General features: G+C 39.6%; 3 protein-coding genes across 19 annotated transcripts; 2 read left to right on the top strand and 1 right to left on the bottom strand.

Annotated features, from left to right (window-relative positions):
* The first annotated feature begins 65,442 nt into the window (after positions 1-65,442).
* On the top strand, positions 65,443-96,839 carry SUPT20H (SPT20 homolog, SAGA complex component). Of its 16 annotated transcripts, none has more exons than XM_033052223.1 (25): positions 65,443-65,504; positions 66,259-66,356; positions 66,852-66,872; positions 68,282-68,317; positions 69,422-69,480; positions 69,564-69,630; positions 70,946-71,072; positions 71,676-71,779; positions 72,315-72,431; positions 72,560-72,613; positions 72,815-72,954; positions 74,190-74,346; positions 74,433-74,489; positions 76,735-76,806; positions 77,770-77,927; positions 80,071-80,103; positions 83,038-83,149; positions 85,277-85,385; positions 85,641-85,799; positions 87,534-87,846; positions 88,841-88,992; positions 91,280-91,335; positions 94,786-94,891; positions 95,422-95,549; positions 96,306-96,839. In XM_033052223.1, the coding sequence occupies exons 2-25, from the start codon at positions 66,339-66,341 to the stop codon at positions 96,441-96,443; spliced, it is 2,493 nt and encodes an 830-aa protein (XP_032908114.1). In that variant the 5' UTR covers positions 65,443-65,504; positions 66,259-66,338; the 3' UTR covers positions 96,444-96,839. The 16 variants fall into 16 exon arrangements, with proteins under 16 accessions (XP_032908114.1, XP_032908127.1, XP_032908123.1 ...); XM_033052236.1 differs by lacking the exon at positions 95,422-95,549 and adding an exon at positions 92,621-92,734; XM_033052232.1 differs by having other exon boundaries at positions 70,943-71,072; positions 85,280-85,385; positions 87,777-87,846.
* On the bottom strand, positions 96,766-108,313 carry EXOSC8 (exosome component 8). Its single transcript, XM_033052239.2, has 11 exons — positions 108,252-108,313; positions 106,527-106,563; positions 105,435-105,498; positions 104,835-104,908; positions 104,228-104,273; positions 103,123-103,228; positions 102,993-103,038; positions 100,593-100,689; positions 99,414-99,534; positions 97,377-97,483; positions 96,766-96,980 (listed from the first exon to the last, which is right to left on the bottom strand). The coding sequence occupies exons 1-11, from the start codon at positions 108,266-108,268 to the stop codon at positions 96,865-96,867; spliced, it is 831 nt and encodes a 276-aa protein (XP_032908130.1). The 5' UTR covers positions 108,269-108,313; the 3' UTR covers positions 96,766-96,864.
* On the top strand, positions 107,804-129,337 carry ALG5 (ALG5 dolichyl-phosphate beta-glucosyltransferase). Of its 2 annotated transcripts, none has more exons than XM_033052238.2 (10): positions 107,804-108,138; positions 109,583-109,724; positions 111,081-111,127; positions 111,792-111,860; positions 113,080-113,172; positions 114,705-114,818; positions 116,136-116,195; positions 118,869-119,020; positions 126,796-126,881; positions 128,081-129,337. In XM_033052238.2, the coding sequence occupies exons 2-10, from the start codon at positions 109,616-109,618 to the stop codon at positions 128,191-128,193; spliced, it is 843 nt and encodes a 280-aa protein (XP_032908129.1). In that variant the 5' UTR covers positions 107,804-108,138; positions 109,583-109,615; the 3' UTR covers positions 128,194-129,337. The 2 variants fall into 2 exon arrangements, with proteins under 2 accessions (XP_032908129.1, XP_032908128.1); XM_033052237.2 differs by lacking the exon at positions 107,804-108,138 and adding an exon at positions 108,487-108,588.
* Positions 129,338-144,179: the final 14,842 nt, after the last annotated feature.

The following is a 144,179-nucleotide window of genomic DNA, read 5'->3' as shown; positions in this document are numbered from 1 at the left end:
GCTTTTCATTTGGGCCAGTTCCACGTCCTTACAAGGGCACTCACCAGACAAGCTTTGCTCATTTTCTAAAAAACAACCTTTCTAAATGATTGTGGAACGAGATGACTTATTACCATATGACTTGTCGAATAAATATTTCCAAAATAAAACTAAAGTTTCATAAATAAGTGGAGGAGAAAAAAAAGCGTTGAAATTGTGGTTGTTTATTGCTAGAAGGAAAAACACCAAATAGTAATTTCTGCAAATTTTATGCTGACTTCTGGAATAAACAAAAAATGCTTATCCACAGGGGACTATGTAAAGCAATAGAGGAGGGTGCTTATAAACAAATTGTGGTAATGAGGGAAAGCTGTGTATATTTTTCTTCTCCACATGGGATATGCCAAAAGGAGAGTGTGCCAAAAAGACTTATGTCAAGATTTTTTTAAAACCACAAACAATTTTGTCTTCTATGTCTACTGATGTTCTATGAGAGCTGGATTTACAGGTAAACAATGTGTGAATCTGGAAGATACTTAATGGTTTACAAAAACTAGTCAACGTTGATTTCTGGACAAGCAGACACTGGACATGGCCTGCAATGTCCATACAGGCCAATGAAGGTAAAAACCAACACCATGGAAGAAAATCAGCATTTTGTCTTTAATCAGAGGGGTATCAATACATCACCCCTTTGAATGAGCCTCTTATTATAACCCAGGAAAGAAAGGGAGGGCTGGAATTGGGGTGTGAGAAGGACATGCAAGATTTCACATGTTCTGCAGTATGCATTGTGTGACAGCACCAGTCCTTTGAACATACAAAGAAGTATTAAAGTCAATATATCTCCCTAGGCCTCTGATGCTAATCTTGTATTTCTCATTTTAATAATGTGATGCTTTATACAAAGTACATCTACTATAGGCAATCTTCCAGGACTTGTTCAAAAGTATATTAAAATATTCAGCTGATATATTTTGACAAATAATCTTGGTAACAGGACTTCAAATGTTTCTGTTTTGTGGAGGGTTTAAGACATCCAATATGCCATCAAAAAGGAGTGGAAGGCAGTCTATAAGCCTTGCACTGCAGAGAAGTGTTTAATCTTCCAGATGTGTTATAATGGGACGTAGGCAAACTGAAAAAGGGAAAAAATATGAGTTGTCTACCCAAGGAGAAGGATCAAAAATTAATTCCTCTCTGGAGTAGAACTAAAATGTGCACTCTAGGAGAGGAAAGAAGTTTCTCTGGTGTCAGCAGGCAGATTATCTGGTTTGCAGTCAAGGCATATCACAGAGGCAGAGACCTTGGTGATAGCTCAGCACATAATATTTTGGGATGACATAACTTAATAGGTCCAGCCTTTTTAGGTTCCATGCTGTGCAAATAGCTGCAGTCCCCTCAAGGTGAGCACATCTCTCTTTTTGCCACCATTTGTGGACTACAAAGTGCCCAATGGCTACATCTGTTCCTCTGTGGGAGGCTGCGATCTCTTAGAAATGCCATGATCTAGTCTAAAATGTAAAGTGAAGTCAAGGACAAAATGTTTATGTGGGGAAGAATGCATTTACCTTGACTTATTAGGAGAATTTTCCCCAATTTCATTTAAGGAATAAATTTTTTGTTCTTCCATGGGTGACGGCAGTAGAAGAGAGCCAGGGAGGAATCTGGTTGAGGGCTGAGGACACAAGTTACAGGTTGAGAGTGCAGCCAAGCCGAGGGGACTGAGGAGCAGGGAAACACCAGGGCAATTCCTGACTGAGTCAAGCCTTAGAAATAGTGCCATAATGCTCGAGAAGGTTGCACTAGGAACACAGGGAGGGAAGGTGAACATTGGCAGCAGCTGGGATGCAGGCCTTGCACCTCAAGCTTTGTGAAGCTCCCAAGATGAAAGCTCTTTCATGAGGCAAGGGCACTTCTCCAGCATTCTGAGTGACATGTTCCTCCAGGCTGCCACTGCTGGCAGCTCTGTGCAGATGTGGTCTGAGAGACATCCCTCAACTTCCTTCCCCACCCCACAGATGGGCAGGGCTCACAGCCAGAAGGAGCTCCTGGGCTGGGGAGGAGGCTCAAGTTTGATGGTGTTGGCAAGCTGCCCCTCTTGCACTGGCAAGAACTGCTCAGAACACCTGCAGTAGCCTTCTCCATTCCAGACGTCCTCACGAGGCTGGAGGCTCTTCCAGTTGGTGACTGTCAGTAAAACACAAAGAGAAATATATTAGATTTATATAGAGATTTTTATATTAGAATTATATTTCAAGCTGTGAAGCTCTTGAGTAACAACACAGAAATATCCATTCTGCAACATGCACAAGTCTTATTCCGAAGCTGTGGTGGCACTGATCTGGGGTGAGACACACTCTTACAGAGGGCACAGCAAGCAGGGAACAGCATGGCTGTCCAAGTAAACTCACACACCTTCTGTCCACCGTGGTTCATTGCTTTGTATTTCCCTCGATAATCTTTTCTCATGTCTTGTGCAAAGATTGTGAACTCTTCAGGAAAGTATATCTTCAATCTCTGCTTATTGCTTGCAGGTTTATCCACTGATTTCCTCCAGCGCACTTCTGTCTGCACCAGGATCTACACAGGGCAATCAGTTTCTCCTCAACATTGCTAAATCTATACTAAATTCCAGAATTAGGGATGTAAATTCACAAGCGTAGGGCAAGAGGCCCACAGCACCACAGAAAGACAGACAGCAATCCTGCTCTGGTCTTTCCATCTTCCTCTACAGGACTAGAGTGCTCACACTGAACCAGGACAGCCCTCCTTAATCACAGATATGACTTCTTTTTTTTTTTTTTTTTTTTTTTTTTTTGTTTTGTTTTTTGGTTTTTTTGGTTTTGTTTTTTTTTTTTTTTTTTGTTTAATTACAGATGATTTCTTTATTCCAAGGAGTAAAGCCTATGAGTCACAGAGGATCTGGTAAAGCCACTCTTGTCCTGCTGGCTGATTGCCCAGTGGCTTGGTCAGGCAACCCATCCTAACCAGATTTGTCTAAGAAGAGCAAAGGTAAGTGACCAAACCCAAACTCTGTTTCATGACAGATGAACATGGGAATGACAGCACTCAGAGCACTCTAGTCTGGCATCACTTCCACAGGGCTGCTCCACCACTTCACCCTGTCCCCTCGGGCTACCTCTAAATCACACAGATCCAATTACCTAGCAACCAAACTCAGGGCTCAAACACTTGTAACACATTCAGGCAGGAACTGCAAAAGGAGGGGGGCTATTGACTTGGGTCCAAATAATTATTTTGCTTAACGAAGCAAATATAATCCCGAGTACTGGGATTACGGAGATTTTAAAAATAGCTGTGGATAATTGCAATTAAATAATAAGAATAATTACAATAACTATCATAAATATAATCACCATGAATCACAATAATGTACTTTGCATATACTTTTGATTCAGTATTTTGAACATATCAAAACCCAACCGATTTTCTTTGTCATTTCAAGACTGTAAGTTGAGAAATTCTCTTGGAGAGGAAAAAGACAATGAAAAACTTTGGGTTTGTTGGCTCAAAGTTCCAAGCAATCAAGTTTTTAAGTGTTATGTTCCTATTTCTCTTTGCATATTACTTGGGGGTTAACCTACAGACAGAGAAGAAAAAATAGGGCACAATTATTAAAAACAGAGGTGATGTTCTTTATCACTTCAGCTTTGAGAAAAACAGCACTACCTCTATCACTCCAGTCAAGAGATCTTAAAAAAAAAAAAAGATAAGTTATAAAATTGGTGCAGATGATCAATATCTATAGTATGCTGAGAAGCAACCAAGGTACTCAGCTTTTTCATGTGTTCTGAAAGTAGACCTACAAAATGCAGAGGAAGAAGTGAGGGAGGAATTAAAGGTTAGATACATGCTGCTTTTGCATTTAAGGAAAAAATAAAGTCGTCTGCAATTTTGTTTCTTCCTTAAAGATATATTTTAAATTTTCCTTGGTTCAAAAAAAAATCTGTTACAATTATAGTCATTCCAAAACTGCAGAACCAGGCAGTTCCTTCTTCCATGTCCTTTGGAAGTTCAGCGTTTGGACACAATAACTTATTTTGCCTAAATTGATTGAATCTGCCAGTTTCTGGAATGGGAGCAAACACCTGCATGTGTATAAAATACAGGGCAGGACAAAAAGCTTCTGTTTGACTCAGCATGTCTAGAATCGGTGAAAAGATTCCAGAGCTTAAAAGTGTTCCTACCCTGAGACCCTTTGAGCTATCCTCAGCTAAATCATGTTATGCAAAGCATAACACAAATCACAGATAATTAAGTGAGAATCTTCATTTTTCTTCCATATTTCTGGAATATCAGTTTTATCACAGTTGCATGCTTCCTACCCATTGCAATCAATTTTTCTACATTTTTTAAATGCTATTGTAAAAAGAATTTTTTTTTTTCCCTATTTACAAAACACCTGCCAGATTTTTCTGGGACACCTTTTCCTGCAAGCTATCTGACTCATCTAATACAGGACCTTGCAAAGAGCTCAGGGAATGTCCCTCTACTAAGAACACTGCTATAGAGTACAGATGACAATGACTTGCTATAACTTGCTGTGGGATGGCAGCTTGCCTAGGGATCATGTTGAGTTGTCTTCTTGAGTTGTCTGCCATTCAATACTGCCTCCTCTGTCAGAGGTCATCAGGTCCAAAATCCTCCTATGCCCAACTGCACTGTTGTGAAACTCTCCCTAATGTGGAAATAAATCACAAGAGAAGACTTTTGGGTCAAGATTGTGCTGAGTAGATCAAAGCAGATGCAGCTGGGACAAGTCAGTTAATTTATTTTCCCAAGGGACACATTTATATATCTCATATGAGATATACAGTGTATATATACAGTATCAAAAATTATTTAGATACATCTCCATGAACTGGGGACATTAGCATGGAAGGATGATTGATTCCCTTTCCTCAGAACTGTGATTTACTCCACACAAAATAAATGCCCAGTTGTGCAATATGTGTAGACAACATGGTGGACTGGAGTGACCTGGCGCTCACTAATGCAAACCAGACTCCACAAGCTGATGAACTACTCCTCACAACTGCTTCTCCTTAGCCCTCTACTATGGAAGTGGCAAATATTTAACATTAGAATTTCTTTTCTGGTTTTTTTTTTTCTCCTGGCACTCAACCATGGCATTTATATTGCTACTCTTAACATTTGTGAACAACCACTATTTTCATCTCTTCACTAACATTTAATCTATCCAAAAACCCCCGCACTTCTAAGTTCATATTTTCCATATTCTCAGAAACCAGCGCTTTGGATCATAGTAATTTTATACTCTTTTTTATTATTAAGCTAAAGAAAAGAAAGAAGCAAGAGGTACAAGGAGTTATGTGCCTCCAAAACTATATTCTCTTGCATATAGAATGGAAAGAAGACACAGAATGGCTGGAGAGGTTGCCTAGGATATATGATGTCGCCATTATTGAACATGTCCTGTTTCCATTAAGGTAGGGTCAAAGTTTAAACTCACTCTCATGATTTATCACGGACTTCTATTTCTACCATTGTGACACACCAGGCTCTCAGTAAATCAGACATGAAGGCTCCATCCTGGGACTTTGAGGCCACAGTTTCAAGATGTAAAAATGAAGCCAACCAGCAGGTTTACCTCATCTTTAGTCCCCAAGCTGAGCCGTGTCTACTGTGACACCTCAGGGTTTGACCCCGAGTCCTTATTTTCTGTGAGCAGCCACAGGGAAATCAATGATCACAACAGCTCTCTCCAGTTACCACGAGTGAGCAGCAGGACATTGTGTTACCACACTCCTGCATGCAGTTTCATGTCCTAATGACAACTTTGCTTAGAAACCAATTACGCTTTTTAGTAAAATTTTAAGGGGTTCCAGACGTAGAAGGCACAGAGTGCCAGAAGGCCCCATGCATTTCTGATGGCTTCTAACACAGGCCATTAACTCCAAGCCCCTGAACCCTGATGGCCCAGGGAAACACAGTGCATGCCTGGAAGGAGCTCAAACAGCAACATGAACATTAAATGAAATGCAGACAGGCAAACTACAGATCCAAGACCCCCAGTCAGCAGTGGCAGGCAGAGAAACTCTCGGTGTTCAGTGCACTGCAAGAGGAGAGAGGTGCAATAAAAGAGGGAAACTTTGAGGAATTGAGGAAAAATTGTAAAGATAATATCTAGGCAGTTTACTGTCTTGTTAATAGCTGCTTAGGGGAAAAGTAAAGGAGAAGGGACGAGTAAGATAGAAGTTTTTCAGAGGTCTGCATTCACAAAGTAAATTCTGTGAATATGAGAGATAAAAAGGCTATTTACATGACAGATTGTGTGACTCAACATGCACAGGTAGCCAGGTCAACCACCAATCCCCACCTGAAATGCAAAGAGTTTATTTATTTCATTACCTTGCTAACAACACTGGGTAGCAGAGACACACTGGGGGACAGAATCCCTTAGGCTTAGCTCATCCTAGCAAAAAGGGAGAGCCTGTTGCCTGCCCCAGTATATCAAAAGGCTTCATGCACCCACAGATTATCACAAGGCTGCACTTTTATTACCTCCCTCTCCTCCAGCAGAAGGCTCAAGCATGTCTGTGGGGCTGTATTATCCCTGCACAGGAATACTATCCAAAACAGGCAGAGGATGAACAACAGCAGGCATAATAAAAGGAGTGTCCCAAACTGATATTCTTTGCATTTCCAGCTGAAAGCTCAATTTGAGTGAAACTATTACCTCCTCACCAAATCTCCTGGTTTTAACCCTCTCCTCCCAACTCAGATTAACTTGGCTTTTAATAAAATTATCCTTGTACAATTACCAAGGAAGGTCATTCAATACTAAAACATGCCCAATTACAAGAACATGCACAGTAGACTCGAAGCCACGAGATAAAACATCTAGTCTGTCTATGTTGTCTTTTGGTTGAAGGTGTTGTGCACGTAGTGAAAATTTTTTTCAGACCAAGACATGCAGTGAGAGAATTCTAAAAAACCCAACTGATTACTTTTTATACTAGATCATTTAGTGAAGATATTTGTAATGCAAAGATGGACAAATGCTCGATTAGAAGAACAGAACACACAATAAAGGATGTCTGTAAAGGTGGTATTGCAAGAAAATGACCAGAAATCCAAACTTTTACAGGAAAGAAATAAGATGCCTTTCATCACTATATGCCAAGAACTAATGGGAAATTTGGGTGATTGGCATTAACCAGTCAGAACTGTCTTGATTTAAAAATTATCCAGTTTCTTATGCCTGAGGATCCCAGAATAAAGTAGAATCCTAGGAAGAAACATTGAACACCAGCTCATGACACCTGGAAATTTAGCAGGCAGAAGCTAAATCACTTGTGAAAGTGATTCACAAGCTCTTCCTGAGCAAAGCCAAGCTGGTTTTGAGCAGTAACAATTTTCCTAATGATGTTTCTTACTATAGGACAATTGCAGAAGCAGCAAAGGTACAGGTGAAGACAGAGGCAGAGACAAAATGTGTTTGAAAGGGTTGTTCTATTACATTTGTTATTTCTCAGCTTAATCTAGTCACACATCAGTTCTTTCAAAAGCAAGGTCATGCAGCTTTCTCTCTTTCCAGTGACACACTGGTGTTAAACAAAAACACGTGGAGCAATGTTAACTATGTGCAGGTTAAAGCCTCTGGACAGTAAGAAGTTCTTGCTACCTTATTTCAGCATATAGCTTCATTTCTTCTGGACTGAGACCAGCGTTAGCTAACAGCATTGTTCCCCTTCATTTCCTAAAGCTTTGTAAAAACTGGGCTGCTTGTGCAACTGTGCTGAAGCTGTGGGAGCCCACCTCCCCCACAGCAAGCAGAGACAGAGAGTGCACCTCTATCAGACAGAGCATGTGTGTGTGCATGCATCCCAGTGTGAAGCATCCCCTAAATGTGATATTAGCAATCACATTTGGCACTGTCAAGCTTTCCTGATGATGCCAGGATAACAATGGGGAAAAGAGGTGATGGATGCAATAGTTGGTTTCTGGTGGGAGCTGAAGGAGGTACAGACATGGGAAAAGAAGACGGAAAATCCTCAAGACAGCATGAAGGACTGGGATACACTTATTCTTGGGATGGGGTGGAGATGAAGAAGAAAACCAAAGATAATGCAGAGCTGCTCACTAAGTGCTAAGAGAGGGGAAAGACTATTTTATCTCCTAAGTAATACATAATTAAGAAGAGATATTGTAAATCTCTTGCAAGGTTGTCACAATATAGAGTCATCTTCATATCATGTATGAAGCCAAATGACCCCACTTTTAGTGATTTTACTATGGCTAATATTTTTTTTCTTAAAAACGTGAAGAAAATGAGCTCTGGCCACTCCCCAAGCAAAAAAAAAAATTAAAAATAGGGTATCACACAGAAAATTGAAAAACTATTAGTAATAAATACCACAGTATCCCATAGTCTTTGCATTATATCTTGTTTGATAGGCCAGTCCTCTAGGAAAAAAAAAAGAGAATGCAATAGATGTTTCTTCCCTTATAAAAATCACAATAATGTAACTATGCACACTTTAGCCAATGGAGCTCTTTAGGATCTGAATTTTGCACCCGTGAAGTTCACCAGGGTGCCATGAAAAAGCAAACAAAGCATTTTTCAGGGACAGATCCAGGCACACACTACCAGTGCTTTGGTACACCAGTGAGGGCTCACCCCAGGCAGGATAAAGGTGGTTCCTGCTCCCTCTGCACCACCTGCACCACCTGCTCACATGCAGAACTCAGTGTTCATCTCCTTCCCTCCCTCCAGGACCTGCTTTCCCACCGCATGCCAGGTCAGCCATGTTTGTGCAGCTCCCAGCAGGATGACTCATGGCTTCGAGACAGCTCCAAATCGCTCATGACAGACAGATCAGGACTCATGCTGGCACCCTCTTACAGCTTCACTGCCAGCAGTGGTTGTGTTCTCAGATTATGATACTATTATGGTACTAACAGACTTTAACTGTTCTTAGCATTGTACGTTTCCCCTTTGCTTTGCAAGACTCAGTGTAAGCTTCTAAAGCTTTCCTTTCCATTTTCAGTAATGACTGCGATAATTAGAAAATTCTGCAGTACACCTGTATACCCTTTAGTCTTGCTTTTTCAATGTTGTAGTTGCTACAAGATTTGAGGTCTTTGGACCCATTTACGATTGGGTTACGATTATGGGAATTTTCTGATTTTTTTATAGATTTACAGATTTCTTCACTAAGGTGTTTCTTTCAGGTTGTAAGTCTCCACAACCATTGAATTATTCAGAAACAAAGACAGGACAGACACTGTGGGAGATGTTTAACTAGTTTGGGTGACTTTAAATACTTAACTCGTGCAAGTGGAGGATAAAAGTTAGGAGTTGATGTTCTCAGGAGAATCCAGAAGAGAAGATTCTGGTAGGGAAGGGAATAAGGAGCTCATTGAAAGAGTTTTAAACTAGTTTTGACAGGACAAAAGGACAAAACGAACCTTGCTAGAAATAAGCCTGTGGACAGCACACCAATATTTAAGGGATGGTGTGTAGCCAGGTCCTTCAGTCTGTGGAGGTAGGGGATGGACATCCTTCTGGCAGCAAAGACACAAGGCTTTCAATATGATAGAAATCACAGAAGCACCTGAGAATGGTCACACAGGAGTTTGGGCTTCCCTGTCCAAAAATGCGGTAGGGTCAATAACCAAACTGAAGTACATCTACACCAATTTCCCTGTCCAAAAGTGTGGTAGCATCAATAACTAAACGGAAGTACATCTACACCAATGCATGCAGCAAAGGCAACAAACAGGAGAAGCTGGGAGCTGTTGGTGGTGTCTCAAGAGCTCAAGACAACCACCAGTGTATGTTAAGAGTCTCTGTGTCCCAGCCTGAGCACCAGAGAAAGAGTCTGGTTCTGGTTTCCAGAAGTTGTTTATTTTATCTAATCTAAAAGTTCTTTCCCTGACTAGCTGAGGTCCTCTCAGCAGGTCAGTCCCAGGCACACTGCCCGCCCTTGGGGTTGCACTATCTTTTTATACTATAGACTACATAAACATTATTTACAACTATCTTCCAATACCTATTACTTATATTGTACTGTCTAGTTCTACTCTAAACCAATCTAAAAGTGCCAACATCATCCAGAAGATGGATACTAAGAAGAAGGAGAAAGAAGGACAGAACTCACCCAGATTCCTCCATCTTGACCCTAGATGCCTATTCTAAAAAATCTTAAAAATCTACTTTTTCACCTTTTGATGAACTAACTTATACTCTACTTATTTTTTGTGGCTTGTAACTCTTCATGCAAGGGTGGTAATTTTTCCCAGGGGCTAAAATCAAAGGCACAGGGGTCTTGAGCTCTGTGCCAAGGCTTCTTGAGCCCCCTGCCAGGGTCTCAAGCCATCCAGGGCATCCAGAGGGATGTCCTGGGTTCCCACAGGGAGCCATTGTGCAGCAGGGAAACCATGACAGAGTTGCCATTGTGGAATGACTTGAACAAGTGGAGTACTGCAATGGATGGCAATAAACTCTTCAGAAGGGATAGGCAAGGAAGGATGGGTGGTGTGGTAGTCTTGCAGCTTAGGGAATGTCTTGATTGTCTGGAGCCTAATGACTGGGACAATAGGGTGAAATGTTCATGGGTAAGATTCCAGGGAAGGCCAACGAGGCAAATACCCAGGTGGGTGTCTGTTATAGACACCCCAAGCAGGTTGAAGAGGTAGAAGGAATATTCTGCAAGTAAAAGTCTCAAAATCACTAGCACTTCTTCTGGGGAGACTTCTGCTCACCAGTCTGCTGGAAATACAATGGAGCAGAGAGGAAACAGGTTCCTGGAGAGAGTGTTAAGACAACTTCTTGACACAGCTGGTCAATGAGCCAACCAGGGGAGGTGCCCCATAGGACATGTTTTTAGTGAACAGAGAAGAACTAGAGGAAGATGTGATGGTTAGAGGCTGTCTTGGAAACAGTAATCATTAAATGGTTGAATTTTCTCTTCTTGGAGAAGTCAGGACAACTAGGACTTCCACAGGTCAGATTTTGGCCTGTTTAGGAACCTGATTAACAGCGTCCTGAAGGTCAAAAATGTCCAGGAAGTCTGGATACTCTTCAAGAAGTAAATCTTAAAGATTCAACAGCAGATTTGACAGACCTCTCAGAAAGACTACAAAAATTTTGTGATATTTATGCAGGGAGAAAATTAGAAGGGCCAAAGCCCAACTAGAACTTAATCCGGCTACTGCAGTAAAATACAACAAAAAATGTTTATATAAATACAACAAAATTAGCAACAAAAGTAGAACTTAGGAGAATCTACATCCTTTATTGGATACAAGAGGAAACATGATGACAAAAGATGTTGAAAAACTAAGGCTATTTGCATGTCCTTAAGAGTAAGACCAGTTGTTCATGGGGTACCCAGCCCCCCTGAGCTAAAAGACAGGGACACAGAGAAAAATCCCCAGAATCCCAAGGGAAATGAATATTGATCTGCTACACCACCTGCACACACACAAATCTATGGGGATGGATGGGGTCCACAAAAGAGTACTGAGGGAGCTGATGAGTGCTCACAGAGCTACTTGGAATTGTTTACCAGCAGTCCTGGCTAACTGGGCAAGTCCCCATTGCCTGGAATTCAGCAAATTTCCTCCTCAGCAAGTTCACTGAGGATACAAAACTGGGAGGAGGGGCTGATACCTCAGAGGGCTGTGGGACTCTTCAGAGGGATCTTGACAGGTTGGAGAGACAGGCAGAGAACCTTCTGAAATTCAGCAAGGTTAAATGCAGGGTCCTGAACCTGGGGAGGATTAACCTCAAGCACTGGTACAGGTTGGGGGCTGACCTGCTGGAAAGTAGGATTCTGGAAAGTAGGGGTCCAGAAGGACCTGGGTACTGGAGCACAAGTCCTGAGGGAATTGGGGCTGTTTAGCACAGGAAAAAGGAGGGTCAGGGGAAACTTTATCACCCTCTGCAACTGCCTGAAAAGAGGGTGTAGGGAGGTGGGTTCAGTCTCTTCTCCCAAGTAACAAGTGATAGAATGAGAAGTGCCCTTAAGTTGTGCTGGAGAGATTTCAATTGGATACAAGGAAGAATTTCTTTGCTGAAAAGATGGTCAGACATTGGACTGGGCTACCCAGAGAAGCGGTTGAGTTTAAAAAATGTGTGGATGTGGAACCTGGGGATATGGTTTAGTGGTAAGTGTGTAACAGTGCTGGGTTAATGATTGAAACTGATTATGATCTTAGAGATCTTTTCCAACCTAAATTATACTAAGATTTGCTGATCTATCTGAGATACCTACACCAACCAAAAGATCTCCCTCTACCACGTATTTCTTTAACCATCTTTCAGTCCTAGTTTTGATGGTGCCTGTCTTGCAGTTCCTTTTGTTTATATATATATATAAAAAAGAAATAGATAGATAGATAGATAGATAGATAGATAGATAGATAGATAGATAGATAGATAGATAGATAGATTTTTCATACATATTCATTGATATCTGTCACATATAGTCACCTCTTTTTTATCCTGTCACCAGTAGTGCAATGAGAAGCATTTTTCTCACAAAGAAGCACTGGCATTTTCCTAGCTTGTTCAGTATCCAAAAGACAGCATAGCATAACTGCACTTTATCAGAGATTGATCATGACTAATGCTCATGGAATCTTGACCCCACAACCTGTACCAGTGAGCTCCCACAAAAGCCCTAACTGATTTAATTAGCAGTAAGCAGCTATACACTTGAGGTAAATGAGAGGATTACATGAATACATGCATCCATCGACACATTTTGGCAAAAGGAAACACCTTGTGAGAACACCTTATACAATCACAGACTTGCTTTGCAAAGCATTTTCCACAGACTGCATCTCATAAATATCCTTTAACAACTTCATGTTCTCTATGTTTTAGCAAGCTGAACTTATTGTTGATGATTGAGTGGGGACTGGATGTTTTGATGTGGTGTCACTAATGGGTGTTTCCCCCTGGGAGGGTTCCAAGACATTTTTTTAGTGGAATTTGCTTGTTTATCACGATCTGATAGAAACAGTCCCATTTCAACAAGACCTGTCTTGATATGTCTTGCTTTTCCCTGGCAGATTCCTGCACTCCTGTACAGGCAGTCCCTCAGCAGGCAGCAGCCAAATGTACAGGAAAAATCAATAATTTTTCCTGAAGGATTTTAAAAATGAGAAACCCCATTATGAGATTTCTGGAATTCAAGGAAAAAAAAAAAAAAGAAAATTTGAAGGTACACTTCACCACTCTCTGCTGTACCTTTTCCACATGCCATCTCTGGGAGTTAGAGGCTGCTCAGAGGGGGAAGCTAACAGGAGGCAGAGATACCTGCCCTGTTAAATGAGAAGAGGCTGGGAGGCCAGCTCAGCCACTCCACACAGTCTGTCCACTCTGCTGCCATTTCAGCTTGCTCCATGTCTCAATCTTGTTGTGTTCTACCCAGCTGTCTCCCAGACAACGTCCTAGTATGGCTCTGGGGATTCCTTACTACAGTGACCCCTCTGAAAGTCAATACAGACTGCATTACATCAGATTTTGTACCTGTCCTTCAATGTTCTCAGATTTTGCATTCTGAAACACCCCCCACGATTCCCAGCTGCCCCCCCCACCAAGAACTTCCAACACATAATCTAATTTTCAGTTTATAAAAACACAGTTTTGCAGGTTGCAATGCAGCCCCTGCACTGTTTTAGATACTGTGAATGGAAGCCCAGCACATGGTCTTTAACTCTCGGGCTCAGGGTCTAGGGAAACCCAGGACAAAGCACTACATATATAGTGTATATACATATATATACATATATATCTTGTTGTCACTATCTTTCCAGGAGCTACAGTTATGATGTGAGCAGATTGGAGATGTCAGGGACAATTTCCACTCATATTTTTTCTAATCTTTACCTGATATACTTTGATGTTGCTGTCCTCAGAGACAGGACACTTGTTCACAGTCCATCCTTTTGCGTTGCTTGTGTCTGAATTTACCCTCCCCAATGAACCAAGCTATGAACTGTTACAACTGCAGTTCCAGCAGCTTGGTCACCCCTCCTAACAGCTCATGTGCAAACCTTCTCTCCAGCAGCGTTACAGCATGCCAGACATGAGGTGTCTCATTATTTCTTGTTCCCAGCTTCCAGCAGCAGCTGGCACACCCTGCTCCAGTTTAAGTCTCAGATGTCAGATGTCATTGTGCAAAGCTTCCAGACACAACCCTTGGTCTTCTCCAGTGCCTCTGCTCTTTGTCAGACCTATTCTTCACAATTTCCATTCTTCACTTGGCAAAGATTCTGAGGCACAGATTCCATTTCATTTTCCAGTGAAATCTCAGTTCAGTAATACTTCATTGGCCTGGCTTCTTAAGTAGATATTTCCAAAGAATTTTTAAAAATAAATACTAAAAAAACCCAACCTCTGGATATCTCTCTGAGATACCTCTTCTCCACTTGATTGATGGAAGGGTATTTCTTTTCTTCTTTTTTTCTTTCCACCAGTCATTTCAGATGTCTGCTCACTGATACATTCTCTGACTGAACTGTCTGCTTGAACTCACTGAGTTTCTCCACATGTAGCTAAGTTTCACCTGGTAGGTAAAACTTATATGTATGGTGTAATAATCATTAGCATTTGCTGTGATGATGGCTATACATTTTACCTTGAGCAGTGGTTCTTTGGCCAACTTTTATCCTTGTAGCAATTGACTCTGAGTGGTGTTGTCCCTCAGCTAGTAGATAGGTATCAACACCTACTGTGCTATTCTTTCCCATCAGAGATAGCTTGAAAAAATAACTTTGCATCTGGTCATCCAAAATACTATGGCATGCTCATATTTTAAAAGTAAATAAATCAGATTTGTATCTTTATAAGACCTTTGTGTCTTTGCAACAGATTTTTATCTTTATATACCTTCAGATATATCTGTACATCTACTTTTTTCAATATGATGAGAAAAAACTTACTGTGTGGTATCAGCATATCTTGCAAGTTTTTAGATTGAAGAATTATTTATTAGTCAATGCACTTCAGACACAAGCTAACCCAAAGAAATTAGTTTTTGGTTACAACCATCAGCTGCCCTTATACTTCATTCATTCTGGGCTAAGTGCAGTAGCAAAGCCACCTGGGTTTAGTGTTGGACCTGAAAAAGTGGCATTGTCTCTTTAACTAAAAGCTCAGTTGTGGCAGGCACAGGAAGTGTTCAAGGCCAGGTTGGATGGAAGTCTGAGCAACCTGATCTAGTTGAAGATGTCCTTGCTCATTACAGGAGGGTTGCACTAGGTGGCTTTTAAAGGTCCCTTCAAACTACTCTATGATTCTATAATCCAAAAGCAAAGCAAAGTTCCCATTCAGCTATTAAACTTTCAGCACACACAGGATGGACTTTGCATAGAAAGATAAGAAAGAAAATAATTACTGGCACACTGCCTCTTTGAGACAATTTGTTATCCTTTCCTTGTCCTCTCAGATTGAAGCTGAACAGAATAATTTGAAAAAGGCTAAGTAAATCCCTGATGTTTATTTAAATGGTCAGTTGAGACTGAGTAGTCAGCAATCAGGATTAATCAATCTAAAGAATTTTAAAATTATTTCTCCATTCTTATCATCAGTTTTCCCTTTTAATCCTCTGATCCTCATTTCTTAGCTTGGCTTCTATGCACTGCTACTCACAGCGAAAAAAATTAATGTGGTGATGATGAGATGGAAATATCAGTCCTTGCAACTGAACTCTGCCAATTGAACGCCTGACTTCAGCAGGATGTAGCTGCAGAGCAGAGTACTGCTGGACTGCTCAGAAACACTGAAATTTTATTTCTTTCTTTTAAATTCATGTAGGTCAATTACGAGTGAGTTTACTCCAGCCATTATGAGTATGACCCCAGAGAACAATTTCAGGCAGTGTATAAATGACACAAAAATCAGTCTTTCACATGAAGCTTTTAAAAACAAATTGGTGGGTTTGGACTGTGAAAAACAAGCATGTTTTTCATAAAAGCAAAAGATTTTGTCTTGCATTGAGCCTTTCCTCCCTTTGCTCCTGAAAAGACCACTTCACAATTTTTTTTACTTCTTTCATCAGATTTTTTTCTAACTGAGGTGATTCCTAAATTCCTTTTGCCAAAACAATAAAATTTCAAGAAGTAAATAATAAAAGCCTGGAAGAAGTCACTGCTGCACTAAAGCAGATGAAAACTCAGTTAGCACATACCTCCCCATGAAGATGACAAGTTGATACCCATTTCAACAGCAATTGAATAGCAAATGTACTGCAAAATTCTCTTTCCTTCCTTGATTTTATCTTTATTTCATTTAGGCAGGTAGCAACTGCCTTTCCACTGTTACAAACTTTTTTAGTGCTTCACAGAGACCCCTGTTGAATGCATGACTGTAAAATCTACCTTTATATTGAGCCAATGAAAGTTATAATAAAGAGAAAATACCTCTCCAAGGGAAAAAAAAGCAGCTGTAGTCTGATTTCTATCTACTAAGCCCCAATGAAAAAATACTGAATAAAATGGATTCTTATATCAAGGAGAACAAGAAACATCAGTTAAATCAATAGTTTCTATGGTATATGATAATCCACACTGCTTAAAATCTTTGTGTTTGTTACAAGACTTGAGTTGTTGAGAAGAAAGTCTCTGAATATCTCAACAGCTAGTGAGACCTGGGGTTTTCTTCTTCTGGTATCACACACACACACACGAAAAGCTGCATTTGAAAACTTTTAAGCATTGTTACTATGAATGGGGACAATATTAATAACTGGGATGCTGGGAGAAAAGTAATGATCAGTGATCACTGAGCTATGCCTCCTTACTGGATTGAATGAGATGTATCCACATCAAGTAACAAAGGGTTGGATGAAAGTCTCTTCCCAGGCAACAACTGACAGAACGAGGGGACACATTCTTAAACTGTGCCAGGCGTTAGAAAAAAATTTCTTCTAAGAGTGATTGGGCACCAGAATCCTCTTCCCAGGGAGGTGGTGGAGTCACCATCCCTGGATATGTTTTAAAAAAGACTGGATATGGCACTCAGGGCCATAGTTCAGTTGATGAGAAGTTGTTAAGGTAGGTCATAGGTTGGACTAGATGATCTTAAAGGTCTTTTCCAACCTAGCTCATCCTGTGATTCTGTCAACCCCTTTACTATAACCCTTTGAGCCCAACACATCAGAGAATTCCACACCCAATAAAGCCATTTTTTCATGTAGATTTGTCTTGTATGAGTGAAGTGAATGCCACTAAATTAACCAGTCATGATGCCTGCAATGTCCAAAGTAAGCTGTCATCATGAAGGCTGGTAGCTATAGGATTGCCATAGAATTTCTGTGTGCCTCAGTGGACTAGTGGTCCTGGAGACTAAAAAAACCTTGATGTATGGTCTAAATCATCAATTACTGCACTTCTAATGATTTGAAATAAATTTCCACATCTTCACACTTAGGACACCATATCTCATACTGACATTTGCTTCTCAAATGTACAGCAAAGTCCTTAGAGATCCAAGACAGAGACAAAATTTATAAATGTTCTGAAATTATCTGCAATTATGAAAATAATCTCAAAAATAGAATAATTTACTAATCTGCTGTTCCCAGAGTTGGTACTTCTCTGTTAATCCTATTGCACATCCTTTGGCAGCAAGTGTTATCTGATGCAAATGATTCACTCCTTCATGACCACTGTTAGCCAGGAAAGCTCTCCTTTCACATCAGCATGGTGGAGAATACTTGATGGATAGCAAGTATCACTGTACTACTTGCACCTATTGATCTTAACCACAAGAAGTATAAAATCTCTGTTTGAAAATCAAGCTCTGATTCACTTGCCTAATATCAGAGACAGAAGAAAAAGCTCTCCAAGCACACAGCTCTCTTTCCTCGGGCTAAAATGTCTTACACATAGAGAAGGATGTAAAACATGTTCCCTTTTGTATGTGGTAAAGGTAACAGATATACCTTCAGCAATGGAAAGTACAGACTGGGACATTTTTCTCATTATGCAAAAATGTGCATGTACACTAGGAAACCACTGCTTGTTCATAAGAACAGTGGGTGCCAGGGGCAAAGAAATAAAAATTCCACACTCAGTGCAGTCTGGGACAGCAGCACAAGGCCTGTAGCTCAGGAATATCTGACATTACTTGAAGAAGTACAGACCACAGAGCAGGTTCCTTTCCTCTTTCCTCAAGTGGATCTTTCATCCCATCTGGAGCTTTGTGCTTTCTTGGCTAGTCAGCCAGCCACATTACAGACAGTGAATTAAAAGCTGCTCAGTGGTTGTAACCACAGTGGAAATCTACTCCACAGCTGTGACTTTCAAATCAAATTTTAAAAACCCAAACACACCATTTCATGGTTTTAAGACATACTAATGTAAAAGCAGCTTATTCAGTAAATTTGTAACTTCATTTACATCAAACTCTGTAGCTCCTCATGTCCAAGAAAGGCACACCCATTTGTCCCAGCCAGAAATCCAGCCCAAGAAATTTTCTGTCACTGAAAGTACAAGTCTGGATCTATCACTGAAACCCAGGGAGTTATTCCAAGTTCACATCAGCAGAACAAAGATCAGCATCTGACCCAAATATTAACTGATTTTTGGAGTCTCTGTGTCTGGCCATCAAGAAATGCCTGCTGGATGCAAACTCTGCAGTCTTCAGGCAGAACACAAGGAGACTAGTGAGGAAACAGACATGGATGGTATTTTATAACACAGAACTCTTGAGCAGAGTGCCAAGTGTTCTACATGTTAGGCACAGAAAAGTGGAACATTGCAAAATTAAATCACTCACTACACCAGATTCTACATCTCAACATAGACAGTGTTAAAGGAATAAAGTAGGTATTCAGTAAACGGTCTTCAAAGGATGAACCTTGGGCAGTACAAGAGCCTGGCCATGGCTCTACCCAAGATGGATCCTCAAGTCATGAGTTTTCACACTTCTATAAATGTTGGTCAATGTACATATTGTGTTAATTGTCCAATTACCGCTTCAGGTTATGAAGTCCCACCCTCCCAGACTGTTCTCCTCAATTCACTGTTTATACTTTTTGGACCTGAAGCTGCAACTGTGTCCTTGGTTTTCAGGTTGGAAAAGGATTGTTTTGTCTAACTAAACTGTGAAGAGAACTTGCTAACACTTCATATGAAGTTCAGAGTTATGTATTAAGGCAGCATAGAATCTAAAAAATATGAAAGCTAAAACTTAAGGCATCACTTTCCAGGTTTCATCTTTGCTCACAGTGACAATTTGCATGTTTTCAGTCGAGTTACCTCTGTGTTATCACATCTGCCAGCAAAGTTGGTGACAGTTCCTGCTGGCCACATACACAGCTACATGAGATTTTTGACCATGCAGGTCTCTTCATATATATACTTTAATATACATTAATATACTTTATTTCCAAGCTGCTCTATCTGATGTAGCCTAAGTATTCAACCAGGAGACTCAGTCAATTTATTTCAGAGGGAAAATACTCAATAATATTAAGAAATTCCAGACTTCCAGAGCCAAAAGATCAGTAGTGAAAGAGTTGGTAGAAGGTTGAAAAGTGAGGGTTTTTTTCTCAAGCAATGAAGATGCAAATTTTTCTAAAGTTGTTGTAAAGGAAAACACCCAACAAATAGTGGCAATAAGGATGCACATTAAGATGTAACACAGATACTGATTTCTTCCCTCCAGTCATGTGGCTAGTGGTAGTGTTGGGCCAGAGGACCCCAGGACTTTCTTACACCATGAAAATTAATGTGACAAGAAAGTTGATGTGATTCAGCCTTTGGCCCCAGGGTCTAGTAGTTCTTGGAAAAAGCACCATGTACTACTTTTTTTGATCTCTCTGAAACAGCCATGATCCATCCTTCAGAGATGTGTAAAACAAAGTCATGTTGAGAACATCCCATTCCCTTCTGTATACCTTATAGAATGTAGTTAGAGATGCTTCTTCTAGCACTCATGGATTATCACTTATCCCTCAAGTTCTCTCCAAACTGTACTGGACAGCTTAAAAACATCTGGGTCCGGATTCCTCCTTGGTCTTTACTCCTTCATCATGAAACTATGCCTTCAGCATCACCTAAGTACAGTGAGAGAGATGCAGAGGTGTCTGGGATCCAAACTGAGGAAGGTCAGCAGGTGTGGAAGGAAAGCACTCACACCAATAAAACACACAGCCAGCCTCCCCAGCTTCAGCAACAAAAAGAACTGATACATCAGGGAAAATGAAGCCCACACAGGAATGACAGCAATCTCACCATCAGAACAAGTAATTAGCCATTCTTATTATTGTATGAGTGCTATACATACCAGATTTTAAGATCCCATTCCCATGAGAAACAGCTTTTTAAAGGGTGGTATTTGTTGCATACGGGTCATTAGACAGCTACAGTATAGGGTCACACCTGAGGTATCCAAGATCTTTTTTTAATTTAAGGTTTACAGTAATGGGCAGTTTATGTTTTGTTGGGAAAGATCTGACCTACTCCATACCACAACCATGAATCAGCCTGTCTGTGAGGCAAAAAATACTACTTATGCTTTCTCATTATTTATCACTTTCAACCCCTGTAGGCACAAAACCCCTGAAAACAACAAAATTAATACAGTCCAAGCCAACAGGAGAAACAAAACCATGAAAATACCAAGCAACACACTTGAGATTTTTTTTCCCGAATGTTCTTATTTTGTTTCTTGGTGGTGATGTGGAGGAATAAATTTACATTCCACTCACAAACTCTACAATATAACCATTAAGAAGATTAATCCTGCAAAGAAATAGAAATAGAAATCCTTCCCAAAGGAAAAAAATCACTAGTTTGTCTTATATTGGCCCTGAGAACACTTAACAATAGAGAGCTATCAAAACACACAATAAGAAAGAATCCTTTTCATCCTCAGAAAAATCACCAAGAGGCAATATTTGTCAAATAATTTCAAGTCAACAACTGTCATGAGAAATTGCCTACCTCCATGAAGCAATGATTTTATATTACTATTATAATACATAACTGTATATTATAAATATTTAAAAATTATTGGTATTATTAATAATAATGATAATAATGGTAATAATATCCCTTTTCCCAGGGATCTCAGGACAGTAAGAGGAATGCAAGTACCCTGACCATACTCATGCTGTGTCTCCAGGGCATCCAGCAGCAGGGGATTTACAGGATAAGTGGGTTACACCCGGCATGTGCAGGTGAGCTGCAGCATACACACAGTGTAGTGGCAGACATCGGAGTGCTAGTGGCATTTTCTTCCCTTCTACACGAGTCAGTTCTGCAGCCTGAAATTTGGGCACTTTCTTAAAGGGTGGAAACTATAGTCACATTATCCTTTATTTCCTCCATGCACACAACCTCAGCGAAATTTTGTATGGATTTTTCTGTAGCTATGAGCCATACACTGATGATGTAGCTCCTCACCAGTGTTCCCAAACACTGTTTCCCACTGGGACTCAGAAGCTAGCCTTGTCACTGCCCTGACCTGGCTGGCAGCTAGTGAGATCATGGCATCTTATCGTCCCTCCTCACCCCAGAACAGAATCTGGGAACAGAAAGCATTCTGCTCCAACAGCTCTCTCCTGGCTGGCCCCTTGCACTGTGAACTTTCTGTTCAGCATCCTGTGGTTGCACAACTTGACCTTGAAATATTTGCTGGGCTTAGTGAGGAGGATAACCCTGCCCCACGCACCTTCAGCCTGTTCTCCCACAGTGTGCTGAGACATCACCTGCTTTCTACATTTCATAGTTGAAAACAAGAAGGCATAAACACCACTCTGAGAAATCCCTACCTATAATAGCCAGCCCTCTTGTAAGATGTCATGGGGTAAAATGCAGAGCAGACTATGAAAAAGTGGGTTCACATGCCTCAAGATAGCTAAGAGATATCTCACAACTGATCCTTTCCACAAATGTTGACATTCCTAAATATTAAAATACATTCTGTCACAACTGCTGCCTTCACTCATCGTGCACGGCAAATCCATTCTCTTTACTTGTAGGTTTGTGCACACGACCAGTAAACAAGGAGCAGTAAGCAGTTATCTGCTGCTTAGTGCTCTCTGTCATGAAACTTTCCCAGTTAACAGACACAAAATGCTGTTCCTACAGAACTAATTGTAATAAGTCAAAAGAAAACATCCTCTGAGCAATTGTAATTTCTAAGGAATTCTTCCTCTGTGAAAGTGGAAATTACTCATAGCCTGACAAATCTAGAACTGTCAAAGGTTTCACTCCCACTTGTCACCGATACTTAAAACTGACTTCCAGTTTCCAAAACTATTAATAATTTACCTAACATCTCCTTGGAAGTAGGTTTTCAAAAATGAGAGACTTCTTCCCAGTCATTAGAGGATGAGAAATATTAAGAATTCAGTGCAATCTTTCTTAGTACTTATTTGCCCAAATCCCAAAGAAATTGTACTATAGCTACAAGGACCTAATAAAGCACTTACACACACAAGCAGCTTTGATGGGAACAGCCATGTGCTTAAGACAAATGTATCTCTAAGTGCTGTTTACAGATAAGAGCACATCTTTTTGGGCCCATTTCTCGAGCTAGTTTAAATACAACATAACACAAGCTTTTATACCAGTTGCAGATACTTTAGAAGAGAAAAAGCACCCCACCAATTACGTAGGATCAGATTTATAAAGAAAATTATCCAGTAGCTGCCCAGAGAGGAATAGTCCTGACAAAGAGGTAATATGAGGAATAAAATAAGCAGAGTAAAACTGAGACTTTCATAAGAGTTATACAACTTACAAAAAAAAGACGGAATCTTTGGGAAAATTCACCAAGTGTTTCCCTCCATAGGTGTACAACTGGAAGAGGGACACAGCTGACCTCTGACTAAAAAAACAGTAGAAGTAATGAGGTGATAAAAAGCAGACAGGATACGAAGAGAGTGGTGGTCTGTGGCAGCCTCATTCATTGGGTATGAATGTCTTTGAGGTTTTGAATCACAGCTGTGGAAACAAGCTGCTGAATTTCCTCCCCTAACTCCTCTCCCAGTATTTTTGTTATATAAGTGTAAATGCTCTGGAAGTCAGCATTAACAGCAAACTGCTGAGTGCCCTTCACGAGCAGAAGATGCCAGTGGGAGAGAAACTGTGACTTATTGCTGTGTTTTCATGGAAATAAGGAGGCACAGAAATGAGCCAAGCAAAAAATGCTCAGACTGGCTTTTTCCATATCAGGAGCTGATCTACCTTATCTAAACTTTATAGCAAAAGTGAGTCCATTGATCAAATATTTTTAACTTTGCTGATTATAACAGATTAAGGACTCTGAGTTGCAGTGCTCTGTCTGAATCAGAACAAAATGTTTTCTGTGAAAGGGAAGACAACATTTGGATTAATCTTGATTCCTCAGACACAGTCCATTGTTTTAAGCACCTGTCATTTTTTTGGTCCTAAGGGGCACTGTTCTTACAACAGGAAGTGCTGGTCCACATTATCCTAGTAAGAAAGTCACTCAGACTCTGTAAAGTATCATTTTAAATAGGTTTTTAAATTAAAGTTAATATAGAAATGAAGAATACTATGGAGGTTTCAACATTATCTACCACTCTACATCAATAAATACTCAGTGTAGGCACTTATTACTGCTTTGCTATGTGCTAAAACATGAACATAAGCTTGTAACTCAAGTTACAAGTACAGTAAGGCAGAATGGATCATACAATTTTTCTTACCACCCACAAATTCACATTCTCTTGGACTGCCTTGACTTTTCCCATGGCTACATCTTGAAAGACTCTTATCTTCAATACTTAAGGTTAGACTTACTTCCTAGTCCATTTCTCCTCATCCGCAGACAAAAAGCTTTCACATCATTTCAGCATCACTTCTGGCTCTCTCCCACTGTCCCACGGGAGAGGAGGAACAGGGAGAAGTAGGGATGAAGTTCAGATGTAACTACCTCATGAACAATGAATGCAGAGAACAGAGAGGAGCCTAAAGTTTCAAGAAGCCCAGCTGAGCAGGTTTCAGTTGTGGAAGCTCAAGAAAATGCTTCCTCTTTCTGCCCACCTCAGCACCCTGCCAAAAGCTTTAGCAGATGCAGATGGAAATAATCCCTGAATTCGCAGTTTTTCACTGAAAAATCTGGGGTTGAGCTGAAATCATAAAGCTTTATTGGTTTTGACATACTTTCAAGTGCTACTGGAGGTTGTACAGAGCACTCCACAACATCAGAAAGTTCTTCTGGGAATAAAATATGACAATTTTAAAAAAAAACATTTGCACTAATTTCTTCCTGGTTTTATAGCCATCTATCCCAGTAGATGTTAAGTGCCTCTAGTTGAAGGGTCAGGAAGATGATTACAAAACCTGCAAGGCTTACTTTGGAGTCTCTGTCTCCTTCCCCTTTTGATATTGAGCACATGAGCCAAAGAAACACTTTTTCTCTCTCTGTTTTTGGTAACCCTATATTTCCATCAGCTGAGGGAAACCTCTGAGGACTTTTTAGTCCCACTTTGTAACCAACAGGATATAATCACAATTTTATTTCTGAGTAGAGGTATTTTAGATCATTAATCTTCTGAACCCTTTAAGAGGTGTGTAACAGACAGTTTACTCACATCAGGACACAATAGCACAGGGCAGATCTATTCTAGCTTTCTAAGAAAGAGGCTTATTTCTCTATAATTTATCATAATTTGTTGCCTGAATGCTGGCAAGCAACAAGGCAAGCTCTGACATATGGCATTATGTTGTAATATTTGAACACTGTTAAAGAAATGAAAAGGAGGGGAAGAAGGAAACTCCTAAAGGATGGTGTGTTTGTTTCTCCTTTTGAAAACATCCTCTGGCAGCAACACAAGAAAAGGCTGCGCCTGGATCACCACCTTCAGACCCTGACTCATTCGTCATAGCTGAAAAAGTCAAAAGGAGGTCAGGAGGAAGGAAGAGTCAAGTTTCATCAGTCAGTTCCAGAAAGGCTTCACATACCCTATTGCTCACAAATACCTAAAACAGTCAAAAAAAGCCTAAGTGGGACTATGGAAAAAAAATATGTAAACAGTCATACAACCAGAAATACGTTGTGTTTGCTGTTTTCCTGGTGTGTCTAGGGAAACTGTACCTGTAAGGTGGTCTGGATAAAGCCAGTTGACCTACACTGCTGTGACACTTGGGTGTTGCTGTGTCATGGGGTCAGAGGGACAGTCAGAAGTCAGACCTGACTTCATCCAGCCTCTGTCAGGCTCCCTGGGATTTGGAAATGGCTCTATAGCTCTAGAGGTAAAACTAAAAAAATAAATTCTGTCACTAAAAGTGAATACTGAACACATTTTACTGTCCAGTCTGGACACTTTCCATCTGTGCAAATAATAACTGGGAAAGTCTCTGACAACTGGCAGCAAATTAGAGATGCTAACCTAAGGGAGACACAGAACCACAGACTGGGTCAGGTTGGAAGAGACCACAGTGGAGCATCTGGTCCAACCTCCCTGCTCAAGAAGAGCCATCCCACAGCACATGGCACAGTATTGTATCCAGACAGCTCTTGAGTATCTCCAGTGAGGGAGACTCCACTCCCTCTCTCGACAATCTATTTCAGTGCATGGTCACCCGCACAGTAAAACTCTACCTCATGTTCAGGTGGAATTTCCTGTGCATCAGTTTCTGCCTGTTGCCTCTTGTCCTGTGGCTTGGCACCATCAAGAAGAGCCTGGCTCCATCCTCTTGACATCCTCCCTTCAGATACTTATGGACATTGATGAGGTCCCCCTCAATATCCTCCATTGCTACTGAAAGGTGTTTTATGGTGGACTACTTTATAGTACATGACAAATAACCCAGCATCCTAAAAGGAAAGAGACTTGGGACAGAAAAATACATGGAGCTCAGAAATAGAGTTCAGAAAAAAACAACAACGTAAAAAAAAAAAAACCAACAAAAAACCACCTCTGCATGCTTTGACAGATAGCAGAAACCAGACTCTGTGAAAACACAAGGAATAATAACAACTGATTACACTGCTTGCAAGAACATGAGAATGCCCTCATGATGAGAGTAACACGGACAAGGAGAACAGCAGAAACACAAGAAAAAAAGTGGAAAATCTCTCCATTAATTCTAAAACAAAAGTCACAGCTGATAGATATAGGGATAGATATAGATAAATATAGGTGTAGATATAGATGATATAGATAGATATAGACATAGATATAGATACAGTATAGAATAGTGCCAGAGGAAAAGCAAGCACTAAAAGAAGAGATAGATAAGATAATTTTTCCAGAAATCTCAGTCAAGCAAATGACACCATAGGGTTTGTATTCACCCATGATCACTGTAGGAAATAAATTTATAAAATCTATAAGATAGTATAGACCATAAACCTTTATACACATATACTTATATATATATACACACATATATATAAAAACATATAAAAGCATATATATACTTCTTTTTCAAAGTGTTCTCAACTGAAGCAATAAATGTTTTAATATTTGAATTTTATTTCTTTAGGAAATTTTTTCATGCCTGAGGAAGCAAAGAGGTGGTAAGAGGTACCCATAAAAATATAGTGATCTTTTTGTGCAGAATACCCTTTAAAATATACTCTTTCTTTAGACTGTATCTAAGCAGTTAAAAAGTTTCCCTGGAAAATATAATCAGTATTCCAGAGTAGATAGGAAAGTATATGTAAACTATAAGAGGTATATAAAAGTATGACTAAGAGTGTCCGCGCTGCTTTCAGAGGACACGTGCCACTCTGATCTCATGTCATGTTAAAGAAATAAAAATCTATAGAAACAAATGTTCCATGAGTAATGTTGGGCTCATGGCCCACATTCTGTGGATTGGAAACCATTGCTTGAGAGCAGCATTGCTCAGATGAGCATCTGGAGTGGTGTGTAAGATATGAGAGTGATGTGAATGCCCCGTGAAATAAATGCATCAAAAGCATACATATTCTCACTGTACAAAAGTATAAAGTGGAAACTCATTCATCTAAAAAATTATTATTAAAAATACATTTTATTTTTCTTTTGATTGGGATATGAAGCTAGTATATTGTACAAGACAGTTGGCAGAATTCTTTTAAGAAAAGTTATGCTGTTCCTCATTAGAAAAAATGTCAATTAACACTTCTCTGTAGTGCTTGAACACAGTGAAGTAGGGCTATGTGAGGAACACTTAAGATTTAAAATAAAATTTGTGTTCTCTTGAGATTCTTATGAAGAAATAGGAAGTGTCATTCTGCCTGAGTGCTTGACAGAAAAGGGAATAACTTGAGAGGACCCTAAAACTTGTGAAGAAAATAAATTTGAATACAAAAGCTGTTGAAAGCTCACATTAAGGAGCCAACACAGGACATGCAGTGTGCCAGAGAGTTGCACACTTAATGATTCAGGAGGGGCTAAAATAGCTCTCCTCAGTGTTCTGTAATTATAAAATTGTTATAAAATTGGAGGCTAAATTAACCACTACACATGGTGATATTTGCACTTTCCATCTTCTGAAATTCAAGGAAACAGCAAAGACAGAGCTATTACTTTCCCAGGTGAGGAGGCCTATGCTGACTGGGTCTTGGATGTGGTCAGTAAATGATGGTATGATCAGTAAACGATAGGAAGGAATAAATTTTCCTCCCAAACATTATTAGGGCAATATTAAAACCAGTAGTCAGTCTAATGACACATTAATTGGGATAACAAGTTTTGTCTTTCCCCTCTTCCCATTCCCAGATTATTACAGAGCATTTATTCAAGTCTTTTTCCATAAGCAGCAAAGGATGGGACATGCATGGGCCATTAGTTGTAAGACTTAGAAATTAAACATTTGGAAATGTTAATAAGCTCTGAATCTCTCTAGCTGTGCCCCTAACCCTAGAGCCAGTGTTCCAACAGGAGAGAAACAGATGCTTCTCTTCCTGTTCTCCCTCCAGCTCTCCATGTGGTGATAAGAAACTTGGATACATTCCCCCACCAAGAGCTGCAAGGTCATCCAAGAGATGAGTGTGGGCGTGAACGATGCTCTGCTCGCCTCTGCTCAGTGTCCAGCGATGACGTGTGCTGTTTGTGCTCTAACTGGAAGGATGCTATAAAGGAGTTTGGTCTAGCTCTAGCTCTGATTTCAGCCAAAGGAAGCTGCAGAGAGCATATTTTAATTACAGGTCTTAAGTGGTTCAGTAGACAGCAGGAATATTCTTCAACATAACAGATGTGAGCATACATGACATGAGAAAAAAAACAAACCAAACCAAACCAAAACCCCTTGAAGTGAAGACTGGATAGACCTTCTACTACCAAATGTTTTATAATCTGTGCATTCATCATGCCTTCATTTAATAAAATCTGCAATGCAAAAAGGAAAAGTCAATTAAAAGCAACGTCAAGTCTCCTCAAAAATGACCAAAATTCACCTATTGCTATATCTTCATCTAGTCTCACCAAATTTGAGAGCAACTAATGAAAAATGACTACGCATGATAGAAAGTCTGAGCAGTGAGTGTATCTCACAGTCTGGCAGGTCCTCAGCTATCTGGAGACAGGATGTACCTAGTTAATGCAATGTACTGCTCACTGGAAAGTGAACACACTTCAAAAATTGGAACCAGCTGTCATAACCAAGAAGCAGGATAGACCCTGTACTGCTCTGAAAGTACGTAAACACCTACAAGCCCGCATTGTGCTCACATCAGAACTTTCAGTGACAGCAGCGTTTGCAGTATGAACGTCCATAATGCATCCATAATCATAGACAGAGTCAACAACAAGGGAGGATTATCTTTTAGCCAGTCTGCAGTAGAGCATGAAAATAAACTTTGATCTCTTTGAAACCTCTTTTTAAAATAGGAGTAGGATTAAACACTGACACCTTTCTTTTTGGCCTTTTTGGCCTTCATCCAGAGTGAAATAGAACTGAGCATCAAATCTCAAAGGACATTGAAATTATTTTCTCTAGAATATAATATATCCCAGAGATAGTTTCAAAACATTGCTCTTTGAACTTTTAAAAAAGGTTTCTTAAGCCAGTTCTTGGAAACTGATAAACCAGAGAACCCCAGAGCCTACATCTGCTGTCTGTACAAATTAGGAATTACTCAATTACTGAATCTGAGATCATCAGAGCAGCAGAGGTGAAAGAGGGCCTGTGTTGTCCATTCTCCCTCTCTTCTTCCCCTGAATCAAGCTTATATGGGGCACAAGGGCATGCATATAAAGCCAAACATACTTCAACATAATGACTTTTCAAAGAAAAAGTATGAGTTTCCAATGAAGTACGTTTTCACTTGTTTCTTTTTTCACTCTGTGTGCGTGGTTATTTTGCTCATTTTTTGTTTATGAGTATGGCTTAGTCATAATTCTGTATTTGCCTGATAGTGTGCAAGTTTGATAAAGAGGATGCGAAAACACAGCCAGATGTTGTCAGAGGCAGCCTGTTTTTAAATAAATTCCAGAGGATAAAGGTGGTGGAACTGCACTTCTTCCTTTGAGAAAAAAGGTGGTAGTAGTTTTGAAAAGAGCTAAAATCTAAAAGAGGGAGGGACATTACAGGAAATAATGGGGAAAGATGATAATTATGAGCCCTCTATCAATTGATTTTGAAATACCAAAAAAAAGATGTCAGACTAGGGAAAATAGAGGAGGTCTTTCCCTGGCATTTTCATGGCTGATCAGGTGACCTGTGCCAGGAGGACTTGTACAATCAGTTTCAACTTACCAACCCTTCCTGAAATCCCTTCATGTACACATAATCATGTAGCACAAATCACAGTTGTGTGTGGCCAGATTTACAGAGCTCCCCTTCCTGCTGTTGGTCAGGCCAATCCACACATTATTTTGTATTAGGCTTATCAAGTTATTATAGTGGCTATTTCAGCTTTTCTCTTCAGTTACTTTCCTTTTTCTCCAAGATTTTCAGGACTTGTAATAACTCTGCATTTCTGTTTTGTTACATTAACTAATGTTCCATGGCTTCATGCCATTATACACTGCGTTCAGCTCTACAGAATTTAGGCAAAGCTGACTATAGAAGGCCGCCAGAAGAATAAATCATAAACCACATGACATTTCGCATAGTTTTATATGAAGTTAAATTATTTCACTGCTACCAGGAGTATTATTATTATTTTAAACAAGAAATAAATAAGGATATACAAGTAAAGCTATGTCATTTCTCTTAAAAATGTTGATATTCACATAAAACTCATTATTGGGCAACTCACTCATTCACACCTTAAATTCAATTGTCTACAAATTCTTTCTTTTTTAAATGCCTTTGGCTGTTGTGTCCTTGATACCCAGTCGAGACATTTTTATGACTTCTTGGTTTTTATATTGACTTTCTCATGGCACACTAAAAAAATGGGGGTTTTGTGTGATGCACAGAAAGGATGTTCCTTGCTCTGTCTACATCAACAGACTATTGCAGTCATATATTCAGCTTCTAGAAGAAACCCATCCCTTTCCTAGCAACTCCTTCTTCTATCCACCTGGTATGGCAGCTTGCTGAATAGCTGAGGTGCAGTAGTGGCATTCATCAGTGAAGAACATTTTATGAAGGGAAAGAATTTAGGAGGATGATGGGACGGGAATGAATTTGGGAGGATATTGTGGTAGGAATCAATGCTCACTGGAAGAGATGAAAATATACAGAAAGAAAATCACAGAGCTAGGGCTGCTGAGGCATGGAAAGAGAAGGCTGTTGGAGGATAGAAAATAAATATCCTACTACATACAGGGACCTGTCTGTATTTTCATAGTATTGGAGCAAGTATTAATACTCCTATATTGTGCAATATTGAGAGAAGAAATAATAGGTTATATACTTCATGAAGACAAAATTCAAGTTGAGAGTGATTTGAAATCATGTGGTTTCAATTTGGTTCCATACAAATTCAGAAGGGTCTCCATTAGTAAAGCGTGAGATGGAAATGCACCATATTGCCAATCTGCCCTTCAAATCCTGTCAGCAGAAAACCCACACAGCCTTTAGTTTAAACTCAGTGAACTGCATTCACACTCATTCAACTGCTATAGAAGCCTTCTCAGCTTTGACAATATTGGTGTACTTTTTTTTTCCCTCATTTCAGTGTTCCAGCATAATCATATCCTACAGTCAATTGCACTTGTAGTGACAGAAAAGAGTTTAAAATTATTCAAAGCACTGCAAGCAAAAAAGCCTGTAGTTTGCTTTTAAGTTCAACATAAATCCTTCACATTGTTTTTGGGTTTATATGTGGTGAACATCATGTATAAAATACATAGTTATTAAATACACATTAAATAAATAAGTGCCACAGATTAAGGTAACTTGTTTCTTTTCTTCAGGCACAGATATTTGCTTGAACTTGCAACAAGAATATCTTGAAAACTTTTGCCAAATGTCCTCAAATATGTTCCTGCTTTTCCCCAACAGCATATAATAGACCCCATCTCCAGCTGGTCTAAATCAGATGAGTTTCACTGAAGTATATTGTTCTACAATAAATTAATGAGAGAAATTAAAAATAGCACACAAAATTTTGGAAACAGTTTCCCAGTTTTCCGTAGTATTGAATCTGCTAGGAACTGTATCTGTCAATATATAACCTGGTACTTCAATCTACTGTGTTAGACTTGCGAGTCCTTTTGTGACCTTATCTCAGGAACATTTTGACTTTCTGATATACTCTGCTGAAAATTAAATTAGTCTTAATATAACATTTTAACAAAGTTTTGAAAAACTTATTAATACATTTTCTTCCATTTTGAAAAGTCCGTCAGAAAAGACTAATCATGTCCATGAAGAAATGTAAATGAAGAAATTTTCTCTGGAATTCAGGAGACTTGAGTAGGTTCCTTTGTGTGTACCAGCCTCTTTGCCAACCAATCAAGCTGAAGCTCCTGTGAAGATGACTGTTACCCAGCAGAAGCAGAGTAATTTGAAGGGATTCTGAGGAATTTGAAGAATGCAGTCTTCCTCAAGAATGGGAGAAATATTTTGTATGAAAAAAAAATACAGAGAAAAGCCACTTCCTCTAATGAAAAATAGAAACCACTGTCTTGCTCAACATTTCTCATGAGTTTTCCTGGTTAACACACTTTTCTTGTGACATTTCTTATGAGTTTTCTTGGTTAACACACACACACACCACCATGGAGCTCGAGGACAAAGGCAAGACCAATAGCACAAGAACAATCTCAGTAGTTACCAAAAAGAAGTGACAGCTTCCAAACTACTTTTAAAAATTTTTGCAGGTTCAAAGCCTGCTAAAGCTTTGTCTACATTAAAAATTAAAAAAAAAAAAAACTTTTCTTAATCTAAAAACTCAATGAAAACCAAAAAAAAAAAAAATCAAAGATCTTCCCATCTTCCCAAATCAACAGAACATGCATTATTTAAAGAGACCTGTTGAAACTCCCTGTATTTTTTTTTCTTCTTCCTGTAGGCTTTTACAGACTGTGTTCCATTTGTCAGGCAATGTTAGTGCTTCTAAACTGCATGGCTATAGCATAAGAATCTGTACCTTTTGTGTGAACCTGACTCTTTCTGACTATCTGAGAGATAAGTTCTGAAAGAAGTCTCATGCAAACAAGTCTTCCATAAACATACGAAGAAAAGCCATAAGTAGTGAAACAGAAAAGAAACATGTTTTACAGAGGTGCCTTTTACATGACATGGTATTACACTGTGTGAGTCATTGCTGTGTGATGCATTCAAGCATTGGCCAGCAATAAAAGTAGAATTAGACATTCATAAAGATAGTAAGAACATCCAAAGCTCTTTTTGAAAAGGTTAAAGATATATATTATTCTTACCTTAGCTCAAAAACTAAAGAAACAGCCAGGAGGAGGAAGAACTTTCTGAAAGGCAGGTTAGCTATCTGTCTGACCTTGCATATATCTCTCAGATGTTGGCTCTGCTAGGACCGGATAGTGAACTGAATGAGCAATTCTTTCCATCTCAGAGATAAATACAGAGCTCCTGCTGTTATCTCTGGTGTTCTCAGGTATTTTCCAGAGGCCCCTTGCACATGCATTACATACCGTTACTCATTGCACCACACCCGTCCCTGGGGCTCCTGAAGACCTTGTGCATCCAAGGGTTTCTCTTGCTCTCAGCTGACCCTGGAGACTCTAGTGAGGTGTCCACAACACAGAGCTGCACCAATTGTCGTGAGTTCAGTCTGCAAGAGCTCAGCCCATTTCTCCTCTGAGATCTCAGAGGGGAGCACTCAGCAGAGCAGTGTCTGCAGCCTTGCTCAGACAGCACTGAGCTGTGCAGCCACCCAGAAGAGCTTTTCAAAAGCCAGTGGACACCAAAGCACACTGCAGAGAAGCAGTATGCCAGAACAATCAAATGCAAAGGGCCATGTCCATCTTGAGGAAATGGACCCAAACCCAAGCCCATTTGCAAGCCACACACAAATGATCCATCCCTTTACCCTAGACTGAAGCCAAGACTCAGCTATAAGCACCTCTAATAGTGAAAGTTGTTCAAATTGGGATCTGAGTCAAAGATTATGGGCACAATTTATGTTTAATATTTGGTCATATTTTGCTCACTGTAACACAGTGTGAAGGCCAATGCTACTCTTCTTTCTAAGTGCTTGGCGTCACGCTGTTGGATGGAAAACAATGTTCCTATATAGTCAAGATCTCTGGTTTCCAAAATATAGATTTTCTTTTCTTTCTTAAATATCAGAACGACGGAGCTATAGGTAAGAGAATGTTTCCATTAAACAAACAATCAAAATGTCAAATTCTAATATCCTAGTGGAATAAGAGGCTGGAAGCCTGAAAGATGCAGTCACTTGTAACTTAAGCTACTAACACTCCAGAGAGTACTGACAGTTTTCCAGCAAGCGAAGCACTAGGCGTCTCTGTACATGAATAGGCTGTATCCTCCAGAGGAGCTCAAGCTGCAAATGCCAGCATGATTTTCCCAGAAACAAACTGTGCTGCATAGCAGCATTCATTCCAGACTGCAGGAGGGACAACACCAGAAGGCCAAAGGAAAATCAGCATAAGGACCAAGTGATTTATAGTATTCATCGAAGGCAGTGTTATTACAAAATGAGGAAAATGTCTCCTCTTTCAGCACTTTAATCACTTGGGGCAAGGTAGATGCCAAAGGCTCACACCTTTGTATGCAGACCTAGAATTACCAGACATAGGCAGAGGAAAGAGACTAACAACTCAGCTGTCCTAAATGAGACATAGCTACAACATGAAGAAAAATCTCTCACTAGTCAATTTGAAGGACCAGTTTAGGGAACAAAGTAAACTCATTCTCAATTTATACAGAGAACTTCTGAAGCTTTTCACCCTGCGGTGGTGTTCAGTAATACAAATTTCTCTCTCCCCCTGGCACAAGCAAACAGCAGTGCAATAGTATTGACAGGAGCAAAGAGATCAGTAAATACTTTGATTTCTACTTCACCATCTGCTTTTTCTCTCTCCTGATAGTTGGAGAATCATTATCTGTAAAGCTGTTAGTTTTCTGGGTTTGGATTTGTTTTGTCTTTGTACTTGCTTTCAGTGCCAATTCAGTAATTTCAAAGCTGCCTTATGAAATAGATCCTAGAACCATGCCCTCTAACCAAGAAACTGGGCTGGTTCCTCATGTGCTCCCTCTTGCCTTCCTGAATGGAAATGTACCTACTTTCTACACCAAGTTAATTATTTGGTGCTGAATAGACTCCAAGTAGATCTCTTTGCCTACCTGAGACTTGGGTGAACAAGAAAGCAATTACCTGCTAATGGTCAAAATGGGTGATAAATAATCTGAGATAGGGGATGGAGGACAAATAAAAGGTCACCAGTCCAGGATTTGCAAAGTTACTGAATCCACAGATTCCCATCTGAAAAACTGGACATATCATAAGAAAAAGGAAGATTATTGGTATATGAATTCATATCCTTCACAAGGAAAAAAAAACCAAAAAAAACCCCAAAAAACCTCAACAAAAGCAAAACAAATAAACAAAAAAAACCCAAACCAACACCACCACCATCCCCCTTCAACCCCACTTGATTTTCTAATTACTTCCTTTGGTAATTAAAAATTCACTCTCAGCTTTAATGTGTGCTGCCACTCGGACTCCTGGCTGAAACTAAAAACACAGATGAGGAGTATCAGATCTCACCCTTGGAAACGCCACTTTGTGTTATCAGGTCTTTTCTGTGCTTGATGCTTAAAACATACAAAGCAAGGATTGCCATATCAGAGCAGACTTCTGATCCATTTATCCAGTAAAAACTTGTTGGATAACCTATCTGAAGAAGGAATGTCATGCTTACTCCAGACAGTCGCTAAACTATATTCTGAAGTTCAGGTACTTATCCAAAACTAATTCAATGTTCCCACTATATAAACATGTCTAATCTCTTGATGCCTGCCAAATTTTGTTCCAACAGCCCATACCACAATTACCTAAAGAACTTCACCATAAATTTGGATGTTTCAGACCCTGATTGAGTTGTCCAGACTCATCTTCTATGAATAGCTATAAAACATGATTTAGAAAACTAACATACAATAACATTGTCAGGTCTGGTAATGAGTCAATAGGTAAACCATTAATTCTCAATCAAATTAATATCTCTTAATGAAATGGAGTATCAATGGCATGCAGGAAGAACAAGTCTTGATTTGCACTTTGCTTCCAACAGAAAATGTGTTACTACGGTTACAAATGTGTTTTAGAGATCTGATGGAAAATTAGGTTATAAGAACTAGGGAGCTATTCAGCCTGGACTTCAAACTTCAGTTCTGGTAATATTATTGTATTAGTATATATTAACTAATATATGTCCATATCAGAGAGAATAGAGCCAATCTCCTCTGACTCATTAGTTCAACTTCTGTCCAAACAAATTAAGAGAGAAAGTTAGCTATTAATGGAATGGAATGGAATGGAATGGAATGGAATGGAATGGAATGGAATGGAATGGAATGGAATGGAATATTTCAGCTGGGAGGGATCTACAACAATCATCCTCTCCAACTGCTTGACCACAAGTCAAAGCATGCTGTTAAGGCCATTGTCCAAATTCTCTTAAACACTGACAGCTTTGGGGTATTTACCACCTCTGTAGGAAGCTTAATAACTGCTCCCCTAGATCCTTAGGAAGCTCTCTCTGACAATGGGGTTTAAATTATGGGAAAGAAATAGAACCCCTCTCAAACTTAGGTTGTTTTGCAGAGGAAGTAATATTCCAGGCTTTCCTAGAGACCTTCCCTATCTATAACATATGTTTTAAAGGGCAAAAACATGAAAGTGAGGTGCGGATACGATGTCATAGTGCTGCCAAATATCTGTGGAGTCAAGATTCTTGGAGAAACACAACATCAGCAAGTACAGTACTCTGGCTAATTGACTGCAGCTGATCTGATTTGTGTTTACTAGCAAAAACACAATTTGTTTTTTGGGGTTTTTTAGAGAGGCTTTTTCATTTTGCCTCCCCCTAAAATACAGAGTTCTTTAAAGATGTCCATCCCTTTCAGTTTGCATCTCAGGAGCATTTTCTCAGAAGAGGCAGTTTGGTGCCAAGAAAACAAAACATCCAGTTAGTGCTTCTGCTTGCAGGCAAAGCAGAGAGATCAGCAGCCTGTCAAACACTGCATCCCTCCCTTCTTCTGGCAGAGCAGCAGCACACAAAACAGAACAGCTCCTGGGTGAAGGGGCACCCATCTGCCCTGGAGCTGCCAGTCCTGAATCTGCTCAGGCATTCAAGTTTTCTCCACCTATTTTGCATTTACAACCTCTCCTTAGCAACTTGTCCAAATGAAATACAGAACCCTGTAACTTAAGCCCACAGCACACGATGCACAGATTTTCTCAGAAACAACTCACAAAACCCAAAGAGCTGTGGAACAGAGGTGAAAAATACCACCATCCACTTAAAAATAAGTAGATAATGGCTACACTTTCCTGTATGGAAAGCTTAAAATGACATTACTGCATTTAGCCAAAGACTGGAGGCCCACACCTCTCAGAGGAGACATCCTTGACAGCCAAAGTGGGCAGGCTTTACTGGGAAAAGTCTCCTGGTCATGACAGACAAGCAAATAAATTAACGAATAAAAAAAGAAAAATCTTTTATCAGGCAGTTAAAAAAAGATCATTTTACTGCCTTTTCCCAAAGCTCCCTTCAGGGCTGTATATTAGAAAAAGATTAATGGTGTGCTATTTAGCACCACCTTGTGCTGACTTGTCCTTTTCAAAGGAATGCAGTCAAGGGAGAGAAACACACTCAGTCTTGACAACCCAATGAATGAAGTACTGGGTAAAACATTTGGGGGATCAGGTTAGATTTGTTAGATTGGGATTTTTTATCACAACAGCAATTTCAGAATGTAATTAGCAAGAGCAAGAATTGCCATTTAAAAATTAAACCAACTAAACAAACCCCCCAAACCTGTACAGGCAAGACAGCACTTGATCAGAAATAAAAGCACTTCTTTATAGTTTTTACTTAATTGTTACATTTTAACAAAGCAGGCAGATTATTATGTTTGCTATACTACAGATAGTCTTGCAAAGCTGCCTCTAGAATAAATCTTTACCACACGTAACTAGTGAAATTTGAGATCAGTGTAAAAAACACAAGTTTACTTAAACCAACTACTTTTGGAAAAATGTGAGAGGGAAAAATTTGATTTTGAAGTCTGTGTGCCACAAATTTAATACATTAGGGCTGATCTCCCTGTGCCCATGGATGGGATTACAGATGGTTCTGGTCCCTCTACCTCAGCCTTTCAGTGCTGACAGCGATGTTCACAGCCCTGCTGACAGACAGACCTGCGTGTCTGTTGTCCTCAGAGCATCTCTTAGGAGTAGGAAAATGCTACTATCTCTACCTATTGTGAAGGGGGTCCTTTGCTTTGCCCCCTGCCCAAAGTTGTGTAGCACAAGACCTGGGTTAGGCTTCATTTCTGTGACCCCTTCTACATGTGCTGCCAGTACCAAACCCAGTTATTGATGTTATGTACAGACACTCCCAGCTCAAGGTAAAGGACCCAGTCAGAAGCCTGACACAGCTCTAGTAGCATTTTCCAATTGCTTTTTGTAGTTCTTGGATCAGATGCTATGAGAACAGGTGAGGTTCAATAAAGAGAAATTTCAGTCCGTCAAAAAACTCTTGCCTCCCTGACAAAGAAAAAAAAATCACACCCAAAAAACCAGAAACAAAGCATTTCAGTGATTTCCAAAATCAATTGATACCCCAGAGCTTGGATTTTCTAATATATTTAATGTGCAAGCTTTCCAAAGTCGGTGAGTAGTTGTGAAACACAGCAAAAAAAGCAGCCTTTCTCCTCATTTTGCTGCAGAAAGCCTGCACAAGGCAAGCCACACCTCTGCAAGGAGCTCCCACCCTGCATCAGCCCCGACACTGAACTCCCTGCTCCCAGTCCCAGCTGGGAAGGTCAAAGGACTGCTTTCCTGGATAAGCTGTCCATAACAAGTGTGTAAAAAACACATAGGTTAAACAAATGCTAATTATGGGCTGACAGCTGAGGCCCTTGGCAGCTTCTCTGCTTGCTGCCTGGACAAGGCGGTCAGAGATTTTGTATCACAATCTGCCTCAGATGGAAAATTCACTCTTGAAACTGGAAAAGGTTTATGGAAGAAGGGAAAGTAATAATTAAAAAATGCCCTGAAAGAAGCTACATTAGGCCAGGTTGGATGGAGCTCTGGTCTAGTACCAAACCCTCTGCCATGGGCAGGGACACCTTCCACTGGGCAGATTGTGCAAAGCCCCATCCCACCTGGCCTTGAACTCTTCCAAGGATGGGGCATTCACAGCTTCTTTGGGCCACCTGTGCCTTATCACTCCCATAGCAGATGATTTCTTCCTAATATCTAATCAAAGCATACCCTCTTTCAGTTTAAAGCCATTACCCCTTGTTCTATCATTACATGTGAAGACAAATACATAGGAAGCTGCAAAAATATTTCTGGAGTATTGTTCAGGATACTTTTTAAAGGGAAAAATGAATACTCAGCTTCATTATATTGAACAGTCTAGAGTGGATTGGGAGGATAAAGAGGTTCACTGTCAATTCATCCACAAATTGAACTGTAATCACAAGTCGTTTATAAAGACAGCACCACAGATCTATCACTCATTATCACATCTTTGATGTCTTCAGTCAAATAGCTGGCATTATCTAAAGGGTTTGAACCTGATAAATTTCAAAGGGAAACAGTGATCTTGCTGACAATAAGCCTAATGAAGTTTAGATACCACAGCAAAGGAAGTAGTTTTGTGATCAAAAATTATTAAAAGAAATATTTCCTTTGGTACCACTACCAACTAAATCCAGTCTGACAAAATCTAACATGATCTGAAAAGAGCCTATATAAAATGATAGCCAAATAAAATAAATGGAAAAAAGAAGGATATATTAGCCTAATGCTTCTGAAAATGGGTTCGATATGCCATTGTAAATGCAAAGAGACAAATGAAGCTGAAGTATGAGGAGTTTCTCAGTTCAAATGAAACAGAGAAAATTCAGCAAGTTTATTCATTCTGGCCTGCTTGTATCCCATTAAAGACAACTATTTGGAAAGAGTTTCTTTTAAAGACCTATATTAATCTTACGTGCAATTCACAACGCACATCTTCATTGCCCATCTTGTGCATCCAGCTTTCCTATGTTCAGTGGTTGCCCCAGGGACATAAGTTAGACCTCCTAAAATTAGCCCCCAGTTACGCTGGAACATCAGAGTCAGAAGCAACAGTGAGAACATCTGAAGGGAGATCCTGTTTCTTTGTTCTATAGTCAGAGAAACTGATACCTAGACCCATTTTGGATCAGCTACCTATCTTTCTCCAGAAGGACTAGACTTCCTGGCCACTTCTACTACTTCCACAAAGCTGCAAGAGCACCTTCAATGATCTGGCTTCCTTCAGTCAGAAGATGTTCAAATCCACATCTTCCACAAGACAACCCTGGGATTCAGGATAGCAGGTCACTCAGGAGAGGTGATTTATGTGAGCAGGCATGCAAGAGTAGTCAGACCAGAAGGAGAGCAGCTATAGAGAATTGTGATTAGAGGCTAGCAATAAGGACACTCAGCTGGGACATAATAAATATGGAAAACCTTCCTTAAAGTCAGCAACAGGACTCTGGACCAGGTTTCCCCTCTTTTCTTTCTCTTTCCAGTCACGGGTTTCTCTATGTAGATTGGTGAACAAATCTCACGGTAACATCCTTTTCTTGGAAGCCATCAACTATCTTGTAGATACAGAGTTATAAAACTCTTCCAAACAACAAGAAATATTCTGCTTTAATATTTTTGAAGATGCATGTACCTTCAGAGAAGAGATTCACAGCAGATGTAACTTACAGTGGTTTTCCCAATGCTGCTCATTGAAGAGTCACCAACGACATTGAGTACAATACTTAATGACAAAGATAAGGTTTCCAAATATTTAAGGACATACACAACAACCTCCTGGTATTCCAGCAAACTCTGGAACTTTTCCCCCGATTTCCTGAAGAATAGTAACATCTATCAATACATTCTCCAACAGTCCTGTGATTTATATCTCTATAACTGAATGAAGAGCCTGATACTCTGTCTGTAGGAGTCAGGGGATCTAAAAGTGATTTGTTGAATTGAAAAAATTGTCTCTTTTTCAGCCCAACTTCTGTTCACGAAGTTGAATTACATCATCTGAAACTTGATTATAAACAGGAATTGGTGGGTTGGGAAGTATGAGGAGGAATACTTCATTTTTATGTTGAAAAATGTCTTTCTGACTAGAAATGTTCCTATACATGCATGAACATGTTCTTTTGCTAAGTGTACAAATAACTTTTTTTCCCTACAGTATTTTTAGAGCTGTAGTTTTCTTACCAAATTCAGCAATTAAATATTATATGACAAATAATAAGAGTTCATTTCATATTCACAAATCCAGTTCAAAGCTACCTACCTCTAGTAGTGGTAAGACTGCCAGATCACCAGCAGAGCTGTGAAAAGCACCGTACTTGAGAATTTTCCATTATTAATTTGTCCTGAAGCAGCTGGACGAGGGATTCAGCATCCCTCCTGCTCAACCTGGGAACTTTTCAAGATCCCTGTAGCCAAACATCTAGTACTTTTTGTTAGATCATGTCTAGACACAGTCTAGACCATATCCAGTCCCCGCAGATAGGTACATATCCCAGTTCTCAGGCCCAGATGTCCATATGCCAGCTTCTCATCCTAGTGGGTGTGTTCCCTGCCTACACACCTCATCCTCCCACAAGCCGTGTTTTTTCTTGCAAAGGAAATCTGCACGCCTAATCTGGACAGACTCCATGCAGCCACCACCAGCTGATGAAGGTGCAGGACTGAAAGGCCAGGACTTTTGAGGACAGCTGATGTAGCCAGAGTCCAGGTTTCCCATTTCTGAGATGCAGGGAAAAAGCAAGACAAGCTGATTCAGTTGTCTGGACACTGGAACCTAGGGTAATTTTTCAATTACTTACAGTATTGAAGACACAGAGCTGGCAGGTGTGACTAGAAGCTGTGGGTGACCCATTTGCCTAAAGAACAGCAGCTGGAGCCCAGAGACCCTACATTAAGACCTGCAACACATTTCCAGAAGCCCCAACTAAGTCTCTCAGAGTTATATAAAGGAAGCAAAATGTCATCTTTGGGGTTTTTAAAGGCTAGTTAAAATATTTGCAAAACAGACAGCAACTGCAGAAGTAGTTTATTGCCCCAGTTTGATTTTCTTCCATAACTTTTTCTTGATTCCACCACAACCATAATTCAAACTCAGCAGTAATAATTTGGTTCTGCTCTTTAACACAACTAATGTGCATGTAATGTGTAATCCATTCTCTTTTTTTTCTTTCATTAAGTCCATAAATACCTATTAATATCTCTGTAAAACAGCAAAGTTTTTCATATTCAGCTCCACATGTAAAAAGAGAAAAGCCCAGCTTAAACGTGGTGAGAGATAAGTAAAGCACAGCATCTACAATGAATAAAATTCCAATTTTGCAGTAACACAGACTTGCCACTTTTCACACTTGTGTGCACTGATGGAGCTAACTTCAAAAATCAACCCCATGGTTACTCTGATACTCCTCTGATATAAAGAGACCAAAATTGTCTTAGCTGTCAACTACCTGCACTAGATCACTTCAATCAAATGTTAGTAATCAGGCCATGCTGGTGTCTGACAAAATGTGTGCAGTGAGGTTACAGACAGTTTCTCCTGCCCGATCCAGGCATCTAATCTTCTTTTATACTGTCAGAGTATGAGGTCTTCAGTCAGTCCTTGCTGTTGATTACTTATCTCTTGAGAGTATGTAATGTCTTAGCAAAATGTCTAAACATTTTAACAAAAATGTTAAAAGCTTGAACCCCCACCTGAGGTTACACTATGGATATTCAGAGCAAGGTGGTGTTTATTTTAAGTTTAATTAATTGTGTCTCAGTTTTTTTCAACATAAAACAGAATTTCTAAAAGCTTATTAAATACATTGTTTCATTTTCCTTATTAATTAATTAATTAATTTTTAAAATTTAATTTTTTGAAGTTTTTTTCTACCTCAAATACATAGAGAAGTAGACAGCAATATTTCCCAGGTAAAACCAATGTTTCAAAAGTATATGTCATTGACTCAAAAATAAATTTTTATTGACTACTTAAAGATGAGAAAATCAAAGCCTAGGTGTAAACGGTATCAATGGAATTTGGTCTAAGTATCAATACAGAGCATAGGGCTAACCCCAAATCCAAATACCTCATAGCAAGAATGCTTACTACTGACTCAAATCAAAATGGGTTCACCAGCATCAGCAGATTCCTAATTAAGCATTTGAAGACCCAAATCCTTGATATTATTTCATTAACCCACCCAGTGGTGAAGAGGTGCAACATGAATGCCCAAATCTCATATTCCCAGGTCGGGTCACATATAAGAAGTGCATTGCTTATTGTTAGGAAAATTTAACCTAATTTTAATGACAATAAGATGGAATTAATTCTGTGAGCCAAATGGATAATGGGGTAAAATATAAGCAGATATTACATGGACATGTAAATTATATTTAGGCAGATACTCTATAAATCTACTGAAGTACACAAAGGATGTTATAAAGGTGGACTGACGGCTAGAGCTTACATAAATTAGATATTTTTCCATAGTGTTGTCACTCAGTCTTGTCACTCTTTAATCTTTTGGTAGGGCAACCTTACCAATTGAAAAGCTTTTAAAGGAGTTCTTATACAAAGTTAATGAAAAACCACTTGCCAGAGTAGCTAAATCACCATGAATTCAAGAACCTTCCTCCTGATTTAAAACTTTGTCTAAGTGAGTAGTTCTACAAAAGTGTAAAAATCTAGTGCATCTAAACCAGGAGAATTGTCTTTCTTATCTGGTAACCCATCTATAATCCAGGTGTACTATAGCAGATGCAAAACAAGACCGAAATATTCTAAGTCCTTCCAGGATAAGTCTAGATCAACAGTGCATCACCTATTCTAAGTAAGGAATGACCCCATTCAAATGGAAACACATCATTGCAAGGCCCAAAGCTCCATATTCCACATTACATCATGAAATGGTAAGGGGGTGTGTGTCTGTCTTTTTTGACAGAAAGTTTCCATTATTATTCTTAGCAGCACTGAAGCAGAAAAAGGGCACAGTTGTGGGGGGGAAACCACCAGAGAGACAAATCACATGAAAGTATTCCTATTCATGTTAGCTTGGATGTCTAGACATAAAATGTGATAAGTTATCAGTAGCACATTAACTTAACACATGGCCTGTAAAGATTCATATGCAGGCAATGAACTTGTTTTGTATTTGTGCCTGGCACAACTCATGATCATCCTAAACCAATAGCTGTAGACACATGTCAAGTTTGCAAATATCTTTAGCACTTTTATTTGACTTTTATTGCTTGTCTGCTTTTTACCCTGCTTCTCCCTTTACAAATTCTTTATGCTTGTGGAAACTGAAATCTTTTTCAATTAATTCTTGCTTTAATTCTGAACTAGGTATAATTTAAGAAACTACAGACTATACTTTTCAGGTTAGACTTAGTGGAGTACGCACAGTTCCTGGATATTTGAAATAACAGAAAGATTTCCTAAGTTTAGGACATTTTCTGTTGGAAAAGTGGTCATTAACAGAATTTAACTTGTAACTTTCATAAGTCCAGAGTGCATGAACTAGGAAAAATACTGAGAAGGAATATTGGGTGCAAATGAGATAGAGTAGGCTGAGCTGGAAGTAGTTGTCCTAGTGATAGAAGCTGCATACAGCAACACAGGTTCTATTCATCACATGAACACCCATACATAGAATGCACATAGATATGCAGAAAAATAGGAAAAAATAAAGAAAAGAAAATAGGAAAAAAATAGGAAAAAATAGGAAAAAAAGAAAAAAGTTCTTTATAATAAAGCTAAAACTTTACATAGAAGTACACAGAATACAGTAGAGATAAAAGAGACAAATTACTTGCTACAAATTCCCTTAAATTTATGTAAAAACTATTATTTTCTTCCTTCAAACAGAAGCACATTCTGGTAGACTGTCAGAAAAAGCATATAATAGTGCATTAACAGCCTTTGCTCACATAATGAAATCAAACTGGAAAAGGAAGCACACAAACCAAAGTTCATAGAGATGCCTATGCCTGAAGTATGGGAATGGACATCAAATCTGCTTCTGACTATCTTTGACCTCAAGACAAGATACTTAAATCCATTCACTGAGACACACATACATGCCTTCATTTTCAAGGAAGGTTAAATGTGGCCATTTACTTAAAGACTTACAGTAATTTCACGATTATAAGTCGCACCATTTTGACTAAAGTTTTGCTCCATACCCGGAAGTGTGGCTTGTATTCCGGAGCGGTTAATATATGAAAAAAGTTCAGAAATTTGCCAACCGGAAATGCGAGCACGCAGAAGCCCCGAGCCCAGCCAAGTCTGCGTAGCCCCAAGCAGGGCCAGGCCGCCCCTGACGGCCACGGGGGAGCAGGGCCGGGGTCGGCGGGGGAGGGGGGGAGCTGTGCTGGGCTGGGGCAGTTCCACGGCGGCGGGGCCGAGCCAGGCCAGGGCTGTTCCCTGGCAGGGGAGGGGGAGCCGTGTCGGGCCGGGGCAGCTCTGCGGTGGGGGAGGGGGGAGCCATGCCAGGCCAGGGCAGCTCTGTGGCGAGGAAGATGGGAGCCGTGCCGGGCTGGGGCAGCTCCGCGGTAGGGGAGGCGGGAGCCGAGCTGGGCCGGGGCCATTCCCTGGCAGGGGAGGGGGAGCTGAGGCGGGCCGGGGCATCTCCATGGCGGCGGTGGGGGGGCCGGGCCAAGCCTGCATGGTCCTGAGCCAGTAAACCCCATATTCCCACAATTCTCTTACTAATTGGCCACTTTGTGAAAGTCGCACGTGGATCCTCGCTGCGAAAATGCGGCTTACAATCCGGTGCGGTTTATGTATGGAGGAAAAACAAAACGTTGCTGACACCCCGGAAGTGCGGCTTATAATTGGTGTGGCTTGTAATCGTGAAATTACTGTACTTAAATTCTAGCACAAAACAGGTTCTATGTTTTTCCCCTTATTCCATTTGCTCCACACAATAAAATATTGTTAAAAACATGCCTAAATGAGTTACTAAGGATTTCAAAGGAATATAAAATGTTACTATTGCAGATTCGCTCTGGATATTTTCTAAGGTTTTCTAATAGAATATCTTATCGGTGCTTTAAATGTCATAAGCAGTGGTAGTCCAGATGCCTTAGTAAAAGGTTAATTACTTTTGGATTCACTGCCATTGTCTGGGTAGGCCTCAAAGAACTTTCTGTAATACCAAAGGAGAGAGACAATAACTTCACAATTAGGAAACAAACTTCTTAGTCAGAGCTTCATGTTTTACTGGAAAATGTGGGCTTCTGTTCACAGGAATTGGAATCTGGATTGATTGTGACATCTAACAAACAATGACCAATTCTCATGTAAGTACTCCCACCTTCCCCACAGGACCTTCTTTATTGCCTGAATTAGTCATTTAGTCAGACTGGTATCTTACCACCACAAAAGAGCAAAGTTTTTTAGCTGTAAAAAGAACAATTGAAATGAGAGGCATTGATTATGTTTGCTCATGAAAGGAAACAAATACACAGTAAGGATGACTCACATTAATTTGTAAATGTCTAGGAAGTCATCAAACCTCACTGTTCCCACAGCTAAATATTTTGTAGCATACTTCACTTATCTGTCATAATTAAGTCAAAGTATTATTTCTGTGAGCCACAAGTATTTCTTAGTTACAGTATTTTTAACCTGGAAATACTCAGAGACTAATTACTTGCTATAAATATCTGTTACATTTATACAAAACAAATATTTTCTTCTCTGCTGAGAAAATAAACATAAACACTTCAAACAGAAGCACATACCAGTGGACTGACAGAAAAAAAACAGATCACAGCATGTGTACAACCTTTGCTCACACGATGAAAGCAAGCTGGAAAGGAAGTATGTAAAGCAAAGCACCTGCTGAGATGGATGCCTACACCTGGACAGTAGCTCCCAATGCTCAATACACATACATGCACCTGTATTCTTTGCCTCTTTAACACCACATTTCCCACAAAGGTAGATCAGCACCTCCCAATGGTCTTCTGGGAATGGTCAAAACCAGGTGACACTGTCTACAACAGGCCATATCCAAATCCACATTGTTCCACCTCATCCACAAGTGGAACTGGAGCATTTTGAAGACATCCCACCAATCGGGGCATAAACCCAGCTCACATTTTGACAGTGAAAGTACTCACATATGACTCAGCTTCACAGAGCAGGGACACTCCCAAGCCCTGCATGTCTGCTTATTCTGAAAATAGGTTAATGAAATCTCTTAAAAACCTACCCGACCACATATTGCCTTTTCATAATCTCTTTCAGATGTTCACCAGTTTGTTATGATTTGTGTTGTCGTAGTGACTGGAAGTATCAGGCAACACGGAGGGACTCTTACTAAAATGTACTGAGTCAAAACCCTTGCTCTGAAGAGCTAATTTAGGATTAAAGTGCTCTGATTCCTGAATGGAGACACAACAAAACAGGGCTGTTGATGAAACTTCCATCCCAGAAGTCTACCTTGTCTTCAGTGGAAGGAAATAAAATGCACGAGACCACTTACAAATCACCCTCCAAACTGCTCCAGTAAAGATTGTGGAATGTAAGGAGATAAAGCTAGTGACAATTTTCTTTAAATCATGACACTGCAATTTGCCACTTCGTTAATTTTTAATTACCAAGTTCAGCTGTCCTCACATAAGAGGGGTGAAAGGAGAGGGAAGGCATCAACATTAATTTATCCTCAACATGAGTTGAGGCCTAAGGCAGAATATACTAAGGAGAATGTGAGGGAAAGTGGTTTTCTTGCAGACCCACAATGTTTGAAAACAATATTCTGAACTCAGATTTTAAGAGTGACCTCTCAGGGTTGACCACAAAATACTTTAACTACATTTTTTAACTCAACGCTTTATTGCCTTTTCCTCAAAAAAAACTGTACAAAAACCCCACAATCAAACTAAACAAGACAGTAGAAGAAAATCTGACTGGGCAAAGAAAGCCCTGTACCTCAAGAAGGAACGTCCCTGTGGTTACAACAATTTAAGAGATTTTTTCTTCCTACATCATTTTAGTATTTCTTTGTTCAACAAGAAGAAGTGCAAAGTCCTACATGTGGGGATGAACAGCATTAAGCAGAGGTGAAAAGCACCCACATATACCAGGTGAAAAGCAGCTTGACAGAAAATGACCTGGGGGTTGTGGTGAACACCAAGTTGAACACGAGCCAGAAATGTGCCCTCATTGCAAAGAAGCCAAGGTTAACCTGGACTGCATTAGGCACAGCAGGTCAAGAGGGGGAATCCTGCCCCTCTGGCACTGGTGAGGCTGCCCCTGGAGAGTTGTGTCCATGCTTGGCTTGTGAAAGCAACAAAGACATGGACATATGGCAGAGAGTGCAATAAATGGCCACAAAGATGATACAGGAACAGGAGCATCTCCCCTGAGAAGAGAGGTTGAGACAGCTGGGACTGCTCAGACTTCAGAAGAGAAGGCTCAGGTGGATCTTTTCCATGCGTATAAACACCTGAGGGGAAAGTTTAAATTAGAGGACAGAGCTGGATTCTTCAGTGGTGCCCAGAAAGAACATCAGAAAATGGGCACAAACTCAAACACAGAAGTGTCATCTGAACATCAGGAAACATCTTTTCTTGCTGTGAGGATGACCAAGCACAGGCACACCAGGCCTGGGGAGCTTGTGAAGTCCCCTTTCTCAGAGATACTTAAAACCCAACTGGGCACAGTCCTGAGCAACTGGCTTGGGTAGCCCTGTTTAAGCAGGGATACTGGCCCACACAAATTCCAGAGGTCACTTCCAATCAATTATTCTCTGTTTCTGTGACAATAAGCAGTTAAAACAAGAGCCTGCTCCTCTTTAACTTATTTCATCTTTTCTTTCTTTTCTTATTTCACATTTTATAAAGTAGCTGTAAAGAATGAAATGCAGAAAAGAATTATCGCACCACACCCTCACACAGCCTGTCATGTAAACACTTCATTTTTGTGGACTGTAAATGTTTAATAGACTAAGATCAGGATTTATCTTCCTTAACTCTGTTTACCTAAGTAACTAAGTAACTTATTTGTCTGGGCTCATGCTGCAAGCAGTACAGTTCATTACAGGTGTTGTTAACTGGGGTTAAATGGGCTTTTTTATGCAACAGAAACCTGAACTGCACCAAAAGGGAGGTTTCCACATTCCCCATGCTCCTGCATCCCTCCAGGGAAACAGACAGCACACTGGAACCTGATTCTGCTTATTCCAGCAGCTGCTAAAAGAGACACAGAAGGAGCAATGGGATGAATGGAGCCAGAGGCATGCTGACTTAGAGTGGGCCTCTGGCCATGACCTCAGTCTACTTTTCTCCACTGGCTTAGAGGTTTAAAAAAATAGCTCATACCAGGCTGTCTGCTAGAAATAAATTAATTTCTTCTGTTGTAATTAAACGCATTTCACATTAAATCTGATCAGTTCAGCTGTGTCCCAGCAAAACTCTACAATCTCCAGTGGTTCAAAATCAAGTCTTGTGTGTCTGCACATAGGTCCCCGTGATGAAAACATATGCAATGAAAGAAAGATAGAATTTTATTTTTGTTACTTTGATCAGACACCTTTACACCAATTGTTAGAATTTAAAACTTACTGAGAGTATGAATCAAGACTCCTGTTATTACTTAGTGCTATGTCCAGATAAAAGTGAATGTGAATGGCAAATAATCAGAAATTACCTACTGAGAAATTCCACTTAGACACAGAAAAACACATTCAAACACATTATGATAATAGCAAAGAATGTGCTAATTGTCCAGAATAACACTAAAACAGAAACATGCTGTCTTTGTGATAATAATGTGATACACAAAAACTCTCCCAGAAGGAATGAGATCAGACTCCAGTCATTTTTAATATGGTCATTTTTCATCTGTTCCTTAATCTAATTCATCATTTACATTCGAGATTTGCATATATTTAACTCACTGGACATCTGTCCGTTGCTTTCAGTCTAGCTTGTCTGACACAATCACATAAATGCTCCCATGTGTCAATTACTTCATTCTAGTAAACACAGAAAAGGAATGAGAGTGCCAATGAATCTTGCTAAGCTTCTCCCATAACTGAATCACTGTGGCACAAAAAAATAAAATACTATAAAAGAAATACTAGGAAACAATCACGAGAAACAGCTGCCTAGATTCACAGACTGGATTAAAGCAACATAGCTGATGCTGGAACCTCTGGGGCTATGACTCAAAGGAGAAACAGACTGTGGCTATTCAGGCTACTTCTCAGGCTTTGCCTGAAGTGTTACACAGCAATACCCTGCCATTCCACTGCTCCAAGCAATCACCTACTGACTGTTGCATGCCCAGAAGTCCTTCAGAAGTGCCAGAGGCACATGTGCAAATCTCTTACACATACACAGTCTAATCCAGGGGACACGGAAAAATAAGCATCTCCAAGTTTTGAAAACTTTCTATCCAAAGTTAATTCTTGTTCAAAGAGGAGGGAAAATGTGAGCTTAAAACAATCCTACCAGAAATGTTAACACTCATCTGCCAGGAACACAAACATTTGCATTCACATAAGTAAAGAAAGATGCAGCAGCTATGCAATAACTTTCTGAATACTGAAATCACCAATTCATTACAATATTTGATTGTGTTCTCAACCTTTGCAATCAGCGATGGAGTTTAGTGTCTCCAGCTTACTTAATGACAAAGCAAACATTGCTAATTCACCTCCATGCAGACAGCTTCCCTACCTCTGTTTTCTTCTGCCTCAAAGCCAAAGTAGTAATAATAATTTAAGGCCCTTAAAGTGCTAGGACCTGAGAGACTCGGACAGTTCAGAGCTACCCAGATAATCTGAAGTAGTGCATACAGAAAAAGGCCTGCAGAAAGACTGCAGGACAGAGGATTTTCAGTAACAGGCTACCACACATTAAGTTACAATTTTTAAATGCCTTACTAAGAATACAAAACCTTTACATTTGCTAAAACTTTTCTTTGAATTAAAAAAAAAAAAAAACAAACCAAAAAAACTTATAAAAATAATAGGACCCAGGTAGTAAAGTGGAAAGCCCGGAAGGGAAAGGAAGAGGGAATGATGCATTGTTCTGTAAGTCCACAATATTTATCTTGCCACAGGAGACCAGTAGAGAATTAGGCTCCAATTTTAAACTTACTTAATTTTTATTAATTATTAGCTGATAACTATTATTCTGAAGGTCCAACTATATGCTGTCATACACATGAACATTAAGATGTTTTATAAATTTGTAACTGCTGTAAGTTACTTACAAGTTTCAAACTGTTCTTACAAGTTCATCTAGACTGATTTACAGTTTCATCTAGACTGATTTAATTTCCCCATTTAATGTAGCTGAGTTATGCCAGCAAATTGTTTTAGCTGCGCAACTGTGAAGAAGGTGGAAAAAGAGGAAAAACCACCAAGAGAAACTTTTTTTTCTAGTTATAATCCATAGTTTTCATAAAAAGTTCTTCATCTCAACTATACCTGCTTCACTCTTCAGGTTTTCAGATTTCTTGCAGGTAGTCTTGGTGATACAGGAGCAGTAGAATTACAAGTACAGAACTAACAGCTCAGTTTCTTCTCTGTAAATCAGCATGGCGAGCATGGAGATCCCTTCTGTCCACAGGAAAATTTGCAGATTGACTTCCCTGGTCACTTGCTTCCAGCTGCTACAACAAGATGTGGCTAGTCAATGGAAAGAAGACTAGTTTACAATTTTATCTTCATTTTTAAATGAACTACCTGTTTCATTTAAAAAAATACTTTATTATGATCACCCCATGGCTGTTTTTTCCAGTTTTTCACACCAACTTTCTTCATTGTAAATAATACAGAGAAATACAGAGAAGTATGGCCTTCAGCCAAAATAATTTCCCACTCAAAATGAAAACACTCAGTGAGAAAGTCATACAGTGATTCAGCAGGAAACATGTAGGACATAAACAGAATCTGAGTCAGAGACAGAGTTTAATGACTGCTGTGCATCTCTGCAGGAAAGAGAGGTCAAACAATGGGCTCTGAAACATCTGACTCTCGAAACAGAAAATCTGAAATGAAGAACAACCCAATATGCCAATCTGTGTGGATTTGAAGTGTAAGTGTTAGCATGTAAAATTCACAAAAATAAGGACAATATTGGAACTTAAGAACATAAGAGTTCCCTTTACAGATACAAAAAGAGGTTCATGTGACTGAACAGTGCCCTCCAACAATTGATTTAAGGAAAATAGAAGAAAAATATAAGTATGGAGAGATATTCTTTTAATAATATTTTCTTCATTTCCCACAATTTCCACTCCAGAGACATGCTGAGCCAGAGTTAGGATCTAGGCCACCATTACTGAGTTATTCAGAATGTCTTTCACCCCTTTGACTAACCAGAAATACCCTTTTTTCTCTGTATAAAGAGAGATTGTATAAAGTCATTCTCTTACTCAAGCTCTCTACCAAAAGGTATTCAGAAAGTACAAAAATTAATTACTAGAAATGCATTTTCCTCTTTATATCTGAATACAAATGAGTAAGTAAAGTTCAGAAGCTTCCCCCACATGTGGACATATTTTTCTTCCTTTACTTTTTTTTGCCATTTTGCCTTTTTTTTTTCTTAATGAAGAGGCTATAAACTTATGAGAAGAGGGTGAAAATTAAAGAATGCAGCACTAATCTTAAATGTTATTCTAATTCATTCTAAGACGAAAGGTAACAAGGAAAGAGTAGTTGTGAAAAAAAAAAACCCTAAACCATTTAGTCCAGCTCTTGCTGGGTTTGTAACAAGACTCCAGCTGGAAAATTTAGCTGCACTATATTCCAAACTATGTGGTTTTAACATTTATCTGTCCAAAGAATATCTACTATATCTGCTATGAAAGCCATGTGTTATTTGCACTATACTGGGGGCATAGGGTGGCTGCAAAAAGGAAAATCAATCAGTGACAAATCAGACACATAATGAGGGAATGACATAATCTGTTTTTTACTGAAACTTCTCATACCTTTTCATGCAATTTTGAGATTTCCATTTGAGTGCTTGGGTAACTTTCTCTACCTTTATAGAAGTTGCTCTTTTTCTCAAAGTGGGACTGATTGAAGAGTGGGATTTTTTCTAAAATCATAACAGGAAATATGAAACAATTATGTTTTACTAGTTACATTTTCAGCTGTTTTTTCTTTGGATAATTAGAACAACTCTGAAGCAATATAATTAAGAGGTTAATCTTACTGGTCAATTTAATTATGTATTTTATGTGCCATCCATTTTTTGCAGCAATCGTATTTCTTTTACCTTGTATTTCAGTTAATTCATTTCAATACTGCTGAGCTGTAAAAATAGAACACTTTTGGCTAATAAAAATAGCCCCCCTCTATGCAAAATGTTTGTCACACAGGACTAGCTATAGCAGAACTAGATGGAAAATCTATTTGAGGAAAAATGTGTGACACAAGTCAAGACAGGCAGAAGGAAAAATTTGTCTGAGAAACCTCAAACTGTGAAAGAAGTATTAATGTTAGCTAAAATTTGTCTCATATAGTCACTATAATAATTAATAATAATAAAACTAATAGAGTACCACATTAATGAAAATATGAGAAAACCTGGAAATAAAATGTGACAGACCAAAAAATAAAAACACTTTTAAAAAATCTGTGGAACAGCATCTGAGTGAAAAAATGCTTTGGTTACACAAGAGAAACCTGGTGCCTAAGTGATGCTGGCTTGTTGATATCTGGAGAGCAGACTTCTGTCTTCTGTGAGAAGACAACAGCAGCTTTCCCCCGCATTGGACTGGGCCATTTCCACCCAGCTTCATGATGAATGCACCACTGGCCAGAGCTGAGCCCATCAGAGACACGGAAATATCTCCATGATAACATATTTAAGAAAGGGTGAAAAATGCTGCACAGCAGTATCTGGGAGAGAGGACTGAGAAGACATGAGAGAAACAAGTCTGCAGACACCAAGGTCAGTGGAGAAGCAGAGCGAGGAGGTGCTCCAGGTACAAGTGCAGAGATTCCCCTGCAGCTCATGATGCCAGTCATGGTGAGCCAGGTCATTTCCCTGCAGCCCTGAGGATCACAGTGGATCAGATATCCACCTGCACCCCTGCTGGAGCACACTGTGTGCCTCAAACAAAGCTGCAACCCATGGACATCCCACACAGGTGCAGGTTCCTGGCAGGAGTTGCAGTCTGTGGAGAAGAGACCACACTGATGCAAGTTTTCTGGCAGGATTTGGGAGCCTGTGAGGGACCCACACCGAAGAAGCCCATTCCTAAAGGATTCTTCCACCCTGTGGAAGGAACACATGGTAGAGCAAGTTTGTGAAGAACTGCAGCTCATGGGAAGGACTTGCCTTGGAGAAGGTCATGAAAGACTGTAGCCTGTGTTTAAGGATCCCACATGGAACATGGGAAGAAACCAGGGAATAAGGAGTGGCAGAGACATGTGATGAACTGATCATAACCCCCATTTCCCATCCCCCTGTGCTGATGAGGGTAGGAGGAGATGGAGAACTTGATAGCGAAGATGAGCCCAGGAGAAAGGAAGAGGTGGGGGGAAGGTATTTTAAGATTAATTCTTATTTCTCATTATTGGCAAATAATAAATTAAATTAAATTAATTTTGCCAGGTTGAGTCTGTTTTGCCCAGGATAGAAGTTGAAAAATGATCCTTCTCTCTTTAGCCCACCTACAAGCTTTTCATTGCATTTTCTTCCCCTGTCCTTTTGATGGAGACAGAGTGATAGAGAAGCTTTCTGGGCACCTTATGGCCCAGTAGGACAGGAAAGCAGTGGAAGGTGAGGAGTGTACAACACGTAAACTCACACAGCTAGTGAATAAACCTTTACCTCTTGTGACCACAAGAGCCGTGTTTCCTCAGTCTTCCTGCTGTGTCAGGAATCTTCCTGACTACATTTACAACACCTTAGGCTGTGGCATTATTTGAGTGTTATCTGAGTCAATTAATACTGAACTAAATCTTCAGCAAAATGTTAAAATAAAATCTGAATCCAAAGTTGTCTCTTCTTTATAGTGAAACACAAACATAAGCGACACACATTCTGACCACTCTTTTTAAGTCTCTGAAGTGCATGAAGGCAACCCTAACACCTGGAAAAACTCCATTTGAGGCATGTCTATTTATTCCCTACTTTGAATTCTTACTCATTTATTGTCATGAAATGTTCTCTACTTTTTGATCTATGGTAGGGTAAATGGTGCATTTGAAAGAGGTAACTGTCTGTATATACAAGGTAGTTATTGTAGAAGGCATTAGTTTCAGACAGAAATAGCAAAAGGCAATGCCAGAGACTTCTCCAGCTTACAGCTGGAATCAACTTCAAAATCTGATTTTTTGTCTAGCCATTCAGAATAGAAGAGTAAGGTTTTTTAATTAAGCCTATTCATAGCATCTGCACAACTGGAAAGTTGCTGTCTATATCAGAATAATGCTTGAGCTGCTAAAAAGACAAGGTTATGAAGTCAAGAGAAAGAACACCCAGTATTTATAACCCACGTCATTAAATTTGTGGGAAAAAATCTTAATGAAAGAAAATAACAATTACACCAATTACACTAATTCCGAAGGATCCCAAAATTGCAAGTGAGAATTACTTCCCAAATAACTGAAATACAGCAATACTTGAAAAATTACATTCTGTGCAGAAGGCCTTTTGTAAAGACAACATAGAGTTATACAATTTTGATCTAACTTTCTAACTAAAAAAATTATTGCTATGTTTTAACTGTCTGAGTAATACTGTGAACTTAAAACCAGGATTGGATTATTTATATGATATAAAGTTTAAAACATAAATGCAAGACCTACTTCCAACACTTGGGCATGAGACAAAAATCTAAGGTAGATTAGCAGAACAGTAAAAGAAAAAGGTTTGAACCAGTGTCAGACTTTGAAAATAAAATTTTGATGTCACCACAGCTAGAGTGGAATTCAGTGACCTTAGAGATTTCCAGGGTCATGGAGAATCCAGAACACCTGTGCAGAGCTGACAGCTATGTCACAGGACTCAGGGGAAAAATGTGGAGCAGCTGAATACCAGGAATGTAACCCTACGGCCAAAAAGGGCATTAAAGTCACATGCACAGGAAACAAAATCTTCTTCCCACCTATACAATCAACTGATCCAGTTTATCCTAAAAGAGACACCTACAGGTGATCAACTGAATAATCTTTTAAAAGTGTTGATTTGAATTAATGATCCCTATTCTGTTCCCTGTACTGATCTCTTTATTATATCAGCATCTGAGGCACTTCATGTGAATGTGGAAACTTCTTTTGAGATGCAGAAGCTTAGGTGACAGTAGTCTGGGCATGACTCCCATTTTGGGTTCTCAAAGATACACATTCTTGAATGATACCTCCATATGTATATTGGAATTTAAATCAGAAATAGCACAGCCTGTCTGGAGTTCTTTAGAGATTACAAATGTATAGAAACAAATAGAAACAAATAGGATGCTCCCGAGTATCAAGTCCACTTTTCCACAGCTGCAGAATGAAAAAGAAATGTCCTTTCCTTGCCCTCACACTCACTAGAAACCATGACACACTTTATTTCCCATACCAAATGTTGTATTATTAATACAAAAATAAAAGTAGCAGCAAAAAAATAGCCCTTGACACACCAAGAGTTTAGACAATAACTAAAAGTACCATTAACTTGAGAATATGAAAATATGTGTGACATGCAAAGTCAAAAATTACGTTATTTCCAAGGCAGCAGTTTGTCCTGGGCACAGTATTAACACTTTCAGCAAAACAAAACAAAGACAAAATGAAAGAGACTTCAGAGTGGAGGGAGCCAGGTCAGTGAAAACTGCACTATGCTTCTTTGAAAGCCACAGGTTTTGGGCTGGTCAGTCCCTTCAGCAGGCCTACCTTCCTACACCTTCTTCCAAGACTGAAATGAAATCCACAGACAAAAAGCCCTTAAAATCACGAGGAGTAGCTGTTAGTTTTGAAAGGACATTTATTTTTAACACATAAACAGAATTTACAAGCAAATTTTCAGTAACATATGGAATAAATTGGCTATGTTCATGTACGAAAAGCCGTAAAGACCTTAGATTTCATTATCAGTTCAAAGTTTTGAATTTATTTGTCATTTATAGCACATGTAAACACATAGTAATAGATGACAGAAAGAAAATAAAAAGTCAAAACAAAAGGCAAGCAAATTCTCATACAACAGTTTTCTGAATTCTTTAAACAAAAAGGAGATACGGTGACTCTGTCTGGAAAGCTACTAAAGGAAAATGGCTTTGAGTCAATGTTCTCCTTAACAGACACACTTGAAGGTCATAAAGATGAAAAGCAAAGACTGCCAACAGCTGGAAACAAACTTATATTCTCAAACAAAATTATGACCTGATATATAAGACAAAGTTACATCATAAGCATACTTGGCCTTCCCACCATGTGATTTTTTCCATGCTCTGTCAGTTTAGCAATATTTAATCTGACTTCTTGTCAGAACTACTTATTCATAAAAAAGACTATTATTTACACTGAACACCATTTTAAATTGACTTAAAACAGAGGCATTTTAGGCACACAAAGATAATTACAATACAATAACATTCTTTCTGGGCTTGGAGAGAAAAAACGAAGGGCCCTGCTGTCAGCTACTGCATTTATCAGTTATTCATTTTACTACAGTTAAAACTAGCATTAAATAACTTAATCCAGACTTCCTTTAAAAGTGTCACTGCAGGGGAGTCCCAAATGCCATTTCAGGTGCGTTAACTGGAAGTATAGCTCAGCAAAATCACCATTTGGTGTCTGTTCAATCCATAGAGAAACTCTGCAGCTGGCTAAGTTTCTGATACCAGAGCTCACCCAACACTTCGAATACTGTGCCTGGGACTTGTCAGAAGAAATGTGCTCCTGATAGGTCTGAAAACTCAGCACCTATTTCATGCATAATAAACCAAGTAAAGTGTTCCTCCAGGCCTTTTACTTTAAGAGCTTAATTCTTGAGGCATGTTCAGAGCATATGCAGTGTACCAATCTCTCCATAAAGCAGACTGAAGTGTCCCTCTTTCCATCATTGCACCACGATTAGAGTGATTAGCAAAGATTTGTATGATGGCCCATTTAATTCCATTCCTTTCTTGGGTGATCAAAATTACTGTTCCTGCAGTCCCAGGGAATCCTCTCCCCATAGCTCTAGGATATTCAGAAAAAATATGTTTCTAGCATAAGACAGTCTGAGGGAAGAATAGGGGAAATAAGAGTTCTTTTTGTTAGCTCCATTCAAACTGGGCCATTTTTCATTATTAAGAAAAGGTTCTTCAAGATATATAGGGAGAAAGAACATAGAAGACAGTGAGGAAAAACCCCAGAGAAAGGACTGATAAGTGTGGATCTAATCTTTGATCATCTTTCAAGAGCAAGGACTGATGTTGCCTTAATTTTGTTACTATGGCTTTACCTTCAAAGGGATTCCTGTGCAATGACCCAGCTGCAGAGAAAGCTGGGAAATGTTATGATTAACAACATTGCTGTTTACAACAATTTCAACAGTGCAGTGTATATGATTTCCCAATCAGCATGTTGGCACTCATGAAAGATCCACAGGTACTTAGCTCTGCCTAACATAATTACAGTATGTTTCCACTAGAAAAATGGGCATGCCAAAGCATGCACTTGCTCTGGTCCTTCAGCAAGCTGACATAGCATGGTGTGCATGCAGGCTGGTAAACTCACCACCTTCCAAAACAGAGTGACCTTGGGTCAAATGCCAGTTAGATGGCAGAGATTTCTGCATGGAATCCATCTCCCAGAGCTTTGAAGCAGCCCACACACCTTTCTGCATGTCCAATAGCACCCATGCACTGAATAACTTCAGACCCACACATGCTCTCACATGGGCAGTCACTGAACCCTGTGTCTTAACATGCTGCCTCTAGATGATCATACTCCCAATGCTCTAAATACTTTGATTTTCTATTACTTTTTTATTACTTTTTTTTACATACCAGACAACCTTCCATGCTTTCTCAGGTTTGCCTTCTTGGTTGGAGATAAAATTTTTTGTCAGCAAAGGAAGTACAACACACATAATCCACACCTTGTCTTGGGACTCAGCAATACAACAAAATGCTGTTGAGGCCCACAATTCCTGGTCAAGGCCAAATGCAATAAGGAAGGTCCAAACCTGCTATGCATTACCTTTTAAGAGAGGAAAGGTCTAAGCCCTGAAAGACTACCACCCCTTAGCAAGACTACACTGTGCTACAAGTGAGAAGACCAACAATGGATGAAGAATTTCCCCATACAGAGGGCCACTTTTGGAGTTCTCTGTGGAGAACTGGTCCTGGATTTCCACTCTGAGACCATCACAAGCCACCAGCCCACCTCAGCAGAGAAAGAGATTGTCCTTCTTTACTCTTCACTTCATTACCCCAACTTTTGCCAAACACCAAATTTGGGTAACCAAATCAATTTCAGAAAGCTTCTGACATGCAGGACGATGTACAAGATTGCTGAGGTTACCAACTACACCATCTACATATAGCTACTACATAGCACTGACGCTTGATTATTATTTTTGGCATAAGTAGTAGGACAGAGATGCACCGAACAAGTAACTCTTCTTAAATTGAGTGTCCTGAAAGAAATATCATGGCAAAAGTAAAATGTGAGAGTCAAAAGGCCTAAATAACAGGCTTCAACACCACAGTTTGTTCATACCGCGACATGGGGTGGTTCAGCCAGGTGTGGCCAAAAAACCCCCATTAAATTATCCTGGACTGTCAATGTGCTACAGCAAAAATTCAATAAAGTTTGCAGTAACAAATAATCACAACATATGTCACCCTTCCTACTGACAGAGATAGGTAAGTTGGTTCTGCACCATCTTACAGTATTGTGAAAGATTTAGAAGAGTCCACATTGCTTTTCCTAATTTTGATTCACTAAGACAAGTTGAAAACAAATCCCAGTGCACAGCCAACAGGATTTCCTTTGCTAGGGAGTATTAACAAATGTACAAACCCATCACATTGCATTCTCCGGCAAATACTGATATCACACCTACTCAGAAACATAACAGCAACTTCCATTATTCAAATTCAATTAAATTCTGTAAGTGTGAGATTTCAAAAGAATAATTAAGCTAATTATCATGGAAAGAATCTCAGTTATTCTGGATAAAAACACAATTGCATATGTTAAATTTTAAATTACTGACTTTTTCAAAAATTCAGGGAAGGAGGGAGGTCTCACTCTCTGAAAAATGATATACACTATCAGACCTTTCAAACATCTTGCTCTCAGCTTAATGTTCAATCTTCTAGCTCTCCCACAGTCCCTTCTATCTGTGGTTTTGCAGCTTCCCTACTCCAGAGCCACACATGGCAGATGTCACATGTCAACCTGACCTGGGATTTGTTGACTGCTGGTCAGGCAACATGGCTACTGGGCTGGTAGAAGGCCAGCAAAGCCAGGAGCACAATCCCGCTGTATGTGCCTCTCTTGCAGCCACAGCCCTTCCCTGCAGCACCCCCAGCACTTGCTTGGAGCACAACTACCCCACAGGCAGGTGCACATCCTTCCTGCAATGCCACTGGCACAGCAAGCAGCTGGTGCTGCTGTTCTCACTTGCAGGCACACATCCATAGTACAGAAATGAGTGCTGTGTGTTTCAAGTCTGGTCACTCGAGAGAGATGTTTCAGATATTTTAGATGCTGATCTCATAACAAACAACGGCAAAGAAATGATCATCATTGCTGGTCTGAATGAGTACTACTTTATCATCTCTTCAGGTTGCCTGTTCTTGTCACAAGGTGGACCTGGCCTTCTCAAGCATACAGTCAATACAGGAGAAAAAAGAATGTCTTCTTTCTTGCACTAGAAGCAACATAAAACTCCTCATCTGCCTTCCCTTGGCTTTGACATACACCAATGTAGTCAGAGTGTTAAGCCTTTGTACAGGTTTGACGTGAGCCTTGTGGTTTTCTTTCCTTTAGCACACAAGGAATTTACAAAAAGAACACTACTAAAGAGCAGAATAAAATATGAGCAAAGTACTGATCATATGCTGCATTTCAGTTATTCATAACAAGATTAAATCAGTTTCTATTACCAGAAAGAAAAGTACAGAAGTCCCAGGACTGTGTGTGAAATGCAGTGTTGAAGACCTTCCCCCCTGCTTTGGATTACAAACCATTAGTATTGTAACTCCTTCCTTTAAAATGTTGCTGAGAAGGTTATGGGACTTGAATTAACCCTTGTTCTACACAACTAAGAAAAATTCCTCATGCCTGTCTCTGATCTTCTTTAAGTAGACAATTAGATAACCAGTGTATAAAATGCAATCACAAAGTTGGAACTAAAACTACAGCATTTAACAGAAATTTAGAGATATAATAATTAAAAGACAGATTAGATATTTTTTGCCACTGCTCTATAATTTTATAATAACCATGGACCTGCCAAACTGACCTACTTCAGCATTAGCAAATACAATGGATTATTTAATATTATCTGAATTATGTAACATATTCTAAATTCCCATAATCAAAACTCTCACTTCTGGTAACCTCTGAAGAGATTTCTCCCTAGCTGATTTTTAACCACTTACCTTAGCAGTACAGCCCTGACCTCTAGTGGGTTCAGTGAAACAATATTGCAGGCAGGACAACATGCTAGCTTGGCTTCATAAACAATATCATTTAAAGTTGGAAAATGTAGAAGTTCCAGTAAAGCCATGCAAACAGGCAAGGAATAGCTGTTTTACTAAACAGATGAAAAATAACTGCAGGCCAACAGCAGTACTGTTCTTGCCTTATGCCAACATCCATCTGATTGATGAGGTGTTTTGATTCTCAGCAGATGAGTGCTCATTCCCATTGGGAGTTCTGTATTAGGTAAACCCCAGTATTAGTCTCTTAGTTATCTGCAAAGTTTGTTTGACTTATCTTTTTTTGCTAATGCACCTTCAGAACAAGAGATACTTATGATTGGATTCAGAAAAACGAGTAAGACAGGTTAGGGATAAGTACATTCCAGTTTTTCTACAATCTAAGAATTGTTGCAAAGGTTTATGAACCTCTATTACATTCAGTAAAAATTTAACATTTGCATGATATACTCCAGTTACTCAAAAACTGAAGATCTTAGGTTTCCAGTTATTTTTATCCCACAGTGAAAATTAAATGCAGAGCTCTGAAAAGATTACTGGAATGATTTTCCAATTAAGTATGGGAGGCTTCCACATAAAGACTGCAGAAAATATGCAAGAGACAACATTAAATTCAGCTGCCTTCATCTAGAAGGTCAAAGAAAGACACGAAGTGATGGGAATGTGGTCTGCCTCTTCCAAATTCCTGACACAGAGTAAATGATGCATGGACAGCCTTAACAGGATAGCCACAGATACTCTGCCATGTTCCCTCCTGCATGTCCTAGCCTCCAGCACAGAAGTCTCAAGAAAGCACTCATACAGTTGATTCTCTTCATCACATTATGCACCTGCATTAATGAATAAAATGTTGTTCTGATTTGCTGTGAACTAAGCAAATAGGAATCCGACCAAACCAGACAGACAGAACATAACAAAGGTGTCACTATTAGAAAGTAAGAATAATTTTGAAAATGAAACAAAGATACCTCTTCCAAAGAGTGACAAATGTGCTGCACCTTCACATAATCAGTAAAAGTTAAAAATGCAAATATGCAGATACGTTTTCCAGATTCTGAGTTCTGCAAGAGAAGGCCAACAAATCTGTTACTTATGAAGTCTGGACTACTCAGTCAGAGAAGCCTACCCAAAAATTAACTATGTAGAAATAGTACATTTCTTTGCTTATTCATTACAGAAGCCGCTCAATAAAGGATATGATTTTTAATATTTTAAGGCTTATTACAGATTGAATTCAATATCTACATTAATTTTGTTCATAATCAAAGCACATATATTATACTTTGCCTAATTAGAATAATTGGAAAAAAATTTCTAGGGATCCTGAGGCTGCCTTTAACTTTTTTACACTGCAATTCTTGCATTCAGATATCATTGTCTTAATTAGAGGGTCTTGTTTTATTGGGTTCCACTCTGGTTTGCCATGGCAACCTCACTGTTTAGTTGACTGCTTTGATTGGTCAAGTTGGATCAACTGTTACTGGATAAAATTCTCTTCCCAGAAATATTCTAAATATAATGGTTTCATTGTAAGCCTCCCTTAATGCACTAGCAAGCTAGTTAAGTTTGGCATCATAGACTCAAAATTTTTGGCTGCATCTCTATTGCCCTAAGTTCCCCTTAAAATGCCTTCAGTGCCAAACTCCTCCAACCACAGGTTCCTTGGCTCTTGGAAAGAATATGGCACCTATCGCAAATCCAAATGCAAACAAGAGATCGACCTAGCATCATGAGACATTAATTATTATAAGCATGCTTTGGCGTTCTCATAATGGTTTCTATGTAAGCCCATGGCAAGAAAAGGACCAGCCAGAGCAGCCTTCCTCCAAGTACAGCCTGGACTGCAAAACTTCCTCAGGCCCCAGCTACTGTTGCCTTGCCTGCCTCCAGATCATCAGGGAGCCAATCTACTCTGACCACTGTCCATGTCCTCAGTTCTTACTTCCTTCTCCCTGCCTTTCTCAAGGAAAAAAAAAAAAACTGCATCCAAAAATCAGTCCTAGCAACCTCAGCCTCTGGCTTACTTTGTGTGGCTCACAGAATTTCAGACTTACCCTCTCTATTAAATCTCCTTGCTTTATTTGCTATCCTGAAAAGGATTGTTAGCTCCTGAATTCATTCTCTGAAAGCCACATTTCTGTGTTCAGAATTACAAGCAAGGTTTTACCCACTTTATCTCCTACTGAACAGTTTATGCTGTGTCGAATAGGAACTGTCAAGTTCAAACAAGTGGAGAGCAATAAAGAAGGAATGGAATTAAACATGCCTATGTCACAAAGTGTAAGTCAGAAAATTTAGAATAACAAGGCTGTTTTTAAGGTGTCTCTACTAAGCATCTCAAAACTGAGGTATGAACTTGCAGAAAGGCTCAGTTTGAGATGAAGACAGATAATTCTAGGTGTCTCTATGTGTTAATGCTCCCATAGTCAGAGGAACTCTTCAATGCAGCCAAGAGGTCCCAAGGGAGTGACTTGGTTGACCAGCAGTAGGCTGACTAAGACAGGCGTAGTCTCCAGTTGAAGAACACAGATGTCCTTCAAGTTCAGAGCTATATTTGCCAGTTGTCTATAACTCTATTTAAGTCAGAAATACCTGCCCACAAAAGAATGAATGGTTATACCTGACAAGGTGTATCTGACTTTAAAAGTAAATGGAAGCAGTGGGGTTTCTTCATGTCTACAAATCATTTACATCCTGAATACAGATGTACATTACCAGGGTAGGAAATGTAACCACAGGGATTTATAACTGCCCAAAGAGAAAGTCAATGACACAACTGATTTAGAATTCAGGAGTTCACAGCTCTTTGCTCTAAGTTTCATCCACAGATCCAGTCTGCCTCACTTGAATGAAGTAGCATTTCTACTCACAGCATGCTGTCATTTCTTTTTAATGTTAGTACTCAAATGAGAGGGACCATACTTGAATCACTGTCTCAGCCTCAGGATATAAATCTGACTCAGATTCACAGGCCTGCAAGCCATTAAATTTTGAAAGAGCACAGGAAAATACAAAACAGCTTTGCAATTTTGTACTGGGACAGGCGTATCGGTGTGGCTACAGAACTCTGGGACTCCCAGGCATACAGAACAGAAATTTGGAAAAATTTAGGTTAAAGGATGGTACAGCTGCATTCTCAAAGGAGCTTCAAAGTTGGATCAAATGCAGCTGCTGAACTGTTGGACCATGCACCCATATAATGCTGAGATAAGCCAAGGAAGAACTGCCACCTGCTCCTGGACAGGATTCTGGTCACCTTTTCTCTGGTGCTCAGGAACATGGGCTCTTAAAAAATCAATAAACTAGCCTTCCTGTTGCTAAAAATAGGTGTCCAACTTATTTATGCCTGCAGCTGAAGAACACTCATCTCATCAGATGCTTTTATTCTATGCACTGACAACCTCTGAGATACTCTAGACATCACTGGTAATTGATGTTTTGGTTGTGCTGTGAGATACAGAAGGGCTACAAAGACCAGAGCTGAAACCAAAACAGTGTCAGCACCAAGACAGAGTACCTGGGTAGTCCTACAAGAAGCACTTCATTCTATCCACAGCTATCTGGAGCTCCCAGTGCCTACATTTTCTTGAGTTTTCAAGTCATCCCTTGCTAGGATATGTCAGCACCACAGGGTTAACAAAGGCATTGAAGGGTGGTGTTAGATGTGGTTTTTCCTTTAGGAGTGATGCTGCACTACAGTGCAGCACATTTGCTCATTGCTGTGAACAAATAAATTACGGCTCAGGCAGAAGTGCCAGAAAGGTCTGGGGAAAACATACTACAAGTCATGAAAGTGCTGTGCCCAGGGACGTATGTACAATGTGTGGTGTAGATGTGCCTGGCAGAGCTCGAGTAGGGATGCTCACGGGCTCCACAGGCCCACGGGCTCCCCAGGGAAGTGATTACAGCACCAAGCTTGACAGAGCCTAAGGAGTGTTTGGACACTGCTCTGACGCAGCACGTGGTGTGACCCTCGGGGACGGTCCAGGGCATGGACACACCAACCCCTTCAAATATCCTCAGACACACAGAAGCCTATCCCGATCCTCACAAGGGCATTAAAGCCGCGACTCGCAGCGCAGCCCAGGCCCTTTACGACCGCTAAACCCCCGAACTGCCCGTCCCGTACCCGCGTCCCGCAGCACCCACGGTCCCACGGCCCTCCCCGCCCCGCCGGTCTCCAGGGCGCCCTGCCCGCCCCTTCCGGGCGCGGCTCGGAAGCGGCGGGGCGGAAGCGGCCGGGCGGCGGGGCCGCTGTGCCGGGGGCTCCGCGGGACAGGCCGCCAGGTACCGGCGGGGCGGCCACGGGGCACGCACGGGCCGGGGAGGGGGCGGCGGGGCCGGGCCGGGCCGGGGCCGGGCGGGAGGCGGGCGGGGGCCCGGCCTGCGCCCTTGGCTGGGGCCGGCCCGGCCCTTCCCTCGGCCGGCTGCTGCCGTCGGTGGCTGCGCCGCTCGATCTCCGCCCCGCCGGGTCCGCGGAGGCGGTGGCAGTAAAATTTTTTTTTCGTTTCTTGATTGACATCTTGCTGTGAGTCAGTTTTAAACCAAACAATGCTAGAAGACACCGCTGGTGGAGGTGTTGGCTATGGAATAACACCTTTTCAAATGCAAAACAAAAGACTGAATATATATTGAGTATACTGAATACTGAGCTTTTCGTTAAATGTTTTAGCCTCCTGTGCATCTGAGGATGTGACATTTGGGATAGTCTAGGTAGACTATAGAGAAATACATATAGACATATATGAAATGTCTATATAGAAATATAGACAATAGAGAAAAGTGTATGTACATTTACCTGCTTATTGTTTTACTGTTGAATAAAACTAATGTGCAATGCTTGTGTAAAGTAATAGTAAGTCACTGGAGTGAGAACCTCCGCACTAGCAACGAATGGAACACTTGTTCCTGCTCTTGGAGGAAAGGAAACTATGCAAATGAGATTGAAGTACAATTAACCACCAGAAATGTTGTATTTAAATAAAATACCCATTTAGTTTCTCAGTGGTATTTTTTTTCTCCTTGATTTTTTTGTTTTCAGTACCCCAAGTGTGACCGTCAAATATGATTCTTTGCCTGCTACACGAAACTCCTTAAGTACTTCTTTTGCCATTTGGCCACATGGCTTCAACTACAATGGTAAGTTTGGATTCAGATCGTATATTTTCAGATCTTTTTGCTCTAGTTGCTAGCTGTGTGGCTGATGGGGAGAATGCCATTAATATTTGACTTTAAAAAAAAATGTTTTGCTTATCACTGCTGAATTCTGATATTTCCTTTTTCAGATATGTCTTCCTTCATAGGTTGTGAATACTTCTGAACACTTACTGGCCAGTGCAGGATAGGAATTGGCATGTTAAGCTAGTGGTGTGTTTTCAGTCAGGGGTGGTGGCAGGAATTGAGTGCATATAAATCCTGCTTCTGCATAGTAGTCTTGTATTCACAGATGCTAATATTGCCATGGATTTTTACCTAATGTTAAACAGTGAATTGAATATTTCAAATCATACATAGATGCAGGCATTGTAGATGTATCTACTAGATATATCAACTTATATAGAAAGCATTGTATTTGACATATTCATAAAAACACTGAGACAGACACTTGAAAATTAAAATGTTCTGTCATGGCAGGTTGTACCACACAATAGCATGGTAAGTAGGTGGGGTATTTTCATGAACAGGTAAGAAATTTTGTTTTAGGTACATTATGTGAGTGTTTTTGTTGTATATTTCTTTGTTGTTCTTTCATTGTTGTGTAGTACGGTTCTTTTCATTGGATTCTATTCTAGTAAAATATTATCTATGTAATAACTGGTGCTACCTTGGATTGGACATGGCTTGTGTGTCTTCTGTTCCTTGAGGCTCAAATAGAGGTGTTTGCTTTTAGGATGATTTAAACTGAGAGAAAAGGACAAGTGCATAATTGGGAAGAGGTATCTATTGCAAATGTTCCTAAGCTTCACTGAATATTAGAGCTTGTCATGAGTACATTCCTAAGGACTTTATCCAGCTGCCACTGAAGTGAATGCATTGCTTCTCTGGACTTGCATGGAGATGAATCAAGCTCATGGCATTCTCCTGCAACACTTTGGTTCTTAATAGTGTTCTTTTTTTCCTCCCTGCCCCAAATCAGTTTCGTTGTCTGGTTCATTTAGCAGCTGCACATTATTCCTGCACAGAGGAGGTCAGAGCTTAAGTGAGAGCTGGAGAAGGAACATTAGCAGCCAAGGAAGACTTTCTTGGGTTTTTTTGACACTGGTGCTTGTTTATTTCTGGCTTGAAATTCTTGTCACATTTTACTCTAAGAACTCAATTCTGATCTCTGACATTGTAGGCTCTTTTTGAAATAAAAGTATATCAACTTCAGGTGTACTGAAGTAAGGAGCTTCCAAAGGAGCTAAATTCATTGAAATAAATGCTATTGAGTATCCCATGCTATGGGATATTGAGAAGCTTTTGCAGATTTTGCTGTGTTTCGTAGGGTTGGGCAGACTTGGAGGAAGTCTGTAGTGGAAGCTGGTTTTGTTTCCTAGCCACCTAACAGTATGTCATAAGAAACACTTCTTAAATTATAATATGTGCAGAAGTGATGTTCTTAGCACAAGATCTTTGTTTCCATTTTGTGAAAAATAACTGTACCAATACTTGGGTACTGGTGGCTAAAAGATAAATATTTTCTTTCTGGACATCTGTTCAGAGTTATTTTGGCCTATCCTTGCTGTTGAGTTAGTGACCATCTTAGTAAAGAAGATCAGCTTTTCTAGGTGTCATCTCTAATTGTTTTGGTTAGTATTTGTTATTGCTTTTATTAGGTGCAATTTCCATTCCTACTTTTAATTCTAATTGCTTTTCATTGTTCTAAGGCTTTGTAATTTAGCCAAGCCTTGCGATGCAGTTATGTGAGGTTTTAGCTAAGTTTAGTATGTGGCAAAGAATTTGTGAGCCCATCTTCTAATCATAAATTTGTATCAGTAGTGGTAGGGTTGTTGGGATGTTTTTAATGTATGAGGATGTTAAAAAATGTCATGTAGTTTCTAAAAAGCTCTTTGTCATTCTTGCAGCAACAAGCTTTAGAACTGGCATTGGATCGTGCTGAGGTAACAAGCAGCTAAATTGTTTGCACATAATTTATTGGTCTTAGAGTTATAAAAATACCACAGATATTTTTTGTTTCTTCTGGAAAGCAGTAGAAAACCACATTATGTAGGTATGTATGTGTGTAATCACCTATACATGTAACACTGGGTTTTAGAATTCTCACTGAAATTACTGTCATGTATTTGTCTCTTACCCATTGTTCTGAGAATGTCATCAAGTGCAATGGTGATAGACTGTGCAAGACTTGAGCTTTCCCCTTTTAAACCAGCAAATCTGTGTGCTGTGAAATTAGCAGGGCTCTACAGAGACACCTGACAGAAATGCATGGAAAAATCTTGTTTGTGTTTTTAAGGATAGCCCAGTGAGAATGAACACGCAAGTGCCTTCATGTTCATGTTCTTTAATGCTGTCATCTGATATAACAGTTACCTTGAACCCTGTTATGGAAATGCATGTTCCTGTGGGAGAGCCTCTCTTCATATAAATTCTGAACAAAGCTGTAAATAACTATAAATTGTTTATAGTTAATACTATAAACAATGGAGATTTGGAAAAACCTTGTTAGAATATAAATCAGATTTACTGGAGGATGCTGTCTCTCTTATTCTTTTTTAAATTTGAATGTTTAATGTACACAAATTATATTTTAAATGCACGGCTCTATAGAGAAAAATAATGTAAAGACAAAGGGAGAACTTCCTGAAATTATCATGTTGAAGAGTATTTGATTTGTAAATGTTGTGAAGCCAGTATGCATAAACTTGTTTGTACCTTAACTGTTAACCACATTAATTTCTGTAGTGGTAACTAAGTACAGTAGTGTAGTGTTGGTTACTACTGTAATTACAAGATGTGAGTGTAGAATCAAGACCTTGATGCCATAGCCATGAAATACTGTCTTTGACAGCTAAATTGAGCTGTGTTCTTGATGACGGTAACATAAACCAGATGGTGTTTAGTGCACTTTTGGAAGAGTCATGTATCATAACTGTTAATTACTTTCTGTATGGAACACTGTCTGATAATGATCTCAAGTTGTGTGGTAGCTACAGTTAAATTTCTTTGTAATATATGTTGTTTTTTTGGTTACTTTTCTCTTTCAGTATATCATTGAAAGTGCCCGCCAGAGACCTCCCAAAAGAAAATATTTATCCAGTGGAAGGTATTCAGTGTTTCAGTATTTAGTTTTTTAATAGCATTTCTTTGATTTGATTTTGGTTACATGTTGAGTCTTTTTAATTTCAGAAAATCTGTATTTCAAAAACTTTATGATTTATATATTGAAGAATGTGAAAAAGAGCCTGAGATAAAGGTAAGTAGAAATTGCTGAGAAACTTTTATTTTATGTGTAAACAGACAGGTTGAGAAAATACGCTGGTTTTAATTCCACTTGATTTCTTTGTTAAATGAAGTATTTTTACTGTAGTAGTTACCTAAAGATAAGACTACATAATGTGAATAGTAAGGTCTAGACTGGCTTGAGTGAGCTCTTCATTCTGTCTTAATCCTGTGTCACCAAAGGGCACTTGTGTTCAAGTTCAGGGCCAGTGTCAATGCCATGTGCATTATTGTCATTATTGCTGTTTCGCCATCAGTTGCTTAACATGACTGCCATGGGAAAAATGTGAATAATTTTTCAGACCCCATAATTTTTTTGTAAATTCAGATTTATTTCTCCAATTGCGGGTAAACTAAGAAGTTTCGTGAAAGATTTTCATAATGTTAGCAAAGAGGCTCAAACAGGCTTATCAGTGCTAAATATAAGGTGGAAAAAGTTGGGAAATTACTTTCCTGAATGTCTGAATGTCAAATTGAACAAGAAGAAAAAGCTGTGGAATCTGCTGTATTGCTGCTTTCAAGGAAGTGAAATGAATGAGAAGACAAGAACACTCAGGTTAACTCCCAATTAATGTTTGGACCCAGAGCTGGTATTCAGAGGTGAAATATGGCCTCCAACCAGACGCTGTAAAATTATCTGAAGTTTAGAATTCATTGTCTTAAATTCTAAGGGGATTTCAAATGTTTCAGTTTGTAGGATGTTTATGTAGTCTCTGAAACACACCAAGTAATTATAAAAATCTGTTATATGTAAAAAAGATAGTTTTGCAGTTAAATAAGGGAATAGTCTCTGTGGATGCTGGATCAGATTTCAACAAATAAAGACAAGAGAATGCAATTAAGAAAGCTTCCAAGTGCTCCAATTCATTATTTTAATCCTGAAGAGAAATGCTTTCTTCTGTTAGGAATATCTGAAAGTACTAAATATTTTGTTGTTGTTATCAAATAAGTTGTACTGTATTGATGATGTTTGTAGAAATGATGCAAATAATGGTGCACTGTAGATTTACAACATTTGAGCATAAGGTTATTCTTATTAACTCTGTTGTCTGTGGACTTCCAGTTCTAGGGTCTGTAATTTAAATGATTGGGGATTTTTTACAAAAATCTGTGTTTATAAGAATGTGTGATAATACATAATATGTTTACTGTGCTGAATACAGTACAATTAAATTTAACTGGGCTTGTTTAGATGTATAATTTGTCACTAATCTTAAGTCACATTGCTTTTATTTCTGCTTATTATTTCATAGTATTATGTTCATGAGCAATGTTTACTTTTAAAGCAGAAGCTGAGACGAAATGTGAACTTACTTGAGAAGCTGGTTATGCAGGAGACGTTGTCATGTCTGGTGGTAAACCTCTATCCAGGAAATGAGGGTTATTCACTGATGCTCAGGGGAAAAAATGGTTCAGGTAATATTTTTCTCTTTAATTTTTAAAGATACTCAGAATGCTATATAAATTTTTAGAATGTGGTGTTGTTTCCATTTAACTGTTTCACTTCAAACATAATTCCATGGTGGGTGGGAGAACAACCAACTGTACTTTAACTAAAAGTTTACATAAAGATCTGTACTGCTTATCTACAGAGGAAATCTGTAGATAGGAGTCTTTGATAGTCTTCCAGTCTGTTATTTCCTCTTAGCTTCTGGAACTGTATATCCAAGTTTCTCTCACTCAGGTTCCTTCTGTCAAGTTGTTTCTTTCACTGCTTCCCACGTCTAGATCTGTCTAGAGGCGTTTGTGTTCCAGTTTGGTGGCATTTTGGTGGCATGCCATTTGTACTGTCGTGTGCAGTAAGAGCATACATTATGTCACCTGGGAGCAAAAGCTAGCTCAGTAAGAGCAAACTAAAACTCTATGAACAGAAATAGATGTAAAAATTAATAGTCTGCAAAAAAATGGTATGTGTGGATAGTTTTCTGCCAGCCCTGCTTTTTCCTGTGGCAAGTTTGTTTTCGATTTCTTAATATTTGAAGTTGTAATGCAAAGGTAATATGTTTTGTTCACATTCAGATTCTGAGACCATTCGTCTGCCTTATGAGGAAGGAGAGCTGCTTGAATATTTGGATGCAGAGGAACTACCACCTATTTTGGTTGATCTTTTGGAAAAATCTCAGGTTTGAAATTTTTGTTTTCAAAAAGAACTTACATATCGTACCCAGATAGACCTTGATTTTTTTGAGTGCTTCAGATAGGTGATTGTAAGCACATGACACTTGTGCATATGATATTATAGTATTTAATGCCTCAAATAAATATTTTGTTGATATATAGGAAAAGAAAGTACTTACTGCTGAGGAGAAGAGATAAATAGAGATGTTTCACAGTATGATTAAGGCTGTGAAACATCTTCAGCTCTGCTCTAGCAGAATTTGCTTTGTTCTTTGCCATTATGGAATGTTGGGTGTGGGAATTTCTTACAACTGCATTGCTGGCATTTGAAAATACTGCATTTAAAGCTTGTACTTTAGGTGTGTCTAGGACAGACATTCTATGTACATAGGAAAGACCACTAGTCTGAAAAACTTAATTGTGAGTTTTATTCCTAGTTTCACTGAATTCTGTATGTTATATAACGAACTTCGTTGGAGAGGCAGGGAAAGATTGGTAAATGCTTGTTCATTCAAAAGCTGGTGTTTTCCTTCCAACCAGGTTAATATTTTCCATTGTGGATGTGTCATAGCAGAAATACGTGACTATAGGCAGTCCGGTAACATGAAATCTCCAACATACCAAAGCAAGCACATTCTTTTGCGACCTACAATGCAGGTAAAGAGGAGCCCTAAGTAATTTCTCAGTGTTACTGTAGTTCCTAAACTGGATGTGCACTGTTACTGAACATATATTAAGAAACTGTTGTGCAGTTGAAAGCTAATTGCCATTGTCTTTTTCCTCAGACTTTAATTTGTGATGTGCATTCTATAACAAGTGACAATCACAAATGGACACAGGTAGGTTAGAGGTTGTTTAAAAACTTTACATAAGTGTCATAAATATGCAACAAAACAAAAATTTATTAACTTTTATATTTGTTCAATAATTTCTTATTCAGTTTTTTCTGTGATAATGTCTACATGCATAGATATATAGTAACTTGACTACTGTAAAAGTTGTCACATTTTTCTATTTATTAAAAGCTGTGTGTTTTACAGGAGGACAAACTCCTACTTGAGAGCCAGCTTATTTTGGCTACGGCGGAGCCTTTGTGTCTTGATCCTTCAATAGCAGTGACCTGTACTACAAACAGACTCCTGTACAACAAGCAGAAGATGAACACTCGCCCCATGAAACGGTAATTTTCAGTATGAAACATGTTTTCAAAGAAAAGTATAAGTAGTGCTTTATATGAAAATTTAGCTCCTCATATGTAATACCTACTTAAATAGGAATGTGTGAGAAACAGTCAAGAAATTATATTGTATTTTTAAGTGCTCAGTATTGTCTAATATTTCAGTTACTAGTAAATACTTTAGTATGCTTATTTTTGTATATCAAAGGAAAGTGTATATATATATTTTCTTAATATACACAGTTATATTGCAGTTTGGATTTGGGGTGGTTTTTTTTGCGTAGATTTTGTGTAAGCAGAGTTAGATGGCAGCTCGGTAATATAAAATATATAAACAGATATGTTCATATTCTTAAAAGCTATGTAGAAGTTTAATTCTGAATGAACCAATGAAAAGAATTATTTGTATGTTTGACATTCAGGCTAAATAGAAGTGTAAGTGTATAAGAATCTTGGAAAAATTTAAAATAATGTGGTATGCACTATGTACAAAATGTTGAAATTATTTCACTTTTGTGCATGGTTAGGCCCTTTTTTATTTCCTCAGAAGCTTGTAACATTTTTTCAACATGTTTGTTCTACCACAAGAGTTGCATTTACTCTAAAAAAGGAAATGTATTAATAGTCTGTCATAATTACTGAAATAATTAAAATTAAATTTGCATTGAAATACTATGCTAATGACCAGTGGTCATTTCTAAAAATCTATAAATAATGGATTTGATCAAGCTGTCCTTGAAATTAAAGCTTGGTGGTCAACAAATATTCCACTAGAAAAATAGGAAAAAGGGATTAAGTTAATGTCCAGAAGAGCATTACTGGGCCCATGAGTTTGTCATGAAACAAAGCCTAGAGGGCAGTTACTGTCTTTATAACCTTATAGTTACATAAGTAGGACAAAGATCATTTGATGGAACTGAAATTATGATAACACACAAATATTTTAGCTTAACACCTTCTTAATCACTCATTTTGATGATGTACTTTAATTAGGCATTTAAAATAGAATCCCATTCTTAGCGCTGAAACAGATTAACAGAATACTGGTATATTTTATAAATGTGAAATCATGATTTAAAGTTTACAGTGTAATACAGAAGAGCACTTTTAAATTAGTATTTAAAAACCTACCAGTCTCCATGTAAGCAGAAGTTCCCTGCATGTTTTTGGTTTTGTACCAGGGCAGTGGAAAATTTGATGTTGATGGTTTTACAAGCTTAGGTGTCATTTTGCCATAGGTGCTTCAAAAGGTACTCAAGGTCCTCTCTGAACAGACAACAAGAGGTAGCTCACTACTCAACTCCACCTCAGCTCAGACTACTTGACTACTTACAGAAAAGGAAGGAGAGGAAAGCAGCGCAGCAGTATGACCTCAAAATTTCAAAAGCTGGAAATGTAAGTGTTCTGAGAAGTAATGTAATATACTTATAACTATTTAATTAAAGGTTTTAATATATTAATTCTGCTTTTTCATCTTCCAGTGCGTAGATATGTGGAAACAGAACCCTTGCTACTTGACTGCTCCATCTGAAGTAGATGTAAGACCATCCTTTGTTATGTGTAATTAGCAATTATTAGAAATTGTATTATATGAAGAAGTGTCTAAGAAGTAACCAGTATCAAAGAATGACCTTTAAAAACAGAAGTGACTTTAACATTTACAATTACAGTAATTTCACGATTACAAGCCGCACTGACTATAAGCTGCATCTCCGGGTGTCGGCAACATTCCGTTCTTTGTCCATACATAAGGTGCACCGGATTATTAGCTGCACTTTTGTTCGCAGAGAGGACTCGCATGCAACTTTCACAAAGTTGCCAAATAGTAACAGAATCACGGGATCATGGGCTTTACTGGCTCGGCTTGGGGCCATGCGGGCTCGGCCTGCTTGGGGCTGCTGACGGGGCTGAGTGAGCCAGCTCGGCGGGACCGCTCAGTGGGGCCGCTTGGGGCCACCCGCTGCTGCTGGGTTCTCTCGCCCCCGCCTGCACTGCCAGTGTCAGGCAGGCTGGCCCTGGGCTGGCCCTGGCCCGGCGCTGCTGGCCCCACTTCTGCCTTGTGTTCCCTCCCCCCAACCCGGGGCCCAGCGCTGCTGGCCCTGCCCCCACTGTGTTCGCTTCCCCTGGCCCAGCACTGCCCGCCCGGCCCCCGCCGTGTTCGCTCCCCCCGCTGGGGCCAGGTGGGCTCGGCTTGGGGCTGCTGCCGGCTCGCATTTCCGGTTGGCAAATTTCAGAATATTTTATCACATATTAGCCGCTCCGGATTACAAGCCGCACTCCGGGTTCGGACCAAAACTTTAGTCAAAATGGTGCGGCTTATAATCGTGAAATTGTACTTTTCTGTACCATAAGGTATGCACACAAGCCACGCTGTAATGTATTGCAGTTGTAGCAGAATAGTTTGGATGAAGTAGTCAGTACAAACAAATTGTTAGTATTGTTCTTCTCTGGGTTCAATGAGGACATCTATTTGAAGTTGTCTGATAGTATGAAAACCAGAAAAGCTAATGAGGTTTGTAGATTGATTAAAAATTAGTCACATTTCATCTTGGTAGAAATTCCTGTCTTTTGATATGTTATACTAGGGTACATTAATATTTTGAAAAGTTTTCAATTTTATACAGAGAATTCTAGTTCAAAGTTCATTTGTGTGCATTTTTCTCTTGGGGGCATTCATATTCTTGGTTTGTGGCACTGCCTAAACACATGCTATTAGTGTACAGAAGGGACTCATAGAATATCCTTAGTTGGAAGGGACCTACAAGGATCATCATGTCCAGCTCCCTAGTCCTGCAGGACAGGACAACTCTCAAAATCATACCATGTGTCTTATCCAAATGCTTCTTGCTCTGTGTCAGGCTTGGTGCTGTGACCACTTCCCTGGGGAGCTGTTCCAGTGCCCAGCCACCCTATGGGATAAGAAACTTTTCCTAATATCCAACCTAAACCTCCCCTGACACAAGTTCAGGCTACTCCCTTGGGTCCTGTCACTGCTCATCACAGAGCAGAAATCGGTGCCTGCCTCTCTTCCCCTCACAAGGAAGCTGTAACTGCAGTGAGGGCTCCCCTCAGTCTCCTCCAGGCTGAACAGACTAAGTGACCTCAGCCACTCCTCATGTGGCTTCCCCTCAAGGCCCTTCACCAACCTTTTGGCTCTCCTTTGAACACTGTTTAGTAGTTTTATATCCTTCTTATATTGTGTCACCCCAAACTGCCCCCAGCACTGGAGGTGAGGCTGCCCCAGCTCAGAGCAGAGCAGGACAATCCTCTCTCTTGCCCAGCTCTGATGCTGTGCCTGATGCACCGCAGGACAGGGTTGGCCCTCCTGGCTGCCAGAGCACTGCTGGCTCATAGTTGACTTGCACCAACCAGGATCCCCTTCTACAAGTTTCCTCTAGTATACTGAGATTTTTTAAAAGACTATAGACTAGACAAGACTCTAGCTTTGGGCATCGTAGGGCTGGCAAGAACACAAATTACACATGAAATGACAGTGTAAGTTTCTGCAAAATAAACCTTCTCTCTTTTCACTTCAACTGTGTTGTATCTGACTTAATCAGAATCTTTAGGAATTACTGTTGTTGTAAAATGACTTAGCCATTCCACATTACAGGCAGTGATCTGTCCTCTGAAACCATGTTTCACTCTTCTGTTTAACATAGCAAATATGGTATAACACTATAAATGTAAAGTTTTGAAGGTTCTTCAGTTAAGTTTCTCTGAAGAAACATAGGGAATAACATAGGGGATTCTTGCTTTTCTCATCTCTCTATTTTCTTTCAGGTGGAAAAATATGCCAAAGTGGAAAAGTCTATCAAATCTGATGACTCACAACCAACTGTCTGGCCAGCACACGTGAGTAATTTAGACCTTTTCCAGACTTCACTGTCTCTAGTTAAAATGCCTGTTATTTCCACAAAATCAATGTAATGTGGAATAATCTTCCCTCCCCCTATTTAAGTAATCTTCCATGTATTACAGAGACATGGGAAGATTACCAGAGATGCTTGCAATTTTATACAATAAAGCAAGTATGATCAGTCTGATTTCCTCAGATTTTCCAGAAATAAAAGGATAAGCAGCTTGTACTGAAGAAAGGATCATCATTTACATGGAGCAGAACTCTGCACAACAAATTGGTTTCTTTATTCAAACACTCAAAGGCTGATTAAAAAGAGCTTTATTGAAATCAAAATGTTAAATTTTGAAAGCGATTAACATTAAATGCCTCTTAAGATTTTTGGCCCAAACTGTGTGATTTGATCACAACTAGTAATTTAATATTCGTTCAATAATCATTCATTCACATTAATAATAATTAATTTATTTATTAGTTAAGTGATTAAATCACATAATTGATTAATTTTTTATCATTTCAGAGGCAAGGTACTATTTTTATTAACAGCTTGTATTGTGATATCTTTGTAGTTGCCTGTTGGAAAAAAAATAATAGTTTCCCATATAACTTAATGTTCAGCTCCAACATTTTGCTCTCAACATTTTATGCATTGTCATTGTTCATATGAAACTGTTTTTACGTATATTTACCTAACCTACTTTTCCATGTCTAACATGATTGCTTGGAGTTTACAATGTCTTTGTATTTTTAAGAGATGATAAATCCTTTTCTTCTCACCTTGTTAATATAACTTCTAGAATCACTTTCATTTTAGATAATGCACCCCTTCCTATAGAGTGTTACTTACTTATAGAGTTACTTATAGAGTGTTTGTTACTCTGTATCACATAAGGAGCTGGTCTGCTTGCTGTTTTAGCTGAGACTTCTTCAAGACTTACTAGGTCATTCTGTCTTTTTAGGAAATGAAGGATGATTATGTGTTTGAATGTGAAGTTGGTAATCAGCTTCAAAAAACAAAACTGACCATTTTTCAGTCTCTTGGCAATCCCTTGTACTATGGTAAAATCCAGACACTCAAAGGTGATGAGGAAAATGACAACCTATTAACTCCATCACAGTAAGTTACATGTTCTTTTTTAAACTATGCTGTGATCAATATGTGGAGGAAAACAAACATTACTTATCATTTACAGTCACAAAATAATCTAGAGCTAGAAGTCTGATTTAAGATTGTTTTTAACCAAAAAATCCAAACCAAAATGTGTAGAAGCAACCACCATATTTCAAACCTACTTTTATGTTAAATTAGTACATTCTTTCACATTTCAGATACATTGAGGGGAAAACAAGACCAACAGCAAATCCAAGCATGAAAATTGTGGAGACACTATGAGATGTTGTTGCACTCTTTTTTAGTGATACTCAAAATTTTGTTTCTTCTCAAAATTTGCCTGATGCTAGGAGAGTTTTAGATGTGACTATATTTTGTTTACGCTACGATCCAATTGAACTAAATAAATGAAAAATGTGAGCTTCTAAGAAGCTTCATAATTTTGAATTGTTTGGGATACGCTGGTTTTGGTTGTGATTCTGCTAATATTCTCTGTTCTCAACTCTTTTTGTTATATATACCAGAGTATTTGTGTGAAGGAACCCATGCAGCAGAGTAGAGCCTATAAATTTCAGTAAGGCAAGGAGCAGTGAGACTTTTAGTTCTGCTAATGAAAGTTATTTTTATCTTCTAGTATGTAATGATTTTCTCATTTTTAATGAAGATCCTAAAACATCCTGAGTATTAAGAATATTTTATCCCTAGACTTGAGCTATTTACTGTTTGCTTCCATGCTGTTGTGGTTTAACCCCAGCTGGCAACTAAGCACTATGCAAGAACTCTCTCCCTCCTCTCCCGACCTCCCTGGTGGGATGGGGGAAAAATTAGCTAGGGGGAAAATGAGGAACCTTGTGAGTTGAGGTAAGGGCAGTTTAATAGGTCGAGGAAAACCCACACGTGCAAGCAAAGCAAAACAAGGAGTTCATTCACTGCTTCCCATGGGCAGGCAGGTGTTTGCCTGTCTGCATGAGGACAGAGGTCCATCACACCTGATGCTTATTGGTGAAGACAAAAGCCTTCTCTCTAAATGCTTCCCCCACCCCTCTATTCCTTTTTGCCCTGGCTTGATATGCTGAGCATGGTGCCGTATGGCATTGAATATCCCTTCCTTTGGTCACTTGGGGTCAGCTGTCCTTGCAGTGTCACTTCTTGTGCACCCCCAGCCCTTTTGCTTGTGAGACACCTTTGTCAGTACTGCTCAGGAATAGCTAAAAGATCCATGTACTATCAACACTGTTTTTAGCACAAATCCAAAAAAACCTTGTGTCAGCTACCATGGAGAAAATTAAATCTAGCTCAGCCAAAACCAGCACATATACTTAGTACTGATCTTCCTGGAACAACAGTACTAACTTAGAGTTGTCATAAGGCTGAGAATCAAATTAATTTAGAGGTATTAGATGTCTGGAGAGTTTTGGAAATCATTGCTAAGACAATTAAAGTTCAAAGCTTGGATAACTCATCCTTGGCAAACTGTTATATAAATGAAAAGTGAAGTAAACATTTTTGTTATTCAGTTAAATAAAATGTTTTTTTAATAATTTTTTCTTTTTGGAGCTCGAGAAAGTTTTGTAAAGTTAAAAAACATAATAAGTTTGCAAGCCGTAAGTGTTATGCAAGAGAGATACTTGTTTAGGAGGTCTGGAAAATCCTGGAGAATGGGAATTGGCGTAAGTGAAATCAAACTGGAAACTCAGTGTTTGTTAAAATCTTACGCATAGGGCTGTTTTTGACCTCCCCTCAGCACTTGTATTTCAGTCTGAGTATACTGGTATGGTGTTGATTTATACATAGCTTTTCCTTTGTACTTTTTACACTAATAATTCTGTAGCAGTTACTAGCTTCCATTTTTTTTTTCTTTTCTAAATATAAAATTCCAAACTTCTATATTCTGCCTTTTGCTTTGTAGGTAATTTACTGTCAGAAGAGACCATATTAGATCATTTGTGTATATTGTATATATATTTAGGAAGTCAGGTGTGTATTTTAAATACTGAATGATACTCAGTCCATTGAATGGATACATTATTATTTGTATTTTGAGCACATATGAAAAAAACACAGCACTACCATTTGTTTGAAGCCTTGTGATTATAAAAATATGTTCTTTTAGTCCAATTCATGACTGAAAATGTACTTTACATTTTAGGTTCCTTATTGGTTCGAAGACTGATGCTGAAAGGTAAAATAACATAGTTTGTATACCTGTTTGGCTTGATGACAAATAATAAATTTTGTTCCTTTTTGGCAGTTACGACTGCCAGTGTTATGGTTTTGGAAACAGATGCAGAACAAATGAGGAAAAATAAGTGGAATTAGTCATCATATCAAGAATTAGAATAGTGTAGTTTCTGTATTTAACAAGCAAGGAAGAATATAGGACATCAAATGCGTGAGTACACCTGAACTCTGAGAGCACTTAGCAGTAATTTCATCCTGACATTTGGTGTGGTAAATTAGCAATCATAGAAATGGTTCATTTGAACTTGTCATTTGAAGTGTAATCTAGGATTTAAGATTTATATACTGTAGTTTTGTGTATTGTGCATGTCTTGGTTCAGCTTTCCTAGAGAAGCAAGTAATAAAAGAGTTTTTCAGTATATTTTAGTTGTAGAATGAGTAGGAGTAGCAATTCAGGGATAACTGAGGCTGCAAAATAAGTGGATTTTAAGTGATTGTCAGCATATATGACATTAGATTGCCTGTGCATATAAGCAAAGAAACCTTTAAAAAGCAGCCTCTGTCAGAACCAGTTGTGGTTTTGTGCCTCCAAAGGATACCTGTGGGTGACGTACATTCCATAGCTCTTATCCCCATGCACCCTTACGTGCCTGGCAGGGAAATGAAAAAAGAATCAGTAATAATGTTCTTTTTTTAAATAGGTAATTTTGATTATGAAACTCTTTGCTTATATTCTCTCCTGCCTCCATTGTGCTGATACTTTCGCTGCTTGTTCTGTAAGCTGAACTGGGGAGATTGGCTGGCTGAAAAGTAAAACAACAATATTACAAGAACCTACTTTTAATTGGGATTGATTTCCTGATCATGTTTGTCACTGGGTTGACACAAGTTCTTTCGTCACAATAAGAAACAGAGTTTCAGGGACAAGGACAAGAGGAAACAGTAGAGGAGTGCAGGACCACCTTTTTGAGTACATGGCATTTTACTACCCTGATTCCACTAATTTTAAGTCAGTCTAAAATCTAATTGCTAAAATAGTTCACTGCCCCCTTTCCTCTGTCATCTGTCAGGGTCCTTGCTTATGTCTGCATTAGTCAGGTAACAACAGATGAGATAAGCAGAACTATATGAAAATAAAGAGTATTTCATCGCATTTAGGTGTGAGATAATGGAAATATTCCAGCATGTTTTCAGTGAGGTCCAGTCTGCTGGAGTGCAAGTGACCTCAGCACTTCAACTTTATATTTCAAGATCATTTTGTATATTCCACTCATGATGTGAAACAGTATTCCCTCAACTTGGTTGTCTTAGATTAGTAGAGATGTAGTATTTGTTTCAATTTGATAGAACAGTATATTAAGCTTGTTTGCCTGATGCTTTATCAAATGTCTCATAATACCCACAGGGAAGTGATTGTTCAGCCCTTGCATTTAGACTCTCACCTGACACAGACCTTCAGCTGAAGGAGGTTGACTGTTTTGCAGGCAGCATAACCAGAAGAGACACTTCCTATAAAAGATTCTGGACCTCTGTAAAAAATGGGGAATGGGCTCCCCATTGACTGACATCTCAGAGATCTGCAGTTGCTTATGGGAATGGAACTGTTCTGTTGTTTTCCATATTCCTCCAAAAGTGTGTTTCTCACTAGGAAAAAAAGAGATCAAAAGTTAAAATGGAATAAATCTAAGAGTCCAGGAATATAATGTAGAAAGATACAAAGAGGTATAAATGTTTTATATATGTACGTCTCTGTTATACAGAGATATGCTTCCATAATATATAAAATATATGACTATACAATTACAGTAGTTTCACGAATACAAGCCGCACGGATTATAAGCTGCACCCCCGGTGCCTCGACAATGTTGCTGTCTTTGTCAATAGATAAGCCGCACCCCGAATATTAGCCGCACTTTCGTTCGTCGCGAGAATCCGTGCGCAGCTTTCACAAATTGGCCAATTAGTAACAGGATCGCGGCATAGCGGGCTTTACTGGCTCGGGGCGGGGCCAGGAAGGCTCGGCCCGCTCATGGTTGCCGACGGGGCCGGGTGGCCCAGCTCAGCGCCACGGCTCGGCGGGGCTGGCCGGGTGGTGCTGCCGCCGCCGCCGGGCTCGCTGGCCCCCCTCTCCCGTCAGCACCGCCCGGCTGCCGCTTTCGCTCGCCCTGCGCCGCGCCTCGCTAGCGCCGCGCCCGCCCCGCCCCGCGGCGCTTTCGCGAGCGACGCTTTCGCGAGCGGCGCTTTCGCGAGCGGCACTTTCGCTCGCTGAGCGGCGCTTTCGCGAGCGCCGCTTTCGCTCGCCGAGCGCCGCTTTCGCGAGCGCCGCTTTCGCTCGCCCCACCGGCAGGGCTGCCGCCGCCGCCACCAGGCTCGCCGGCCGCCCCCTCCCGTCTGCACCGCCGCCGCGTTTCCTCGCCCTGGCCGGCACTGCAGGCCCCCGCACCGCCGGGCTCCTCCACGCTGCTGGCCCCGATTCTGCTGGGCTTCCCCCGCTGCCAGGCAGCCCCACCCGCCGGCCTTCCTGCTTCTGCCATGCTCCCCTGCACTGCTAGCCCCAGTTCTCCCGGGCTCCCCCGCCATGCTGGCTCAGGCTCTGCTGCCCTCCCTGCCCCGCCCTGCTGGCTCAGGCTCTGCCGCCCGCCCCCCACACTGCTGGCCCCGCCTCTGCCAGGCTTTCCCACCTCTGCCGGGGCCGGCCGGGCTCCAGCTTGGCTTGGGGCTGCCGCGGGCTCTCACTTCCGTGTTGGCAGCTTTTAGAATTTTGTTAATAGATTAGCCGCCCCGGAATATTAGCCGCACTTCCAGGTTTCCACCAAAATTTTGGTCAAATTGGTGCGGCTTGTATTCGTGAAATTACTGTACATGTTTATCTCTAAATATCTTCTTTGGAAGTGCAAAGTTGTTAATCTCTTTGTGTCCTCATTCTTTGTTTCAGGGTGGTAAACCAGTACCAGGAGTTAGTGCAAAATGAAGCTAAATGTACTGTGAAGATGTTTCATAATTCGAGTGGATCAGTCAGTCATCTTTCTCCAGGGAAGGAAATGGAAGTGAGTTTTTCAAGCTACACATTTATTTTATTTGCACTTAATTATTGAATTATTAGAATAATTTTTGCTCTCCACATTTAACAGTAAAATAACCTAAAAATGTGATCTTGAATGAATTTTTAAATGCATTATGGTCATGATCATTCAATGTGAGTACATTGGAAAAATTAGTGGAAAGCATTTATGTTTTCAATGTTCAAATGTTTATTTTAGCTGTTTTGAGGGGTGGGGGTTGGCTGTGTATCATGTAGTTAGCTCCAAAGTTTTGTTTTAGCATTTTCCCCTTTTCAGCTTAACCTTTCATAGGGCAGTATAGTAAAATTCAGCTGTGTGTCTTGTTTTGCAGGTCAGTAAACACAGAAGCAGATGGAGTAGCTGAACTTCTTTTACGTTTAGAAATTCAAATTATTTTCTCTTCAATTTGAAGAGGAAAACTTTAAAAAAAAAACCCAAACAAAAAAAAAATACAAACTAAAGAAACAAAAAGCCAAGGGCAAAAAAACCCTCAAACATACCAAAAAAGCCCTCCAAAACACAAATGCCAGCAAATTTAAAATGTGTACGTTTACATGTACACACATTTCTACATTTCCAGTATCAATTCTTGTATTCCCAAATTTTCCTGCCTGTTAGCATTGCCTTGTTTTACTTGTTGCCTGTGACTGTGCAGTGACCTGTATGTTATGCGCCAGCTAGTTAATGAGATTTCTTTCCCCTGGGGTATTTCCTTTATGACATCTTTCCCCTAAATACCTACTTACAAACTCCAACAATGTTTTCCTGAAGGAGGTAGTTTCTGGTGTCAGGCAGACCAGCTGCATTCCAAGGCCAGCAGTTGCAGAAAGGGATATGAATGTTTCTGTGTATGTGTGCACACATACAGACATGTACATGCATGTGTGTATGTATACATTAAAATAATATAATAAATGGGGTGGAAGGGCACTTGTCAAAGTCAACTTGTCTGCCTGTCCAAGCCCTCACCAAAAGCTGGACCAGAGTTACTCAGGTTACTGTATTTGATGATCTAGTCACCATTGGAATGGGGCATTGGTCTTTATTTTCAAAATCAAGAAATCAGATTTTAATAGAATAACAGAAAGGTAGTCCTCTGAATTTTCCTTGGAAAATTCTTTCTTATAAGCAAGCAATTACAAATATGTAGAGGGACTGTCTCTTATTACTGAGAGTCAGTGGCAGTTAAGCTCACCAAAAAGGGTGATTCTGCACAGTGCTCTGATTTCTTAGCTCATGCACATTTAACTGAGGCTCCAGTATTGAAATATTCCATTCACTGTATTGCCAGCCTCATTTCCTAGTTTCAGCAGTTTGCAAACTGTATGTTTGTTTATTACTTTCATTTATGGATATGTTATAAGGTAAAAACACATAGACTGTAACTGTGAATGCCTTTCACTGTTGAGTCTTTTGACAATGCCAGCTATTGGAATTATGGATTTAGGGTCTGTTGAGAGTGACTGAGAACTACAGTCTCAAGTAGGTGAAGTAGATGTATGTTTAGACAACCTGATAATTAGGATATAAGAACAAACAAAAAGATTGTATCTTACCTCTAAGGATATGAAGTTCTGGTCCCACTGAAGCCAGTGGGGAAATGTGTCTTCATTCAGAATTTTCCTGAATTTATTTGAAATCCTGCTCCCAGAATGAAGAATTCTGATCCTGTTCTTTAAGTCTGTCTTGGTTGAAAATGGCAGGTATATACAGAATAAATGAATTGAATGAAATTATGTCATTTTTCAAGTAAAACTTAAATGTTTTGTTATTTCAAGTGTATATCAATTTTATGTTTGTGAAAATTGCTACCAAAAAATCCAGAGTTATGGGGAAAAGTGAAACTCTTCAATTATTTTACTTATTTCTTTGATTGGTTTAGATTTTTTACTAGCACTTTCGTGCTGCTTCTTAATGGTAAAGGCTTTATCTAAAGAGAGTTCATCATAGGTTATTTTTTAAAAATAAATACATAAACATCTGAAATAGCTGAAAGGAATTTTGTCATAGTTCTGAGGAGCCTTAATAAAAATCAATTGAAATGTCTTTTCTGCCAACTATGTGAAAGCTCTCATCATTGCTGTGGTAGTGTTAATTTCTCTTTCATCCCAGCAGCCAGAAAGTGTATCAGGCTCTGTTCAGTCTTCAGTACTGGGGAAAGGTGTGAAACACCGACCTCCTCCTATCAAATTACCTTCAAGTTCAGGAAGTAGCTCTTCAGGTAATTATTTTTTGACTCAAACATGTCATTTTAACATGTTCTGCCTGTTGTAAAATGACAGGATATCCCTTTACTAAAGATTTAATTAAAAAATACTAGTATCTTATCTGTGAGAAGAGCATGGGGTGTTGTGGTTTTTTTGGGTTTTTTTTTTTTTTTTTTAATTTCTGATTATATTGTTCATAGAGTTGTACACTAATATCCAAGTTAACATGTACTCATAGAATAGTAATGTATTTAATTATGCTTTTTCAGGTAGTATTTTTAGTTCACAACAGTCAAGTGGCCATCTAAAATCCCCAACTCCACCTCCTCCTTCTAAGCCTCCTGGTCTTTCTCGGAAGCAATCTATGGATCTTAATCAAGTTAGCATGCTCTCTCCAGCTGCCATGTCTCCTGCGAGCTCTTCACAAAGTGAGTCACGACCTAAATTCTCCATTAAATCTTAGGCTTTTGCATAAATGCTTCCTGAGATAAACTTCTTAACCTGTGGAATGATGAGACTTAAGTGTACAGTGTACCCTAAATTGTATAAGTTGTGCAGCTTTAGGCAGGTCTCTTGTTCACTGTATGTATTTTATGTTTATTGTAACTGTGTTCGTTTTCTGTATATATATGTATGCACCCTCTGTGTATACGTTTTAATACATTTTATGCAATTAGCATGATCTCCTCGTATATGAAAGGCTGGTAGATGATGTGATGAGATAAAATTCCAAAGTGTAGATTTTTTTCCTCCAGTGTAAAAACAGTATGTTAGATCAATTTGCCTTTACATAATTTAAGCATCTGGTTTTTTAAATGTTATAGGAGCTGGTGCAGTTGTGTATCTATGTATGTATATAATCTGATCAGTCCCAAGGTGATGATACAATAAACGATAAGATGATTTTTTAAAAACACTCCTACACTGTTTTACAAATCATTGCTGATTGCAAGTGTGGTGGTGATGCTGCTGATGATAGCACCATATTCTCAGGCGTTAAAATACAAATTTCAATCAGAAGTGACATCCTAGTTAAAGTATTTTCATTAACATTGACAGGATCATTGTAATCATAGCTGTAGATCATAAATGTTTTCTAAAGCATGTATGTGTCTTGAGCCATTTCATGAACAGATCTGTACAAAGAGGAAACCATAGCTGCAGCTTCTCAGTTTTTTATGAATAATTGTATACTGCACATTCCAGTATATCCTGCATGGTATTATAATACGCTTTTTGCATTAAATAATTTAAAATCTGGGTAGCTCAAAGGGTGTAACTTTTCTGCCTTCTTGTTTTGAACAAGATAAAAAAGAAAACTTAAAAAAGTTTTCTTCCAAAATATTGAGTCTGGCTTTATGTTAGTATTATGAATTGTGTAAATCTGCTGCACACAGTTACTTTAAGGCTCTGGTCGCCATTCATATTTATTTCCTTTCTTTCTGCAGGACATGAAAGCTAAAAAAAAAAGAAAACCAAAAAAAAGCTCAAGCTTTTGGGGGGTTTTGTTTTGTTTTCTTTTTCTATTGATATACTTTGCCTACTGCATCCACAACAAATACAGCTGTATGTGCTCCATTTAGGCAGAGGGAATCACACAGTAGCTTTTAAAGATGCAGTATTATCCTCTGGTTCTTAAATATTAGATAGTTGCATTTTATTTGGTCAATACTTGGAAAACGGCAGTTGGACTATGATGAAATTTAGATCAGTCCCATGATTATTGAAATTTTACATGATCTTGCTGACTCTCTTGTTTTCCATGATATGTTTTTAACACAACCTATTGTGCGGGCAGTACATGGATACTATTTGTTTAACAGATTAGGACAAATATTAATTAGGTTAAAATGGTCACTAAGAAATTATTTTAAGTATTCCTGAATGGAATTGCAACTTAATGTATGATGGAAGCCTTAAAGGAAAATAGAAATTGGTGTATGCCATGAGGAATGAAGCATGGAGAATGGATTTTCTTTGTGATTATACTGCATCCTTAACAATGAGTGTGTGCTGCAACACTTGTCATGTAGAAATTAACACTTGCAGTCTAAAAAATGGAAGAAATTGTCAGTGCTAAGTAAGATTCCATTAACCTTACTATACAAAAAGGACTGGCCTTTTATAACAAACTAGCACTTTTTATTTTTCTCAATGAGCAGGGTCTGGAACTCCTAAATCATCTACTCCTACTCCAACCAACACCCCTTCATCGACCCCACACCCTCCTGATGCTCAGAGCTCAACTCCTATTACCCTTCCTGCCACCCCTACTCCCCAAGATTCAGGCTTCACCCCTCAGCCCACTTTGTTAACCCCATTTGCTCAGCAGCAAATGTCTCTGAGCCAGGCACTGCCTGTAATGACCATTCCTCTTTCCACCATGGTAACATCCATTACTACAGGAACAACCTCCACCCAGGTCATGGCAAACCCTGCAGGACTTAACTTCATCAATGTAGTGGGCTCTGTATGGTAAGTCTTTTGTTATGATGGTTTCTTAATTTGCCATGGGAGTTGGGTGGTTGGTGGGAGGGGGTGTGGTCCAGGACTACCCACCATCCTTTAGGGTAAATATTTTAGGGTCTGCAGTACAAAAAAGATCACTCACTTTGTGCAGACAAAGTGAAGAGCCATTAGAAACTATTTGTATTTCTCAAATAGTTACCTAGTATTAGATTATTGAAAAGATCTACTAAGAAAGGCCTTTTTTGCTTTCATCTTTTTGGAGTCACATAGGTTCATTTCTTAAGGCTTTATCTCAATTTAAGTGATTTCTGAGCTTTTGCTCTGTAAGTTTGAAAACTTTTTTGTACTAGAGAGGAGGTAGAATATCATAAGCAAACCAATTAAAATTAAAAGTGGGAACAGATTTGTTTCTGTCAATTTGCAAAAAGCATTGAGGTGAAACACTCTGATTCTTAAAGTTAATTTTATGGTTTGAAGAAAATAATAAATGCTGTCAAGAATAGATTGTGTGGTATAACACAAACTGCTTTTTAGACTAAGGAAAATTCTGCAATTACAATGGTCAGTGTAAGACACACACTGTGCTTCAATGCAGGTATCAGACATTCAAATTATCCGGCTAAGGTGTTCAGCAGCTGGTCACTGTTGATAAATTAGACTTTTTTTTTTATGGGGCAAAAAGAAAATGCAAACATTTTTATGATAGTGCAACCATTTTGAAGACTGTTGATGTTTTAGTACTTGTAGAATAAAAGGACCACTTGTGGTTTATTTTTATCAGTTGATATCAAAGAAACAAAAAAACCAGTATGTGCTCATAATATGAAATATATGTTATGCTCTAGGCAATTTTTTTTAAGCTGCATTGATGCTTTATCCATAGTCCCATCATTTACAGCAAGCAACTGATGTATTTGCCATGAGACAGAAGGCAACAGTTTAGTTATTCAGATTTACTTGTGCCACTTGGGTTTGATGTGTTGTCTTTCCTCTTCTACAGTGGAGCACAGTCACTGATGAGTTCAAACCCCATGTTGGGGTGCAACACTGGTGCCATAGCCCCTGCAGGTATAAATCTGAGTGGCATTTTACCCCCAGGAGGTCTGGTACCAAGTGCGCTGCCCGCTGCAATGCAATCTGCCTCTCAAGCAGGTCAGTGTGACTGAGTGGAAAAGCCACCCTTCAGACAGGGACAGTGTGAAAACATTTTGTGAGAAAAATGGACTGAAGTGGCACTGTGTGAAGAGGTTGTGTATTTGATGGCTGGAGCTCAGGAACAACATACATGATTTTGCATTCAAAATGTAGGCTGTGTTGGAGATTGTTTGAGTCTGATTTTGGTGAGCTAGGTTGGGGATCCACAGTCAAAACCTGGATTGTTTGGTGGGCTCAGCAAGAAGTTTTGAAGAAACTCCAAATTCAAATGCAATTTTGATAATGTTGACTGCCAGAAAAAAGGCATGACTGAACTTAGAAAGAGGCCTCACTTTTTTAAATGTTAGGGCATTTTATTCTGGCCCTGGTACTGCTTTATTCTTGTACAACAATTAAGTAGTTCCTTATTGCCTAGAAATGCAACTGTATAAATTTTAAAAGCTCAATTTAAATTATCAGTTTATTTCTTCAGAACATATAGTAAAGAAAAAAAGGTCTAATGTATGGTTATAGAATGAGAACAGTAGAAGACTTCAAGTTATCCATCCCCAAGAGTCAAATTTGTCTAAACCATACTGAAGCAATGAGCAATGTTTATCTAAACTGTCTTTAAATACCTTCACTAAAGAAGATTACAGTAGTAGCTTCCTCAGTAGCTGTTTGGAGTGGTTCATTATCCATGCAAAATGTTTCCTTCTAATTACAGTGCATCTCTTGAACTGCAGAGTTTTTTTTCTCCTATACCTTTCAGATGTGAAAAATAGTTGTTCACTCTTTCTCTTTACCTTCTAAGTATCAAACATGCTGTCATGTCCCACATTTGTCTTCTCTGATGGGTCATATTTTTCAAACCTTTCATAATCCTGTCACTCTTTTCTAGACTGTCCAATTTGCTTACATCCTTCTTAAAATGTGATAACCAAAACGGGACACAAGCCTGAGCTTGGCTGATTTACCACTGTGGAGCACAGCAGAAATAAATGCATCTCATCTCTTTCACAACATTCCTGTTAACATTTCCCCAAATGAGGTCTGCCTATCTTTTATCTGTATTTTTTCAACAGCTTTACCTTAACATAAGAATGGCTTTACTGGTTTAGGCCAAAAATCCATCCAGTCTATATTCTGTCTCTGACAGTTGCCATTAGAGGATACTGGGGAGTGTTCGAGATGAGGCAAAAGTGCAAAATGAAACTTTCTTTGTCTACAACTGTACCTCTTCTGGCAATCTATAGCTTTGAGACTTTCTCAGCTGAAGAATATCCACATGGATCTTTGTGCTTAATATCCTGTGCTAGATTTCTAGTCTGTGGATTTATCTAATTGGTTTTTGAACCCATGTATATTTTTGAAATCTCTACAGCATCTTGTGACAGTGAATTTTATAAATGTAAACTGTGTGAAGAGGTTCTTTTCTTTTGTGTGCTCTGTAGTTTGTGATATCAATGATTTTGGATATGTTTGTGACCTACTGTAACTTCTCATGTCCTTTCTTGCTGTATAGACACAAAGATAGTAACAATTTTGTACTTGGTCATTTGTCTTCAATTCAGTGTTACTGAGTTTTGGACCACTTCTTCAATTCACGAGGATCACTTTTAATCTACTTCTGTCCTTTCAAGCACTATCAACCTCTGCCAGTTTGCTGTCACAGATTTGTACATGCTGTGCTGTCACCCACACAACAGATGCAAGTAGTGAGCTGAGCTAGGTCTGTGCAAGATCTCCAGGGATTCTGTTTGATAACCTGCTGTCTAACTGGAGCATTGCTCAGATTTGGGGTGGGATTATTTGCTGTTAATGATTGATAAGAGCATATTACTTTACGGGGCCCTTGGACTTTTTTGGATTTCCTGTACAAACAGTAAAACTTTTTAAAGGCAGAAGAAGGGTCACTGAAAAATAACTGCTGTGGTGTTCTCCACAATCACCTTTGTGTAAATGCATGAAGAGGTTATAGGTCACAGGGTATACTGTTATGCAGTTATACAGATTTCTTTCAATTTAGTAATCTCTTGTGTGTTTTGAATCTGAATAACTATGAAATGCATTATGCAAAATGCAGCATTGTACTACGCTTACATTTAATTTACACTTGCTAGTATTACACTTGTATTATACTTGTATTATTATACACTTAGTGTTAAGTTTACACTCAATTTACATTTGCCAGTTTTCCAACTTCCAGATGTTTAGAAATATTCCCAGTGGAAAGGTGTACTGCAAAACACAAATACAACTGAGTAAAGACTCACTACTAATAAAAAGATGTTTTCTTTAACAGGCAGCCCATTTGGTTTGAAAAATACATCAAATCTTCGGCCCTTAAATCTTCTACAGGTAATTGATATACTTGGACACAATAATAATGACAGTTTCTTATCCTTCTGTACAGACCTGATTAGTGCTGCTTCCTGCACTGCCCCACACAGATCTTTGGAGCCAGTTGGTTCAGACCATTTACTGCAAATCTTAATTGCTTATTTAAAAGGTTTAGAATAAGAGAAAAGACTACTTCCATAGAGATACCAGGTGGAAGTTATATTCCTAGCTCAGAAAAAAAGTAGATAATTCTCAGTAACAATATAAAGATACTGACATTTGGATTAAAAAGATTGATCCTAAAATACAATCTTTCAGGATTTGCCGAGTTTCATTGCAGATCATTCTTTATACTAAAGTTACAATTATACTACACAAAACAGTGTAGTAGAATCACTTAGAGGTTACACATAGAATGCCTAAAAAGCAAGCTCAGCATGCACAGGTAGGTGCAGTAATAGGTGTAGAAAGTTTTTGGTAATGGAAATGGAATTTCATGTAAGATAGGGAGTTTAGAAGGCCTGTAAATGCTTTCTTTGCACTAAGCGTACATACAAATACAAACATGAGCAGATGTTTATTATGTCAGAGTTGCATTTAGAAGCAGAACAGGGATTGTGGAACAAGGTGGAGTTCCCACACCTTGAAGTCAGCTGCCAGATGTAAGTAAAGAATTGCAGCTTCAGTGTTCCACATAGGTTGCATCACACTTCAAAAAACTACTGCCAGCTTTGCTACTTCCTCTTCCCACTCCAGAAATATAGAAAGGGCAGGTACAAGAGGCAGTTAGGCTGGAGTAGAGCTTCTTTTTAGAATTAAAATGCCTTTATTTGAGTGATTCCATGTTGAAGGACATCCTTTCAAGCTAGCTCTGCTACTCATAAACCAAGAACAATTCGGCTGAAATAAGTGCAGTTAAAGCTGGGGTAAGGGAGAGGAATCAAGGCCATTTCACTCCCTATTAAAATTCAGTGGAATATTCTGAAAGTAGAAATAATATACAGTGCTGTTGAAGACTGGCATTTATCTTTCCAGTATCAGTACTATGTGCCATTTTAATTAAAATAATTAAAATATACTTTCCTATGGAAATATCTTTCTGTAAGTTCATGCAAGTTTGTTTTCAGAGCATTAGCCTTTTTCACAAACAGCAACAATTGTAAACTAATTGATTTTAAAGGCACTACAAAACAAAAATCAAGCCTCTAGGAAGTACACCACTATCAATACTATGTTCATCCTAGAACAGTAGAAAACTCAGCAGTTTGATTGAATTATCCCTTTTGTTATTAATCTTCAACAGCTTCCAGGTGGTTCACTTATTTTTAAACCACTCCAGCAGCAGCTATCAAAGTTTTCTCCACAGCAACAGTCTCAGCAGCCTACAGCCTGTAGTCCTCAGCAACAGGGAGAGCAGGTGTGTGCTAACAGCCCTCAGTCTGGAGTGTGAGGATGAAACAGTTTCTCCTATTCTCCCCATCTCCACAACTAAATGAGCCATTACCTAATAGATCTGGAGCAGATGGGGAGGAAAGACTTCCTCCTAAACTTTCTCAAACAGCAAAGACTGCAGTGGCTCTTTTGCTATGACTGGAGCTTCTTTATATCCTGTATAGAGAAGCTGTAACAAAACAACCGGCCGAGCATTGTCTAACTATCATGAAGAGAGCCAGCCCCACTGTATGAATGGTGTAAAATCAGCTTAGTGCTATGTTTATCATAACTAACAGAGATATAACGTGAGCAGAGAAAATATGCAGTAGAGATTATTGCAGAGTAACCAAAACTCATTACTGACACTCCCGTGAGTTGGCTTATAAGCCTCAATGCTGTAGTTCAACAGAATTTTCTTTGCACCAAAGGAATTATTAGTTGTCTTTAAAGCTTAAGACATTTGCTCTACTGCTGCCTGTAATTAGTGTTAAAGGCTTTAATTACTGAGGAAATCTAAAGTCTTGATAGAGACCGATCCATCCTCAGAATGACAAATTTTTACTGGTCAGTTGCACCTTAAAAATCCTAAGGTGCAGGTACCAGGTTAGTACTTAAAAATCCTAACCAACGTTGATGTAACAGTTTGAGAAAACTCTGTTTTTGTGTTCATCTTCCCAGACACACAAGCCTTCTGCTTACCAAATACTCTACTGGATAATCAAGTTTGTCATAATTTCACTTGTGATACTGTAGACTGTTCATAAATAAGATACCTATTTCGAATTTTTTATGGTATATAGCCTCCTGTGCCACAGGCCTTGTTCTGGGACAGTTTAATGCGGAACTTTACAATTTGTTCACAGCATCCAAATCTCTGAATGTCAGTTAGTAGTTTAAGTACTAAAAAAAATCATGTACCTTGTACTGTTGGGCTTTATTTTCTAGATACTGAACATCAAGGGCATTTACAATAAGGCTGATGTAAGCACTGTCCTTGTGGCGGGAAGTACTTCTGGAGAAAAATCAATCTCTGCATTGGCTAAATTGCCCTAAGGAACTTCTCTCATACCTTGAATTATAGAGGAAGGGGTCATTGGCTAAAATGAGCTATTATGGACACTTAGCTTTCATAAGGACAGGCATGTATATGCTCACAATGCTTAGTGAAAAAACTTAGACCCAAAACAACAACAATTTTCTGTGCTGCCAATATAATACAAATTTGCATTCTCTGTCACACTTAGGAATTCTCCCCACATAGTGGGGAGTCATCACGGAGGTGATGATGCCTCACCATGCAATCTTTTGGTTTGGTTTTCCTAGATCTTAGTGGCTTTATAATGTGATACTAAAGAAGCATTGCAACTCCTGGACTGCACCAGCTTTCTTCTGATAAGCCATGCAGTTTTCTCAAATTGTGCATATAATGCTTTCCTTCCCTGTGTTATAAATCAATCCATAATTTAAGTTCTAGAAGAGGTCATAATTCAGTACCCTTTGACTTCAGGAGACACTAGGTCAGACTCCACTAATTCCTTAAAGCGATTACTGTGAAAACTACTCTGTTCTGAAAATATAATTTTAAAAGTCAGGTCTATATTTTTATAAAATGAAAGAGTGTGTGGCACAATATGAACATGGGAATGTAAGTGTCAGGCTTTGTACATTTTCATTGATTAGGACCTTTGCACATGGGTATCTCAGGGTCCTCTGGAGACTTCGGGGCTGAAGTGGGACAGGAAATTGTCATAAGATTACAACTGCAAAGTGCAGTCTCTGACAACTACGTGGGACTTCTGCTGGGTAACAGGAGCAATACCATTTCTGCCAAAACAAAGTTGTTCTGGGGTATTCAATATCTGCTTGTTCTGCTGTTAGTGACTACACTATAGCCTGTATGTACACGCACTGGATGACATAGCCATTAAATGTTTTTAAATGGCACTTCAGAAGTTTGACTTCACACTGGCTTTATTTGCTTTTTCATTGATACAAAAGTTTGGTAATAAGGATCAAGCTTTTCATTTTTGCTAGGGGTCTGACCAAGGTCCATCCAATCAAGATCAGGCATTATCTGCCCAACAAGCTGCTGTAATTAACCTGACTGGAGTAGGGAATTTTATGCAACCTCAAGCCACAGGTATGTGCTTGCTGAGACTCCTTTTGTAGCTAAGTGTTTATGTTGATAAATGCACACTGAAATGAAGTTTGGTCTTAAGGAAGTCTTACACTAGATCAGAATGATTTACTGTCTATTATCAGGACATGAATTCTATGAGAAATACTCGACTTCTAAAGCACGCACTTCTCTGCTTTGTTTGGCAGTTAAGTGCCATCAATTGATAGTATCACATGGAAACAAGTTGCACTTAAGTCAAAACCAAAATCCAGGAAACTTCATGCCAGACTTCATTAAGGAATGTTTCTTTAACTATGTGCTTAACATCCAGTGTGAGAAAACCTTTGTGTCTCCACAAGCACTTCATAATCTAATTATGTTCTAACTAACAGAGTATGTATGATCATGTAGACTTTATTCTGCACTGTTCCCAATTTGAAACTAATTCTATTGATCCCCCTTTCCTGTTACACTGTATCCTATGTCTTCCTCCCCTGACCAATTCAACCTGACCTCTTTGACCTGCCTGCTTTCCCCTTCTCCTTTCTCAGTGTTGTCTCAGCTTGGCTCTGCCGTGAACAGACCTGGGCAAAGCCTTCCTCAGCAGAGACTCCAGCTCTCTTCTGCCTTGCAACAGCAGCAACAACAAGCCTTGCAGCAGCAGCAGCAACAGATACAAGTAATCCAGCAACTTCACTCTGACTGTGTTTAAAGAAAAAGTTAAATTAAAAATACAATTCTTGGCTCCAAAATCAAAAATATTGCCCTTTGGGGCTGTCTTTTTAACAAATGCAGTTATGGTCTTGCAAATTGAAGGAAAAAAACCAACAAAACCAACATGTATTTGGCAAACTATCATGCAAGACCTGAAATCTGTTGTTCTCTCAGCTTGGAGCACTGAATTTATTTTTATTCATTTAAGCCCTCCACCTTCCTGATTTGCAAACATTCAAGGGGTGCTTGTGGCACGTATCTAAATATGCTACAGTCAGTACACGGAAGCAAGAGCTCTGCAAAGCATTCCTTTACCATTCAGATGCTTCACAAAAATATTTTAGCAATTTTTAGCACAGAGTCTTCTCTTTGTAATACATAGAGAAAATTCATACACTGAGAAGGTATCACGTTAAAAAGGTACTGTGTAACCCAAACACTCAGTGAAGTTGCTGAGTTACTGCAGTTACTGCAATGAAGAGAAAGGGCAAAGGAACAAATCTGCGGACATTCACATGTAAAAGTGTTAGCTTGTGCCCTCAGCAGGCTTCTGTGCCACTGGTGCTGCTTGACTGTACCCACTGCCCCAGTACATGGTGTGTTCCTTTTGTCAACCTGGTGCTTCCTCATTTTTTCTTTCTCTCCCCCCCTTCATTCTTTCTGATGTAAAAGCTTTATAGTCAACACTAACAAGCTTTTTCTCCCTTCTCCTCCATGGCAGCAGTTGCGATTCTTGCAGCATCAAATGGCTATGGCAGCGGCAGCAGCACAAGCAGCTCACCTGCATCATCAACAGCATTCAGGCAGCCACTCAAAAAGTAAAAGGAAAAGAGGCACACCAGCCCCTCCAAAATCATGAGTCTTGCCTCCCCCCACAAAAAAATTGATTCAAAGGGTTTGGATTTTTTTCCAGATTATTAAGAAAAAGGCTTAAAATTAAATTAGTGTTTTATATTACTGGTGGGAAAATGAACTTTTGGCATTACACTAAAAGAAATGAACTGATTTTGGAAGCCAACCTTACAGAACTTAAAAATTTCATCTATAAAGCAACTAGGATCTGGTTTCCTCAAGTCACTTAATTTTTTAACAGAATGTTTTATCTTGTATTTTTTACCACTCAACAACATTGTACATAGAATAAGGGTGAAAAACATTTTAGAAAAAATGAACTTTGTAAATGTAGTATTGGTATTTGTTTATTTAGTATAAAAGGTTTGTGAACACTGTAACAAATACAATTTTTACAAATCCATTTTTGAAAAGAGCTCTCTTTTTGTTCACTTGGGTGTTATACTTTTTATTACTTTGTCTATCAGCTTCTTTACTTCTTTGTGTCTTGTAATTGCTCTGGTGATACAGTCCTGAAGCTTGGCTCCTGTAAGAGGACTTCCACCTAAACATTGAAAGGAACAATTTGATTTTCTGCTTATGCTTCAGTTACGTGTATCTAACTATGACTTCCAGTATTAATACAGTAATTGTCATTACCAGCACCTTTCATGTGGGGATACAGCTTTCTCAGCCCTAGCTTCAGGCAAAGATAATGGAAACAAACAAGAGTTGTAACAGCAGACATGCCCAGAATTTGTCCTCTGCTGTGACTGCTTTTTGAACTTCAGTCACGCCACCATCTTAAAACTCCTTTCAAGAGCAGTTTATTTAATGACAAGTCAAGCAGAGACACTCTGTTACCATACAGCACCTGCATCTCACAAAGCAAAGTATATAATCTTTTCTTGACCTAACATCATCATCTCCATAGGTTTCTTTGTAATAAATTTACAAGTACCTGGTTTATGGACAGAACACAGTCTCCCTTCTTCATCAGTTACAATGGTTACTGTTCCAGTTGCTAAATCTTCTTCTTCAGCAGTTGGATCAACAATGAGTAATGTGCTTGTGAAAGAAATGCATGCAGATATGTTGGTATACATTGCTCCATTAATGCCATTGCAAAATACAATTTTTACTGTAGTCTTACAAAAGAGTAATGGATTTAGTGCTCAAGCTTATCTGTTTTCCTACCAAAATGAACCAATTAAAAGAAAAATAAAAATGCCAAAAAATGTGGGAGATTTCACATCATCATGGGTTTATGACTGTGGGACATAGGCACATAAGCTTTCATAAATTTGTGACAGTGATGTATTGCAGGAAAATGCAACTAAATTGCCATTTGCGGTGTGCAGTATGAAATACTGCAGGCATTATTTTGTAGTTACACCAAAGACTGGCATTGCTTTAGGTGTAGGCACTCATTTCTACCAGACACCTTAAAGCAAAACTCACTTTGAATGGTAAGTTCACCAAAGTAGTTCTCAATTTGTTGTCAGTAAACTCTAATATCACTCAGACTGGGACCAATTCAAAAACAGATTCAGTGAGTTGCTTAAAACAACTTGTTCTGCTGTCACACATCACATGAGCAGTTCGATGCAATGGCTTTTGTTGATGTCACTACCACAGGAGCACCTCAGGGTCATGCTAACCAGCAACCTACCACTTCTATTTATTCAAGGAAGCCTTTTACGGAGAAGAAAAATGCCTCTGGAAGCCAGAGTATGTAAAGCATTTTATTGAAAGGGTTGTGTCAACAGCTCTAGAAAAATTAATAAACCAGAATTCAAAAAAAAAAAAACCCAACACAAATCACGCAACCCAGGCACACCCCCTCAATACTTAGTTTTAGGAGCTAAAAGGAGACTTAAGTAACTTGTTTGATGCAACAGTTGGTTTCAGGGAAGAAAACAAAGCCCAATAGACACTCACGGAAAGCCTTCTTCCCCAGGCAGGTTTTTGGTCTATGTGTAAGTAAGTATGTGTGGTTTGTGTGTAAATAATATCCTACTGACAGCTGTCTCCCTAGTATGTATCAAACTTCAGACCCAGCAGAAAGGGTATTAAAGCAATTAACAGAGGCTCTTTAAAGTACCAATAGTATCCTGCTCTGATGCGTTCTGGTAATCACTTGATCAACATGAGATTATTGCTCTCCCCATCCCATTTGTTACTTGGATGAAAGGCTGTACTAATAATTTCTGTGAATACACATTAATGTGCCATAACCCCTCAACATCTCCAAACAGACCTAAATCTTGAACAGCACAGTGAGCATTATCCTGTCACTTTCTACTTTGCAAATGGATGTCACCAGAAATTACTACACTTGTTACAAATAGCAGCAGCACGCATTCTTAACATTCTTGACCTAATAAAGAGGCAGTAAACAATTTCAGATGAGGTGTCAAGTTATCAGACATGATTACTTCAAATTCTCATAATCAGATTCTTTTCCCACATGAACAATGACTTAAGCATGCTGGTTACACTTCACCTTGGGTAATTATGTTTTCAGTTATCCACAGGTTCTATTTTTCTAACTGGACTGTTACTTCTTACTTCCTTTGTGGACTACGTCCTTGGAATAAGCTGTTCAAAAACTACCCTCTTTTCTATCAGTTACTTACACTTCTGAAACATTAATTGCACTGGTACATTTTCATCTTAAAGATACTTCAAAAACCTAAAGGAGTACCCATCCTTGTACTTCCAACCTTATCTTTCACGTTGGGAACCATTTCTGCTTTAAGCCACAGGAAGAAGCCGCTGAGTACAGACTGCACTTTGTTCTGTGCTCTCACTGCATCACAGAATTAGAGGCCCCTTCAACGAGGGAGGCTGTGGATTCAAGATTGGTGGAGCACCATTGCCTGAGGCTCCACACTGGTCCCTAGCAGAAGTGCAGAAACATCACTGGTGGCATCCTCTTTCATTTGTTTCACAGACAATGTTGTTTCCATAAAGTACAAAACAGTTTGGAACTTACTCATCGAATATAGCAAATGATGTGGCAACCGGATGCTTTCTGATAATCAAAGGATTCTTCTGTTTTAAATTAACTTCTGATAAACCAGTTTCTTCATTTATTGTAACCAACGGCAAATGCACTGAAGAGATGAAAAAATTACAGTGGTCTAATATTAAACATTGCTGGGTTTAGCAAGCCTAGAGATGTTGACAGCTACTGAAATATTTAAGCTATTATTTTAACCCACTGAAAATCAACCAGAATAGTTTTGCCTACATTACTTATTACTTACTCTCTACCAAAAAACCAAAAAAACAAAAAAAAAAGGCCTGAATTCGAGGAAAATATTTAGTTTAGAACTACCCTTCAAGGAAATACTTGATCTTTGTACTCAAGGTAACAGAAGCTTTTCTCCTTACACAGAAATGTTTTCTACTTTCAAAATGCCACACAACTGAACTACTTCACAGTCATATTTAACCAAAAGTATTTTTCCCAAAGTCTATTGGACATATAAAAACTAGGGATATAGTCTCATGTCATGACTTTTATGTATCTGTAGAAACAGTGCAACCTGACCTTCAGCTAACTCTTGCTGTGACAACCCATATATTGCCAGTGACAAAGAGGACAAGAGCAAAGTAGCTGGGGGAATCAAGGCTGGCAAGTCACAGTTAGAAAGGGAGACCTTGCCATGAACTTCTCTTTAAACTGCTGCCTTCATGCCTTTATAAGTTCACACACCTGCAAACAGTCCACACATTTTTTTTACAGACTATAATGCATTAAGCTAGGCAAGGAATATTCTGTTGTGACAAAGTACACAACAGAATATTTGCTTTGTGTAAGCATAGCCTCTGACAGCTCATCCTGCCTACACAAAATACATTATCTAAGTAATACCCTGATGTAGATCTTAAACTTGTTCACGGGTACTGCTGAAAGACTCAGCAGAGCACCAAAGAACATGAGGCAGAATAGCCATTTGTCTTTTAAGAAAGCAATATTAAGTGTACAAAAAGATCCTATTTTTCAGGTGTTACATACCTATGCCATCCTACTATCATTTCCACCTTGTATTTGCACTCAAATGACCGGAAACAAACAGTCCCATGAATCATTTACCTACTTACCAGGGTTCAAAATTAATGCATTTCTCCAAGTTACCCTATTCAGATTGTTTTAAGGAAGACTTACCATTTTTTAATGCTGCCAACAAAGCAAAGACACTGGCATCCAGAAGGTTTCCATCATAGTCCAGACATATGATATCACAGTATAACACCCAAGCAAGCTATCAAAAAAGGTTTGTACATATGAAATATTACATCAGCTAAGCAAATGGTGCACTATGTAAGTTCTGGTTACAGTAGTTTCACGAATACAAGCCGCACGGATTATAAGCCGCACCCCCGGTGCCTCGACAATGTTGCTGTCTTTGTCAATAGATAAGCCGCACCCCGAATATTAGCCGCACTTTCGTTCGTAGCGAGAATCCGTGCGCAGCTTTCACAAATTGGCCAATTAGTAACAGGATCGCGGCATAGCGGGCTTTACTGGCTCGGGGCGGGGCCAGGCAGGCTCGGCCCGCTCATGGTTGCCGACGGGGCCGGGTGGCCCAGCTCAGCGCCACGGCTCGGCGGGGCTGGCCGGGTGGTACTGCCGCCGCCGCCGGGCTCGCTGGCCCCCCTCTCCCGTCAGCACCGCCCCGCTGCCGCGTTCCCTAGCCCCGCCGGCGGGCTCGCCGGCCGCGGCGCGCCGCGTTCCCTAGCCCCGCCGGCGGGCTCGCCGGCCGCGGCGCGTTCCCTAGCCCCGCCGGCGAGCTCGCCGGCCGCGGCGCGCCGCGTTCCCTAGCCCCGCCGGCGGGCTCGCCGGCCGCGGCGCGTTCCCTAGCCCCGCTGGCGGGCTCGCCGGCCGCGGCGCGTTCCCTAGCCCCGCCGGCGGGCTCGCCGGCCGCGGCGCGCCGCGTTCCCTAGCCCCGCCGGCGGGCTCGCCGGCCGCGGCGCGTTCCCTAGCCCCGCCGGCGGGCTCGCCGGCCGCCCCCTCCCGTCTGCACCACCGCCGCGTTTCCTCGCCCTGGCCGGCACTGCAGGCCCCCGCACCGCCAGGCTCCCCCACGCTGCTGGCCCCGATTCTGCTGGGCTTCCCCCGCTGCCAGGCAGCCCCACCCGTCGGCCTTCCTGCTTCTGCCATGCTCCCCTGCACTGCTAGCCCCAGTTCTCCCGGGCTCCCCCGCCCTGCTGGCTCAGGCTCTGCCGCCCTCCCTGCCCCGCCCTGCTGGCTCAGGCTCAGCCGCCCGCCCCCACACTGCTGGCCCCGCCTCTGCCAGGCTTTCCCACCTCTGCCGGGGCCGGCCGGGCTCCAGCTTGGCTTGGGGCTGCCGCGGGCTCTCACTTCCGTGTTGGCAGCTTTTAGAATTTTGTTAATGTATTAGCCGCCCCGGAATATTGGCCGCACTTCCGGGTTTCCACCAAAATTTTGGTCAAATTGGTGCGGCTTGTATTCGTGAAATTACTGTACACTAAATACAGGTACTTATTTATATACAGTAGTTTCACGAATACAAGCCGCACGGAGTATAAGCCGCACTTCCGGTGCCTCGACAATGTTGCTGTCTTTGTCAATACATAAGCCGCACCCCGAATATTAGCCGCACTTTCGTTCACAGCGAGAATCCGTGCGCAGCTTTCACAAATTGGCCAATTAGTAACAGGATCGCGGCATAGCGGGGTTTACTGGCTCGGGGCGGGGCCAGGAAGGCTCGGCCCGCTCATGGTTGCCGACGGGGCCGGGTGGCCCAGCTCGGTGCCACGGCTCGGCGGGGCTGGCCGGGTGGTGCTGCAGCCGCCGCCGGGCTCGCTGTCCCCGCTCTCCCGTCAGCACAGCCCCGCTGCCACATTTGCTCACCCTGCCGGCAGGGCTGCCGCCGCCACCGGGCTCGCTGGCCCCTGTCTCCCGTCAGTACCGCCCCGCGCCGCGTTCGCTCGCCCGGCCGGCGGGGCTGCCGCCGCTGCGAGGCTCGCCGGCCGCCCCCTCCCGTCTGCACCGCCGCCGTGTTTGCTCGCCCTGGCCGGCACTGCAGGCCCCCACACCGCCGGGCTTCCCCACGCTGCTGGCCCCGATTCTGCTGGGCTTCTCCCGCTGCCAGGCAGCCCCACCCGCCGGGCTTCCTGCTTCTGCCATGCTCCCCTGCACTGCTAGCCCCAGTTCTCCCGGGCTCCCCCGCGCCGCTGGCCCCGCCTCTGCCAGGCTTTCCCACCTCAGCCGGGGCTGGCCGGGCTCCAGCTTGGCTTGGGGCTGCCACGGGCTCTCACTTCCGTGTTGGCAGCTTTTAGAATATTGTTCATATATTAGCCGCCCCCGAATATTGGCCGCACTTCCGGGTTTCCACCAAAATTTTGGTCAAATTGGTGCGGCTTGTATTCGTGAAATTACTGTAATTTGATTTTTGCACTTAGGATGTAAACTAAGCTATGAAGACTGAAAATCAAAAACACTAAAATCCCACATAACCTCAAATGCCTTCTGTATTTGTACTTGTGTACAGGTACGGTGATCTTGTTACTATGTCCCTCTTCATTCTGAGATACAACTTACCTTGCCATTGGCAATACACAGATCTTCTTTTACTATCATCTGTGAACTAAAATAAAATGATATTAAGCAAGGAAATAGAAAACTGTCCTGCAGAGTTCCTTGTATTTAACAGCACTAAGATGGTTCTTACTTTTCAATCACATCTGCTATGAACTGGCTCGCTGCTTGAGCCTCTTCACCAGGTGGTCCAGACCGAAACCTCTCTGCACAGAGGGATGGCAGCTCTACATTTGGAACTAAGTAGCAAGAATCAATAGTCATAAACCAAAGAAAGCAGGCAATGGGTAATAAAAAAAAAAAAAAAACCCACAAAACAGATGTTCTTAATACCATTTTATGGACTTCAAATGAAAGGCAAGACCAGGAATTTTCAATCAAGCCTTCCTAACTCTCCCCTCAAATGAAGTTATGCACCAGTTTGTATTAAAGAACTTGTAGTACTCTCTGTCCTCAGAAACTATATTCCTTGGAAAAGCACACACTCCTACTACTGTCTGTTTATAATCCTTCTCTATCATGACCCACACCAATTCTTCTTTACGTGTTAAGCGTTTTTCAGCAGATCAAGAAACAGCAGCATTTCCAACCCACTGCCTGACTTTACTGGTATGCTGTCTGCTTTTCATCAACCATTAAAACCTGAGGCTTTAGACTTGAAGTAAAAACGTGCATAAACATTGGTGAAAAGAACATAAGTATAGTCAAGCTCACTGAAAACAACATACTTGGGAGATGCCTGAGAAAAAGGGATTTCATCTAAGCTCTCAGTTTCACAGAATTATTTTATTTCCAATGAAACTCCAAACAGGAGTGGGGAGGTACCACCGGGACGTACAGTTCTCTAAGAAATAAACAGATTTTATTTCACTGTTTTTAAGAGTTCTATTTTTTGCCTACTGGGACTTTGAAACAGAAGTTAACATTCCTTTACACAGCCTTGCATGCCACTGTCTTCTATAGATTACCTTCTCCCTCTTAATATACACACTGCTGCAAGTTTCCTTCCATGCCCAGGCTGGAATTAGCAATAAAAAGGTAGCTGTATATGGAAAACTCATAAGCAGAGCAAAGGGAATTCTAGATGCCTAGATGTCAATTTTTAAATTAATTTGAAGGGATGTAATAAAATTTGATCCAAATTAATTCTTTTAAGAAAAATCTTCCCATTATATTTGTCACAACCTTTTAGCTGAAGCAATACAAAACCTGAGTAAGATCCATAATTAAACACTTACCAATATATCCCTTATTAGCAGAATCCACTGCAGGTGCAGCAAGTTCCTGAAGAAATAGAAAAAATTAAGACCAAAACTTTGTACAAAATATTTTCCAGCTGTTCTATATGTGAATGGTTGTTTTCTTCCCAGTTATCATTACAATGAGATTTACAAAAGCTGTTTTTAATGAGTTCTTGTCTGTAGATTTTCTGTGGAAGAACTCAGTACAGAGACGAGCAGTCATTTGTCTTGTAGGTCATGGCAGGCCAGCAGTAGAGTTGAGGCTACAAGGCATTCAACAGTTCAGCCAGCTCATTCCCAGTGCACTTACTGATTGATGTTCAGGAACTTCTCAATTACAGAGATTTTATATAGAAATAACAAGGACTTGTTTTGTATACGTCTTTCCCCATACACAATGAGCATCACAAAAATGCATGTTCTCAGACTATACAGGTAGAATTACACAATTACATTATATATTAACTTTTAGGTCTGAAAGTAACTGAGGTGAAAGACTAATTGCATGTGACTGGCATGTTATTGTAACTCTGAGGGTGATAAATTCCAAACACAAATGTACAAAGTCAGCTAACAGATAAATAAAGATAAAAACCATCCATACCGCTTTTACTCCACAAATCACCGTGGTATTTCCTAACTTCACCAGGGCAGAACCATCTGCAGTTGTAATTGAACCTGAAGAGAAAAAGTACTGTTCAATAAAATCTATTTTCCCTTCAAAGGGCATTAAATAACATCCAACCTTCACAAAGTGTTTACTTTCCATCACTTTATACTCAACACAGGATAAGCAAAGTTTCAAATCCAGAGTGGGACAGAATCTCTGTGTGAACGAGGTTCTCCAGCCTGCTGAAGCCCCTTCTGGATGGCAGCACAACCCTCTGGCATATCAGCCACTCCCAGTTCAGTGTCATCTGCAAACTTGTGAGGGCACCTAAATGGTGCTGCACATACAGGAGCAGAACTGATTAATTACACTGTGCACATGAGCCCAGGAACAGGACTGAAAACAATGCTCAAGGCTATTACTCTACCACGCATTTTCTTTCATGCTTGTTGAAACTGTAAAGAAAAATCCTTCCCCTTCCTGGTTTCCAAATGCAAAAACCAAGAAAACCAATTAGCAAGTCATTAAGGTCACCTCTATAACCTGATATTAACAATACCTCCCCCATTATTATTATTCCACCTAAGCACTTGCCTATGTTGACAGTGGTTGTCCGAAATTCGCCTAACTCTCTTCCATCAGGCCGACAGTTCTCTTTCTAAAGAAAAATTACAAACTTCAAATTAGAAAACATAATTTTTCAAATAACACAGTAATATTTTTGCTACAGAAGTTCATTAAAATAATATTCTCTTCTCAAAAATGCTAGGGAAAACTCATCACTCTCTAGCTGTCTTTTCATCAACTGATACACACTTTGTGGTTGTAGGCCTGCAAAAGAAAACCCTTGATTTTTAAAATTCATTTAAATTTATTTAGAAAATAGAACAATAGACTGATTGTCTCAAGGGTAGGTACTACAGGAGGAGGCTAGATTCAGAATATCATGCAATAATGAACACGCACTAGTAACTTAAATGAGAGTTTCTACCTGTCTGCCTTATTTACTGGAGCTCTTAAAATTTGAGTGAACTAAAGAAAACAAGAAAATCCTTGCACCCAAAGAACACCCAACATTCAAATACCATCAGTCAGAAGCTGTGCAACACACAATCCTTAAGTTAGAAACTGAAACAATATTACATCATTTTAGGTCTGAATTTTTACTCATCACAGCTTCAAAAGAAAACACTTTTGGTTCAGTAATGAGAACCAAAACTGCAGTAATACTGGACCCATTTCTAAGTCAATACAACTTCAGTAATAGATTAACTAATTTAAGGTAACAAAAGTCAGTGTTTTTCCTCCACAGTTACAGTGTGCATGGTTAGCAGCAATAGTCTCTATTACTAATTTTTGTAGCATGTAAAAGCCTGGTTTGACATAATTTTGTACTAGATGAAAACCTGCATCACCATCTTGGTCAAATTTAACCTGAACTCATTTCAAGATCAACAGAAGTATTTATCTATCAGGATGAACAGCATCAACACCACAGATGGAAAGAAAAACATGTTCTAAAGAGCATAAATGTTTTTTGCCTGCTCAAACAGTTTCTTGGGGATTTTTTTTTCAGTTTCCATTTCCATAGTTTCAGATTTCCACACAGACAAGTTAGAAGAGCAGAAGCAAGCAAGAAAAAATTCACTATAAGGAAGTTATGCAAGCATCTCATGTTTCACTCACCAAAAACCTCCTGTAATATTCCAAAGGTTCTACAGTTCTGTAACAAATAGAAAGAGAAGTTCAAATGCAAACTCCTAAGTAGATAAGACATGGGAAAAAAAAAATCAGCAAGCACAAACCCACAATAAATAACCTGGGAACCAAGATGCCTGACAAAGCTGCTTAGTAACACAGTTACAGAACAATGAGGAAACTCTAAACTAACCTAAAAAAAATTATTTTCCTAAATTCAGTTCCAAAATGCTTCTTCCATACAAGGAACCTGCCTGCACACACACTGAACAAAAACTGCTAGCTTTCACTTCAATAATCCTATTAGCTTTAAATCAAAAGAAGTACTTGGTGACAGAAGGGTACAGAATGCCTTTCAAGGAATGCAGAAAAGCAAAATTTTACTAAAATGTGTGAAATATCTGTTAGTTCAAGGACTGCATTCAGACGCAGAAAATTGTATAAAAATTTTAAATTATTCAGTTTTTCTTAGAATCTTTGAGAAAAATATAAAATTACAAAATATGCTTCATGCAGTGCTTCAGATGAGAAATAATTAATGTTTATTATTAATCATACACTAGTAATAGTATCTGTGTATTAGTATTTAAAATAGGGATCATTAAGGTTAAAAAAAAAACTTTTATAAAAAGCATTGTCAATATTTAAATGAAGCATTCACAGCTGTGTTAAAATAGTGCTTCTGGAGCAGGGGTGGAAAAAAGATAAATGGAATAGGCAAGTTTTCCAAATGCAAACTAACATACAGAGGCATCAAAACATAACAGCCAGCATGGATTGGCTCCTGTTGGCTCCACATCTGTTGGTGCTGTACTACTGGATTACAAGCCCAATGAAAGGACTGCTGTCTTCCAGTTCATGCAACAGCACTTGCTAAACCTTGTTTGATGCCTTCAAGCCATAAACACATTAGAATCAAGGATGCCGGACAGACTACCTAGAGAAGCTGTGGATGCCCAGTGCCTGCCAGGCTGGATGGAGCTCTGAGCAACCTGAGCTAGCAAAAGGTGTCCCTGCCCACGACAGAGGGATTGGAACTGGATGAACTGGAAGGATCCCCTCTGACCTAAACCATTTCACTATTGTAAAACGAGTTATAAACGGGAAGTCATTGAATTCCGTACAGTTTTAACCTCCTTATAGTGCTATCGACTGTGTAAGGGGAGGTTTAGGTAGGAAAGTAGGAAAAGTTTTGTCACCTAGAGGGTGATTGGGCACTGGAACTGGAACTTCCCCAGGGCAGAGATCACAGCACCACAGCACTGCCAGAGTCCAAGAAGTGCTTGGATAACGCTCTGAGGCACGTGCTGTGACTCCTGGGGGCGTCCTGCACAGGGCCAGCACTCGGACACGGGGATCTCTAAGGATCCAGCTCGGAATACTCTGCGATTCTAATACCAGCTAGCTCCGGGCCTCACTGAGCTCCGCTTTTTGCCGGGCCTTTTCCCGGCGGCCAAACCCCGCTGGCTCAGCCTTTCCCGCACACGCTGGGTCCCCACAGCCCCCGCAGCACCGACCCCATCCCGGCGAGACGCGCCGAGCCCGCTCCCCGCGCGCGCCGCGGCGGTGACGGGACAAAGCCCTCAGGGGTCCCGGGGCGGAGAGGATGGGGGCGCGGGCAGGGGCGGTGGGGATGGGGCGGTAGGGATGGGGGCGCGGGCAGAGGCGGCGGAGGCGCGGGCGGGACCCGCGGCCGCCGGGCCCAGCACTTACTTGAACGCTGCCGCCATGGCGGTGCCGTGCCTTCCCCGGATGTGGAGCCCCCTGGCGGCCCGCCCGCCCGGCAGCCTCCGCGGGCGGACCGGCGGCAGCGGCGGCCATAGGGGCGGCAATAAGGCGGCGGCGCTGCCGGGTCCTGACCGCCGGGGGGCGCCGGCGGCTCCCAGCCGCACCCGGCGGGCGGTGCGGCCGCTGTCACGTCGCTGTCGCGGCGCGCTGGGGTCCGCGGCTGCCGCCGGCGATGGCGCTGCCGCCGCTCCCGTCCCTGCCCCTGTCCCTGCCCGCGGCCGCGCTGGCGCTGGCGGCCCTCGCCGCCTTCCTCTTCGTGCTGGTGAGAGCCGCGCACGGCGGGCCCGGGGGGTCCGAGGCGGCGGCGGTGCGCGAGGCCGCCCCGTGCCCGTCCCCCGGTGCGGGGCAGGGGCGCTGCCCGGGGTCCCGGCCCTGCCCGGCGGTCCCGCGGTGCCGGCACGCCCCGCAGGCGGCAGGGCCGGCCCGGGCTGGGCGGCAGGAGCCGGCAGGGAGGTTGTGCGGGGAACGTGTTTCGGCAAAGGGTGGCGTGCCGTGCCTGGTAAAGGGGACCGAGACGGAGCGTTTCAGCCTTACAAGACATGTTGGGCAATGTCCGGGTAACCCCTTCGCCTTAACCATTTGGGAAGTTGCTAAATCCCTGCGTATCCGAAATGCCCTGCGAGACTGAGAAGTTGGACCCCCTGGAAAGCGAAATTCTGCTGCCTGTCCACAGTGCCACGTATGCATCCTGCCCAGGGAGGTGGCGGAGGCACCGTCCCTGCAGGTGTTTGAGGAAAGGCTGGACGTGGCTCTCAGTGCAGTGCTCTAATTGATACGGCGGTGTTGGGCCATCGGTGGTCTCAGAGGTCTTTTTCAACCTAGGTGATTCTATGTCACCAAGTACAAGTGCTCCGCAGCCCAAGTTCTACTGCTTATTTTTAGCCATGCATAAAGCAATCAGAGCTTCAGTTTTGCAAGCACATTTGTCTGGCGGGTCATGAGCCTTGCCATTGATTTCAATGGCTTGGTGGGGCATCTAAGGTGACACCTGCTTGTGTCCTCAGGGTTGCTTGGGGAAGGGGCTTCGACCACGACTTTGGAGGCAGCTGCATGCTGTGCAGTTAGAAACAGCCAATGATGCTGACAGTGGTCAGTCAGAGTGGGAGTAACCAAATGGCATGAGGGTGTTTTGGTCTTGTGTGAAATTCCACCTCATTACTGAAATACACTTGGTTGCCTCTGGTAGCACATTTAACAGCTAGGTAAACTTCTAATAGAATGCTTGACAACTTTTTTCATTTCTTTTTTCATCACAGATTTGTGCAATCGCTCATGTAACTGCCAAAACAATGCCAAACGATGATGTTGAATACAGGAAAGGATCTGCATCAAATATACATGATCCTGCTACAAGAGAACTCTCTGTTGTTGTGCCTTCATACAATGAGGAAAACCGGTGTAAGATTTTTCTTGTTTTGAGGAAAAGAAGAAAAAATCTATCTGTTGTTACTGTAATGATGTAGAGGTTAGTTGGGTTAGCAATAGATTCTGGCAGACCAGATTATGTATCAGATTTTGGACATAGCTACCAGAAAACAGTCCAAGTACATTGAATTTCAAAATTAAGGCATTGTGTAACTTGATTTCTACTGCTGAAAATAGCATGGGGCACTTGTAAGAATCCTCTTAATTTTAATGAACCCTAGAAGAATGGCTGTTCATTGCCCCTGTCAATACTGCAAGGCGAGATGTAGTAAAATACTTTTAAAATTGATTTGAGAACTTCCCACTCCTTAAACAATAGCAGCAGCTTCAGACAAGCAGAAAAAGAGATGAGCTCACGTGTTTGTGTTTGACTTGGCCATAGATAGGAGTACCTGATACTGAGTGAAGGCTTTCAGATGTGATAGAAATAATCAAACTCTAAAGTTGATGTGGCAGTTCACAAGCTGACTGCTTGCTCAAATAGATAAAAGTCAGTGCTGGTTTACTGGGTCAGTCATAAAGAATGATTTTATTTTTTTTTTCCTTTAATGTTGTGTAGAGAATTACAGTAATTTCACGACTATAAGGCGCACCCTTTTGACTAAAATTTTGGCCCAAACCCGGAAGTGCACCTTATAGTCCGGTGCACCTTATATATGGACAGAGTTCGGAAATTTGCCAACCCGGAAGTGCGAGCTGCGAGCTGCAGGGGGAGCCAGTAGGGGTGCGGCTGCCGGGTGGAGGCAGGGCCGTGGGGCCGCAGCTGCCGGGTGCCTGCGGGACTGAGGCTGCCGGGTGGAGGCGGGGCTGGGGCTGCCGCGGCTGCCGGGTGCCTGCGGGGCCAGGTCTGCCAGGTGGAGACGGCGCCGCAGCAGCCGGGTGGAGGCGGGGCCTCGGCCAGCAACCGCACAGGGGGAGCTGGGGTCGGATCCTTGCTGCAAAAAAAAAGTGCACCTTATAGTCCAGTGCACCTTATATATCGGCAAAAGTTCGGAAATTTGCCGACACCCGGAAGTGCGCCTTATAATCCTGTGCGCCTTATAGTCGTGAAATTACTGTACATACTTCAAAATGAAAAGTTGGTTCCTCAGAAAAAATGTTTTTATGCTATCTTTTTATAGTATGTGTGGTTTTCTTCATTGTTCTTTCTGCATTCAGAAAGGACAGCATTTAAGAGTTGCAGCTGCTAAGCTTGTTTACTGAAGATAATGTTGTATGAAAGAGTTGATTGCTCAGCCTTGCTTTGTGGCTGTTTTCAGCTTGCTTGTGCGAGTACTTTTGCTGTTATAATCTACTAACCTGACCTGACTTCCTCCACCTTTTCTCTAGTGCCACTTATGATGGATGAAGCTTTGGATTATCTAGAAAAAAGACAGGTATTTTATTTTTGTATTCATTATTTTTCTGTGTATTGTGTATAACGACTCAGTGATCTAGTCACTTTGTTATGCTAGTGTGTACATTAAAACAGTAGTACCTGGCCACTTAGAAATAATGCTTCTGTCTCTTATCAGTTGTTTTTAGACTGAGTGACAGAAAGGATTTTTAAATAAGTAAAAATTTAATATGCTACTATAGGATGAAAAAATCTTCATATGCAGTAAATCTGTCCAAGACAGAGCTAAGGATTAACCATGCATTTAACTTTCTAAACGAAGTCCTGGTTTGTTCCAACGAGTTTCATAAGCGCCTGTTCTTCATTAGGATTTGTTCTCTGGATAAGAAGCTCATTGTGAAAAGTTTCTGGGTTTTGTTTTGTTTGGATTTTCTTAAAAGCGATGTTTTTCTAAGCTTCCATCTTCTTCAACTGAATTGATTTTTCAGTTCTAGATGGTAGCATGATAAGCCAATGTAACAGTACCTGCATCAAATATGGCAAAATTCTTTAATGATGCCATCTTAACAAATTTGCTGCATCTTATCAGTGTTTGTTGGAAAATATGAATGACTGCTGGGGAGAAAAAAATAACAATGTTTGAAAAACCTACTGCCTACTTAAGAAATTGGATGAAATGCATTATTTCTGCTTTTATTTTCAAGAAACAAGATCCTTCATTCACTTATGAAGTGATAGTGGTTAATGATGGTAGTAAAGATCAAACTGCAAAGGTAAGAAAAATAAATTTCTTCCCAAGCAATCAGAGGCTTGTAATTTTGTTTGGACTTTTGTGTATTTGTGGAATATAACAGTGGTCTGTATTTTATTTTGGTACTTGAAGCAGTTGACAGTTGAAGTTCACATTCTGAATTATTTCTGTCATTGTCATGTATGGATTGTGGAGGGCACATATGCATATGAATACACATGTAATTATTTTGCAAATTCAGGTTTTCTTGATTGGCAACTGTGACAGCCTTTTCCCTGCAGCTGAGATTCTAAAATTCTAACTTCAAGAAATTTCTCATGAAATACTCTACATGTGCGTAGAGATGATGTGAATATGAATTTGAGGAAGCTGAAAAGTCTTTTAAAATATCTCATTCATACTGTGATTGAGAGAAAAGCTGACACAGTTCTTTCCCACACCCTTCACAGGATTGTTAATTTAAAAATCCACGTGCCAGTAGCAGTCTTTTCAAAATAGTTCTGTATTCTGCTGCTTCAACTTTGATGTATGCCAAGGAAGGCTTGCCAGCTTGTGGGGTTTTTTTCCTACTGCTTGGAAGATGTTTGAGCTAGAGACTAAAATGCATATAGCTTTAAGGACTGCTGGTATATATTTTTGACTGCCGTACATTCTTTCTACCATCTCCTTCAACTGAGCATACAATGGCTGCAGGCCTCTGGACTTAAAAGGACTCAAGACAACTTTTAGAAAAAAATTGGATAAAACTCATGTTCTCTCTTCCCCACAATGTGTACCAAAATGTTCAGATCCTTGCAGTGTGAATGGAATTTTAGATCAATATAAGTTTTTCTTCAAAGCCACAAATATAGCAGCAAGACAAGTGAGAAATAGGGGGCTGTCATAGAAAATTGTGTTTCTTTTATTAACTATTGGTGTTAATAGAAAAGGTCTGTAATAGTATGATATAAATTAAATTAGGATTGAGTTTTTGGAGGTGGGAGGATGGGGGTTGAAATTGCTTAGGGAAATATCCTGGTCTTATTGAACATTGCTTAGTTTCTTCAGTCTTCTTGTTTTGACTGTCAGCTGTGTTTTATTTTCCCAAACAGACTTCAGTGAACACTGGCAATGTATTTGTGTCAACTGAAGTGGTTATAACTCTGTGCTATTAATTTATTTTCTTTTGAAGGGTGAGCAAATGTACACTTCTCCCTTGGTTCCTGGTTTTGCTTTATGCTGGATTTTTGTGTATCTGTCAGGTTGCAAAGGAGTACAGCAAGAAATATGGAAGTGACAAAGTGCGAGTGATATCTTTGGAAAAAAATCGAGGGAAAGGGGGAGCAGTCAGGACGGTAATTAATACTTTCATCTCCTTCTCTCTTTGAACTACCTGTGCCCAAATATGCAGAAGATAAAGCTGTGCTGAATGACATTTTGAATTCAATGCATTAACAAAATGATTATGAGAAAAGTAAGTACAGATTCTATAAATTAAAGCAAAAATGTCTTTCAAAATAAGTTTAGTTTAGATCTTGGTAACAGTGTTGTCTTTTCAGAAAGATCAATAACAAAGAATTTTTTTAATATGAGAATTCAAAGTGGAAAAAAATGCTTGAATTTCATATTCATGTTAGTTCTACTTAGAAATAGGCTTGCATTTATAAAAGCCAACCAAAAAACAAAAATAAACAAACAAAAAAAACCCAACCAACCCAAAACTGTTACAGATTAAAGTTAAGCTTTTGTAGACAAAACTTCACTCTCCGGGTTGTGGCTGTGGTTTTTAACATGGCTATGGCTGATAAACAAGAATTCATCCAGCAAAGCCTATGTTTACTGAAGCCCACTGCTATCACCCACACTCGATAGTCAAAACAGCACAATTCGTGCTTTCATGTAGATATTATCATAAGATTAACATGTTCTAAAAATGTAATGGTTTTTACACATTTAGAAGGAACATTGTATTCCTATAATGAATGACACTTTGCTTTTCTGAAAAGGGGTGGTATCATCTATGGATTGTCAGTGACATGTCTTTATCTGTATTTTCAGCTCTATCTTTAGTATGTCTATTTATTTTTTATGAAAAAGGAGTAACTATAGGAAATTGAGAGAACATTGTATTAGAATATATGGAACTGTTGTAAGAGATACAGTTTTGAAGTTATTCCAAGAGAAGGAGAACAATTTTCTTTTTGCAATGCATTCTGTAGAGTGAATGTGTGTACAGTTACTTCCTTGACAGGCTTTTCCAGACACACACGTGTTTGCTGCAACAGTAATTTTATCACACCCACTGCTAATTGTTTTCCTGTCTGGACCCCTTTAAAAATTATGAAATTTTTCTGGTCAAGTGTATGGCAAAATAAGCTGTAAAACCTGTGGATCACAAATGTTTTGCAGTGATACTGTGACTTGAGACTTAATCTTAAATTAATTTTGCGAAATAGATCTTGAATTTTGTTGAAACAGTGTTAGGAAAAACTCTCACTGCATCCTTCTATCCATAGCTCACATGACAAAGAAAAGCCATCCAGTGCAGTGGCAACTGCTAATCATCTCTTCTTCATGGTCCCCTCTGGAGCTTACTGTAGCAACTTGTTGACTTTTGGATTTAGGTTTTCCTGAGAATGATTGTTAGCCTTTCATGTGCATTCATTGGCACCATGGACACTCAGTGTGAAGTCTCTAGATGTTATTACCATATAAATAGGTAAACTGTTGTTAGTAGCAGAATATTAAGACTCACCTGTTGTGTGGAATCTGTGAGACATTACTGTCTTGTTACTACATTAGGTTTTTGGAGTGTCTTCCACCTAGCTTATAACTAATAATTGATTTCAAAGGTGTTGATTTTTTTTATTGACTGTTTTCATTGTAGGGTGTCTTTAGCTCTCGGGGACAAAAGATTCTTATGGCTGATGCAGATGGAGCTACAAAATTTGCAGATATTGAAAAAGTAGAAGAAGGTCTAAAGAATCTCCGGCCATGGCCTGTGAGTATAAATTCTCATGCTTTTACTTAATACACGTGCATACTTTAATGCACAAGATAGACTTTTGTAGTTCTCTTAAAATATTTTGAGATCCAGTTGAAGATGTAGGTGTAATTCTGAAGACTTAAGGCTAGAATTCTCGTGAATGGGCTGTCAGAAGGAGCTTTCACTGAGTTCTCTACCTCCCTTGTGTCCATTGTGCCTACTTCAGGGCAGTACAGAGTGTTCTATTTGCTGTTTGTCATTCCTTCCAATTGTTTGAAGTTGTTCTGTTCTGTTCTTTATAAATACCATGTGATACCTACTTAGTTTTCTTTGTTAACTGTTTTGTTTTTTCGTTTTATCTGATGTCATCCTATATACCTTTAAGGGTGCATCTTAATTCCGCCCTCTTTTATACAGGTGTTCTTTTCTCAGGGTCCTTAGTTTAATGACAGTATTTAGAAGAACTTTTATTGTAAACAAAAATTTGAGAACCTGTGGAACAAGAACACCTCCCTGCACAGTCATTCTCTTTTGGGAGCTTGACTTGAAAAAACAGAGGTTTATTTTCTGCTTAAATGCAGATGAGCAAGGTACCTGTAGCTGGTTTCCAGACTGCCAGATGAGACGTGCAGCCTTCCAGACAGAGTTGCAGGAGATGTAGCTGTGGAAGGCGTTGCAGTCTGCGAGTGCAAAAGCCACAAGTGCAGGACCCAATGGGCAGCTCGTGACCCTGACTCTCTTCCCTACCAGGGTGGCAGCAGTTGCTGGTTCTCCAGCACTGCCCTCAAATAGAGTAGCTTAGAGAGATTTTATGTGAGAAGCAGCAGTGTGAGAATAGTGTTAAACCTTGTTGTTTTGATCGTGGTGATTTAATTTGAGATTATATTTTTGGTGGATACCATGGTGTCTTTTTCGTTTGGAGATACATCAGTGCGACAAGTGCTTTATTCTGTGATTGCTTCCATTGTGCAATATTTAAGGAAAATGTACATTATAACATTTAGTTCCTAGGAATGCTGCAAAATTATATGTGCTGCTAAACACATTTGTCATATGCATGAAGTAAACAGTGTAAAGCCTAACTAGACCAGAATAAATTGAGGCAATTTGCATGCACCATATGCAAATTGTAATAAACTTTAGATTATCTCTTAATTGTAGAAGACTGATTTAGGCTCAAAACCTACCAGTAGAAGAAGTGCAGCTCCAGGAAGCAGAAAAGTGTATAGCCTTGAAGTTTTTTTTTTAATTTTATGATTCTCAACACAAGATTCCACTGATTCAAATAATATTAGTTTAAGTAATAACTCTTTAATTTATATTCCTGTACAGAAGGGGATGGCTATTTCCTGTGGTTCTAGAGCTCATCTGGAGAAGGACTCAATAGCAAAGGTTTGTTTCCATTTCCTGCTGTGTAATAATAACGAAATATTTCCATTATTTGTTTCTGCTCTACAGATTTTGCAATTACATGATCAATATTTGTAAAAGAATGGAAGCTAAAAATAAGGAAAAGCTTGTCAAACATACAGGATGTCCTCCGTCATATACAAAGGATGTGTTCTAGATTTCAGGCACTTTGAACTCATTTCAGTTAGTGTTCCAATTTATGGATTTAATTTTTATAGTTGAGAATATCTCACAAGCAGAGCGTCTAAACCCTGACAGAATTGGTAGCTAGTAACCGTACTGGGGCTGGTATGGAAGGCAGCTGATGAGTTCATTATTATTGATTTCCTTCCAGTGCAAGAACTTGGCTTGCAGATCTTGAAACCTGTTTAAAATGAGTTAGGGATAATTAGCAGCCAGCTGTTTGAAGAGTACATCTATTCATGGGAAAGTGGTTTAAGTCTTCTGTATTACTCATAGTAAAATTTCTGAGTTTTGAGCACACAGACAGTACTGTTCTATGTGTGACTCTTGTGTAATAAACAGTGATGCACAGGCACATGGCCTTATCTTGCATCTGATTTTCTGATGTCTTGGCAGACAGTAATTGACAAAGCACAGGCATGGAACTTGTATTGCAACAGACACAATGCTGGGCTCATTTTTTAGTGTCATTGGATGTGCTCATCATGGTGAATGTTCTCAAGAGTAAGCTTTATTTATACTGATGTTTAGTACTTGAAATTATTCTAAGATATATATATATATGCACGACTACTAAAATAGTTACAGAAGTTCAGAAGAAGCTACACTGGTAGTGTTCAGCCCCTGGTAGATCTGTACATTTTTCTTTTGGTTTATGAGATAATATTGGAGTGGTTCACTTCCTGAGTTCTTGCAAATACTGTTGAGTGTATATTAGCATCCTCACAAAAAAAGAAAAAAATTAAAAAACCAAAAAAAACCATATCAAAAAACCCAACAAGGAAAAAACCTTTATCATTATCTGAAACTAGGAACTACTACAGGGTGATTATATAGCCGATAAAGAGGAGCCTAGAAAAAGTGTTTCATTGCATGGTCAAGTGCTGAATGTGGACAGACTTTTTTTCATTCATTCATATTTCTTGAAAGTCTTGCTACATTAGGGAGAGGAATTGAAACAGGACTTTCATCTTGTAATACAAAAATACAATTTTTCAGACATGTCCATCCTTTGCTTCCTGCTTCTCCCCATATTTCTGAATTTTTAAAAGAGGAATCACAAACTGGTAAGGTAGTATTGATTTGCTTGAAATGTGTAGCACATTTTGTTTCATCACCCAGTTGTCCCTAGACTGAACTAGAAAGACTACCTTTACTATAGTGGGACAAGACTGTTGTATAGTGCAATAGGTACAAAAAAGCTGCAGAGCAATCTTTTAGAAGTTGGGATTTCTCTCTGGACTTATTAACATCTAAAACTGTAGAATGAAACTGTGATAAGCAACTGTATTGAATTTATTAAGACTGTAATTTCAGTCTTGCATTCAGTATCAATACATCAAGAATTCTGGTCTGCCTCCAGAGTTGTTAATGTCCTTTAATGAATCTATACTGTAACTATAACCCAGGAACTCCTCTTTGTCAAGTAAGTGCACAGTTTCTCTGTCTGATTATCATGCAGCCTCCTAGCACTTCCCTTCTGGCCCTGGTAAGAGCCAAAAGAGCCAAAGAAGCCACACCAGATCCACCATTAATGTGGGGCAGGAGCACTTTTCAAAAGGCTATGAATTTGGTTTTCCTTGAGCCAAAGGCTATTAGATAATGAGCCAAGCATCTTCTCTGTGTCAAGGGAGATTCTAAATTGTTGGCTTTAAAGGCATCTCTTATCACCCAGATTAACAGTTGAATCATTGGCTCCTAAAGATTTTACATGATATATGGCTTGCAGTCATAGAGATAATCACTTAAATTTAGCTTGAGAACGGCAGTGAGTTCAGAAGCAACTTTTGAATCACAGTTCTAATTGTTTAGGAACAGTCTTGAATAAAAGACTAAGAGGGTCCTCTGCAAATCCAGACTCCAGCCTCTGGAGTTCATGGAGAAAATTATCTGTATGATTATTGTGTCAAGAACACAAGTGTAACCAAACAGTAGGCTGGGAACATTTATCAGGAATGTAAAATATATCTGTAAAAGCAAAAGAACAAAAAAGATAACTATAACATTGCTGGAAATATAAAATGAAATATCTTGCACAGCAGCCTTTACTTTAGACCTGGTTTTCACTTGGTCCATTGTTTATTTCCAAAGAATCACACAGAAGATACTACGACTGTTACACTAATTATCTGAAATCCAGGTGCAGGTTCCTGCTTTACTTAATAAGGCATAATCCAGAGAAAGTGTTCTGAACTGGGAAGATGGAAAAAGGGAAATTGGATTTCTCCTATCCTAGACTATACACATGACTGGCAAGTCTTTCGTTAGATCAAAATGTTTCTTTTTCAGCTAAAATTTTGTTTGACTGTAACAATTGGTAAGTTCTGTTTTCATTGCAGTGCAAAATGCAACCAGTTTACAAACTTTGAAAGCTATCACAAGACAGGGTTACTGTCCTGTAAAGCAGCTCTCTTCAAGAATTTCACTCATCACTCAAATGAAGCCACTTAACTTCTTGCCTTTTGTCCACAGCGCTCTTACTTCCGAACTCTCCTCATGTATGGGTTCCACTTCCTGGTGTGGTTTCTCTGTGTCAAAGAGATCCGGGACACACAGTGCGGATTTAAACTTCTAACCAGAGAAGCTGCCTTGCAGACTTTCTCAAACCTTCACATAGAACGCTGGTAAATTGTTCCTTTTTTTATGTTGGTGGTGTTTTTTTAAAAACTGAACATGGGTTTGAAAAAGTAATTTTAGTATTGCAGCTACAATGAAGCATGTGAGGTCTATGTACAAATCCCTGCTGCTCGGTTTAACATAACAAGAAATCGAAGCTGCCATGAAGGCAGTACTATAATTGGCTAAAGTATCCTGGTAATTGCTAGAAGTTATATGTTCTTATTAAGATACATTTTAGGAAAGTAGTTGAGTATTTAATTTTATTCTTTATTTAATTTTATTCTCGTTTCTCAAAAGATGTATGTTATCTTAGAGAGGATATTTTGGTTTTGCCTTTTCAGAGGAAATGGTAATTATTTAGGAAAGAGGAGAGGACAAAAAGAGGAAAAAAACTGAAAATCCCAATAACTCTTTTTTCGTCACCTCCAGAAGAAATTTCAAACTAATAATTTTTCATGGTGCTGTAATTCACTCCCAGTTTCTGAGAGTCCTCTCTCCTTCTACGGATATGAGCCATGCAAGCAGAGTAAGAAATGGAGAGAAGCTGTTCTTATGATAAAGAATGTTAAGAGTATTCAAAACTCTTATCAGTGTTATTTTTTATACATTACAATTCAGTACTGCTTAACCAGAGTATTTTATGTAAAATCAATATCTGATGTTTGTAATTGTTGAGGACTTTAAAGTGAAAGCAAATGCTTATTCTTTACTTTTTTTCTTGCTAAAGTATTTTATGTGAGGGCCACTGACAGATGCCATTAATTTAAGACAACAGAAAATTATGTGTAGTCTTCTAATTACTTTAGAGCTCCTTTAGTGGTAATTGAGCTAGAACAGTTCCTGTATGTGAGTGATAAAGCCATGACTACTATTATAGGACTGAAGCACTGTTGTCACACAAATACCATAATTTCCATAAATTTTCTATGCCACAATTTTTGCTAAAAAGGGTAGTTTAATTAGGTGTAATCAAGCCTCTTCAAACTACTGTCTTTATTCAGGGAAATCTCTCATGGGCTTCCACTTGCTTGACAGGGAGCAGAACTGCTGAACAATGTTCCCATACCCAAATGCAGTCCTACAGTCCTAGTCAATTCCAATTCAGTTTTAGACTGAGCTTTGACAGCTGTACTGCTCCTCCAGACTGCAGTTGCAAAGGTTGTGTTTGGGCACACAAATCTCGTGTGGAATGTAGAGCTATTGCTGTATTGAGTCTGTAATTGTCAGAACAACAGTCAGAGATTCACTTTCCCACCTGAGTGGTTTACTTATTGCCCTAAAGGAGACTGAGCCAGAAGCATGATTTGTGCTGCTACCTCCAAACCCAGTCTTGGTGTGTAAAGCTCTGTAAATTTCACATCCAGGGATTTTCTAAATACATGTCTATGCAAAAATACATAAACTCATATGTCAGACCCAGAAGTGCACATCTCAAAATTGCCTTATGTAACTTCACTTTATAAATTCACTTTAAGCACTTCAAGAAGAAAACTGAAAGAAATAAGTGAGGATAATAACTTTCAACTGTAAAAATGCAATCTTAAATCTTTTTTTTTTTTAAACAGAAGGATTTTTTTTTGTAATTGGACTTTTTGGTTATATAAAGTATTTTCTAGATAAAAACAAGCTTTCTTCTGCCACTTCGTTTATCTAGCACCAAAGGAATGAAAGAGTAAAAGCAATTGCATTGTACCCCGTTATCCTGGAATAAAAACAGTGAAAAAGGGATATTGCTAACATTTTATAGTAATTATGTAATTGGTGTAGATTTACCATATCCTTGTGTCTTAGTTCATTGTGCCTTGTGTGTGGCACTAGAAGATGAGCCTTATATTCTTGTTCTTTTATCTACAGTAATCCACAAACTAATCCCCTGTGTGTTTTCTTATTTACCTGAAATGTCCTGGCTAGTGATGAAGAATGCTTGTTTTGTGTGTCAAGAAAAGAGCAACTCAAATTCAACCAAGAAAGAAGCTCTTCAGATAATTTTAAGTCACAATTTTGCCTAAAACAGCCATAGGTTTTTTGGGTTTTTTAAAATTTGGTTTAACTGTGCTCAAACTGCCAATATATTGTCTGGTTTTATGCTCATCTATCAATCAACAGTCTCTGTGTTTACCCACCTTCCTTTTTATATTGATTGGCTAATTTCAACCAAATCTAGCAGAACAGTAGAGATTTCAAGATCAAAAGCATTGGCAAGGTTTGTGGAAAATTAAACATCTTAGAGGAGAGAAACTCAGATTATTGCCACTGCTGAAGAAAAAAAACATGTAGTAAGGTCTCAAAAGTTGCTTTTTCGCTCGACAGCTAGTCATTTAGCATGTGTAACTGGAAGATAGCCTGTCAGTGCACAAATCAAGTTTTGTCCCTTTCCCAGTTACTGTTCCTAAGATATGGAAATAAACTGGGAGATGGAGAGGTATAAGGGTGTAAGTATAGGTGGGCAGAGTATATATATTCAGGGAAATTATAGTCCTAAGTGAAATGTCAGTGTTGTACAAACAGGTGGGGTAACTGCGATTGAAAATTACGTCGGGACATCAAACATTCATCTCATTGCATTAGATTTCTTAGAATATAATTGTGTCAGAATCTAAACAGCTCAATGCTGGAAACATTTTAAGCAAATCTGGCCCCTGATATCTTTCCATTGCATAACACTTGTAAAAAGGAAAATGCAAACTGTTAAGACATTGTGCCGTAGAGGTTCTGTACATATCATGACTATGGAGGCAGAAGAGTAAGAAATAGTAATTAGCATTGTACTTCTGCTGACCTGGAACAATGTGGAATCCCCAGCTGGGTCACAGAGCAACTTGTTCATACTGAAACACCATCAGCAAGGCATAGCAGAGAAACCACTATCTTGGTACTGGATAAGAGGCTCTGAAATCTGGATTTATTTTCTGTGTCACTGCACTGGGGCTACTTGACATCCAAGGAAATTATTTGATTCTGTTTGAATCTTAAAATCCCACAAGTGGGGTGCAGATCTCTTAAGTACTTGAAGGAGTGTTCAGTTCTGTGTGGTCAGTGCTCAGATCTTCTGGGAATAATGGAGGAGAGTGCTGGATTTAATAGGATAAAAGCCATCTGAGTTAAGCACCCTCGTCCTGGAGCCTGGCGAGGGCTCCACAGCTGCTGCACTGGAACACGTGGTGAGCTGCTGAAGGGAATGAACACCAGGCTTCTGCCCAAACCAAATCATGTCCTGTCTGTTCAAGCTTAGTCAGGCTTGGATTTGTGGGGATACTGCAGTGCTAGGTGAATACTTATAAATATACTTAGACTAAGATTGATGCATAACATGTTTACTCATGACATTAATATAAAATTGCTATAAAATCAGCTGTCTAATAATTCCCACCTGCTTAGACCCTCACTTCTTTATGCTTTCACCATGTTTTTTCCATTCCAGTGGACATTGATGTGCATATCACCTCTTTAATATTAAAAATACTAGAAAACAGACCAGATTTTTCTTCTTGCTGTGCTGAATTTGATTTATAGATGCTTATGTTTAGGAAATCTTGAAACTGAAGCATGCAAGGAGAAATACAATTTTATCATTATGGCAGTAAGGATCACGTAACACTTTTTAAAGAGACCAAGCTATTTCTTAGAATATTTTTTTAATCTAACCCTAAATTTTAAAAGGCATTTGAAAATTAATAGATTCTACAAACTGTTTATGTATTTGATACTAAGAAATAATGCTTGCATACTAAACTGGCTTTTTTTTGTGAGTGTTCTCATTGTCTTTTTTGTTTAACTATCCTTTGGCAGTGTATATATGAATATAAACTAAACATTCTTGAAATTTACTTTCTAAATAGCAAAGTTTTGACATTAGTTTGAAATTAAAGCAACCTTTTGAACAGAGAGCATATGCTTTGTGTTTTAGATTCTGAATTTGATTACACAGCTAATCTGTTTTTCAGAAATGGATGGAGCAGATTTTTTAATTTAAAACTTAAAAGAAAATTAAAAGAGATATTGTAAAAACATAACAGAGACAGTTGGAATTACTCACTTCAGGCTACAAAAGAAGGTCTAGTTCTGCATCGACAGTCTTGACCTGAAAAATGTAACTGTTCATGTTAAATTTTGATGCACAGGGGAAATACTGGAAAATTAAATGATTTCACTGGCTGAGTTTTCCTATCCTAAATTTGGCCATTGATTTCTTCTGACAACAAAAAAAAAGATAAATCTTCTTCCAGCCAGAAAATGTCTATCCTTAGGAGAACTAGACATAGCAATTACAGTTACACCTTTATGATAAGGGGAGGGGAAATTCAAAATGTAGTTCTAGTCCTGGTTTGATTGACATATTTTTGTAAAGTGGCAATTTATGATTGCATTATACAAGCCAGCAGATCAATGAAGGGATCAAATTGTTGCTGTTAGTTTTATCTATAAAAGTTGCCTTGTGCACTGAACAGGGCAAGCTGTTTCACATTTAAATCTGGGAAAGATCAATATAAAAAAAATAATATTTGTTTCTCCAGTTTGTCACTTAGCTCTAAATATGAATTGCTATATAAAAATGACAGAAAAATAAGCATTCATATTTCTACAGGGATTTTTTCCCCCCACTTTTGTGCCAGTGTAGACCAACACAAGCAGTGGAATGAACTGGTTTTTTTCCTTGTTTTATGCATGGCAAGTAGAATTGTTTATGAGTGTCTAGTCAACGCAAAAATATTTTTGCTGTTTTAACTGTGTCTGGTTTGTCTTGTACAAAGTCCTACTCTTGGCTGACATGTGGAGTTTCAAAAGCCCAAGTTCAGCTAGGGCAGTTTTGGCAGTCTAGCCCACTTGGCATCCTGTTTCATTGTTAGACCTCTTTGACCATTGGCTGTTTTCTTTGCCTTTAAGAGTTTATTGGAAAAACATATCTTGGATGTACAAAACTCGTAAATTCCAGTTGAAACATTATAACTGAAGGCCTGATTTCGTTTTTTGAAACAAATAATATTGGTCCAGAAAAAGAAAGTCTTAGTGAAATTTTAAAATACAGAATAATTTTTAAGGATAGGTATTTTATAAGCTCAAGCATCTTAAGGATTCAGTTTAAAAAGACTGAATTCAATTAAACACCTACCAACTTGGTTTTCAAATTAATTTTAGCCAGTATTGCCTTAAATTGTTACTTAACCAAAACACAACCACATGGAGAATTTTTTGCTTTACTTTACATTGTATGTTTATGGTAATTACCACATCATGGAGCCATTATTAGAAATAGATGGGAAAATTGTTCACATCTCAGATTTTTGGCTATCTAACTCTGAGTACTTAGATTGGAACCTGAAATCCTTCAGGCTGGAGCCAAGTTTGGGTATTCTGGGCTGTGTGTCCCCCTCCCAAGAGGCAGCAGAATTAAGTACATGGTGTAAGTAATACCTTGGTGTTTCTAGGAGCAGTTCTGTCACAGGTTAACTGCTCACCAATGGCTTTGTAGCAAATCATGGATTGCACTTGCAGGATTGCACTGGTGTGGCTTTGATCTCCTCTAGGGTAGGCTCCGTCTACCACACCCGAGCTTAATCCTGGCTGTGGAAGCTTCTGTATGCTTCTCCTGTACCATCTGGATCTGGTGGTCTGCTGTATGGCTGTACTGCTGTCAGCGTATTGAGCACCCTGCAATCTGTGTTCCTTCACTAACCGTTCTGGTTTACTGAAAGGTGGTGGGGAAAAGGGATGAAAAATGGTAACCCAGTGGTGTTCTACTGAAGTCATTCTTCTTTCAGCATTGAATAGTTGGGGTTTTTTTTAATTTCAGGATATGTTCACTGTTACCCAAATGGCAACCACATGTAACAATATTAGTGTTCAACCTGATTAATTCCTGTGCTTTTAATCTCTTACTTTGAGCCCTGTACTTCACAGAACTATTTAATGTTGTTGTTCTGTGATGTATGTGCTGACATTCCAGTAATCAGTTGTCCACAGGAATTACTGCAAATAACTATTAGTTCACTAAGCTAATAGTTTGTGTAATACTTTTAGAGCCACTCGTACAGTCTAATTCATCAGGCAATTATTCTGCGTCTCTTAAAATTTTTAGTCATTTAAGTAGTAAGTATTACAAAATTAGATTTAGTCTTAATACACATGATTCATAAACATTCAAAGGTGAATACATTAGGTTTTTGGCTCACAAATGTAAAATGTAAGCAAAAAAATTAAATAATACCTCTTCAGTAGAAGAGACTATAGAGTGATTAATAAAATAGTATTCAACCCTCATGTAAAGAAAGCGGTGAAATGACAAGGCTGCTTGGAGCAGATTTAGTTCACTGAGGTAAAAAAATAATTTAACTTTTTTGGTGACAATGAAAAGGCCTGTGTCCTAATCAAAATCAGATTTACAAAGTAGCTCTAAATTCCCTATACACAATAGCTGTAGTCTCTGTAGATAACATCTGTCTGTGCTGCCTTTGCTTGTTTTAATGCTGCCCTCTTTGGAATCAGTGGCTCTCCTGTCATGTACACGGAGAGCACAAGTTCAGGTTTGTGTGTGTGCCTGTGATTCCACCAGCAAGCCAGCCTGCTGTGGTCTGTACTTCAGTGGGAATCTACCTGTGTGTGTCAGACCTATGTGCACATTTCGAAGTGAATTGCTGTTGTTGTTGCATTTATTAATAGTTTTACAGAAAAGTGCTGCTTAAAAGGAGAAAGTGGTTTGAATTAGAAGGAAATAATGTCTGAACTTAGCAAGCAACCTGCTAAACTGTGTCTTCTTGATCACCTTGTCTGTTCCTTTCCATTTTTTCTCTAGTGTTAAATGGAATTACCAAAGACATGAATTCAAACAACCCTTTAATACATACATTTTCTCCAGTGGCAAAAGACTTTTTTTCCTTTCAAAAGAAAACTCTCTTGGACTTAGCAACGAGAATTTAAGGCAAATCACCAGAATCTTCATAATTGTGATTTGTGTTCAACCCTGTCAGTAGTAGCTACTGGCAATTTCATATGCTGATCTTTAAACAAAAGCATTTTAAAAAAAAAAGCATTAAAAGCTGCCAAACTACTTGTTGAATATCAAAAGTCTGGTGTTTCTGAGCCAGAAGGCGCACTTGAGAATGCATTTACGGGAATGAAACACACAGACAATTCTCTGTGCAGAGAACCAAGAGGATTAAGGTGTATTCTGGACAAAGTGAGCAAGAAGGAGCACCAGACAGAGCAGGATCACTGACCCAATTCATTTTGCTGTACAACCTGCAAAAAATTGAACCAACAAAAAAGACAAGTCTCTCAAGAGGGATTTTGTGTTGTGCATTAAGTGGTCACTAAACTGTTGGTTGGATTCTGTTGTGCACGGTAACATGAATGATTTCTCACTTCTATGCTGCCGCCTTGAGTTCCTTGACTGAGAAAGTAAAAGGAGCACCCATCAGATCAGGTAGTTGTTCTCTTTGATGAAACTGTATTAGAGATGTGGAGTGACACTGTACATTTGACTGCTTTGTCTTCAAAAATGTTTAAATTGTGATTGTGACAGAATGAAGAGCAAGCAGTGGGCTGAACACAGAGTCATCTACACTTTCAAAAGCAGGACACAGCGAAGTATTGTTATTGTTGTCTGTATTTTGGCTGTGATCTGAGATGTTTAGTCAGAAAAATTAATTTCCCATCCACGTGTATCTGACCCATAGAGCATTGGTACCAACTGCATAACTGAATAGTCATTTAATTAACATTTCCACTGTCTTTCTTCTGGGAGCATGTGTGATTATATTTGGTATTTCCTGTTCTTCTTCAGGGCGTTCGATGTGGAGCTTCTTTATATAGCCCAGCGCATGAAAATACCTATAGCAGAAGTTGCTGTCAACTGGACTGAAATAGAAGGTAGGGAGATAGGTCATGTTCTTATAATATTGCTGACATGTCAATCCAGAAGAACAGATCCAAGGTTATTGCCTTATTTATCCAGTTTTGATAGCACACAGCTGTCTTCCCATACAAATTTTGAATTCGATGTCCTTGCAAGCCTACTGCCATGTCTTGGTACAGAAGAGAGCAGGTAAAGGGGTAGCATGGCAGAGAAACTCTGCAGTCCCACTGGAGACAAAAATAAGGAATTACACTGCTAGGACAAAACACTACTTTGGCATGTCCTCTTGCTGTAATGTGTTAATAAATTAGTACAATTGTAAAACACTGTGCAGGGAGTCTGACAATCATCACTTACTGATTCAGTTCCATTTCACTGTATCTTGCCTTCCAAAATTCTCAGCTATTAAGGCTTCCTCTAGAGCAACATCTCTTCTTAAGATGTGATATTGTTTGAGACCTGTAGGGAGGTCTGTGCCACTGAGTTGCTGGGAAGTGTAGCTCCATGCATATTTCTTCAGTGCAGAGCCAGCTTAAGACGTATTGATTGCTTCAGCTCACTTCCCCCCCGTCAAATGCAGCTCTTCTATTTTTTTGCCCTTCTCATGTTTTTTTATCTTTCTTTTAATCTCCTCAGCATAACCCCTGAACAACAGAAATCATAATGAACTGTAGTAACGATGAAAGATGCAAGTAGAGAATGCCCTGAGCCAACTTTACTAGAAATGTTTCCTTTCAGTGGAGTTCCATGTGTACATTGCACCTAACACAAATGTTAGCAGAGATGGCAAAAGGCTTGGTTTTGTAGTGTGGGTTCCTTGCCTTGCCTGAAGATTGGCAGCTTTGTAGTATTGTTGCAAGACAAGCTGATGGGCCTCTTCTCCAAAGTTACTGGATAAATAATTTGCTTAATTATTGGTGTTCAGGTTCCTATTTACTTAAACAAAGCCTTGTCATGGAGAGCACTGCGCATCTTGTAACATACATGGAATTAATGTGCAGCTTGCGAACCAGAGTGTCCCACCTATGGCATAATGTAATTACTATAGAGCAATTGCTTTAAAAATACAAATTTTCTGTTAATTTTAAGATCTAGAATCTGGGGGTGAGTATGCTGGGAATGCAGAGGTTTGTGACTGCTTAAATGTGTGTCATGCCAGTGCTCATTTTTTTTCTAACAATGTCATTCTGATTTTCTTCTTCATTAATCACAGGTTCTAAGTTAGTTCCCTTTTGGAGCTGGCTGCAGATGGGCAGGGATCTTCTTTTTATACGACTGCGATATATGACTGGTGCCTGGAAGCTTGAAGCAAAAAAATGTAATTAGGTTATTTACATTTTCCAAATATATTATTATGCTTAATGGAACACGAGAACAGTTTCAATCAAGTGAAGTGGTGGTGAAAGCTGAGGTAATTCTTCATTGCTCCTCTTGTATGTTTCATTTTTGCAGTATGTGTATGTTTTATAAGATTGTCAGCAGAGATTTTCTACATTTTGGAAAAAGAAAGCATTTCCAGAAAGATTTTCCTAAGCGATAATCCAGTTTTTTTTTTATTAAATGGTAGCTTTAATGTGTCTTATAAATTCATTCAAATAAATATATCTGCTTTTGTCTCATCATACATCTCCTTGTACATATTAAAAAGAGACATTCTGTTCTACCTTTTGCAATGTTCTGTTGTGAATGACCACAGCAATTTGTTTCTGTCATATCTGGAAATTTTAGACCATATTGCAACTTGGAATTATCATTCATGGTTCACACTGATGCATGTTTAGATTCAATGTTATGGGAAACATTAATGGATTTTACTGACTTATAGCAGTAATGTTCATAAAGTTGTTTCTCAGGATTTCCAGTAGTCTCTCAACATTCCAATTGTTTTTGTCTGAAGCTGAAATAGTTTTCCGGAGATGAAACTGCAGATGTTTTCCAGACTGTAGAAGGTCCAAGAGAAAGCACATTTAATTTAAAACGTCTTTTATAAATGCATTTTTCTTGTACATACTTACTACTGTATGCTCAAGGCTAGGAGTCCTTGACATCTACAGGTCTGTAGTGAAAAGGGTATGGAAAGCTCAAAGCATGCAAAAGTGAGATCCAGTGTACACTGGGGACCTGTGCATTAGTAATGCCAGTCTGATGTTGTCATGCATCAAATGAGATCAGAGACTGAGGGAGGGGTCTTGACTCTTTCATGCTAATGTCACACTGCATTACAGTATGGTAACAGTTTCATTTGTGCTTTCAAAGTAGCTGTGAATTGCCAACAAACTAAGCCAATCTGTCTTTCTGAAACTTGTACCAATTTGAAGAGCTTTAAAGAATTAACAATGTATGGTTGTACTTTCACATGTGAATTCACTGGTGATTTTTCTTTTTTTTCTGTAATACTGGCTTGAGTTTTGCTGCTGTTAGGGTTACCTCAGTTTTCTATAAAGTACTGGAATAAATTCTCAAAAATATATTCAGTTTGACTTCAAAGGCTTTATTTTCTTACCTTGTTCACATACATGTCTTGTCACTCCTGCAGAATCAATCACAACTCCTCACTGCCATTGCAGAATAAAATACCAGCTCCTCAGGACACCTGCTATAGTGTGGATTCAAAGAATCAAAGAATATGTTGAGTTGAAAGGGACCTACAATGGTTGGTTCTGTAGGTGTAGCCTGATGCATTCCCTTGCAGTGGGGATAAAAGCTGAACTAGAATAAAAGGAGACAACTGGGATAGAAGGAGAATGGGGAGAAATAGAAAAGGAGAATGCTCGGGGCTGAGGTTGAAAGCCAGAATGAAATGGAAGATTTACTTCAGCTGATGGTTGGCTTTGTCTTCTGTCACTCATGTAGTAGTCAGAAGTCTTCTGGGTAGCATACTCAGCTCCTATGCAGTTATTTGCAGATTATGAGGTGCATGACACACAGGCAGTAACAGAAGACCAGGACTCGCCACACACAAGCTCTAAAAAAGCACATTTTAGACTCACACTTGGGTTTAGATTTTTGCTCTGCTCTCCTGTGTATTCCTTCAGGCCCAACACACTCAATTGTTGCACAGCAATCCCAGAATCAAAGATTCTCCTGGGTTCCATTTCAGAAGCAGATGTACTGGTTTAATTGCACAGAGTCATAAAGAGGAGTATTCCTGCTCCCTCTCTATGCCTGTTCTGAGGCTTAGAGTCTCCCTCAAGCCAGTTCCACTCACTAGAATGGCAGGATGCCATCTCCTACGTGTCTAGTTTTTTTTTTCCCCTTTCTTCTGAGATCGTTTTCTACCATTTCAGTGATCTAAAATGACTCCCTGCGTGGTCCAGCAGGCAGAGGGTGCAGCAGCAAAAGGAGGGGTTCCCCTTTTGATAGCTGTGAACTTACCGCAAGTTTGTAGACTGACTTGTCACCCGGAGGCTAGTACACATTCCAAGGGCAGGAAAGGTAAATTAAAGTTCCTACTTCTTTAAGCCTATGTAAGATCTGCAATCTTGTTGCCTTCTCAAAATGAGACCTTGAATTACTGAGCTCCATCAAGAAAGATCTGGCTCTGGCTCTTGATGTGTTCCAGAGACCCCACTTGATTTTACAAAGTGATACAGCATGAAATGGGAGGTTTGAGTAGAATGTTTCAGTCATTCCTAGTAGGAGAAAAGCTGGCTGATTCACATTTGATGCAGGCCTGCATAATTGTAGAGATCGTGTAGAGATCTAAGTGCCTCGGATATCAACAGAGAGCCTCCCTGGTCACCAAGGCTGTCATTCAAACCAGTGCTCTTCCTAACTTGTCCTCTTGCTTGTCTTTGTAGAGTTGCAGAGTTACATTTATTTGTATTTCAGTGAAGTCTTAACTTTTACTATCTCTTCCTAGCCTTGCATTTGCAGGGGTGACCTGCAGGAGGTGAAAGTCTTCTATGTTACTCAGTGTCCTGACCCAGCTCTCTAAAGATTCAAAGTATTCTCACGGACTCTGAAAAGAAAATAAAAACAAATAGGGAAAATCTGTATGGTAATTCTGCAACATTCTTACCACCATCAATGTCTGCATAGGCTGTGCTTTTCTAAGTATAGATTTCAATTAAAAAAAAAAAATAAATCTCTGCATAAAACCCTTACTTTTCTGCACCACTTTACTAATACTTCACAAGAGATTTTTCAAAAGGCAACAATATTAGAGTCCTCTTTGAAAAACACATGCAAAAATTAAGTTACTAAAAAATGTTCAGTAGTCTACACAAGTTTTCTTTACTATTAGTATTTTTTATCACAACCCAAAGCAGTAGCCATACAATATCCATTGATACACACTTAGCTTTTATCCTTACAAGCTAGTTTTTAACTCATGTTTTAAGTATCAATTGGGAAAACAGTAAAAATCTTTCTTTTTACTCTCAGGCATGTCTGTGGATGTGCAATATGTTTTCTGTGACAACTCTGGCAGCTAATATCTCTAACATGTTTCAGCAACACTGCAGCACTATTACAAGGCAGGGTAACTCTTAAATGAGTAATCACACAGGTTTAATCTGTTTTAGTCTAGGAAAGTACTCAGAGTTCACTGCTGTGAAATATAAGCAGACAAACATAAAAGATGGCACCAGTTCATTCTGCAGATTTGTGTTCAGTGTTACATATTCTTGAAGCTTCTGTGCAGACCCTTCCACACCACCAATGTCCAGGTTAGGTTTTCACCATGAGAAATAAAATTATAGCAATATATATAAGTACAGCTTGTATTTCCAAACCATGGAATAATACCAGCCAGTATTTAACTTGAATTCTGTGCTAATGTTTAAGGCTCTGGAGACCTATCCATAATTATTTATGTACCTATTGTCCAAGTGTTCCTTGAGTTCACAGTCATAATGCTGACTGCAAACTAAAAATAGTCGAAATGAAGAGACAGACAAAGACAGAAGGCTGCAATGAAATTTCTGTATCTCAGTGTTTATTACTTAAAATAACATCTAACCTTATTTATGATCCGTGTGTGTTTCTTAGGGATGCAGTGGCATGTCTGTAATAGCTCAAGGGGCATGAATTAAAGTAGTGTTCCAGCACTGCTGGAGGCTGCACCCTGCCAGCTGGACCATAAGTTATCTACTTCTTTGGGATAGAGATTCAGAGGTTAAGAATGGGATACTACCAAGTAGTGCCAACAGCACATAAGGGAGTCTTGAGCACACAAGCCCAAGGGGTCATTGAGGCTCAGGGGAGAAACTACAGACAAACCTTTGTTTCTTCCTGGGAAAGATATTGTATTTTCATACAACCAAGCATTAGTAATAGTTGTGAGATCATGGCTGAGAGGGGTGTGCTAGAATATGATTTTATTTAATCCATCAGAAAAGAAAGGGCTAACTAGCCTCCATTTCCCTCAATGTTTTTTAATCTACTTAACTTTTTCGTTCATGGATCTGTTCAACTGCCCTGGCTGCATAATTAGATATTTCCCTGGTATAAAAAAGGAACAAACAAAACTTTGCCAGTCTTCCAAGGACCAGAGCACTCTTTGGTGTTCAAGAAAGAGCTGCAAACCAAACAAACATCCTTCTAAAATGGCTTAGCCACAGGTGATTCTTCTTGCCTACATGACCTTAACTCCCCCTCAGGTTCATCCCTTTGCATCAGTCAGGTTCTGCTTTCCTTGGTACTTCATGCTCTGCTGTCAAGATCACTTTCCTCCACTGGATTTTCATCAATTTGTTGTTTTAACAGAATGAACTTCATTTCAATATCTAGACAGAATGCAAGCCTTTGCTGGCACATTCTATGCAATATTCTTGAAGAATGAGGTGACATGAACTGTGGCATTGCCATCTGTTTTGTGCCATGTTTTGGTGTTTCATCTGGGGTTAGTCTGGAGCTGTATAAAGATCCCATTGCAAAACAAAGGGAAATATTGCATGTCAGCTTTTGGACTGGAGATCAGAAGAGGTACTTGAACCACAGGGTGATGAACAATCACGGAGTTCAGCAAACGGTTTTGGCAAATCCACTTTGCCTACTCTCTGAAAAGCAGCCTTCCACATGTGGGACTAATCCTCATCTTCCTATCTTTGTAGAGTTAGAGAAAGGTCTAGCTAATTATGTCAAGGACAGGCTTCACCCTGTAGCCAGACTACAGCCTTAGTTGCACAGGTTGTCATAAACTACCCACTGCATACTCTCCATCATCTGCTGTCAAACTAGGAAAAAGGTCAAAACCACAAGGAATTTCTAACTCTTTTTGGCTGACTTGCTCTGCCATTTAAGGTCTCAACAACAGAACTGCTGATAACTTCCATATCTTGCTGCCAAAAAAACAAAACCGTATCCATGGCCATCTTCCAGTTTTTAAGTCAAGTCATACGTTTTAGAAGTGGTAATTAACTGTGTCAGCTCTCCCTTTGGTTGTTTTACAAGTCTGGCTAGGTTCTGCCCTGGCAGAAGGTTTTGTGATAATGAAAGATGAAACACAGATGAGGTTAGAACAACATTTACTGGTTTTCAATCAAGCAGTAAAATTCTGGTCTCACAAGAACGTTTTCTGATGTTGTGTCTAACTTTACCATTCTTGACAATTTATTTTCTCAATAAAATGCTTCATAAGAATAGGAACAGAATGAAAAATAGCCCATTTCTGCAGGAGTACTGCAAGGGGACTACAAAAAGAACAAATACAAAAATTATTCTCGTAAAGGAGACAGCAAGCAATTTCTTTCCAGTATTTGCTAGAAAGCTAGAAAAAAAGAATGGTTGACTGCACAAGAATGTATTAGACTTAAGCAACTTCTGCGTGCACTACTCATGTTTTCATGTGTTGCCTCAATTTCCATGACACCTCTGAAATTCTTGCACCCACGCTCAAATCTGCATATAGTAATCCCATGGCAGAAGAAATCTGGACCTTTTCAGTTCACTTATCAAACAAATTACTGAAAATGTCTGTTTACCAAAATGAATAAATAAAGCTAGACAACTTAATAGAGCCATTCATCTTTAAATATTAAACAAAGAATAAAGAATGTTGTGATTTGTCAGATGCTACAGAAATACTGCACAGTGGAGATGTTACTCACCATTGTGTATACGTGTGTGATGTTTGTCTTTCACATACTTGCCAGTGCCTTCCTAAACCTCATGAGAGCCAGGGAAGAGCTATCTTCATATCGTGGACATACCCTTTTCCAGAAAGTAGAAGAGGGTCGTTATAAGCTCCCAAATGCAGGGGTACCTGAGCAACAATTCAGAAGCAAGAGAATGGAGTTTTATCTTACACTGAGAAGACTGAAGGAATAAAAATTTAGTGTAAGGCTCACTCCATTCCCTGAAACCATAGATGTTGTGCCTCCAATACTTAAGGGTTTTGAAGAAAGTAGTGAGGGAAGAGTGATCTTGCTGTGTGCACCCTTGCCTATCACAAAGGAATTTCAGGAGTGCCTTGAACAGATCTGCATGGTTACAGGAATCTAATTTCACATGTAATGATTTCTCTGGGTTGTAAAATAATGAAGCATTCTTTCTATTCCTGGCTAGTCCTTATTTACTCAAGATTATACAGTAAATCAGTCTAGCCCTAATCTGGAAGATGGGCATGATAATTTAATTACCCCCAAAAAACCTCTACTGAATTTTCCAGTGGTAGGACAAAAGATTTTAATATGTTGGAAGAGAAGCTCCTTGCTGTGAACAGCAAACATTTACAGGGAATATGAAATAATTTTGTCAATTACCTGGGACCCCAATTACCCTGCTTGCAGGCTGCACTAAAGATCCTGGGGTTTTAGCTCCTCTCCTCCTGAGATGTTCTCTATCAATGCAAGCATTAGGCTTATAGTTCTGTAGGTGTGCAGTCAACAGCAGGCAATTACACTCTCCACTTTAAAGAAGCTTTATTATGCACTGTGATTACTTTGGAGAGAGTATTGTCTTTGCTACTAAGTGCAAATCTAATGGATAATATCACTGCACAAGTTTGAGCAATGTGCAAGAGCTTTTATTTTTCCATCAAGCAAGATGTTTGATGTTTGGGGAAAAATTTGCAGAACGGTCATTCATAAAGCCACTGCTGCACTCAATCAGATATTTAAGAGTTAGGAAAATTTAGCAGGAATGTAGACTGATGTTCTCAGCTGTGCCTAGATAGTAATTTACAAGGACCTTGAAAGTTTCTTAGGAAATTCCTAGCTCTACAAAAGGTTTGTTCTTTCCATGTTGCTAATGCATTCTTGTCAACATTTTCCCCCCAGTTTAATCTGCATTTATATTCACTGAGGGCTGAATTCCATACTAAATGGACTGCGTCCTGTAGAGACTAATTCTTCAAAGAAGAGGACAGATGAATGTATGCAATGCCCCTAAGATGGCTGTTGTCTTTGTAGTCAGTATCACCACAAAGAACTTCAAAATAAATTGGCTCAGGTTTCACAGGTCTTTGCTTAACACAGTAAAAATCTTTCAGGAAACATTCACTGGATGTAAAGTCAGTGGCAAATATTGTCCTTCATATCTGAGAGATAATGTAATTAAAACAAACAAAAGAAGATGTGGTTGTCATTTAGCTAGGATGCAAACCTGACATCAAAATGCTATGTGGCCAGCACACCATTTGGTGTTTGATAAGCACCACCAAGTGTGAGAGAACAGACCTTCAAGAAGAAGGGTGTGCAGCATGGAAGTAGTTTCACACAAGAAACTCACCAAATTGCTGGTGTGGAGCCATAACACAGCAGTGCTACCAGAATTTTGCTTTCTATTGTGAGGCATTATACATGCACACTGTATTTTAAATATAGCTGTCATTTAGTAGATTGATTACATTAGTGCAAGGCTTCTCAAGTTTTATGATGCCATGGCTTTCTCAACAGCAGGGAGCAGTCACTCTTACAGATCTACTACATTTTTGCCAGAAAATAAAAGGCTAATGACTTGAAATATGAATGCCACAGTAAGGCCCATGATTAATAGCCACTGAGTAATAAAATCATTGCTGACAAAATATGTCGAATGACAAGTTTAAATCTTTTCCAATGAAAAGTTTAAATATCCCCTTGGGAAAGGAGTCCTCTGTCTTGTTTCCAGTGCTGCAGGGGCATTTTATTCAATTGCTTCTCAGGCAAGTGTTGTGAAGCAGTTTCCAGCACATGGACAAGAACCAAGACTTCCCATTCTCAAACACATTTTAGTGTTAGAAGGGAGGGTGTGTACCTCTCCACTTTGTCTGTGTCCTCAGGAGTCCTGCGCTCCTTGCTGAACAGTTGCCCAATAAATTTCAGTGGCCTCAAGCTGGAATTTTCCATAGCTCAATTTCTGTTTTAGAAAAGACGTACTACAGATTAAATTCCTTTAAGCTAAGTTGAATCCAAAACCTGTCTCCTCCATTTTTTTGTAGCCATTATGTTGCAGTGGCAGTGCAGCCCCTATTTCCTACTTTCCTCAAATGATGGTCTGGTGCTCACTCCAGTGAGTGCTTGGTACCAAGCACTACCTCTTATAACCAACAGCTTTCAACTGAGGGGCTAAGGCAGGCAAGGAGAACTACTCTAATTCATCAAGGCTGTAAAAAAAAAAGGAATTATATACCCATGTTGTGGAAATGAGATCTATTCCCCAACTCTTCACTAAGAGGGAAAATTAATTGGGAAACTGATGTTTTGTAGCATAAGACTAAATGCCACAGAATAATTGGTTACTGCTGCTAGAGAAAACTAGATTGGGAGCATCATGAGAAAATACTGAAGTAGAAAATTTTTCTAAAATATGCTAATTTCTTCATTCCCTGAACTATGTGGTAGTTGTTCAGAGCGGTCAGTCCTAAGACTTGTCTTCACAAGATACACAGTACAATACCCCAGTAATACCCACTGGAAATACCAAATTATATTAAAGAAACCTGAAGGGAGATGTTGCTTCAGCCAAGAAGAATGTGGGCCAGGATACAGGCTCCAGCTTTTGGAGTGGCTGCCCCCACCAGAAGAGTCCAGACACTGTCTGTCACATAGTCAGCCAGAACACATCCCCCTAAGCCAAAGGAAAAGATCTGACCTGACATCCAGAGACTGGAAGGTAACACAACCACACCCTAGCCCCTACTCTCGCTCTCTTCACATTATCATCCTTGACCTAAAACCATCCCAGCTCTAAGCCCAGGTGGGCTATAAAGGAAAAATATCAACCACCTTTGCTTCTAAAACTTTTCATCATTCAACTTACTCGCATCACTTGTCTCCAGGGCACAATACAAGAGGGTACAACAAGCGCGAAATGCCTGCCCTTCATCTTCCCTGTCAATGTCGCTTCCAGTAAAGCCCCACAAGACTGAGCCCAGAGTCCAGCCAGTCCCAGTGCAAGCAGCCCACACAAGCATTACGGCTGGCTCCTCCTTGCTTTCAGGACACCTCTGCAATGACTATCACTATTATTACTGGCCCAAAGCCCACAGCTGCTGCTCCTTCTACATGGGGATTGCTGAGTCCTTATTTCCCTAAACTCCTGCCTCTCCACCTGTATTTTCCATCACCTGGAGGCTGCCAGGCTGGAGAGCAAATATCTCACATATGCTCATGAAGCCTTCATCAATATTATCTAAAGCCACAGAGGAAAAGGGCTGCCCTATCCAGATGCCAAGAGTGGCATGGCAGGCCCTTGCCCATTCACATCACAAGTGCCACTCTTCTAGGCAGACCTCTGTTTCCCAGGACTTCGCCACACAACCTTCTAAAAACAAGCAAACCAAAAAAAAAAACCTTTAAAATATGCCAGCTAGGATACAGATTCCTGCTGACTCCTCAAGACCTGCAGCCTAGTTTTCCAGCACTGCTGGGCTGCTGGTGGGCCCACACACAGGCTCATGTCAATCCAGGTTGATGTAAAAACTGATTTAGACACACAGCCCTTAATGCAGCAAAGGGTAACACAGCAGTGGTGGTGCTGCAGAATGTATTGAAAATCAGGCATCTTTGCTTGGGACCTGGTATTTTACACAGTATTATCATGTTTTGCACACTGAGACAGAGATGACCACATCATATTTTCTCTCTCATAAGAGCTTAAGAGCTCTGGCTTCCCTAAATGTACATGGAGAATTTGAGGAAACACAAGCCTTTGATGTGTGTGGGGAGATGTAATGCATTTAGGCAGAATATTTTAATTATGTGAATTACAACAGGACAGCCTGCTCTTTTTCTTTTTAGCATGCTGAGTCATTTCCACTTGGATTCTGCAAACATGGACCCTTGCACTGAGTGTTTAAGTATTTGGAATAAACAATTAATGTTGTACTCCATCTTTCGCAAGCCTTGTGCAGAATAAAGAGATCACTCATTTTCTTCTCTCTTTCTTTGTGCTTGTTAGTGCTTCCTTTGGAAGAGACTGGAGCTAGTTGGGCACCCCAGTTTGAGATACACAGTGCCAAGGGCCAGTTTGCTGAAACTATCTGATCCAGTTCCCAGGGATTGACTTCTGAGCCTTCTCTGAAGCTTTCAGTTGCTATCCAGTCTCATTTGTGTACAAAATACAGAGAGATGAATCAGAATAATTTCTCGCCCTTTATGAAGAAAACATGATACCTCGTGCATAGTTGTGGTATTTCTACACAGTTTACATACTAGCCACCAGACCAGCTTTATTTTTCCTTTGAATCTTTTGATTTTTTTCATACAGTAATTGTTCTGCTGAACTCTGTAGCTAAATGAGGTGTTTATTCAGCATCTGTGCCTTCTAAATATTTACTAATGAAGATCTGTTTAAAAACTTTTTCCCTCAGCTGGTGTACTGGGCAGCATAACTTTTTCCATTTCTTTGATCATGAAGCCCCCTTTATTTTAATTATCCTCCCTTTGGCAGCCAAAGGAAAATGTGGTAATATATACCGAGCCCTTCCTCACCCCTTCAGTTAACAGAGATACCGGTTGTAGATCAAAGAATCCATCAGAACAAACTGCTTCCTATGCAATAAGCCCTCTGTCTCTGGAATAAGCGAGTTTATCTTCATTGTGCATTCCGATAAGATGTTATTATAGCAGTGACTTTAATTACATTTCTCATTATTACATTAGTGTGCAGTAACATAGAGTTTCACTGAATCTAAATGTGTTAGATTGTAAAATATGGTGCCTTTAAGTCTTGTGATGGAAGCCACAAAACAAAACAAAAGAAGGAAAAAAAAAGTCCATTTTATAGTTGGACAAATGTTTCTGTGAAAGGAATGATGACATTTTTCTGGAATATGGTCTGGAGCATGGAAAAAGATGAAGAGACATCATGAAACAGCAACAGTATATGCATCATGTACTGTAATTCATCTCTGTAATTCAAATGTGGTAAGACTCTAGAAAATAAGAAGCTGCTTTATGACTTAAGGAGTAAATACTTTTTGTCTGTAGATCATACAGTGATATACCTATAGGCATGCTTTAGTGGCTAATCTTTAAATGTTGATGTGCTTGCCTCCATAACAAGTAGCTTCTTCTCCCCTTATTTCTCTTTTGGTTTGTTTGGGGTTTTTTATGGTAAGACTAGAAAATGTAAATGAACTATCTCAAAGTTCAGTAATTTCACGAATACAAGCCGCACCATTTTGACTAAAATTTTGCTCCCACACTGGAAATGCAGCTTATACTCAGGAGCGGCTAATATGTGAATAATTTTCTGACATTTACAACCCCAGAAGTTCCAGCCAGGGTGCCGAGCCGAGCAGCTGCCAGTAAAACCCAGGATTTCGCGATTGTTACAAATTGGTTGCTGTGTTGCGCAGGGACCAGCTCAGCATCGGCAGCATGGGGGGTGGGGAAGGCGGGGGAGTTCCCTCCTTCAGGCGGGGGAGAGGCGGGGGGCTCTGTGCTGCCATCCCCGCGGCCCGTAGGGTAAGCAGGGGGCTCCTGCCCCCGCCTGCCGCAGCAGGAGCAGGCAGGCTCCGCCCCCACCCTCCGCTGCCGTGGCAGGAGCGGGGGGTGCTCCGTCCCCGCCTGCCACCACAGGGCAGCGCCGGGCCGGGGCGAGCAAGCCCAGTGGCAGTGGCGGCCGGCCCCAAGCGGCACCACCGAGCTGGGCCACCTGGCCCCGTCAGTAGCCCCGAGTGGGCCGAGCCTGCACAGCCCGAGCCGAGACAGTAAACCCCGCCATGCCGCGATTCTGTTACTATTTGGCAACTTTGTTGCACGTGGGTCTTCACTGCGAACAACAGAGTGGCTTATACTCAGGTGCGGCTTATTTATGGACAAAAAACGAAATGTTTGCCAACACCCAGAGATGCGGCTTATACTCAGTGCGGCTTGTATTCATGAAATTACTGTATTTTGTCCTAGGCATTGAGTGGGTTAAAGATGTTTGTAGGTATAAAAACATTCTTTAGGATTTGTACATTTCAGATGTCTAATAGTCACTGAACAGATGCTGAGTAAAACAGTTCTTTATGTATCTCAGCTTCTCTGATAACTTGATTAAATGTGAGGCCTGGTATTTGGTGCCAGGTGTTTCCCAGGGGAGTGAATTTATCACATGCTTAGTCTTGCAATCCTTATTTAATAACTGCTTGATCTATAACTTAATGAAAATGGTGGTGGTAGTTCCTATGAACTGCAGTCAACTTTAAATCAGAGCAGGTACCAAATGCATCTCCCTTTGAAAGGCACAGACCTCCAAGCACTATTTCTGTTTGTCCTATGGAATGGCAATAACTTCATGATCTCCAAGACAACAATATATTTGCAAGGAGTGGATTGGAGTGCAGTGGTCTCCTTCTTGGAACTCCTAAGCAAAATATTTGGTCAGTATACAACTTGTTTTAAAGCAATGACAGGGTAAAATGATGCACTGCTTGACCCCTATTGCTTGAAGCAACTATAAGTTTGTGAGGTTATTTTTCCTTCTGCCAGATAATAAAAATACAGATAAATCTGATCCATATAAATCAAGTTTTTAATTAAAATACTTTGAGTTTTCTCATATAGATGGCATTTTCCCTTCTCCTCACTGCAACTGCTTTAATGCCAACACTGAACAAATAAAATATGTTTATCTGCACAATGTTCTTGTTTGTCAGATATCACTGAGGGTTTTTTCCTCTTTTTATATTTTGAGTTTTAAATACCCTAGTTTATAAGGATGTCTTTTTTTGTTCCCTGGCAGGCATATATACTGTCTTTCTTTAAACTGTAGGAGTGTTTTAAAATAAAATATTATTAAAGAGATGTTTGCCATCAATATTAATTTTTGACATCTTTACATGTTTTCATCCGGAGAGGGAAGGCCAAGGACACTATTTAGTGATAAGGGTTTCAAAGACCTTCCAAGATGGGCTTTCTCCAAAAGTGAAACATATCTTTGCAGTCTCTGTTTTGAGAAATTTGTTAATGAGCTTTTAAGTTCATTTAAAAAAAAGGGTGGGGGACAGGGGAATTATTGGCCTGTTGTTGTTGTGACTGTTCTTTTCCCTTCCTAGAGTAAGAATATGAAGAAATCATATAAGCATGTGAAAATCCAAGTAACAAACTATACCTTCTAAGCAAACAGAACATACAAGGATAACTGTTTTAGGATAACTGCTGCACTATGGAACATAAAGTTTCCAATAAGATGGAAAAGACCTCCAAGACCACAAAATTCAACCTCCAAACAAATAGCATCATGCCCACGAGATCATATCACAATGTGCCACGTTTTCTCTGCCTGAGGAGCCTGTTCCAATGCTTAACCACTCTGTCACTAGTTTTGCCTGGGAGAAGAGGCCCACCCCCACCTTGCTACAACCTCCTTCCAGGTACTTGTAGAGAGCAATGGAACTGTCCAAGATGAGTTTCAAACAGAAGGAGGCACATCAGAACAGAAATTAACACATCAAGATGACCCCACTGAAAATTTCCAAAATCTTCTTCATACCTCTTCTTCATTGAAAATGTGGCCAAGAGGAAAAAAATCTCTCTACCAACTCACTTTAAATCTGCTTCCAGAAAGTGTCAGGAATGATACCCTGTCTGGTCAATAGTTTCTTCTGAAAAGTTCTAAGGATGGCTTCCCTGGCACCAAAAATTTAATATCTGAGATGGAAGGAATATATGTTGGACTAAGTCTTGGCTGGAAGAGAAGCAAGAGATTGCTTTACAGAGATTGCTTAATTGCAAGGTATCATGACTTAATTGCATTTGTGATGTGTGATCAGGAGATAGTTCAGACAGCTATACATGTTCTTATAAATAAAAGAAAAAGAAAAAAGAAAAACTTTCATAAAACCAGAAATCCAGTCTTACAAAGCTAAAAGCATTTTGAAGCTAAATCAGCTGAAAAGAAAGAAAATAAATAGAAAGGGAATAATAATTAGGAACTGCTTAAAACATTCTAGGAGATACTTTCAAAACCACAATCCAACTGAGAATGGAGGTTATTCTGGTTAACAGAGAGCAGACCCCGAATGAGTATGATTGCAAATATGTTCTATAAAACACATAAGACAAATAAGAAATTGAAATTTTAGAAAAAAATCATAATGGAAAAAAAGGAGGATAAATCCATGGATAGCAAAAGTAACAGTAAGAAAGGATCTAAGTATTCCAGAAGTTAAAGCAATTCAAACAATTATTTGTTCAGTACTAGGTAGAAATGATAGTACTGGAAAAAAATAAATCAAAGATTTCAAAAACTCTCTGAAAAAAAAAAGAGTTAAATTACTTATGCTGCAAGGTAATAACATGTTTTCTATCTTAATAATAACTGAAGATGATGTTTAAAGGCAAACCCTGACTTAACACATTTTGAAATCAACAGGTCAACAGCTTCTTATGAAAAGTTCTGCTTATTGGATTCCCTGGTCTTAAAAATTCAGTACCTAATACCTTGTTCTCAAGGATTTTAAATGTGAGCACTAATGAACTCTATGACCAATACGTGCTACTTCAATAAATTTTGAAAGACTAGGAACATTAAAGCAGAGGACAGCTTCTATTATGTTAGCATTTTGAGCTATATGGTCTTTCAGAGTTAAAAACAGTTCCAGGTAAAGCAATTAAACAGTTAAAACAGGTCATGGTCACTAAAGGATTGAGGGAGGACAACAGGAGAACAACAGATGTACCACCACTCAATATATATATCTGATGAAATTAAAACTGAATTAAAAGATTAGCTGATAAAGGAAATGAGTTTCATATTACAGACTTTTCAGAGGTATGCAGCTTCACGCTACCTGACATTTTAATTAGGAAATTAATGTAAACTGTATTGAATTTGTATTATTTTAAATTGATTAAAAACTGACTAGTTCCTAGGTCTGAAAACGCCACCATAAATGGGGAAAAATTTATCAGTTTGATGGATTTTTAATGAGGCTCAAAGACATAATTTCTTGACCTAACAGTATTTAACTATGTTTTTAATAATGATGCAGAACAGTCTATGAAGTTGTTACTGAGAACTTTGCTAATGACACAAATTATGGCATTGTTGAAAAAGGAAGAGAAAAAAAATTGAAGAGAATATGTAACTATTCTGTTAGTGGGGCAGGTGAGGAACTCAAAGTCATTCCATCCCTCCCCATTTCCAAGAAAGAACCAGCTATTTTGACAGATTTTGCCTAATCTGTTCTTCAGAGGTAGAGTTTATCCCTCAGCAATGGGGAAGTTATCCCAGTGCTTGCTTGCAAGCCCAGCTGAAAAAAACAGCATGTTTTCTGCACACTGTTCCTGTCTGTAAAGTGACATGCTGGAGTGAAGAATGTTTGCAGGTCAAGGTATGAGAGGATGGGAAGTCTAACCTAGAACCTAAATAAATCTTGGGCTTCATCTCAGCAAGAACCAAAATTATTAAATACTGGTGTTATCTCCATAGGTTGAAATAGAGAGGTACAAGGTCAACCATTCTCTGTGTATGTCCCCTGATGTCTAGTAGAGCTGGAGAAGGCTGGCTTCTTCATGTACACCATTCAAAAAATGTTGAAAATTCGGAGAGGACTCAAAGAGGAGCCCAGTAACTCTTAAGATGATTAAATCACCAGATATTTAAGGGTCATTGCCAAGTGTATGAAGGAAAAGGTAGCATAAGCACGGGCTATAAAGGAATAGACGTGCAGAAATAATGAACTTTTAGTCCCATGTGTAAAGATACAAGATCAAACTGCTAGTAGCTGAAGCTAGAAAAGTTCAGAGCAGAGAGAGCCATTTTTCTTTACAGCCAAGGATGCCTGACCATGGAACAACTTAGCAAGACTTGTAATGGATTTTCCATCACTAATGATTTCAAAATCTCTTTTTCCAGAAGATTTGCTCTATCTCAACCATAGCTGTTGGCTCTGATGCCACGGTTCAGGGAAATCCTGGGACCTCTGTATATATGTGAAGTCAAAGACAGTG

Source organism: Catharus ustulatus, chromosome 2, assembly GCF_009819885.2.
Source record: "Catharus ustulatus isolate bCatUst1 chromosome 2, bCatUst1.pri.v2, whole genome shotgun sequence".
Taxonomy (NCBI): Eukaryota; Metazoa; Chordata; class Aves; order Passeriformes; family Turdidae; genus Catharus; species Catharus ustulatus.
This window is presented reverse-complemented; position numbering and strand designations above follow the sequence as displayed.

Excerpts from the sequence above, each read along its gene's own strand:
- EXOSC8 (XM_033052239.2), bottom strand. Across the intron at positions 103,229-104,227 it reads TGCTAATAAGGGATATATTG|TTCCAAATGTAGAGCTGCCA; the intron begins GTAAGTGTTTAA and ends CTTGCTACTTAG. Across the intron at positions 99,535-100,592 it reads GTTGGCAGCATTAAAAAATG|TGCATTTGCCGTTGGTTACA; the intron begins GTAAGTCTTCCT and ends TCATCTCTTCAG.
- SUPT20H (XM_033052221.1), top strand. Across the intron at positions 87,847-88,840 it reads AATGTAGTGGGCTCTGTATG|TGGAGCACAGTCACTGATGA; the intron begins GTAAGTCTTTTG and ends CCTCTTCTACAG. Across the intron at positions 94,892-95,421 it reads TATGCAACCTCAAGCCACAG|TGTTGTCTCAGCTTGGCTCT; the intron begins GTATGTGCTTGC and ends CTCCTTTCTCAG.
- ALG5 (XM_033052237.2), top strand. The coding sequence starts at position 108,499 with ATGGCGCTGCCGCCGCTCCCGTCCCTGCCCCTGTCCCTGCCCGCGGCC. Across the intron at positions 111,128-111,791 it reads ATTATCTAGAAAAAAGACAG|AAACAAGATCCTTCATTCAC; the intron begins GTATTTTATTTT and ends TTTATTTTCAAG. Across the intron at positions 116,196-118,868 it reads AGAAGGACTCAATAGCAAAG|CGCTCTTACTTCCGAACTCT; the intron begins GTTTGTTTCCAT and ends TTTTGTCCACAG.